Raw genomic sequence first — 117,482 nt, forward strand, 5'->3', positions numbered from 1 at the left:
CCGAGGCCGGGGGTCAGACCCGTTACCTTGTGTCAGAAAAGCGGCTGGTGAGGAGGCTGGGCTCCCAGCCGGGCCCAGCACCCTCGTCCAGCCGCAGCCTGGAGGACAGCGGAATGTGAAAAGGCTTTCCCTCGTGCCCAGGGCTGCTCCACAGCAGCCAGCTCCTGCTCTGCTTTATGTACACAAAACCCTCTGTGGCAATTCCATGGCCGTCCTTACTAGCCTTCATCCTGTTTCAAAATAAAAAATACCCTTGCTGTATGAAGAACAGTTTGATGGCACCAAGCAGAGTGGGTAATACTGTGTAAGTCAGTCAATTTGGTAGTCAAAAACTGGAAACCCCTGGTGAAGACAGCCACGTGTAGAAACCTTCTGACTGTCTTTGGCATGGTCAGGGCCAGGAACTGAGATGTCAGACTGCTGAAAATATAGAATGTTTTGAGACAAATGCTTTGCTGTTTTCCTGAATCTGCTGGAAAAATCATTACACACAAGCCAAGATTTCAATTCTGGAGAAAGATTTTTCTGTCATAGAAGCAATACTCACAGTTTTCATTTTGGCTGAGTCACAGATGATTTTGCAGGACATTCATTTTCAATGAAATGAAGGATTCCTTGTCCCCTGAACAGTTCATTCTGTTATGCTGACAGTAGAAATTGAAGTCTGAGTTGATTAACAGTTCTTACATATAAAGTCTGGCAAATATATCAGGAATTTTACAGTGTCAGATAATTGACTGGATTTGCTAGTTGTTTGTGAACAGCTATCCTCTTACAAAACTGCAGAGACTAGGCCACTGGGGTTTTTTGCCTAATTGATTCACAGGCATAACTGTGGCATGTTAAGCCTCATTGTCTTCAGAAGAATAGAAGGCAGGACAACTGGTATAGGTGCTCTAGGTAGAAAACTGAGATTGGGAAGAGATAAAAACCTGCAAGTGACAATTGTATGCTGATATTCATCAGCATTTAAAAAGTTCAGCCACAGAAAGAAAATATATTTTGACTTTTCACCTAGTCCATGCATTTTGTTACACGGCTGCAACCTGACATACATGGCATGTTTTTGTGTCTTTGGCTTAGTCATGCAATTGTTTTAAAATGCCAGGCAAATAAAAACCACGATTAGAAAGAATAATAGCAAATAAATTTTTTTCAAAAAAACTTTGGTGATAATCTAATTAGTCATGATAGCAACAATGCCACTTCTAGAAAAAAATCAATTAAAATGTAATGTTATTATAATTTGACTTGCATGTAATAAGAAACAAATTGACTTAATTTTTTTTAATCTCATAGTCTGTCCTGATGCTTGCTGCTGTCAGTGCTTTCTCTGGGTATTGCATCACTCATTGCAATAGTATTGCATGAGTGAAATACAGTGGAATACTGAAGCACAGAAGGACCTATGAGATTGTTCCAGTGTAGCACTGGAAATGTTGCATGGATGAGAATGTGAAACTAAAGGTTCTCCAGACTTACTGTCTCTCTTTGCAAACAACTGTAAGAATAAAAATGGTTTCCTGAGCTTGGCTAAAGATATCTGAGAGTATTTGACCTAGAATCTGCTCAAGTGTAACCTCTTTTAACTCCTTCCTTGAACAAGTACAAGCCCAGTAATCTCTGAACAGTTAATAGAGTTGATATTAAGACTGGCAGATTTCTGCTAAGTCCTGACACAAAAACATTTGTTGAGCTGTGTGACTTGGTTTCCTTTTCATCATAAATACACTTAAGCTGCCTAGTGTGGCTTTTGATAATTGCTATGCTTGTGCACCACAGTGGTTCTTGTTCTAAAATTTACCATTTTGCTAAAACTAAATTTTTGTGTATTCTTCAATACTCAACTCAGTAGGCTTTTTTCCCCTCTTTTAATTTTATCTTTCTTAGTCATAATCAGGTCCAGGTGTTTATCAAGTAAAATTAAAATATATTGAGAAAAATCCCAACGGATTCAAGCTATTCAATATGCACCCCACTTCCAGAAAATCAAGCTCTCCAGTTCTCAAAAGCCTGTATGCTATTTAGAATCACAACACTTGATTAATGTGACAAAATTATGCCTTTAATTAGAGTAAACTCACAATTATTACTGACAAAGTGGAGGTTTAAAAAATCCAAACTACTTCTGATTATCTTTGAAAAGTGTAGAGGATTTTTGGGGGAATTTTTTTTGCCACCCTTCCACACTTACCCCCTTGCTTTTATCAAAATACTCACAATGTGTGTATAATGGTTTTACCATGAAAAGTTTCACTGCCCTAAGAGAACTAATATCATACCTTTACACCATCTTTTGTTGTAGCTGCAGTGGTAGAGAAAGGAATTATCTCTACTCAACTGCTAGCTTGAAGCCACAGAAATAGTTACTTTTTCCAGTGCAAGGCTATAACCAGGCATAAGTCTTGTCTCCCCATACAATGTTTTCTCCAAAAGCCCCCCAGAATAAATTGCATCAGCAGTAATGATACAGAGGATCACCCTAAGAAAAAATTCATTTGTTCAGTAAAAAAGGCATGCCGCAATTTATGTGTGTTTATTATCTCAATGGACTTAAAATGTGTTGAACACATGATCCCCATACAGTGAGCTGTGCGTTCTTGCTCCTTCCTGAGCATTTCAAAAGCCCATTTATACCTTTGAAAATGGGCTCAAGTACTCCATGAGAGCCAAATTTATCCAGTGACCACAAGTGGAGATACCACTAGCTAACTTCCTGGCAGTAGTGCATAAGTCTCTGAAAAGTATCTGTGGTTGAATGTTTTGTGAGGAGTCTTCCCTATTATTACAGCTTAACTGAATGTTAAGTTTGGAATTATTGTTAAAACATGTATCTTTTATTGAACGTAAGGAAAAAGTTCCAAGGGTTTAAATCAGTACCACCAGTCTCAGTCATTTCCACAACCTGCTTTTCAACCTAATCTGAAACTCAGTGTACAGCTACACAAACCACAGCACAGTAACATTCCAGTGTTTCCCTTGACTAAATTCTCATTTTCTGCACTTACTATCAAGAAGGAGATTTGCACTTGTGTTTGCTGTTGTTGTTTGGTTTAGGCCTTTTTTTTATCAATTGAAAAGCATGAATACTTTAGCATACTTTTGTAAGAAAATTGAGTAGAGAGATGGATTTTATTGCCAGCTTTGACAACATTGTTTGCTATTTCAATAGCAAGTTCTGTGATTCCTTATGATAGCTCTGTCAGAACATCCCCCAATGGAATTTTGCCTTGAACTGTAACACAAGATTGGAATTAAATCCTGTGCAGGGTTTTTTAGAATAAGAATGATACCCTTCCAATCAATCACATTAAATCAAATCAAGGGCTTGTGATTTCTGTAATGTTGTTGTAGCCAAGAACAAATAATTAGGTTCAGCGCAGGGTTGACTGAGCGGCACGTAGGGCTTGTGAGCTGCAGGTCAGACACGTGGCATGCTGACTTCTGCTCCCTCGCACTAGGGCTGCATGAAATCAGTCACACAGAACATCTGTAATGAACGATGCATTAGGTGATGCAATCTGCGCTGGCCAACCTTGAACTGAGGCCTAAAGTTCCTTACTAGCGAGAACTGTAATAGCCCAGGGTGAGTGTTACATACGTGGGGGTTACAGCGGCTGCGGCTGCCTCTAATGGTAGTTGGAGGTTGTGCGCTCACTTCCAGAAATAACTGCAGCAGTATATTATGTGGTTCATTTGTCCATAACTACCCCTAGTACCACAACAGCTACTGCACTAGATGTAATCTGCTGGAAGGGAATTGACAAGTGGATGATTTTAAGCATCACATAAATTATTAACCATTTAGATAAATTAAACAGGCGATGTTTCACAATAGCAGAGTACTGCTGATACTTTTTACAGCCCTATTTCTGGAACTCCACCTTACACAAAGAACATAATTTCTGACCTCACATGCCTTCAGAATACTGCATAAAAACATGTAATTATTATGGCAGGAAGGTTGCAGGTGACTGTGCTATCTGGTACTCCATGTGCTTATCCAGCACATAGAAGTTCAGTTTCTGTAATGTGAGTTCTTGGGAAATCAGTTTCAAGATCCTTTAACACCAGTCATCTTGCAGAGTGGAAAACAAAATACAGGCATTAAAAAAAACCAACCAAAACAAAACACCAAAAAAAAAGAACCCAACAACAACAAACCCCAACCCCCAAAGAAACCCAAACCAACCACAAAAAAATAAAAACAACAAGAAATTTAGAGCTAAAATGACTTTTCACAAACAGCCACACCACTCATAAGTCTCAGCCATTTCTGAGCTGCTGCCAAGAACACTGAAACAGTAGAACCAGACAAAGCACAGTAAGAGTCTCCAGATACATGCAAAGAGGAAGGCAAATGTAGACTTCCTTTGGATTTAAAGAAGCAACATACCTGGTCAGACTTAAGGCAGGTAGCACTCCACTTTTGTTATCAGAGTACAAGGCTGATGTATGAAATTGAAAGACAAAATGAATTCTGGTTTTGGAAGAACTGATGTAAAGAGATTTGTTTGCCTAAATGCAGGCATTTCATACCAATTTAGATCCCTATTCTACCACGCCCTAAGAAGGCATAGATTTCCTGTTCAGCCTGTGTCACACAGGTCTGTCCAGTGGGGATGTTTCAGTTATCATTGAGTATTAAGTATGTCACCAGTCGCTCATATTTAAGTGCCTAAACTTCACTCATATTATTTCTTTTCTGCTTCTGTAATATGCAGCTTGCAACGAACTACCCATATCTTTAAGAAACAAAGTCTAGGAACATCAGGCATACTGACTGCAGTGTGAAACTGGATTTTGAAAGCTTTCATCAGATCTAAGGAGATTTTTCTCTAATTCTGGTAACAGTAAGAAATTTGAAATGTGTTCATATGCATATCTGCATACATGTGCACGAAGGAGGAATTTTTCTCTTCCAGAAGCACTGGAATAATCTAGCCCAGATTTGCACCCCCAAATTTGCACCAGCCCTGGTTGAGCAAAGCAATTTCCAAATCAACCTACCTGTGCACATGCAATTTAGAATGCCTTGAAAATGGGCTCTGAAACTGAAAGCTCTGATGAACCCTGATGATGGAGTCATTATGTTTCTGCCAAATGACAGAAACCAAACAAATGCTTATCACTCCAGCTGGAATTCCTGAGGTAGTGCTACTGTATGATAACATACCTGCCACCATTTTAATACATCACCTGGTAGGACATTTACTACTCTTTGGAATTAATTAATCACACAGAGAAGGTCATTTGCTCTGTCTCAAGAGTTATTCCAAGAAATCTATATTCAGGAAATGAGATATTCAATAAACCTTTGAAAAACCAACCTACTGTTCATATTTTAAAAGCATTGTGCTGACTGCTTGGAAGTTATTATATTAAAAGGTTATTAATGCAAATCTTTGTAACTCAGGAACCCTATCTAACAACACCAATCTCAGCACTTATTATGGACCTAATTATCACAACATCAGTGCACCTAACATTTTAATGTATTTATTCCCTTCATACGGATGAGTAAATGTTTGCATCTTTATGTGCCTGAACATGTTTAGAAATTAACCCTAAGAAGGTATTCAGAGTACCTGACTTTAGACAAATATACCATGTTAGCTTGGCCATCACTAAGGAGAGAAACAGAAGACTGCAGCTGTCAGCTAACAAACGCATGGGGTTTAGTGCTGACAACCATCCCAGAACAACTTTTTGTTTCCTCTGAATACATGGAAAACTTTAGGAGAACTGTCTTCTGACTTAAGCATCTCTGTTTGCTGTTGAAAATTAGACAGTACAATTAATTTGCTAAGGGATTTTCTCAAAATCTAATGGAATATGTGGCTCAGTAAAAAATGCAAACTCTGATTCCAGAATTAGTACTCTAACAATCAGGCCATCCTTCTTTGTATAAGGAAAAAATAATAAAAAAAAAAAGGTAAAATGCATTAATACTTTGCCACTTCAAACAATAAATCAGCTTTAAATCTGGTCCAAAATGCATTTTTCCTTTGAGCTGAAGAAAAAAAGCACCTTTTCCTTTGATTTCATGTTTATTGAAGCCATGCTCTGGAGTTGTTTAGTACCTACTTGAATTAATTATTTTTTTCTAATAGTCATAATTTTACCATGAAAAATAAAACAATTTCATAGCACTAAATGTAAGCAACTATCTAGTTTGCTTTTGTATGTTTATCAAGAAGTTATTCCACAATATATGAATAATAACATACAAGATAAATACAAACAATTGTGTTACACATAGTGACCCTATAAATTCCATTTAACAGTCAAAAAGTCTTACAAAATTTCTCTTTGGGTGGAGCAACAGGGGGAGAATGAGAAAAATGCTTGCTACTGAACAAGTTCATAAATAATTTGCACCTGACTTCAAAGAAATTTAATATTTGATGTATCTGAAGCATTTGGGAAGCAGGGATACAAACTGAGATCATATCTAAAATTAAGAAAATTATTGTAGCCACTCAACCCTTTTAAATTCAACCGTTAGTGTTCTCCTCCACTTCCATAAATTTATCCCAATGTATTATACCTGTCTCAGAATTGAAATATGAAAAAGCAGAAATATGAGAAATCTTTTTATTTTTTTTATACTACTTGAACTTACTTTGTAAGACAGTGACAGTGAAGTTTTCACACTTCAGACCCACTTGAGCTTTCATCCTATCCATCCAGAAGAACTGCTGGACTAATATTTCCCCTTTCTATAACGTCCAGGTCTTTATACATCCACTAGACATAAACTTGGTATACTTTCTTATGACTGGATTTCTGTGCTACTGGGTCACTCAAGATGACATATCCATACCACAGATGGACTAAGCACGCAGGCACAGTTCTCTCAAATTTGCCACAGCACACAACAAAGAATCTGTCGTAGCTTTATGATTTTTGTGTTCTCATTATGGGCTGTGGGAGGACAGACAGCAACTAATCTGGCAAAAAGCCTACTGGTAGAAGTTCAAAGCATTGAAAGTCTCTTAAAGAATTGGAACTAACAAAGTGAGTTTGAGGATTCTTCTTCCTGTGTTAGCTCTTCAAGGCCTCAAGCCCATTTTAGCATTTTGTCAAGCCCTGGCTACAGAGCCAACACCACCTATTATTCATATTAAAGTCAAGATGTATCACTGAGGGTGATACATGAAACTTACTAACTGATATATTGGACTTTGTGCAAGTCCCTTAGCTAAATTCCAATTAACATTCCCCAGCCTGCTTGGTTTCCTTTGAAGAAGGTACTTTGCAGTGTAGCTGGAGGTAGCCCATCGAATATTGCATTCGATCCAAATGTAATTGCAGTTCAACAGTGGGTGAAGGGAGTTAATTCTTGCAGGAGCTGAATTTTGGTTAATTGCAATTTGGATTCAGGCAAAAGCTGTTTGAGTTTCCATGGGGAGTAAGAAAGGTATATTTTAATATCTTTTATTACCACAGTCCTTTCAGAACATTTCTCCTTTTGTTTATTTGGAAAGAAAATCTACCATTAAGTGATTTGTTAAAATATTAAAACCCCAGTTTGGCTGGCTCTCAAGCAAGAACGTAGGCTTCTATTATAACATATTGGGAGCTTTTAAACCAAAGCAATTCATAATAAATTTATTCAAATTGACACATTTCTGGTTAAATGTCTTCATTATTTCTTCAGAGTTATGAAACATGAATTATATCACTGTAACCACAACACTAGTCAAGGAAATCTAATTTTCTGTGAAGTCTGTTTGTACAGTCATCATGTAGCTCAAGGCATACATTCAATTATTTTCTTCTACTGTTCCTTATATTGGTGTTATTCCAAAGGCTATAGTAATATTATAACCTCATTACATCTAATTCTAAAATATATTCTTACTTGGCAGGTTCTAAAAGTATATAGCAACATAAAAAATTAGAAATAATTACATCATTAAAATCTATTAAGCATACATTGAAGAGAAATGCATTTCAGATTATTTTGTATATTTCAAACACTTTCTCTTTAAGCAGTACACGCATTTTATCATCATAGCCAGCAAGCTAGCATATATTTTATTCAATTCAAATTAAAACTGAATTAAATTAACACGGCATAGAATTCCTTAATCGTGAGAACACAATCATTAAAATGATCAACATAAACCAAAAAAGAACTTTTTAAAGCAAAATAAAAAGGTTCTCCGTAAGTATCTTTTCTCTCTTATACTTCATTTATTTAATTCTTCTAACAAGAATGAAGTGAATTATAATTTTAAAAAAACAAAAAAAAAAAGCTGATGGCCTCTTTTACAGCTTCTTAGGATGGAAAGATTTTTTTCTCTCTCACTTTGCTGTCAGAAATGAAAGCCCGAGCTGCAATTATTAAAGGTTTGAATTTGCATTTTTCAGCAATCCAGAGAAATGAGAGCAGGTATTGTTATCATCATTATCATCATAAAGTTCTTTGTCTATGGATATTCTAACAAAGTTGCTGGTCAGCTGTTTGTTAGATGCCTTGCCAGTCATCAGATAATCTTATAGTAGATCAAAAAGAACAGCAAATTAAAATTATAGCTTTGTGTTCTCATAGCTGTTAAATCCTCTATAAACTAAAGTAACTGAATGTGGTGCCTAGTGCTAGAAGCTAACACAGGGAACCTGCAGAAGCTAAAAACAAATTAATGGATTTCTTTGTAAATAGCTGGTCAGCTTTTGTCTCCTAGCACAGTCCTTTTTACCTCTAGTCCTTTTCGTTGAAACAGCTGGACTGGACAACCTCACAGAACTAAAATTCCCCTAAGCCAAGACCTCCAGCTTACTGTATTTGGAACAGAGATTTGAGGATGAATATTAAAGTCAAAATGACCCTTGATAAGACCCTGCTGGCCTGAACTACCAGTGAGAAGGATTGAGAGAACAGAGTGCAAGATCCCTTCTGCAGCAGTGGAAGGCAGTGTCTTCTCTGCCACAAGTCAGACCTGTGGATACAAAAATGCTGCTAGCAAGGATTTTCTTGCTATTTTCTAAGCCAGTGAGAGACTTTTCTCTCTCACAGAAGAGGTAGCAGAGTTCTGTAAAAAATTAAACACCTGCAGCCTTGAAAATTCTTGTTTATAGTACAGTAGAAAAATATTTTGACAATGGATGTTTAGGATTTTAGCCAATCACCCCAAGGGGTGGCTGATCCTTTGTCCAATTAGACTATGAAGAAAAAAGTCTATAAAAGAGTTTGTAAAACAATTAAATAAATCAATCTTGCTGCACAATTCCTCCTGCTGGATCTTCTCTCCTCTTCCCTACAGCTGCAGGACATGGTAATATACCCTAGGGCAATTTTTTTTTTTTTTAATACAGACCAATTTAGATAGCTCTTTGAGTAACTGAGCTGATTGAGTAAAATAGGCAACCTCAGCTTTATTCTATGAATGAATCTTTACAGACCTGCTATAGAACATCCCCGAAAACAGCTCAAGCAGACACCTGCTGTCAGGAGCTTATCTGCTAAAAGGTATCAGGAAAAGTGGAAGCCAAGAAGTTTACTGTTCCTAGTGAGCTTTTAAGTATGCATATTTTATTTCCATTTCTCTTACAAAGCACCTTTACTTGTATTATTTTTTGCTATGATCAGATATATGCATGTCTCTAGTTTCCATGTGGAGTCAGTCTGGAAAGGTGGAGTCCAGCACAGCATCCTCAGGTAAGTCTGGGCCCCGTTCAAATGCTGTTGCTGCAGTGGTTACTGTGGAATACTTCAGTGGAGGGCTAGCACTAGCAGCTTTTTCCAGCCTTCTCCCCAGGGCCAACCAATGGCCCATGTTCAATGCACTGCAATGTGGAACATGGGAGATGAAGTGAGGCATTAGGTCCTCATACCTTTTTAATGCTTTGGAAATGAGGCAAAACTATATTCCTCTGCATGGGCAATCAACACCACATTTGCTTCCTGGTCCTGCACAAGGTGGGAGAACTGCTGAAAGACAGTGTCTGCTTTTGGTGTAGGTTCCCTCACCATCTCTTTGTCTACCTCTGGCAGATTGATGGCATGGTCACTCTTCAAAAGCTCTTGGTACACCTTGCTGCAAGGGAGTACTGCAAGGGAGTCATGGATGTGCCAGAATGGCCTTCCAAACATGAGCGGGGGTGTGGTGTTAGTCAGGCATTGTGGAGAACTCTCCTGAGTCTGCAAGACACTCTGACCTGAAAACATCTTCTGAACTGCTTGGCAGCAGTCAAATAGGGCAGGTGAGGTATTGCTACTGTTTCCAGAGTTCAGGGAATTAATGCATTTCCAGTGTCTGGTGGCTGCATAACTAAGGGAACAGAAACAATTTAACAACTACTGCAATTTGTTTTCATACTAGGATTCCATTTTTCAGGGAGTAATAGTGGGAGTATATCAAATTGTTGACCCTTTGCAAGTGGGCTCCAACATAAATTAATTGTTGTGTAAAAAAATGAATTTTATGTTTACAGTGCAATTTGTCCCTGAAATAGAGGCTCAATTAGAGCCTCAATGATTTACTAAAGACATTTTAAACACAATGTCCAAACAATGCTACATAAATTAAACATGATGTAATTGAGTGTAACACTAAGTGGCTCATCACTGTTGATTCATGTGGAAATCACTGAAATTCTACTGATCATTATGCATTCATTCAGTATTAATGTAGATACCATATGTGCTTCCATAGGGATTATAGTGTTACTCAGCATTCATTAAGTTTTAATGTACCATTAAAAAGGCATCAAAAGACCCATCTAAAAATACTGCCACAAAGGTAGTTCATTTAAAGACAGTTAAAGCAGCATGTTTCACTTTAACATTGCAATACAAAGTAAGGTAATAATGAATCAGCAGAAACAGTCCAGGAGAAAATAGTGTTTGATTGCAAGCCAGTCTAGAGTGTTTGAACTAAAGGCAATACATTTGCCCTGTTTCAGATTTCCAGACAGCTACTTGTATTTGTAGGCAAGAGTACTTACCATGCAAGTACATGGTCTTTAAGTTGAAATTAATGAGCAAGTAGGTATCATATCCTTAAGGCTATAAGTTCTTTTGTTCACTGGCCAGAGAACTGCAAAGATCACCTGTGAATCAGATAATCACATCTGTGAATAAATAGGACTTAGGAAGGTTGTATTCAGCTGGATATTTCGTGCTTTAGAAGCACCACACACTTTTCTCAAACTTTGATCTTGTAAAGAGTAGGTACATCCTGTAGGTGACTCGATATAGCAAATAGCAAAAGGGGACAAATTAAAAAAATAACTGTGTCTAAGGGAAAAAAATCCTCTTCCAAAGATATTGAAGGAAATGAAGCATAAGGCATGCTCAGACCTACATATTTGTTTTGGCAAACCTTGATGACATGTAATTGATAAAACAGCAAAAGTATACAAGCCTCAAATGCCTATGGCACAACTCCTGATGTTTTGTAAGAATATGAGTGGCACAGAGAGCATGAATGGGGATTGATGAGTTAATGTCTCTTTCAGGAAAAGCATTGGAGAGGATTAAATTAAGCTAGCAAGTAGAAGTTCACAACAAACAAAAAATCGTTTTTCAGACAGTGTATCATTAAGTCAAAGAACTCTGTGTCACGCAGGAATGTGTCACTGTTCAAAATTTATGGGAGTTGAAAGAATAAGTTGCTGAGCTCTTGAACAAGATTATTTAAGACTGTTAAATACATAGAAATCATCTTCGCTTTGGCATTCTCAGAGCTAAAAGTTGTTGAAGGTTTAGCATACTTAGGGGTAAGTATTACTTTGTGTATTTTATAGTCTTATGTTTTTCCCTAGGCACATACTTTTGATCATTGTCAAAAGCCAGATAACAGGCTAAATAAACCGTCAGTTTGACCCAGTTTAACTATTCATCCTTTATGGTATAAAGCTAGAACAGACTATTGCTTGAAGATACAATGATTAATCACTTGTATTCATGTAGCAACTTTTGTGTTGATACATGGTTATGTCATCCTGATCAGTTTTCCATTTTTAACTAAAGCAGCCCCATTCCTTTAATCTTTCTTGACATGGTTTCTAAAGGTCTTATAATTCTTGTTTTATTCTCTCACCCAAATTGCCTTCCACTATTAGATAAGCAATCTAAAGAGTCAGAACTCAATCTAAAATATCTTCTGCTTTTAACTCCTTTATTTTTCACTTGGAGATTCGTTTGATTCCTGCTTATGTTGTTTTTCCCACTGATGATCAGGCAATTCACATTTCACATCACCTCCAAACTATGTTTTTGAAGTAATGTAATAGTTACACAAGACACACCTACTTCCTTTTCCTGAAAATATGGTCTAGCAGACCCTTCCTGACACCTTTTCAGCCTTTTATCTTTAGTTGGCACCAAAGACTACGCCTTTTAGGTCTATTGAACTTCCAAGCACACCTGACAGTCTAAAATTTTTTTTTTTTACTTTGGAAATTTTCTTTAAAAGAACACCATACCAGACACAGTTTGAATAACAAAAAAAATTAAACTCACCATTTTCAGGTAGAGCCTTGCAGCCCACCTCCCTCTCTCAGGGTTCCTTTTCCTGATGGGCCAAGCCCTAGGTGAACTTCATACGTAGAGCTTGTGCCTGTGTCTCATGGTAGCTTCTGTTAAAGCTCTTAAGAAAGCTCACAGTAGAGCTCTGGTAGAGCTTACACAGATGCGTAAGAGGGGTGCCATGCAGTTACCAGCACCTACACAAACTGGGATGCCCTCCTCTTTGTACCACTCAGCTGATAAAGGGAGACTCAGGTAAACAGTGCCTCTGGCACCTTTCTCTCCTCAGCACTCTGGAGATGGCCAAAACATGCTGGAAGAGCTGGTGCCACCAGCAGCTCAGCTGCCTTCTGACCATTCAAGAGCCACCCTGGCTGCTTGACTGTGAGGCACCTACCTGTGCAGCTGCCTGGGTGCCCCTGTTGCTCCCAGTCCTCTGCAATTTAAAAAGGAAGTTTTCGCAACCGACTTCTTCAACCTTGGCCTCACCTCCTTGTTTCACGTAGGTGCTGAAGTTTAGAATTGCAGCAGCTTGGCAGTTGTAACATAGGGATTTCCTTTCTGGTACGTGTACTTTGTAGCTGCAGGTGGCCAAATACACTTCAGTTAGGGGAATGCAAGTGCTTAATTAGCTTTTAGCAATTGAAGCAATGGAATAGTGTCTGCTGATGGGACTAATCATGCTGTTTAACCAAAGGTGATCAATTGCACAGTTGCAGCTCTTTCTGCATTCCATCTCCCCATTTAGTTCAAGTATTTAATTTAGAAAACTGTAACCAGCTTAACTATTTGAAATATTATTTTTATTGTATTGTTGATAAATCAGAGCTATATAAAGCCTCAAGCAAATGTGAAATAAATTCATTCTTTCTTGCTTTGCCACTTCAGATTAAGTGTGACTATATCCTGTTAGACTGTAGCCTTACTTCTTGCTCAGGATCACATGGGGAAAAACAAAGGAAAAAGAGACATTAAACAAACAGGCAGACAGACAAAGCTGAGGAGAAATGATGAAATTCTGAGTCCAACTGTAGTTTAATAATTTTTTTTTAACTAGAAATATTTTAACCATTACTAAGTACTCTAGTGGTTAATGTACACCAGCACTAGCACACTGAGTACACTCGTATTTGCAAACAGCCACTGTTGGCCAGATTTTTTTTTAATAACTTTTTTAGGTGCAAGTTCTGTGGACTGAACTCCCCCTCTGCCCTGAGCCGACTGGATGCTTCAATTCCTTTACTCCTTTGGATACTCACTACCACATACACAAGCCTAGTCTTTAATATTCCAGTTCCTTTAACTATTATGTCACTTGAGAAGAGTTCCTTGGATGTACAGTGTTTTAGCATGTTCTTGTTGCTCTGGCTGTGATGATATCAAATGTAACAGGCAAAGCAAGGTCTGCCCTGCTTAGTACTGAGAACAACTGATAAAATAGATGAAGAGGCTAAAGAAAATTTATTCTATCAGAGTGGAAGACTAGGAATTTCTGAAGAATACACTCTAATCTTGTCTTAACAATAACAGCTTACATATCATGTTTGTTATTTGTGTTAACAGTGACCGAATTCTCAGTAAAACGTGGGCATCAAGGATATTGTACCAGTTGTTCTGAGAATATTCAAATGAGTAAGGGTGAACCTAAGAATTAGCTTTCCACCCTACCCCTAAACTCCCGTTTAAGCATTATTTGGGAATGCCCAGACACTCATGGAAATCACCAAGCAGATTTGTTGAAACAGAAGACAGTTGTTCTTCACACAGAACAGCTGCTATCAACAAAACAGCTACTAAAAATAACACTCATTGTATAATCACAAACTGGTAACAAGCAAACATCACTGGCATTTGTGTATAATGACACTGCTATGTTAGTGGCACAAGACTGTTCTCAAAGTTTGGAAAGTTCACAGAGGAATTACCAACTTAGATTCAAATTAAACTCAGGGATTCTTTTTGGCACTAGAGTTCTATTTCAGTTGGGAATGATACAGCCCTTGCCCCTTCATGCACAATCACTCTGAAATAATACTACTAATGCTACTACTGAGTTGAAATTTCCTAAAATTTTTAGTGTCCTTTTTGGATATATGTATTTTTCCTTTTCCCAATGCTAAGAGATTTTCTTCCATCACTAAATTAGCAAATGTGGAACATCTGCTCAAGAAAAGCATCCAGATCAAGTAAAGCAAAATTCCTTTTATCTCTACCTCATCCCTTCTCCTTCACCCTCCCACTATTTTTTTTTCCCTTAACTGTCTTGAATAATTTAGGAATAACTTAGGCTATTAACAGTTTTGGTGGTCTTTCCAGGGTGATGGAGGGATGTGAGAAGGGAAGTGTTCATCTCTTTCACCTGAACACTAGCTGTTGTACTGTTAGTGAATGTGAGGTTTAATACAACTAAAAAGAGAAGATTATACATCCCTTCAAAATATGCTCTTTGAAGACATAAACCCACCCAAAAGTAAAGTGTTTGTGTTAATAAGTAGGAACAGCTGACAAAAAATAATGCAATTTTATGTACAATATATTGCAATAGACTCTTGACGCAGAGTTTGTGTTAGTTCCTATGCCACATAGCTCTTTCAAGGAAGACCAAACAAAACTAAGTGTTTAAGTTTTTAACAAACAGTTTCCCATACTTGCAAATTTCAAGTCATTTTAACAAGGAGACCTTCCCTCTCACCTAATCAGCTACCCAATCAGAAATTTTAAAGAAAAAAAAAAAAATCCATCTTAGCTGTGATTTTCAAATGGATTGTATAAAATAGTCCCCACAGAAGGCATGCTTTTCAATTAAAAGCTGTGAAACATTTCCACTGATATTGCTACAGCTTTATCATCAAAATAGACTTCATAAGCAATCTGTCTACAAGTGATGTTTCAGCTGTGCTGTCAGCAGCCAAGCACTAACAGAACACCACATCTTCAGAACCTCAGATCATTCACAGCACCCACAAACAGTATGGGGCCTGTGATTACAGCAGTTCCGGTCCAAACACACCATTCTGACTTCAGCCTCACATTCAGTTACCACAGACAGACAAATTAAGATGTGTGTTCCCTTCTGCTAAGAGTTCTATTTGTTTGGCTACCAATCCACCTACTTAGTCATTTACATTTAGTCTTCAAACTAGTTGTAGTTGTCCAACACCTCATAGGATGCAGTCTGGCCAAGCATTCAAGGATGTGCACCCTACTGCTCAACAGCACTTTTTCCTTGTTTCCATTTAACAGAAGTATTTCAAATGTTTTAGCAACTGTATATTAAAATAGGATTCTAAGCAGCTCCAACTGAAAGTGTTTGCTTTCGCTGGTAACAGCTACTTGTAATAAACAAAGTTAGAATTATTAGCTGCTGTCATGTGTGATACCATGCTTCTTGGTTCATATCAACATAATTTTCATGTCTTCCTTGGAGATCATGTTGTATGCTACAATTACACGTAGCTGGAAAAACCAGGGCACTGATTACTGAATATACACCCCATAAATGGAGACACTGAGTTGTTTAACATCTTGCAGTTGCAAAGTAGGAGAGCTCTTACCTTGGCCTTACAATCTTTAGTCACAAGAATATTTCCAAAAGTTATCTGGTGATGCTGTCCCAACAAAACTGCTCCCTTCTCCAGGTACATCTGTAGTCTTAATTTTATTCTTCTGCAGAATAAATTAAAAAGTATTTCTTCTATAATTACTAATAAGATCATTTTTAGTACCTACCTCTCTTTTCTTTGCTAGCCCTCCTTAACTTATGAAGCCCTGGAGTCTGAATTGTGCACCGTGCTACATGGATACCTGGTGCTTCTTCAAAGAACTTGTACCAGTAGGTCATAATGCACCTTCACTGGGGCCTGCTATTTCATCTGGACAATTACATTGCCATTTCATTTACTTCAGTATCCTTTCATTCCTAAACATTTTGACTGCCATGCAAAATCAAGGGGATTATAAGAGGTATGGCATAACTAGTTGCCTCCTGTTGGAAGACATCTGTGATACATGTTGTCAAACTAAGCATTCTTGGGCTCAAAAAAGTCTGTTTACCCTGCATGTAAGGCATTCACAACAAAAATTTACTGCTGTCTATCTTGGGCTTGAAGTTACTAGAAACACTTAACTTGTTACTTGAGCAGAAATGTTTTCATGGTTGAATAATGAATAAACACATCAAGCTCATCAAGAGTTTCTCTGGTAGAATTTAATAAAAGAGTGTAAGAAAAAAAGCATCCCTAGAAATACAATAGCAGTATTTAAAAATGTCTTACATACACATGTTGGAAGAAGAGGGAAAGAGAAAGTTTTGCTAAACAAAATTGCCAGCTAGTAACAAAAAGTCTCATTGAAAAGTTTCACAGTACTATAGCACGTGTAGACATTTCAGTTAGTTATCAAGCAAGTTCAGTTACACAAAGAAGAAACCCTAAAATTCAAGCAAGGTGGTTTAATCTCTGTTACATAAAATAATATTTGCCTTCAGGAGTTCACATGAAAAGGCAGTTTATTTTTAACATATGGGACTAAGAAACAGACAGTATACAGTTTTGTAGTCAAAACTAAAGAAAAGAACAACGTACAATTATTTGAGCTTTCCCCAAAAGAAGAATAATTGGACTCTGTTGATTCATTTGAAAAAAGTGAAAGATTGTATATATTTGTATTAGCACAGACGAAGATTAAAGTAATTTTATGACATAACTTTGGTCACCTTGGCAGAGAATACCAAGGTTTGAAAAAAACCCTGTAACCCCCACATACCCAAAGTACAAGGAAGAGACTCTTTTCACAGTGCAACCTCTCTCTGGCGGTTACAGATCAGCATGTTGTATAAGAATGCCTAAAACACAGACTTCAAATATCACAATGAGCACAGACTCTAGAATCCAGGGAGCAAGTTACAATTTTCAAGTCTGTCCCTCAAGACACAGTGAAATCTAGAATGTAAGCCCCAGTTGGAAACTAGAAAAGCCCCTGTATCTTTTATCTCACTACTTTCAAGTGAAAGTTGAAACTTTCTTTCACAGTCAGACCCTGAACCAGATCTTCTGAACTACGATGTGAGCTTCCCCCACCCTTGGAATGAGCTCTTGATTGGAGGCAAGAACAAGGAGGAGATGGAAGTGGTAACACACATTGACAGGGGAATAAGATACAGGAGAGAAAACAGGAGTGAACAGCAATGAAAAAACGTTCATCAGCTCTCCTTATGAATTTTTATTTACTAAAACATTCCTTAAAGGGTTTCAGCATTAAGTTAACACCATAACTTGAAATCAGTAATTGACTCCTTACTAGGAAAGTAATTAGACCTCTTTGAGATTATTGCACAAAAACCTGGCAGCAAACAATTTGAAAATGCACATATAGATCAGTTTCTGAAACTGAGTTACATAATGTTTCTAAAGTAAAAAATATATATATTGTTAAAGAATAGAAACTAAATACAGTTGCTTAATTTTAAATCAAGTCCAGCAAGAAAATATTTTAATATGGCAAATACCCCAACACTTGCTGCATGCATCCATAATGTAGCTATTTCATCATGACTGTGATCATATTTCCATCCCCTCCCCAAAATGTATAATCTTGACAAGAAACTCAAAATTGATATAACATGAAACATTTTCTTTTAATATATATTCCCATTTTGGTATTTAATGCTTAATCTATAAATAGATGCTCTCTGACACAAGCATGATTTCTGTGTTACAGTGCTGTTTTAATATTAAAATATTTTATATGAATAAGTCCAAAGCAGTTCATTTTTTAGTTATACTTCCAGTGAAAAAAATATATTCTATTTAATTAAGTATCAGAACTGGAATTTGTATTTTATTAGTGACTATGTGTTGATGACTACTTAAAGATATAATTAGTTCACAAAAAGTATTGCTTATCTGAGTATTAGGTAAATGCTATATACAGATATTTAAAGAGTAGTTGAGAAACATCATGTAGTGCTACTGTTAAGAAAAGGTTTTGAGTAGTACAAAAATTTCCAATAATTTATGTCCTGATTTTCTTGTGTGTGTGCACGCTACCAGGAAAAAAATGACAGGAGAGTAAAAAAAAAAAAAAAAAAAAAAAAAAAAAAAAAAAAAAATCCCACATATCCCAATTACTCTCTGCTAAAGGAACAAATCCATCTATCATTTTTAGACATTAGATTCAGACATAAGATTTCTACTAATTAAAATTTTGATTTTATAAAGTAATATGGAGGCAGCATGTGGTAGATTAAGGTTCTTACAATCTGTTAAAGTAATACACAATTGAAAACTAATTATTTGAGCTAAAACTTTTAGGTTGCTTCCAATCTATAGTTTCAGCATAGTGCTACATATTATTCAGTCTTGAAGGCTAAAAGCAAGAATCTGCAATTCTCATTCTATCATAAGCAAAGCTCACCTACACCTCGTCTTAAAACATTTTAGCAGCACAGTCAACTTTATAAAGAGAAAAAGGCAAAATACTACCATAATTTACATATTCTAATAATCTTTTCAAGGCATCAAAAGACCCAGATTGAAATTCTTATAACCATTGACAAAAATATATTAACATATACTTGCATTTACACTTTCAAAAATTGTAGTTAGTATTAAGTTGGCCTATGAAGCAGTAGTAAAGTGCAAAATATTTGGTATAATATCTAGGGATTAGCCTTAGCTTCAGCGGAATACAAAGGATTAAGCCTGGTTCTTCCATTGACAGCTATGGTGTTTGATGGAGGACCAACCTGGGAGCAGGGAGGGAAAAAAAAAGAAAGAGAAAAAAATATTAAAAAAATGCCAATGTAAATTTCCAGATTTTTATCTCTCTAATATGTTACACAGTGTTACTTCATTTAGTGCTTTTCTCATTGCAATGGAAGACCTCCTATACGATTTCTGAACTAAGCATATATGCTAGAGAAGCAGAAACATAAGACATTACTTAAAAACACATTTTTTCTTGACAAAAATTTTCATGTATAACTATTCAAAAAATGCGTAATTTTTAGCCCTTTTCCACACCTGGTTGCAAAGAAATACTTGAAAAATATCACTAAACCAAACACTTTTTATTAAATATTGAATAGACCTGATTTCTTACTAAATCTTCTAACACTCCTGTATACCATGGTAATGTTTCTTTTATCACAAGCAAACCATCACTTTTAGCACAGATAGCCAAAGCCTGATTTTCAGTGGAACTGCACAGCCCAACAGCTCCAACTAGAGTTAATGGGAGCTGTAGATGCTCCACAGCCATGAGAACCACATACCACAGCACACAGTTTACTAAACATGATGAAAACATTATCAAGAGAAAAATGATTAAAAAGAAACCTCACTTTACCCATTTTAGGTTAGTAATTACTGAGGGCCCTATTGAACAGGAAAGACCAGCAACATAAAAGGCCACAGATCTCAGCACTGCATACTCACAACACATTAAGTAAAACAGAGGGTGAAAAAAATTAAGAACTTGGCAAGTGGTGCCAGGATTATATTTTTTTAATGACTCTCAGAGCTGCAAGAAGGGAGAGTGTGGGGTAAGAGGTAAAAAGAGAAGCAAGCACCTGATGGACGTCTCTCATAATTCAAATGGATCGGATTATTACTCCTTTTCCTGACTGCAGTATGATACTGGAAGCTATGAGGTGTATGCATTCTCCAAGTCCCTTCAATTCTCAAAAGCACTTTTGGGTGCAAATAACTTATTGATACAAAATGCTTCATTTCTCTGTCCTACTACTGCCAGTTCTCCAGGTTAAACATAAAATGAGACCATGTTTTTATTAAATTTGCTGTAGGCCAAAAAAATCTCCTTCTGCTGTCAGACATACCTGTACCACAGCATATGCACTCTGAAAGTGTAAAGAACAGCATGTACAATTTTATGCTTGGCAAAACTTCAGTGAGTTCTTCACTGCATTTTATTTGTGTTCCAGGGGTTTTTTTAAAGCCTGGTTCAGGTTTCTGTGCTGCAGACTGCTCTTCTTTATGGTTACAGCTTCTTCATTATTAGAATGTCTCCTTAAAAAGTACAGCCCTTTCATCACCCCAGTCTCAACATGTAGTTTACTGACAAAGCACATCTCCCACCCACAGAAGAGAAAGGGAGGGGAAAACCAATTTCAATCATTATCTCTCTCCTCTTCCCCATGTCATTCTTGTACCTAGACTGATAAAGACTACATGGGTCAAATCTACACTAAAAACATTTCTATGAAAAGGAGTAAGTAAGTAAAGTGTCATATTATTCAGAATGTAATTATGCATTAGAAGAGAAAAAAATATATATGCAAATACAATCCAAACAGTATTTCTGGTAGAACAGATTTTGCCTCTAACGGATTCTGAACAATACAGCATTTTCTTAATTTTATCCTGCTTTTAATGTGATTGCTGACATAGAGTGAGAAGCAATTCTACAGTGTATCATAAACCATTTGTACTGACTAGAGATCAAAAACCTACATGAGCATGCTTGTAACTTTTCCAGGAAACTCTGTCTTCCTATTCATTGTAGAAAGGATGGGAGATCTACAAGCCTCAGAGGCTGTTGCACTGCTACGGTGAAACCAAAAACCTATGAAATGGAATGTTTCACTATCTGACCACTCACTGTGAGATTTTGACCCAAGGGAATCAAAGACTTCCATAAACAAAAATGTCCCTTGTATCCACCTACTATACAACATAAGTTTCTTTCAAGTGAAAAAGGGGAAAAAACCAAAAAAAGTACTGAATTTCTTTGACCTTCTGCAGTGAGAAACTATTCCTCAAAACAGAATGCAAAATACTAATGTGATGTCAAGAAAACTTTGTGAGACTATGATTGGTTGCAAACTTAAAACAGTACAGATTTTAGAAATGTGCACTGTTTTACACAATGAGAGATGTGTAGGTTAATTTTAGGAGAGACAATTTTTAACCAGAGGGGGTAGAGGAAGATGGTCCTTCCAGGACCATTGACAAAATATAGAGAAAAATCTTAGTTATGATGCCAAACAGATTAAGGACCTGATAAAGTCTAATAAATAAGAAATAGTCTTCAGAACTGTGTTATCTGCCTGCAAAAGGTTGCAGCCACTTCAGGTCTAGAGCAAAGCTGCTCAGCAGGTTTCTAAAACCATATAATTTCAAACAATGTAAATACAAACAAATCAGACTTTATGGACAAGATACTTAACTGATAACCTAGAGATTTATATTTCATTTCAAGAAGATTTTGATTACATTTGTACTGTATCAAAATACAGACATTCAAAGCTCTGTGGGTGCATTCACCACTTTATTCTGCAAAACTGACCCTCTTCCCCATCTCCCTTTCCCATTGTTAAGAGACCTCTTGGCAGCAGTTTGTGCCAAAACTAACTGCTTTTAGAATCAGGCATTAGTATGGTAATTTTGAAGGAAGTACCATGAGTTCTTTGTTTTGGATGCAATGATGAAAACTCACCCTTTTCAATTTGGCAGCAGCTTCTCCAGAGCGGATTGCAGCCAGCAAGCTCTGGTGGATCTGTTCGGGGTCAGCGCGCGGGAGCGTCATCGTGGTTTGTCTCTTAGTGACAGGGTGTGGGTGGTCAGGGGAAGCACTTGACTGCGCCTGACTCTTCTGCTCACTATTCACATGGCTGCCTTTCTATAAAGGGAGGAAGTGGAAGGAAAAGAAGCCAAAAACCTTTAATCTGAATTAGTTATAAATGGCAATCTGAATCAACCTGACACAAGGTTGCATAGCAAACTGCTGCCATTCTAGTGTTCGCTTGATTCAAGACTTCAGAGATCAGCCACATTTCCAGCATAGCACAGTTTCTCTCTCATGTAATTACGCCAGCAAAACTTTGTATCTCCATTCAAGCATGCTTGCGGCATGACCACTTGAAGCCAAAGAGAGCACACCACTCAGAATTAAATTTAAGGAATCAACACACAGAACTATAAAGAACAAATCATAAGCACTCCAAGCTTAAAAATAAGTATTACACAAGAGGAATAACTAATTAATTGACAGTTCTTTAAATTAGGGGATGCTAATTACGGCAGGAAAAGTTATTTCCGATCATCTGAATGATTTTGCTCTCATTTTTAACATTCCCTGTATCCCTGTACTTCATTATAATGCTGTGCTACTGGTGGACACCACAGGGTATTTTCCCTGTACAAATACAGAGCTTTCTGACCAGGAAGCAATTCAGAAACAAGACTTTACACTGGTTGCACTTGATGGCAGTGGATCCACAGTCAATTAGTATTAGAAATAAAGTTTACCTTATCCATTAGACTATTTTGTGACCCTGCTGTTACGGTCTGTAAGGAAGGGCTTTTCACTTCAGGCATGGAAGTAGCTGAGGAGAATCCAGCTGCCAAAGGGGCAGAGGAGAGTTCCACTGGAAATTCCTCTCTTGGTACCTGGCTAGCGATCGTACGCGTCTTATTGAATGATTGTGACCTTTTGACTGCAGATGAGACAGCAAGAGCAAAAGGGGATGGTCTTGAACTGGAATATGGCTTTGGAACTGCAAAAGTTCTGAGAGTTCTTAGATTCAATGGTGCTGGAGGACAGGAGGGAAAACTTAAAAGCTTATTGCTTTTAACAGGAGAAGTGGAAGATTCAATGTTTTTTCCATCATCAACTTTTTCTTGATCTGCTGGAGGAGAGGGAATACTTGTTTTTTGTAAAGCCAAAGAAGTTAAATCAGGTGACGAGATTTTTTTACCCATCTCTGTATTCTTAATTTCATTTTGAATTGAATTAGGAGCACAAACTGTACTTCTGGCAACTGCAGATGTCACATAGTGACCGGAAGCTCTTCGTTGCATCTGCAGATAAAAAGAACTAGGCTTTGTTGTGGGACTTAATGGACTTAATGCATTTGACTTGTCCTGAGTCTCAAGAGAAGCATTTGTATTATCCAAACTTAGCAGCAGTGGGGCACACTGCTTGAAAGACTCTCTTTCCATCTGGTTGCTCTCAGTAGTAATCTCAGCTCCAGAGGTCACAGTATGGTCAGAAGTGCTGTTCACTCTCTGCAGCAGATCATTTGCTGCTGCAGCTTCATTTTGTGAACCAACCTGTGAAGGACCCACACTTTTTGACAGATGAGGAATTTCAGTTTGCACTATGAATTCTTTGGGGTCTTCCAAAGTAGATACCTCTTGTTCCTTATGATCTAATGGAACTTCTGATTCCCAGCTCTTCATCATTTCTAGGAATTTTGGAGGCACTATTTTATAAGTAGTCATCCCAATTTTTGGTATGTAATCCCTTGTAATTTCATTAGCAGGTTTGGGTTTAGGTTTGGTGTCCTGTCTATAAAAAGGGTGACCTTTTACAGGAGAATCATCTGGAGTTTCTGCAGTTGTTTCTCGTGAAGCGAAGTTACTGCCATTTATACAGATGTGACTCTGGTCTTTCATTGGAATTACTCTTTCATGAGTAACTTCTTGTGTCTCAAGATTTTGTTCTATTGAAGTATCTTCACTCTCTTGATGCATTCCATGCATCACTTGAAGAAGGGGGTTCTTCTTATCTCTGTTGTGTTGAGGGACTAGTTCTCTAAATGTGGATGATTCAACACCTTGAGGAACAGTAATTTCCTTCTGTGTAGTCCTTCCCAAATTGCTATCCAAAGTCTGGATTCCAACATCCTGAGTTTTTACTGTGTCCAAGCTGGTTTGATTTGTTTTGTCATCTTGCTTTTCTGAAATCAGTTGAGGATAATTTCTATGACTTACAGAGATGTCATTTTCACATGCCTGGCAGTTTGATAGTCTGTCAACTTCAAGCTTGTTATTTTCTCTAAAATCTACTGCTTTAATTTCAGCTGTCTGAAGTTTTTTCCCTTCTTCTGTTGTTGGAAGGAGTTTTGTATCACTGTGATCTTTAAGTTAAAGAAAGGTTCCAAAATTAATACCAATGCCAAATCAAATGCCAAAAAAGATTCAATCTTCCTCATTACATTCTATGTATTTAAAAACAATGACTGCTTTTCACTGATGCTAATTTTTCCTTAACACTTTTAAAGGCTATTTAAAGATGTAAATATATTGACTAATATTGCCAAATAATTGTATTCTGATTCAGGTACTTTTCCTTGATAAACAGGTTACAGATGCCATGCATCGACTTAATAGAAAAAACTATTCTCAAACAATTTAAAAAGTGCTAATGAATTTCAGTTCATTATATAGGCATCAGTGACTCAAGAGCTCAAGGACTATTCAATATCGAGTTAGATGCAGGTTTTATTTAGTTCCACACATTTGTGGCTTCTGTCCTTTAGTTTTAATGTTACAAATCTTATTTGTCAATTACGCCTTATGTATTTGTACAAGGAACAACTGAAAAATATTATGGACAAGAGCAATTTGGCAAACCTATTTTTCCTACCCTTTAGGTGGTCTGATAATTCAATTTTCTACCCCTAAACTAAGCATGTGATCAAATCCCAAACACATGAATATTTGAGTCAAATTGTTTTAAACACAATATTGGGAAAAATTAAATTCTTCAGAAATAATCATTTGGAGTGGTATTCTGTAGGGAAAAAAAATCCTCATTTCATGTATGCTATAAAATGGCAGTTAAAATTTATATCACATATAAACAGGACTTGTGTTGTTATGATTTATTAACAGAGGTATACTGAGTATAAAAGACTATAGAAGGCCTAATATATAAATCTGAAAATCAGTGTCACAAAAGAGTAAAATAAATCAGTCAGGTCACTAAATCCACAGGAAAATTTATGACCCATTAGATGCACAGGATGTCGTCATTTTGTTTCAGATCAGTGTGTCACTTTCTTTTATTTGTGCTTAAAAATATTTGTATTTTCATGCAGAAAACTCACCCTAATTTCATAAGCAAAGAACAACTGATGGCTGCTTCTTCCCCACAGGGGTGTGGCAGCCATGTCACCCCGCGTGGCAGGATTACTTTTGTGTTCAGCTTTCCCCCTCCTCAGCACTGTCCCACCCAACCATCCTACAACAGCATGAGACAGCTTTGACTACTGCTAAAACAAAAGTATATTAAAAACAAACCCCAAAAAACCAAAACTGCAGCCAATTTTTGCCACTTCATCTCAAAGAAAATACACTAGAGCTAGAGAAGGTGTAAAGAAAATAATCTCATTATAACAATTCAAGAATTGACTGTATAGCCATTTCTTCAAAGGAATAGAAAAGTTCAAGCTTCAAGTATTAACAAGTGGGAACTACTCACCATCATTTTTATTTTGAGCTAAAATTTTAAGCTTCCCGTCTGTTTGAAATCCAGCATCCTCACTGCTTATCTTAGTCTGTAGTCCTCTGCAAAGCACAACAGTACATTAAATATGCTGGTATCATTCATTTCAGTAAACACAAGGAATGATGCAAGAGAACTGGCAATATTCTCCAAACACAGATGGACAAAACAGAACTGCTCTGCCAAACACTGGAATACTCAACAGAATAGATTTCTTTTTTTTAAAAAACAAGAGGAAATGCTGCCATGGTATTTTACCAAAATGACATGCAGCTCCACTTGCTTCTGTGTAAGCAGATGATCCATCTTCCCTTCTCTTTTCCCCCTCCTTTTGTTTACACGTGCAGTTTGAACAAGCCACTTTCCAATAACAACTCCATTCCAGTGAAGCCACAATGGTTTTTCACTTTATAGAAAGTGTTCTGACACCCCCCCATCTAAAATGTGTCCCTGACTTTGTCCCTAGCATGATACACAGGAAGCTGCCATGAGACACTGTGTATGAACCCACAAACTGAGCAGTACAGACTTCGCAAAATAGTCCCTTTCAAGAAATACCTTGAGAACAGAAAAGAAACACACACAACATGTTACTTGCATGCTAAACATCTTGCAAATACATACAATATCTATTTCCCTCATTTCATGGGGCACAAGAGAACTGCAAAAATGCTGAATAAAAAAGTAATCGTTTTGAGGGTGGGGGGCGATATTAAGTCCTTGGCTTCAGAAGGTAAATGAAAAAGGCAAAAATATTTAAAATTTCTTTATAGAAAGTTATTACAACTTCAAACTTTGTTCAAGATATTTTTATTTTATGTAGTTAGAAATACTGGCATTATGAAGATTCCAATTAATTTGCCACATCAAATGTATCAGTTTTCAGAATCAGTGCCTTGAGCTGACACATCTGCATTGAAGCATTTAAAATGACACATTTCTCAATAACCATCCATGCTCATGTTGCCTGTGTAGTCCCAAACATACTGTAAGTGTCCAATAAACCACCAAATGGTTTTGAGAGCATATGCTCTCAAAATTACTGTTGGAAGAAAGTTAGAGCTCAGTCCTGCACTCTGTACTCTTACTTAGCTCCACTCCTTTTAACACAGCTGAGGGACTGAGCTAAAACTATTAACAACAGTTTGAACTAGATTTTTAATAGGAATTTTAAAAAAAATCAAATCAAAACCCACCAAACCCAAAAGCCATAAAACACCACAGAGTATCATTATTGAAATTAGTGGTTTTGACTGGAATATTTTGCATATATCCCTGGTTTGATTAAAAAAGAAAACACTTCTCAAAGTAACTGGATCTTATATATAAGATTCAAATTACCTTGTTTTCCAGATATATGATGTCAGAGAAACACTACTCCTCATTTTGGAATCCCCATGATATTTGAGGAAGCAATTGCCAAACTCTAAAACCAGAATGCAGTACATTCTAGCTGACTCTCACCAGGATTATAAAACATGAAAGGTTACTACCAATTCACAGGGGAGAGGGGACAGAAACATCCCCTTGACAATCAGGCAAACTGGCCCAATAACACAGGCCTCATAATTTGCAAATTCAAGACAATTTTTTAGATCCCCAAAGAGGAAAAACTGGGACAATATTTGCCAGGACAGAGTATCAAATATTTTTGCAAAGCCACATCTGACTTTGGACTGACAAAAACGTCCCTTCAAATACAAGTTAAACGTCTCTTTACTACCTTGAAAGTTCTTGGCTACTAGGGCAGTCACACGTTTTGGCTTCAGTACAATAATCGAAATAGTTCTTTCAATTTAATTTGGGAACAGTAGCCAGCTTAGTTGCCCCAGGGAACAGAGAAATAGTGAATTACATTAACACAATGGGACTTCTCTGGACAATCAACATTTATTTCAAGCAGGCACTAACTCATGTTGGAAACCTGCTGAGTCAGGTAGTTTAACAAACATGCTGAAGGGCAAAGGTACAGCATCACCAGAAGGGAAAAAGAGCGCTTAAGGAAACTAATGTGTTTATTCTTTAAAAAAAGCTGAATTAACTTGTTTTCCTGAGAGCAAATGGATTGAGACAGGTCAAGACCACACATAAGGAAAAGAAAAAATAAAAATTAAAGCCAAAACAAATATGCAAGCAATAAGAATCATGCCCAAAAAACCAGAAATGGCTGATGTATCCATTTTTCCCCATCTGTAAGAATAAATTTGTGTATTTTTATTTACCTAATCAAGCCAAATTTTTTGCAGCACGCTGCTCTAGTAAATACACTGGGCATTTTAGAGCTGGGTTCAGCTTTTCTGGGCTCCAGCTGTTTGAATAGTAAGGAAAGGGAAGATTAAACAGAATAGACTGCAGAACACTTCATTGTCATTTCTGCTGAAAAGCTCCATGAATTACTGTGCACAGAAGAGTGCTACAATGAAAGCTAAGCATATTAAAGCTCATTCCTCTCTCACAATTCTCTATTTTGTACAATGAAACAGCACTCTGCATTTTATTTGCCTCCCCCATTGTCTCCCCAATGCTCCTTTCTTTGTCACAAAACGTACTTACTTGCCATCTGTGCTCATATTTTCTTGTTTTTCTTCCTCGAAGCTTTGCGAGTTGTCTACGGAAACACTGCCAGGAACGGGAGCTGATGAAGCAGGATCGTTTTTGTCATTTTCCAGTGGTATCTCAGCAGAGCTGAAGGCTGCAGCAACCTCTCCTATCCTGGGAGAGGTATTGGTACTTTCACTTTCCTCTCCCTGTTGCACACTTATCTCTTCCCTTTCATCAATTCCTTCCAGGTTGTATTCTGAGCTCCTTACATCTACACTCACAAAGGAAAGAAAAAAAAATTGAGAATACCCCCAAACCCAACAAAACCCAAACCAAACCACAGCTCTCAATGCAGGTTGTAGATAAAAAGGGACTGCTGAAGGCAGCCTAAGTAGTTTGAAGAAGGAAAACTGACTTTTTTCATAGTTCAGGTAAATTTAAAAAAAAAATAAAAAGAGATCCATCCAGACTTCACAGCATTCTCTAGTTGTTTTCAATTCTCTCTTCTGACACAAGAATATGGTCATGACCATGCTACTGTCCACCTGGTTCTGTATCTGTACCTACTTTAAAACACTTTCCATGCTTAACCCACGTACTGGATTAAGATTGTTAAATATATTTTGATCTATCTCATAACCCCTAATTTCATGGAGGCAGACAGTTTCTTTTACCCAGACTTCTTGTACTTCCATTAGCTTTCCAGTGGGTTTTAAAATGCACAGTTCCTCTATATCAGAGCAGGAATGTTAAAGAACTAAAGAGCGACCCAAATATCAATTTTGCCTGTGGCCTGAACAAGTTTCATCACTGTTAGCAAAAATTTCCCATAACCATCCTAAGTTTATTAAAGTGTCTTGTGCAGTGCCTCATGTTACAGTAGAAAAATAAAGTTCATAGAAAAGTGCTAATCCATAAAAATACTGACATTTGCAACCAGAGCATAGTTAAACTAAAAGGTTGGGTTGCTGGATTAGGACAAAGATAAATCAGTGTACTTGAAGTTGAACTAATAAATACACCTGCCCAGGGTACTCCCATCAGATTTGGGTGCACTGATACCTATTAGGAACAAGCCTTGCACTTGGAAAATTAGGTTGCAGTCTTTCTAAGTAGTAGCAGTAAATTTCCAAGAGTAAAAGTCAACAAAGTCAACAAAGAAAGCAAAAGTAAGGAATACTGGAAAGTCACAGATCCCAGAGTACAAAAAAAAAAAACAAACAAACAAACAAAAACCAAAAAAAAGCAAACAAAAAAAAAAAACCAAAAAACTTAGACTAACTTTTTTTTAGCAGTTGGTATCCTACAATGCTTCCAGTACTTCTAGAGAAGTACACTGTTAGAGAAAAGTAATAAGAGAATGTGTGTATTGGAGAAAGGCTCAGTACAGAACAGAAACTTTGATGTTTACAATAGAGATCATTTTAGTAATGTCAGTATCATTATGTGTGAGAAGTTAAATATATATGTCAAAATGCACAAACAAAGCATAACAAAATGTGAGCAAACATTAAACCGGTCAAGACTATCCCACAGCCCATAACTGGCTCTCAAGAACATTGCCTCCTTCACTGGTGAGACCTATTACACCACGGGCCTGAGCCATTACCAGCCACAGGAACAAAGCCAGATTTTTCAGTCTGAATACTGAATTATACAACAAAGAATAGCCAGGACTTCTGACAAGAAAAATGGAAGCATTCTGGAGCTGTTACGGTTTTATGCCCAGGCACTGCTGTCATTTCTCTGCTGCTTTTCCTCTGGAGAGGAGTGTAACAAAGGCTGAGTTATATCTCTACTCCTGGGATGGAAACTTAGCTTGGGTTGGTAGGAGACATTCCTGACATTCCTGCTACGTGAAAGCCTGTTCTTTGCTGTGCTAGAAACACTTCCAAGCATTGGGGTGGACTAACCAGACCTACAAATGGATAATACCAAACAAAAACAGCCCTCACACTTCTTAAAAAAATGCTCTACCTCATTTGTCAGCATAAGATCAGCTTTGCTTGCTAGTGGGTTTTCATCTGTTACTGGGTCTCATTCCAGACCTGGGCCATCACTGCTGTAGCAGAATAAAGTCTGAATACTTTTGAAAACAAACAACATTTAACAACCGTCCTTCACTTACATCATGCAGTTAACTCCCTAGGGGAGCAGGTCAGATTCTGATTTGTTTCCAAACCCTCAGTCTATAGCTTTTACGTGCAACATACTGCTAGGAAGAACTTACAGCAATACTGGCTATATACTGTTGCCTTACTGCTTATACACCCTATCTGTAGTTCCATATGTAACATAAATTGCATTTCTACCTGCATATAATTTATTCTCTCAGAACTTTAGTCACTGGGTTTTAAGTAGCCCTAAATCAACATTGTTAGAATCTACAGTGTGCCACTGTGAAGATAGATATATATAAATAGATATATATACACACACCTGACGACTGACATACCAACTGCGACTCTCCTTTCAGCAGTAAGAATACCCTTTGCCCAGCAGAGAACAGGCTGGTGCTGCTCTGTGAGCTCTTATGCTCATAAGCACCAGAGCCAAAAAGCCTGACTACATCATGCAAATCTGCTCCTGACTCTACAGCCCTTAACAAGGTGCTTAAGAAATACTGTAACCAATAGGATTATACAGATTTGTTTGATGGGAAGTTTTTTAAACATCTCTAATTTCAAAATTTGTTTTGAACACTGTTTTACCCTCTTCCCTAGAAAAATAAAGACTAAGCATTAATTAAATTTTGGGAAGGTGAACAAAAATCATAATTGATAAAGTGAATTGCTGCTTATGATCCTAAATGTTCACATTAATTCTTTGTCAATGCTTATTCTAGTAGATGTGTGCCTTCAAACTACTTTTGTCAAAGTAAGACTGTTTTTACACCATGGGAAAACTGTCATTTCACAAGAGAAATGCTGCCTATTCCATACTATAAAGCTCCACTCAATGTGTATGTGTCTAAGTAGAGCATAGTTAACAGACACCAAATTGAATACTTGCAGTGGTTCATTCTAGGGCAAAAGGTAATGCTGTACTTGCAGCTTAGGTTATTTTGCTCATTTGCTGAAGTAGCACTGCATAACAGAACTACTATGGAATGCCAGTCATAGCTGGACAAAAACTCACAATGCTTCCCAGATGCCCAACAATCAAAGCAGTATTAAACCAAATGGACGGAACTCTGGGGGTTTTGTAGAGTTAAAATTATGTCCCACTTTGCAATTAAAGATATACTGAACTATTCCATCCATTTAAAACAGTTGCCAAATGTGGTAATTTTCAGACTAGGAATAGGACAAGTGTACTGCATCTGATTTTGCTGCAGGTTAATATTGGTTCTCACAGCACGACAGGCTTTGCTGAAAGGACCCTTTATACACAGGCCTCATGACAGTTTCAGAGATGCCACCAGAGAGCAGCAGTATCCCATGAGGAAAAAAAAGAGGCAATGAAGCTGTGCTATGTGACTTGTATGTACATTTTAAAAAACTGCACTACATCAAGTCTTCAGCAAAGGACACTGCATGAAGACACGAGAACTAGAGATTGAAGATTGTCACTAACTGAAGAGGTAAATCCAAGGACTCAATATAGACTGCCCTAAGCCCAGTGAAGGTGATTACTTTTCTCTATTTCTTTCCATTACAGCTTAAATTAAAGTATTTAATTACAGAACTCAAATGCCTCAATCAGAAGTTTCTAAATTTATCGAAAAACAAACAAGCCATTTCTTTGAAGTTCAGGGCTGTTTACCTACACAGCGCTTGGACGTTACAGTGATGGGAAAGGCAAAAATTATAGCACAGATCAACAACTTTAAGATAAAAACAAGTACAAGAAAACAAGAAAAACTTGATTTAAAATCCCAGTATGATAACCTCGCTCATCTTAGACCCATTGCATGTAGATAAGACAGTTTTCAACACACAAAATTCAGTACTAAAAAACAAGCCACTCACTCAGAACTGATTATTCTCTTTCATCTGCTACAACAGCTAGGACAAGGAAAGGTTACAGCTTTGTTAGATCTTTAACCTTGGACTCCACAGTACAGGTTCATACTCCCGTTTATTACATTATGTATTGCTTCTACTTAATGTCTTTTCCAATAATTTACATAAATTGCCCTAAACACAAACCAAGCCCAAGTTTACTGATTACTGATTTTTTATTTTTCCCCCTTTGCCAGCGACCTACCATCCTAGCAGATGACTTTTTCAACTCTTGTGGTACATTTGTGTTTTACCACTCCAACCAATTTGACTGGCATCCTGAATAAAACAGCCAGAAAACTACTTAAAAATTCCTGTCAACTAGCACAGTAACTGTTTAGCCTCATATAATGACAGTGGCACTCCACAGGCTTAGCATTTATATACTTCATTCTTATGAAATGCATTGAAGAGTTATTTTTTCAGATTGCACTGGCACTGATTATTCTAAAAGCTTTTGCAAATTTTAGAAGACTTCTAGATGTTGTATCTTGTAACTGAACCCTACAGTCTGGTGCTTACAAACAACAGTACTTAACAGTACAAACTGCATAAATCAAAAAAAGGATTATGTTCAGCAGCTAAATAATTGTATTTTAAACAGCTATACTTTCATGTATCACATTTTTCCCATAACACCCAACAAATAATTTAATATATAAACAACTATTTATGCATTCAGTTTAGATTTACAACTTATGTTTTCAAGGCTGTTCAGATGCCAACCAAAAGGCAGGCACAGATTTGCTCCTGCCCCTATGTTATGCAGGTCAAGGGCAGCACAAGGCAGGGTTCTAAAAACAACACTGGGCTTTAGCTTTTGAAAAGCTTGTTATGAGGTACAAAAAAAAAAATCACAGAAATTCTGGATAGTTCTTCTCTATAACTTGTGAGGAAAGAGGGAAAACCGGGATAATGTTTAGTTTATTGAATGTAAAGCACAGATACCAACACAAAATATATTGTATTTGTTTTTTGTAGACATTAAGGGTAAAATATCTTTATTTTAGAATGGCATATTTTTACTTCAAAGGAAAACTTAATTGATCTGAAGCATTAAAATTAATTCTATACTTATGACACATCTATAGTATAGTAATTTATTGCTATGAATTACCATAGCTTGCTACGAAGTAGATTTTATCAATACTTTTGTAAAAAGAACCAACCTGTTTCAGGCTGCATTTCAGTGGCTCTTCCTTCCACTTTAGTGGAGGCTGATTCTGTCGACTCTGTTACTGCAAAAAGTGAAGCAACAACCTTACCACCTCTCAATTTTTGCACCAACAAAAGTTCTAGATAAAATGTTAGATTGTGGTCATACAGACTAGTGATTTCTTCAAGAAACTCCTCTGAAGCAACTAGTGCTCACTGTCACATTTTCCAGATATTTTAATCTCAACTCTTAGGCATTTTTGAACCAGAAAACTGAATTTTTGATCAAACAGAAGAATTACAAAAAAACAATATTGAACTTTCTCCCAGATTCTTCTAGCAAGTCCATTTGCTATTATACTCTCTCTGATCCAGAGAAGCTAATCTTTTCTCCCCACCCTAAGCAGTCCACCTGAGTAACATAAACACAATTCTATACCTAACCTGGCTATAATTAATTTGGTATTGTGCTTTCTGATCTGCATGTTCTAAATACCTCTTTTTCTCACACTTGAGGGAAAATAACAGAAGATTGGTGAGGAGGATTGTAAACACGCTCAAGTGACTTGCAGTAGGGGTGCAAAATCCCACATATACGATATTAATTACTGTTTAATCTTGTGTGTTTGACAAGTGGAACACCTGTGTTCAGATAACACAGGCCTGTGATAGACTTACAAGGCATCTTATGGAACATGCTGGAGATTCCTGCCCTGCTGTGGGAAAGATCAAAGCACTGTGGTAAATACATCTGGGTGAATCCCTGACATAGAGGGAAGGGAGCAGGTTTGGCAATCCTCTGGCATGGACCGAGCTCTTCGGTGTCTGTGTTCCCACTTGGGTGCCTCTGCTCGGGTGCTGCTTCGAGGCTTCCCCAGTTGGTGAGGTAACAAAAATAAATGTACTTTGCATCTGCAGTTTTGTGGTTGCTCACTTGAGGTTCTTATCTCATAAGGTGGCTTACTTTAATGTTTAGCCAGCTATACTTTCAGTTGCCTTCCAATTAAACAGCATAAAAAGATTACCAGGCTCATTACTGCTTTCACTTTGATCTTCTGGTGCTTTAGAGGGTGGTGAGGGTGCCTTGCGCTTCATCCTGCGCAGAGAGGAGTTCACGGAAGCAGTGTCACTGAGTGGCAGGGAACCTTTCCGTACTAATCCCAGAGGGGCCTGCCAAGGGAGACAGGGCAGGAAGATTATCAGCAATCAGTAAAAAACAGCAAAATAGCTCTAGTAATTATTCTCCAAAAGTATTTGTAATATACATCTGGGAAAGAGAGAATGTATTACCAAACATATTGTGGTTTTCATCTTAATTCCTCCAAGGAGTTGTTTTTAAAAAAAAATATTTTCTCAAGTAATTGAATATATTCACAGAGGTGCAACATAGAGCAGTAAAAGAAAATCAGTTGCTACATATAGTGCAGAAGAAATCTGAATTCTTTTACACCCAAAGGCTATTCTACAAACCCAAAATAATTCTTTTCTAAAAGTAGCTAAACTCATTGTGGAAAGAAGTTTCAACTACACCCCACTGCAATGACATAACAATGTTTCCTTCTCCATTCCTTCAACAGCAATCCTAATTGGCCTGTATACATAATTATTATGAATTTCTTTCCCTCCTTGAAATACCTGAACTTTCACAGAAATTTTTGGAATGCCTGAATTCAATACTTATCAAGTACAACTGTCTTATTACAATATTTAACAAAGTTAAATTTTAGTAAGTTGCGAAAAAAAAATTATAGTACTTACTGATGTTACAGCATAGTAAGGTCTTCATTATTGTAGTAAAAGTAGAAAGTCTTAATTCACGAATAATCAAAACAATTAAAAAATGGATAAAGGATACCTGTTGAAGATCTCGTATTTTTATGATATAGCAGTCCAATTGCATTTTAAGTTGTTTTAGAAACACATTGTCTGTCTCAGAAAGACAGTAGTAGTAAATTTGCTCGCCATTCTTAACTATGGCTTGCCTTATTGTCTTGGGGTGACCTTATGATGTGTATCCCATATCGCTGCCTATGCCCAGAAATTAATTCCTGTGCCTTTCTATGCCTCTAAACTGAGCCTGAGAGGGGGAAGGAAAAACCTGAGCAAAACTTTTGCAAAGCAGTTTGCAGCTTGTTCAAAGTCACACACAGATAGCAATTGGTTTTCCCCACTGCGGCAGGGGAGGGAGGAAGCACCCGGCTTGCTGCGCCCAGAACAGTTTTTTTGGCCAGTGGTTCAGCTGCTCTGTTCTCCGGAGAGAGACTGAGAGTTGAATTTTTCCTTCCCTGGAATTTCGGATTTTCTCCCTTTTCTACTGGACTGCCTGATTGCTGTAACATCAGAGCACATCGGGAGGACTTTGCACCGGGCACAGAGGGCCTGGCCCTGGGCCAAGCCCCAGCTCCGAGGAGACCAAAGGGAGGACTCGAACACTTTCCCAGGTTTTTCCTCCACAGCAAAAGATTTTACCATTTAACATTATTTTCCTTTCCCAGGTGTTTGTTAAATAAATAGTTTTATCTTATTCACTTTCCTTCGAGGAAAATTTATTTTTTCCTGAACCTGGTGGGGGAGGGGTGGTTGTGCCTTCTCTCAGAGGATATATTTCTAAATTTGGCCAAACTGGTACACTTATGCTGAAGAAAACTATATCCACATCTACTAGAATGACAATGGTCAGGATCCCAGCAATAAAGGAATGCATTTTGGAACTAGACACAGCTGCCTGTTTCTGATTCCTATCACTTGTCTTCTCAACAATATAATAAAATCTTACAGTGACATTCATTTCTGGCTAGAAGGATCCACACAACAGCTGGGTGTGGGGTCATCTTCAGAGAACTTCTCTGTGCTTCAGTTAACCAGCCCACTTCACAAAGCACAATATCAAGGAACATAGAAAGCATATAAAGACACCTGCATATTCTTGTTTCACTGGCAATCCTTTCAAAAACATCAGACAATAGAATTGTTGACCGTGTCAATTTCCACGGAAAAAGATGCTTATCATTTAGAAAGCTATCACTGAACAAATATCCAAACATTCCACAGTAAGTGGAATATCAAAGACCAAAAGCCAGAGTATTTGGTTGTACACAATCAAATCTATAAAGAAAATTACAACAGAAAAGACACTGGCACAAGGTGTCTGGCAGGCAGTGTTTGGCAGCTCCTGTGAGATTCCAGTACAATACCTGAATGAATGAACAGGGCTATGAATGAAAAACTATCCTCTGGGCCACCCTGGGCACCCTCAGTCATCTGCTTTGTCCGACCCTGGTATCAGGTATAACAGATCCACAGATACTGCACTGTAAGGAGCACCACTGTCCAAAAATGTTCACACAATTCTACCCATCACTCTAATGCCAAAGCAGGCAACTCAAACCTTTTACAGAAAAGCAAGAGTCAGGTTTGAAGAGAGAAAACACAAAACACAGGGTGAAATATTCTTTTAAGAACACCAGAGGATAGGAACACATCACTCCTAATTAAAAACACTTGCATGCTTGAGTAGTTTTTAAATAAGTCAGTTTCCAGAATAAAATGTCACATAACAAAAACCACTTTACACTTGTATAATTTCTTATTCATAGTTCCAAAATAGTTCTTAAAAAGTAAAAATAATTAATAGTATTCAGCCTTTGAATTTATTCAGGAGGGGATATCGAATACAATATTATTTCCCCAAATGACAGGTTTTTTTGTTGCTGAAGTATTTCCTCCTTGCAGTTGGGCAGTGGTGTTTGTCTCCTCTCTGGCAGCTGTGCTCAGGCTCTGCACAAAGCCACATTTCCCTGCCCCAACGTCTGCACCTCTCCAGCTCCACAAAGGCTCCCTCAGTGACTCGGCTGGCACCGCGCTCTGCGCACACTCGCTCAGCTGAACAGATGTCACCAGAGTTCCCTTCTGCACTCAACAAGTGTGTGTGTAGGGGGGGAATTATGTTCTCAGCATAAGAGCACAAATGCTACTAGATTTTTATAAGCCTTTCTACTGCCCTTTGCATCCAAAGAAACAAACAATTTGCAAAGAGAGATTTCAAGAAAGTACTAAATGTTCCAGTTAAGGTTCAAGTGTTGAACAGATTTTCTCAGGAATTATTCAACATATGAATATTAAGAGCTTTCAAATCCTAACAAAGGCTGTAATGTGAAAATAGTACTTTACACAGATGGAAAAAAATTAAAATAATGTTATTAAGACATATCTGACAAAGCTTTGGAATATACATCTGGGTGTTCATGTGTCATACCAACTGCCTATGATAACACCAGTGCTTTTTCAGTTATATTTACATCAAAATTCTTGTTAGGATCACTAAAGTAGTTAACGGTGTTTATGCAGAAACACCAGTGAACTCTGTCATAACTTTTATAACATAAGCAGGAGTTCTAGCTTTAACACCATACACCCTCTTCATCCTGCAACAAGCAAGGGTGGATATGAAAACTTTTTAGTCTCAAATTTGACACCAAATCCCACCCAAAGGAAACACTGGTAGATGCCAGTGCTTCCCAAGTTCCAGCCTCTGTATGCAGTGGCAGACATAGTGCCTTGCCCTTTTTATCACTTCAAAAAGCAAATAAAGGTAATTAAGGCACAGTAGTTTTGCAGCTACAATGGAAACAAAAATTCAAAAGCATTTGGGAAAGAATATAGTGGTAGTGGAGCATTTCAGTGTGCTGGAAAGTCTACCCCATACCAAAGGTCACTAGACAGACATTTTCGTATCACTACATCCTACCTCTTTTGCTCCATACATATCTAAGTTTAACAGAGGTATACAGGTGACTGTGTCATGTGGGGATAGAAAAGCACATTGCTAGTCACATTGCTAATATTTCTATCTTCCCTTTGTGTATGCAGGCAAATGTATGTCCAACAGAAAAAAAATATGTATTTGCTCCTACAATGACTCATGCATTCGATTTCTATTACATGACTTAAGCCTCCCAAAATACTTAAACTTATCCTAAGTACTACAAAGTAAGTAATGTACCTCTGATCTGTTGGAAAGAAAAGACATACAGAATGTATTTGGAGAAACTCAGCTGGTGATATTCTGTCCAAACAACCGATATGACTATTTTTTCCTAGGATTTATCTTGCTGGTACAGAAGAAAATACAATAAAGGAGTAAAGTTATGCATTTGATATACTGAAAAGTAAATGCAGGCAAAATTCACCACCAATTCTGAAACATCTCAGAATAATATGAGATTATCTTCACGCAAATTTCAGGTAGTCCTGAGCACTCTCTTCTCCCAGGTAACCCTGACTCTACCCAAAACCTCCCTGCTATCCATAGTGCTCAAAGCATCATTGTCCAACTTCTCCTTTAAAGGGCTGACCATCAAGTTGCAGGCAAGAAAGCTTCCAGTATAATTTCTTCAGCACGGAACTCACCCCTCACAGAAATCCTAATTAAGCTGTCCTGTGACAGTGACTAAAAAATCTTTTCAGAATACTTTATGATTTAGTTGCTTCCCACCCTTCCCCCAGTCTCCCATCTTCTTCTTCCCTTTCTTTTTTAAGAGGTAGCCTGGAGATTTAGATTTCTTTAGGAGTTAGGGTTGTGTAAATAATGGCAATTTGTATTTCTATAGTTGAGAAGATCCATCCATTATTTTAAACTGTAAATGTTTTGACTAAAAATCTGCACTTAATTTTTTCTACCCAAGCATAGTTTATGCATGCTCCTATACAATACCTGTAAATAGTGTAAGGAGAGAAACATTGATGGGATAAAATGCAGATGTATCAGTCTAGCTTTTATAAATAAAGGAGTAGAAAGAAAATCAGCCACAGCATTTTGGGCATAATCAAATGCTTTTCTTTTAAAGAAGTGCTATTACTAGAAAATTGCAACCACTTTTATGAAAACTGTGAAGATACCCACACTAAATTATACAACAACACTTTGCAAAAACCCTTGAGAGTCCTCTCTACTTGCAAGTGTATTTAAACTTGCTAGTTCTAAACATACTTCTGGCAAGAGTCATCTTGCCCAGAATTAGAACTGACAAATAAGTGAGGGATTTCAATATTAGAGATTAACATGCTCAATTCCCACCTGATTTAACATAGAAATTTCCTGGACAAGCATTAACCATTTAAGCTTACTAGGCATCTTCCAAGTCTCATATAGAAGAATAAGCAAGTCATGCTGTGTAATAACTTGCAAAAGGTACCCTGACATGCACTGTACTATTTTCTCCCCTAAAAATAGCATTGTGTCCATAAAAACTAATTCTATAATCACCTTGAAATGGAGGCAAAAAAAATTCCAATCCTCATATCAGAATGTAACTACTCAAAGAAAAAGCAGTTTCTGTAACTGAAAAGTAGCAGAGAAGCTGTAGGAAGTAAACATTAAAACCCTTTTTCATGCTGTGAAAAACTGGACTACAATATGTTGAGAATTTGAAGAAAGACAAGAGTGAGAACTCTGTTCCCTTAAAGTTGGCTCATTCCACTGTTGTCTGATGTTACTACTTTGACACGTTTCTCAAAACCAGGCAGACAGTTTATCCACGCAAAACTGACACTTCACTGTGTCTTCCTTGCGGATGTTACGAAAGAGATTTGCCTGTAATAGGGCCCATGCAGAAGGTCATCCTGGTCCATAGAAGAAATTAAGTATGTATCCAGTCTGCCAACTTAGGCATTCTTAAGAGCAGTATGATTTGCAATGAAATGCTTGATGTAAGGCAAAAAGTGATAAAAAGTAACCCTTAAGAAAAAAAAGTATATCTTCATGTTTGTAAATTAACTTAATTGGACACTGAAGTTACAGTGAAATTCCCACACATACTTAATAGCCCAGAGAACACACCAATCAGCCTGGTGAGCAGCCTGAGAGAGACTAAGTCCTACCAGCAGGACACACATTTCAACAGCAGAGAATATGATAGACCAAATTGTTATATTGTTTACAACGAAATAATTGTGATCTAGTGTAACCATTGTACTGGCCTCCTTACTGAGAGCTGACCTGGATTAAGCGAGACCTTTTGAGATCATTTGGTGCAACTTTCTGTTAAAAACAAGTTCTTACACTTTATTATTGGTTATTGCAAGAGCCTGTCAAGGAACATCTCAAACATTTCCAGCAAAGAAGCTTCTACCACTTCTCATGAGTGACCTCTTCCAATAGTCAGTTCTCACAGTGCTGAGTTTTGTTCTTCAGTCCGAATGGAATTTCCTCTGGAGAAGCTAATGCCCATTGGTTCTCATCCTGTCCCCATGCACCCTTGTGAAGAATATACCTCTGATTTCCCTTTAACACCATCCAGGTATCAGAAGAACATGATTAGATACTATCTGAGCCTTCTTTCCACTAAAACATTTATTTTCTCCAAACCTTTAAACACCATGGTGGCCTGCTTTCAGTCTCTGTCTCGAACTGCAGGAAACAAATCTGGACACAGCAGTGCAGGTGTAGCATAAAATTATTGGGTACACTGGATTCAAGGTGGATGACATGACCAGACCCCAGCCCATACTGATGCTTGGGATTACTTCGCACAGAGAATTTCACATGGTTCTTTTTAAAATCTCATTGAACCTGTCACTGCCTCCCTGAGTGGTGGCTGGAGTACCTGCCTCTCTGCCCATTTTGGTGCCGAAGTTTGTTGAAGGTGGATTCAGTTCCATGATGTAGATTGTTTATAAAGATATTTAACAGTAGTGGCCATACTACCAACTTCTCAGGAACTCCACATTACAACCAGTCTGACTTGCAGCCATTACCCCCACTGTTTGAACTGCAGCCACTTTTCATCCTATCTTGGGTTTTGTCTGTCTGGTTTGTATCATACTTTAAAAAAAAAAAAAAAATTGATGTAGACTGTGATTAACACCTTGCTAAAATAAAAGGCAGATGACCTCATCCTTTATCCTTGGATTTCTGCTTACCACTAATTCACAAATTTCTTGCTCTTGACATCTTCTGCCACTTGGAGCACCAGGCTCGCTTTCGCAATCCTAAGAGCAGCTCTGCATGTCCAAGAAGTATCTCTGTATTTCTTTCTGAGAATTGTTCTTCCCCCTTTTATTTCTGCACTTGAGTTCTCTCAGCAGCACATTTAAATGAGACTGTTTAAAAATACTTAACTGTTTGTTTTTATGTCTACACCTATTCCCACTCAGGAGAATGGACCACTCTTGTGCTGCAGGAAGGCTGTCTCTTAAAATGTTGCAGTACTTATCCAATCAGCAACTTGATTCTCCAAGGAAGGCTCTCACAGGATCCTTATTAGTAGTTCCCTGATCAAGTTGAGCAATATGTACTATGTGAAATTCATTCACTAGATGATATTTATTGAAGGTAGATACCAAAAGACAAAATATTTTACTTGAATTAATAAAATTCAAAGGGAAGAGTAAATATTTGCCCACATTTAAGTCCCAAGTGCTGCATTTTCTGATAAATCACTGTGCAATCGAATCCCACTGAGATAGAAGTCACCTTAAAAATGTGTGCCAAAGGCCTCTAAGTTTTAAGTGAGTTGCACACAGTAGTACAAAATAGAAAATACACACAAAAATATACCTTCATCTGGATGTCCTCTCTTTGAGAGCTATTCAACTTCAGTCAGATCACTTTAGCTCAGTAAGAAATTCAGTAAATAATAATAAATAATAAATCTAAGCAATTGTTTGAGTGACAGCCGAGCAGTCATGCATTACTTTTAGATGTAATAGGGTATTAATCATTTAAAGCATGTTGACATTAATAAGCTATTTTTTAAAAAACTGAATTCAATTAAAAGAGAAACCTGGTGAAGTAAAAAAAAAAATTATTATTTTCTTACTCTCCCCAAAGGTTCCTTTTACTAAAATTCAGAAAGAAACCTTTGTCTTCTTCAAATGATAAAGCTTTTCAGCAGGACACAATACACAAAGACACAACTTCTGGTAAACAGTGCTCTCTTGTGGTTCTGTGCATCAGTGAGAGACTAAATCATTGTATAAAGATAAAGGTAGTCACAGTCTGAAATTTCTTGTCTCCAAGTCTAATTCAAAATGAATCCCTTGGACTTGTATATCATTTAGTTCTGCATTTAATTTTTCTAGCATGTCAATAACTTCATATCTAAAGACCACCTTTAGATACTGTATTCAAAGCAATGTATGAAAAAAATTAAAAATTAAATATAACAAAAATTTTAACTCTGATCTTTAACTGGAATTCACAATTGACAATATGTCCAATACCAGGATAGCAGTTAATGAGTCAATTCTCACAAATTCTATTGGCAGAATTTTTGCATGTCATGGGATATGTATAGGTTACTCAGATAGGTAGCCCACATCTCGTAGCTTCAATAAAATACAGCCCAATTTTTAAAATAAAAACCTTACTTTAACTTGCTAGGAACACAACAATGTTCAGACTGCTCCCCATGTCCACTTTTTTCTACAATATAGTGTAAAGAACAAACTACTCATTATCCCATGTAACTAAAACATTCAAAATTAACAGGAATATCCCAACCCCAGGTACTACTTATAATAAAGCGAGACCACATTCTCATATTTAAATATATAAAGTATTCATCCAAAAGAACAAAAAGATGCTTACAAGATCAATTTATATAAGAAGTTGGTTTTACCTTTTCAAAATACAGCAAGTACTTCAGTTATAAAGTTTAAAAGGAATGCATCATTCAATTTCCATAGTTATTTTCTAGCTAAAATTTTTTGAAGCAGTTACTTCACTTTTATTTATTAATTTATTTATTGATTCAAGCCTCATCATATATTAACAACAGGGTTATCAGGGTTACTATGTCTGTACTTATTAAGAGAAGTGAAGCAAATGTAACTAACCTGTTCATTCCTATCAAAGCTGTTGGATTTCACCATATCAGATGCAGGTCTGACTTGGCCTCGTGCGAGTTCCTGGGGAGCACTCTGAGAGTTCGGCATGGGTGGCAAAGGAGCTCTGCGTTTCTTCGGCATTTCAGCGGGCAGAGTGTTTGAGTCATACTGCTTGCTGACAGTGTTAGATCTTGTGATGAATGCTGGCCTTGGCTTGCTCATCAGTGGAGTTGCTGGGGCACTGGCAGCCTTGGGGTGTGGGAAATAAAAAAAAAATCCAAGTTGCATACATTTTCTGGAAAACTATCAACAGTACTGACTGCCCAACTGGAATATGTTTTCTAGAAGTTTCTCTTATACAAAGCTACACCTTACTTGTTCTCTTTTCTTCTTGTTTCGTTGAAAAAAGCTGAAGAATCCTTTATTTTCTTTCTCCTTCAGAACATCCATGTTTTCAGATTGGTAGGAGCCTAAAATAGAAAACAATAGTCCTAGATGTTATTTCATGCAGAGATTATTTCTCTTGCATTCTTACTATTTCACTGTGTCATAAACCTCCTGCAATGGTACACAAAACACATCATAAATCACCTAAATTAAATTTTTTCTACATGTTGCAAAGTGAGCAGTTTGCCTACCATCCATGTTCTTCCTCTCCTTCTCAGAACTCAGGACAAATGAGATTCAGCTGCTCTTAATAGCCCCAGCACTTTGTCCAGCCCACCCCACTTGTCATATGTTATGGTTCATATCACAAACATAGTAAAAGGCAAAAAGAGCACTACACTTTTCAGCTCTCCATTCCTACCAGCTTCAATTTATGGTAAAGTGTGAAGTGGGACAAGCCAGGCTCCAGCCTGCACATGGTGTAAACTACAGAGAAAGATCACCCAAACACTCAATCAGTGCACACATAATTGCATGGCAGTCATAGTAAATACATTCAGATCCATTCTTGTTATCTTGCAGAATTTATCCTCCTTAAGTTGCTGTATTCATGCTGAGGAATTGTTAAGTGTAATGACTGACTTTTTAAAAATTTTATTAGAATGAACTTTTTTGAAGAAATCCCGTTGAATGCAGATGTAATGAGCAACAAATCAGCAGGTCTGGTACAAGTATCAATATAAACATGACCCTAAATTTCAAAAATTGATCTAGGGTAAAACTATTCAAAAATACTTTCTATGTAACTGGGTATATTCAATTCTGCACTATTATTTGCAATATGCATTTAAGATAGGACAGAGATATTACTCATGTCACAGTTAAGCAGATGTTATAGCAGGAGCAGGTGCTAATGTCCCTTAAGTGCTACAGTTTCACCGCCTATTTCAGTAAATCGTACCTTGAAAAGATGGTAAATTTAAATCAACTGGTGATGCAGCTACAGAAAGACAAAAAGAAAGACAGAAAGTATGAATCTGAATCAAAGACACAGTAACAACTTACAAACACAGAAAGCCAAGCTGGATCTTCAACATTAGGGAAAAATTAACTGGGTACTTTGCAGAAGTAAAAGGATGTGTATCTTTACTGCCTAATACTTAAGTCATTCAAGAACTTGAGCCTGAAGACATGCAACAGAGGCTGCAACTGTGTACATAAGGAGGGAGGCTCCACTTTCTGAAGCAAAGAGAAAAATCAGTATGTAGAATAGTTTGCTCTGGTTTGGATGGTCAGGCAGTCCAAACTTGGAAAATGAAAAGGAATGTATAATTAAGATATAATGTTAATAAAATAAAATTTGAATTTAAATTCTATTAAGTAAAAGATACTTCTCACCATTTACTTTCATAAAGATAATGGAAAATTCAGAGCTTTGAACCTGCCTGCCAAATTGAAATGCTGAACTACTTCTTATTAAGAGAACTGAAGAATATCTAAATTTCCTAGCAGGGCACTGCTGCGTAGAAAGGACATATGCCTTTGTATGCCCTCCTAAGGATTTTTGGCTGTTGATTCAAGTGAAACACACAGTATATTGTGCAAAAAGCAGCTTTGCCAGTCTGTAGATGAAAGCAGTAAATAACCAGACAACAAACCAAATAATGCACTTGGGGCCCATGTAGTCAAAGTAACATGTTTAGGCAAGTTAAAATATGTTTGTTTCCAGTGTGGAAGAGAAAGGTATTTCATTTTTGATTTCTCGATGGAAAAAGGACATACTGCCCAAATCTGTCATTCTGACCCTTAGCAAGTAAACTAAGAGAACTCTTGAAACTGTAACCACCAAACAGTAAGGTTACCATATTTAGGTAGAAAGAGGGGCAAAGACAAAAAAAAAAAGCCCCACAAGTTTTAGAGCAGAAATAAAATCAAGCAAATAAAACAGTGGTCAAAACCAGGAGTGAGTCAATCAATATTACTGCTTTCTACACTGAGGTAAAATTTTCTGCAAGAAATGTCTGAAATGGAACAAATCACACCATATAAAATTTTTAATTACGGTATAGTAAACCTGTCACTGGCCCAGATGAATTTAAAATCCGGCCTAGGAATGTCTGTACAAATATGAGAAAGTTAATACATTATATCCCTGTTGGATCGCAATTAAAAAGACAATCATTATTCCTTCACAATCTATAAAACTAGCAAGCAGCCTTCAGAAATATACATCAAGACCATCAGAATATTCTAATACCTTAAATACAAAACTAACTTTCTCTAACATATCTGTTCTTTTCAGGTCATCATGATGATGTGCAGGAGCTAAAGGAAATAGGGTGTTGTTGGGTTTTTTGGGGAGGGTGTGAGCAAAGGAAAAAAAGGCTTTGCATTTAAGTGAGGATTTGTACTCAGCAACCTCTGCTGGTAGCAAACACTTGGTTAGAAAATAAAACTTTTATACAGCACTTCTGAAAACAAAAGTCCAGGTACACGAGTCAGTTCCAGTTTTGTGAAAGACTAATGAAATATATACTAAATTTCTAGAAAATAATTTCCTAAGTAAAAAACCCAACATGTATGCATTATTAAAAATGTTATATAGCAGCAATTTACAGAAGTTATCTTACCTTGACTGACATCCATGGCATACAGTTCTCTTAGTCCGAGGTCATTAAGAGATTTTGTCATATCAAGGGGTTCTTGAGACTGGTAACTCTTCAGTAGTAGAGTGTGTGAAGGATCAAACTCACATTTGCTACTGATAATTGGTATGAGCTCTTGAAGGGGTGAATGTGGACTAACTCTTACTACTGTCTTCTGTGTCTTCTTGTAGTTTATCACTACCCTTACTGTTTGCTAAAGAGAAGAAAATTCCAATAAATAATGGCACAAATTCTGAAAGAACTGCCATTTTTACAGCAGCCTCACAGTAATCACAGGAATTTCACTTATGGCCAACTTCACCAGTGATGCAGGTTCAGAAACATTACATAAGATTCAGAAACGTAACTATTTTGCTCTTCCCTTCCATGCAAGAAAAGGACACGTGAAGCAGACTGCTTTCTCCTTTAGCAGTGCCATTTGCCTATGCACCAGGGTACGTGCCTGGAGGGAGATGCCCTACTGGGTTATACTGGGCAGCTGTAGAAGTGAGGTGATGAGCCACAAGCAAGTGCCTGTGCACACGTGTGTAGGAGGAAGGCAGAAGGGCAGCGGAAGAGCTCTCCCAGCCCTCTGTAAGTGCTTTAGATAAATTAAAAATCGGTATTCTTCTACGCAGCAGAAGGACAAAGGTGGAAGGAAAGATTTAGGCAACACCCAGAAACTGGTTTAGTACCTCTTAAAGCTCCCGCCCTTTTCAGGGTATACAAAAAAAGCCAAGAGAGAACAGCATGTTAAAGGAAAATCAACATACAATTAGAAGGGCACATATATCACAGCATGACAGATGGTACAAGATGTTGATTTTCAGTTTGTTCAAGGCTGTACTCAGCTACACTTCATCTGCAGAATTTTTCAAAAGGCCGATAAGGTGTGGGATTTCAAATAATACTGTAATATTTCCTTCTTTCAGCAGCAAAGATGTTTGCTGCAACAAACTGAGATGTATTTTACCTAAGAGGAGCTTATCAAAAACAGACTAAAGCATTTCACAGAGCTTCAAGGTGAGAGGATGAAAGACAACAGGAAAAGCTGAAACAAGAGGATGAGCTACCAGCTCAATATGCTGAATACAGCAGTGATTCTAATTTCTCAATACACTTAATTTTAGTTCTCACCTCTGGTATAACTGGTGCGGGTTTCTTCTTATCTATTTGTTTTGCCTTTACAATCACCTTTTCCACTTCAAGCATTCCCACTGGTGTGTTGGGTTTGAATTTAATCTGGCTATTTTCTGCAGATACCAACTCTATGGTATAACTTGATGGATTTAAATGATACTGTGCACAGAGAAAGATCAGCAAGTCCATCATGGGCTTCCTGTAAAAGACAAATGGAACTGTCACAACAGATGACAATTAAGCAGGCTATAATAAGACGAGCAGCTAAACATTTAATCCAAGTCATCTTTTCCCTTCCAGGACTAAACAATTACTGCCAGACACCAACTTTAAATATCTTTGAGCTTTAAAAAAAACATAATTACAAAAAAAAAGGCCAATTCCCAAAAAAAGCCACTAAAAAGAAAATGAAACCAGTTTGCACAAAAGTATGCCAAGTACTTGAGCAGAGTGGGACCTGCTTGCTTGTGTGAAGCTTTTCCTGAGGTCAACAGGGACATGTGGATTAGTCACCTCATTTGACAGTTAGTGGGAACTTTAACAGTGGTGATAAATACTCTGTTGTTCATTAAAAACAGTTCTTTTGCAAAGCTTGGCATTTTTATATCCATTTTGAGTTACAAGGGACTTTATTTTCAGAAAGTCTGTGCATGAGCCACTTGGAAGATGCAGGAGAAATGAGGCTTGAGAAAGTCACATTTCAAGAAGGTCTTGCATTAGGGATTCCAGAATTATCTAGGTTCTTAATACCAACAGCAAGAAAAAAGCTAAATGACAATATAGTAGGCAAATGCCATTTCTTTAGAAGCTCTGTGTGATGCAAGGTGTCCTTCCTGCAATGAAGAATGGCCAACAGAACTTGTCAGATGTAGTCAGTACCTGTATGTCCTTGTTCCCTCAGTGCTTAATGAAGAACATACAGAACAGGGTATTAAGACAGGCTATTTCCATCTGCTACTGAAATACATCTATTAAAGTTGTACTTGAAACAGAAGTGTCATAGATGTTTAAATAGACCAAAAGTAAGGAGAACATCCTTACTTTGCGTGTTACAGAACTGAATTAAGTTATAGCACTATCAGATTATTCCTCAATAATTTTTTTTGAGGTGGGTAAGGACAATTTCATTGTGACACCCTCTGCATCTTTCAGTTACAGCTATAAACAAGGAAATCCATCACCTGCTCTGTCTCACAAGGACATTATGAAAATAGTATTCTTGTGAAGCAATCAAATGGTATGTTGAAAAAAATGCTGAAGTGTCTATGAGAAATACAGGGTTTGGCTGGTATGGCTTTATCAGAAATCTGAAATTCTAGATGTAATCTCATAACAGAGGCAAGTATTCTGATAGCACAGCCAAATGTGGAAATAGCGTCTACAAAGAACCATCAGATTAAGCAGAATTCTAGATAACAAAGATCATGAATATATTTATTAAGCAGTAAGTTAAAGCAGACTTTCATATGATGCAGCTCTGTAAAAATAATTAAGAATGACTCAATGTTAAAAGTTATTGTAAACACTGAATTATTCCCCTCTTTAATTTACCCTAGAATATCATTCCCATTTCCCTTCCTCTTAAAGAACAAATGTTCCATAAGCAAACTGTCTTCTAATTTCTAGCAGCAGGGCTGAACTCTCCAGTGCACATGCTGCACTTCCAGAAGATGGAAACTGTTTGAAGGCTGACAGATATTTCCTTTCCAGAGGAAAGCTTCTGCCTGTTTAAGTGGCAGGAGAACAGTTGCCTCAGGAGACAAAGGCAGGAGGAACAATAAAACAAAAAAAACCCATACAGAAATGGTACTCCAATGTGTGGAAAAGCAGTTTCAGATGGTCTGAAGAGGCATAGGAGAATGTAATATACTCCCGTACTTTCACCTAGATGATCTGTGACAGTCTGAGGAATTCCATGCAAAATGCAGAATAACAACTACACCTCCCCTTTCACATTGCTAAATCAGAAAGTTTATTTCAATTAATCTCCTGTATATAGCACAACCTGCTTCAGTTACAAGACAGAAGGAGGAAATACTCCATTTCTTGTACTTCTAATCCCTAATGAAACAAGTACATCCATCCCACCGTAAGAAGAAAAGGGCTGCAAATGCAAATATCATCATTCCCCCATCTCACTGGGGGCAGAGCAGGGCAGGGCCGAGGAGGAGGGAGCCAGAGGAGGCTGCAGACACAACTTCTGTAGTGGTCTTTCTGGCTACTTAGTGTATCCAATAAGTTACTTGTTACCTTTTTTTTCTGGTGAATTTTTATACACTGGCTTTAAAAGCTGCCCTTCAGTTACTGGAGAGAAGTAAGATTATTAAACATGACCAGAGCAAGAATTCACAAGCAAGGATCCCAGAAAGCCATTCCATGGAAATGCACCACAGTGACAGGGGCAAGCCCTCGCATTAACCAGTCACACAGCAAGTGACAGAATGATAAGTCAGTACCAGCTGCTCACAAACAACAGGTACATGCAAATTAGTACATGAGAACAGTGATTCAGTACAAATTTGCTTTCCACTGGTACTTCCAGAAACAATGTGTTTGACTGGAGGAAGATGGACTTTAAGTCCCCCCACTCCACTGCAGGCAAGACATCTTCCAACAACTGCTTCAGAGAGATATTCCTACCGAGATTAAAAAACCAACCAAACAAGCTCTTCTTGTAATCATAGACTCCAAAACTAGTAAAATGATAGGGACCAAGTCCAGAGAGCTGGCCAGAGTAACAACACGAACACTGATACGATTTGAGCATCATTCTCCCTTTATTGTTCAACTATGCAAGCTTTTATCTCCTTTTGCAAAGATTCACGCCCAGTGCCTCTAGACGGCCTCTAATCCGCGGGGGGACGACCAGTGTATAACTTTGCCAAGGACTTTCAGGGCTGCCTGCAGCCAGGTGCTTTCCAGGCTTGCCTGCAGCCAGGGGCCAGTTCAGGGGCTTTTCCTCAGCAACCCTGGATTGTCCAATCTTCCCAGGGGTATCATACGCCCCTGTTCCACAAGGAATCCCTCGACAGTAAAACTCTTTTTTCCTAAAGTCTGCAAGGATTAAAGGTGGAAGAATATATGTATCACAGTACATTTAACAGCTTCCATAATTAATATTTAGCAAACCACCAAGAAGTGGCCATCAGCTACCTCAGATGACATCATCTGCTAGTCCTTCTTTATCTATCTACTTCAGTAAAATACTTATTTGCAACTTAACTTCACTAAATTACTCTAGGTTTTCTGGAAATCTCTGAGTGTAAATATATTTACATATTCCTGCACCCTTCATCTCTCATCTATTTTTCTCTGGTTGTTCCTACCTGACTAAATAACAATAAAATGTAGCTAAAAGCAGCCTCTCATTACATCACATAGCTGATAGTTAAAGGATGAACCTTCACTAGAACTACACATTCACTGGAATGTATCAAAGCCTGTTATTATTGTAATTAACAGTGTAAGGTGTCACTTCAAGTGCTCAACTGTTCAAAGGGAAAAAAAAAAATGCATCAAACTGCCAAACTCCTCTCCAAAAACAAGGGCTAGAAATTTTCTACTTAAAAAAAGTTGATATTCTAGATTTCTGATACAATCAAACTTTAGGAACTACGTCTTCCCATCATGAGATTTGCAGTAAGCACCACCAAACAAACAAAACTGTCTCAATAATCACCAAAAGTATCCCTAAGTAGGGGTGGAATATTAAAGAGAGAAAAGAAACCTACACACAGGCTTTCTATAGATCTCCATTTACTTAATTATAATGGTTTCATGGCCCTCCTTGCAAAAATATTTGCTAATTCAATTCTCTAAAGCAAAAAAGACACTTGTTTTCATAGAGAACAACAAAACCCACCAAAACTCACAAAATCTGTTACTAACAAATTTAAATACAATAGGTTTTGAAAAGTAGGGCAACACAACAAAGCTTGTTATTCACCAGCTAGCTACAGAGAGTAAACCAACGGTTTATTAATATTTTAATAAATGGAAATACTCAAGAATGGAGCAAATGAAACCTCACAAAGGACTCTTATAATACAAAACAAATTCAGCAAAGCTAAGGTCTCTCTAAAAGAGATCTGAAACTGAAGCCCCAAACATACTACCCTGCACAACTATTTTTTTAATAGACCATTTCCAAATTAAATATGTCATTATCATATTGGCTCCTGAAATTGCTAAGTTAATTTACTGATGCATACAACTGAAACTATACAATTTCAAGAAAACTTTCTCAAGCTCTGCATTTATTCCCTGTGGGTAAACAAAAAAAGCTATCAAACTGATTAGGCTGCTAAAAAAAAAAAAATTCTTCAAGTTGGGTTTGGGTTTTTTCCCTCCTTTGGCTGCAAAAAAATTCTTCAGCTCTATGCTATTAAATCACTCTGAAAAATGTTCCAATTAAACAAAAGCAGAACAAAACAAAACCAACAAAAAGCTCCACTCATCTTTCTATTCCTTCTTCAGAACACTGTACCTTCACTTCCTACCACTCATTGCTCTTACCACATTTGAGGTGGGGGAGTGGTTGTTGCTTTAAAACAACTGCTTGCCTGAGATCGCCCTTCACAAACCCTGTTATCAGAATGCACACATCACTGTCAGACCCTGAAGAGATGAACTGAATCTCTATCACCAACTACTGCAAAGTACGAAGAGAATCCACCCATTCCTGAAATTTCAGAATGAGGAATGACTTATTTCAGTTCTTCCTTTTCTCAGTCTTTCGCTTTAGTTACTTTAGATCAACCCAAGAATGAATAATTCTTCTCTGGGAATCTTCTTCTCTAATTCTTCTTTTGAATTTCATTCTAATCCTCTTCTACCTACTTCTACATAATCAGGATATTTATCTCACTAACACCTTGCTTTGTGCTACATAGCTCTCTCTTGCTATCCACTATGCCAAAGTAGGGAGCAAATTAACTCAGCTTAATCTGAAACAAAAGGTTTCTTCTAGTGAAGCATGGAATTTGAGCACATGGCTGTTAAAACTCACCATTTTGCTTTTTCTAGTATGAGATTTAAAAGGTGTTCTCTCCTCAGGACCTTCAGAGCTGCTCACCTCCAATTATGAATGAAGAAAGAGGCAAAGTAACAATTTGTCTGTTTATGTCATTTCTAGAGGGAACTTGCCTATTTGTTCACAATACATGACTTAAAGACAGAGCAAAGCTGGAACAAATGATAGCTTGAAAAATGTTTCACAGTGGACTGCAGGTCCTGCGCATTTCCCCTCATTCTGAGATGAGCCTAGCAGTGCTAAAACTGATTCTTATTTGCAAGACAGCCATGTATGAAATCAATCATATACAGCATCTTAATTGAAAAATCCCGTAACTGTGGGATAATAAAACTGATTGGGAAACAAGTGCAATTCTTGATAAGCCTGTAAAGCTTGTCTCAAACACTGAATAATTATACACAATGTAATCTGACCAAGTGAAGATAGATGCAACATTCCTTTCTGGCACTTTGTTCTGAGCAAAGAATGAGAGAGGGCCCATGGTACTTGTAAGCGTGGACAAAGGGAACAAAAAGAAGAACAAGAAGTTCCTGACAGTGTACACATGGAGCCTCATGTCTAAGAAGGTTTAAAATCAGGAAGGCACCACATTTACAGATTGCAGTATTCCTTACTGTAAACATGCTGGAAAGAAACACCATAAAGCATCAAGTACTCACATTATTTCAGAAAATTTCTTCTGAGAAATAAAACCTCACATTTAAGTTATCCTAAAAATCACAAAGTCAGGGAGAGGCATAAAAAGACCCACTGTAGTTCTGGTGAACAAGCTGATATTTGATGTCTAAGCAGCAACCTCATGAACTCCAGCAAATGACAGCGTGCAGACTCATGCCAGACTTCACTTCTCATTAAGAAGTAGGTAAAAGCACACATTTACAGTACCTGGTTTGAATGAATAAATAAGTCAGCCTGCTTGGTTTCAGCAGGAAAGACATGGGCCATACACTAACACAAGGACAATATACAAAGAGGTTTGTTTATTTCAGCTTAGGATAGCAATGAACTGGCATCCAAATTGCTGTGATCCATACACAGCCTTGCACAGGATTCTTCTTACTAGACTTACATTTTAAGTCCCAGGATTTATGATTTCAGCTCAACAGTAAATGTTTAGGTCTTTCTGAACCAAAGGTGACTTGACAGTTACATGCACAATCTATCCTACCAATTAACACTCTGAAATATGCATTCCAAAGTAAAACCAGCTTAAGCAAAACATAATTGTTATAAGAAATCCAAAGGGTTTGGATATATATTTATAGCTATAAATTTTTTTTGAAGCATTACAGATTTTGTCTGAAGTGATGACATGCTTTTTGAGGACTGCTAGTAGTTTACAGGTAGCAGCGCTGAGCAAGTGCTGAACACGTAACTTTGTACCCAAATAGGATGAACAAACTTCTCTTTAAAAAGCAAAATGCATGTGGGAAAACTCACTGAATCATACAATCCAATATTTTATAAAGATTTTTAGTGACTAGAAAAAACAACAGATGTGGCTACACATACCATCAGGTACCATACAGAATTTCGGAAGCTCAAAAAAACAGGCTTCCAAAATGGTAGGTACATTTATAAAGTAAGTGTTTCCATATCTACCCAAAAATCATAGTAGAATCACAGAATCATTTAGATTGAAAAAGACCTTTAAGATCATCAAGTCCAGCCATTAACCCAGCACTGCCAAGTCCACCACTAAACCATGTCCTTAAATACCACACCTACATATCTTTGAAATACTTCCAGGGATGGCAACTAAACTAGTTCTCTGGGCTGCCTGTCCCAGTGCTTCTCAAACCCCTTCCACGAAGAAATTTTTCCTAATATCCAACCTAAAACTCACTACTGGGGAGGCCCATTAGGCAATTTCTTCTTATTCTATCACTTGTTACTTGGTAGAAGAGACAAACCCCACCTGGCTACAACCTCCTTTCAGGTACCTGCAGAGAGCAATAAGGTCCCTCCTGAGCCTCCTCTCCAGGTTAAACAGCCCCAGCTCCCCCAGGTAACCCTAACCCTCCTAAGACTTGTGATCTTGACACTTCACTTCACTGCTCTTCTTTGGACACACTTAATGTTCAGGCTTACACAAGTCATGTATTTTACCAAATGATTATAACCTGGATGAAGGCTGAAGTAAACTTAAGCAAAAAAAAAGACAATTAAACAAGACTATCATTCTGTGTAACGTACCTCCCGTTAACTGTAGTGTACTTGATCACATCTCCTGGCAGGACCACTGATAATTCAATATCTTTATCAATTACATTCTCTTTCTGTTCCATGATGAGGTTGGGTGGCTCTGTGTTATCAAACGGAGAAACAGCAATGGATTTTGTTTCAGATGGAGGAGGTGGTGCTTTAGATTTTCTTCTGAAATAAATAGACAAAAATTTAAAATCAAGTATGCATTTATACATACGATTCCATACTGGCAAACTAACAAGTCTCCAAACAGAAACGAACAACACTTTATTCTTTTCTAAAGCAGTATGTGCAACAAAGGGATGAGAGAATATTTTAAACATACAAACAGTGGTGACAGGAGACAAAACAGGCTAAGGTATCCATCACAAAAAAAAAAAGCACCCAATAAACATCAAGCCAAAAAGAGTTCTTTAATATACCATAAAAAAGTAAATTAGTTAGTTGTTTTGGTTTTTTTCTCCCTTGGGTTATGCAAAGACCCTATTTGTGCATTCTCCTAAGAGATTTACTGGATTAGTATAAACAGAAATACTGTACTATACAGTATGAAGCCAAATTGCACTACCAGTGTGCTTAATATAGGATAGATACTGGAGCAAATAGTGAAACTTTTCCTCCCTAAATTCTTCTTTCAGTCATTAAAATTATTCAAAGAAATCCTACCAGCTCTAGATTATTTAACTTCTATATAGTAATAAAAAAACAGTGTAACCAATTCTATTTTGTTGTAATATTTCTTGACATTTCAGTCACAATATGCTTTCATATATTCCCCTCACCTATGTTGATTTCCTATTTTAATTTTGTCGATACCCTTTCCCATGTCAGTGAACAGACAGTTTACTCTTGAATACAAGGACTGACCACTAAATAAGATGTACTTACTTCACTTTAAAAAAATTCTAAAACAGTCTAAAACTCTCTGCATCTCTTAATATATGCATGTTACAGTAAATTCTGAATGCAGGATTCTCATGTCCCACAACATCTAGTCCAACATCTCCCTTTATTTAAATAAGTCTCCACAATTATATTATAGAAGGAAGGACATTCAGAAGGAAAAGATACTATTATTAAGACTTTTATCACCAGAAACAAAACCAAAACAGAATCAAGACGCATTACCTCATGAGAGCTTTTGAATTTCTTACAAACATTCTTGAATGGAGCCACATTCACAGAAAGTTAAAAGACATTTCAAACATAATACAGAAAGGTTCCAAAAATATGCTCGTCATTTAGATGGAGCTGTACCAAAGTTTGTTTACTTTAAACCTAGGGAAAGAAATTAACTCCTATAACTGTCCTACAGAATTAAAACAAAAATGCTAGCATACAAACAGAAACACAAACCTTTCCTGGGAAAACGAAGTTTAAAGTCGCTCACAATGAAGAACAAACAAGGTCCAGAGCAGCATTGCAAAAAACAACTGTAACGAGGCTTCACATGACCGATCTGTTGCTGAAAGTGCTTAGAGTTTTGAACTTCAGAACTCTGTGCTGAATAATTAACTATTCACAGACCCTCAGAGCTAATCCAGAGTACTCACAGGCGTCCAAAAACACTGAACGAGGATCCACATTCAAGATTTATACCTCCTCTCTCAATGTTTTAAATTAGTTTGGTGTGCTCTGCATGCAATTCAAGATGTGCGACATAAGCTGAAAATCTGACTTTGGTCTCTAGAGCAGCTTGCCTGGGTTGTTTCACGAACATTGCAAAATGTATGAATCAAACTTCTTTGTACTCCTCCCTGGCTTCTCTGGGGTTTTTTTTTTTTTCAAGATATTTAGCTTTCATATAACTGTCAAATTATTAGCTAGTACAGAGCATCAGTACAACTATTAGAAATAAATAAAATCTCAAAAACATAAAAACTCACCCTGTGACATTAATACCAAAAAACCCAAAGTGAACCAGTACTGCTTGTCCCCCCCTTCTTTACTCTTTCTTACACCTTTAACTTCAAATGACTTAAAAGCTATTTATCTCAGAATGCAATCTTTGAAGAAGGGTCACAGAAAGATTTATTTTCAAATGATAGTGGACTCTATCTTCCATTAAGTAGACAAATGCAATTTTATCACTGGAACACTACCACCAGAGTGCTTAATGACACACAGCAATAAATGTGGTTTATTCATACAGTGCCTAACTTAAACTGTATAGAGCTAAAACTGACCAAATACTCTCACCAAAACACATATGCAACAGTTGAAATTCCATGTATTTGTAAAGAACACACACATGGGGTCAGGCAGTCTAACAAGGTCGCTGAAGCCTCGCAGCCCCCAGTGCAGAGCCACATACCCCACCCATCTCTAGAAAATCTGATTGTGCTTTATGGTTAGTTATGCTTACACGTCCCACCCCACACAAAGGAGGAAAAATCCCAAGTTTACTTTCTCAGAAGTCATGCCAAGTTTTGGCAACCTCTTATTAAACAACAGGGATTCCAATGCTTTCATTTTCTGTTTCCAGATGCCATGTCTGTTTTTTCTTCAGCTCTCACCAATTCTCTCATCTCTCTTTCTTAGCCCAACGTATTTGCATTTGGTCTCACTGCTTTTTCATTAATTGAGTTTGTGTCTACCTTACCAGAGGAGTAGTTGCCTGACTGGCAGGCTGGGCTGCACTCCCAGCCCCAGAGCTGGTACTGAGCAGCAAGAACAATCCAGGTGACCATGATTACATAAACAGGTGAAGATGGAAATACACTTGCAGGGGTAGTTTTTCCCTACCAACCCTCCTCTCCTACTGGGCAATTCAAGAAGCCAATGAAAGTGATTTTCTCACCAAGGCGTCCTCCACACAACTTTTTATCCTAACACCAAAAGTAACTCCAAGTCTATACCATCATTTCAAATACTTCTCCATCATAAAGAACCAACAGAAGCCTGGTTCTCTCTTGTCTCTTAACATATACCAGGTACTCAGCAAACCAGCAGAGCTGTTGATTTGTAATGATTTTGCAAAAAAGGCAGAGAGATGTTAACCTAGTTTCTTCTCCTGAAAACAAAACCTTATATTTAGTAAGACAAAATACAATCATAACAAAGAGAGTAATTCCCCATCATATAAAAACAATACTTCAGAGGCCAGAAAAAAGGTGCTCAGTAAGTGGTCTTACTCCCAGCACCTTTCATGTTCAGATAGCTTCCAGATGTGCTAGAACCTAAGCCAACCTGTTCTAATTTTCAAAATAAACATTAGAAGGAGTTAGAACAACCAAAAACATGCTCTTCATTTTCATGGCCACTATAGAATTACAGGAAAGCTGCAGGAAGAATCAAAGTGCAGCATATTTAGCTATGAATTAGTTAATACAGAGGGAATTAAAAGAGAAATTTTAACCAAATGAGGCCACAGCTCAGTAACAGTAAGAACTCCTCTGGAAATTGTGCTACAGTATCCTACACGATGTGGGTCCTCACTCATTCCTTGTCCCCATGGGTCCCAGTCCCATCAACTGGCTAACCTTCCCTATACACCAGACATTGAAACTGTCTAATCCCACCTCTCTAGAAGAGATGTGCTCCACAATGATTATCATAAGATAAACAATTCCAGCAACATATTATCTTCTACATAAATTTGCTGTTTAAACAACTGCTGGAGCCAAAGCAAAAAAATAAATAAATGCTTATTCTCTGATTCTTCCTAGCCCTGGACAAGGCAGCAGAGGGACACCCACAATGCTCTCACAGGGACCCACAAACACAAGGTGGTGCAGCCTGGGCAAAGTTTCTATTTCCCTTGTTACCAAAGCATCTGGAGCCCACTGCTTATGCTAAGGCACTCAGCTGGTTCCCATCTAGTAGAGATTATACTGTTCCCCAGACAACTGATTCCTATCTCTTAGATTTTTAAATTTCTGAAGTCCCACCTGCAACTCCTGCTGGTCTATATGACAATACAATTCCTGCATTAAAGAATTCTTTCAGCCGAATATAAATAGAAGAATACAATTTTTTAAGAGAAACAGTGCATCTTTAAATCAAATCCAAGACCATAAGGTCAACATTTTATGTGCTTCAGATCCCACTTCAACAGAATAAAATGTCACAGATGTATCTCAACAGCTTTCCTGCTTGCAAAGAAAAAAAATAACAATGTCAGTGATCTGGATGCTTAGAAGCCTTTTTAAAATAAAAGTCTGACACAGTAAATAAATAATGCATCTATTTATTCGATTTCTCAAAAAAATCCTGTTAAAAAGTTACAAGCAGTATATTTTTAACTATCAGTAACTAGAGAAAGGCACCATAAAATAATGAAAAATACTTGAACTGGACCTGGATATTCCAGTTTTCACCAGCACTTCCTTTCAATAAGGACCTCTTTCCCAAAAAAAAGGAGGGAAAAAAAGAAAAAGAGGAAATCTATCTGCTGGATTAGTGTACAATCAAAGGCTACAGCATCAAGGAATATTACTGTTTACAGCACTTAACTTCCCATTTGGAACACAATTACATGAGAGTATACAAAGACAGCTTGATAGCACTCTCACTGAAATTATTTTGAATCTAACCTCCAACATCAGAACCTTTTCTCAGGTTTCCTATGGCATTCACCTAGGACAGGATAGGTCATAAGGATCTCACTTGAAATTCGGTCATCTCTCAGGTACTGAAATAGTTCACTAAACATAGTGCATTAAAAACCTTCTAAGCACAACACATACACTTCAGTTGGTTAATTTGACTTACGGCACTATGAAGAACACTGATTTATTCAAAAAGCAATTACTTTTTTTTTCTAATCAAACTTTACAAAATTATATTTGCCACAAGTACAAGAAGCACTCTGTTTTATTTTCACTCAAAGTCAGAAAAGGATCTAACTCTACTAAGATCATAGCATGAGAGTTTTGAAAAAGGCCACTGCAACAAAACTTCTTCTAGATCTTTTCTTGTCTTCGACTTCTCATCCCAAGCAATTATTATAATGCTCTCCTGACTACTACAATAATGCTGTTTCACCACGATGTCATAGAAGCAGACAGCCAAGGAACAGTTGAACAAGAGTTCAGGCCTATATTAAAAATGTGGATTTGGGTTTTTTAACATCAATTTCGGCCAACAGGTATACAAAATATTTAGGCTCCTATTTTCACCTATAGGCGTTCCCAGCCCAACACTCATCTTTTAACACTAACAGAACAAATTTGTCTTCTAGACTGAGTTTATTCTGTTCTCTCTTTGTGGATAATGGTTTCACAGCATCACCACTGCAAATCTTCAAGATCAAACACTGCTTGCTAGGAAAAAGCTTGGAGACAACTGCAGCATTACTATCTGATCTGCTCCTCATAGTCCAGCAAATGACTGAAGTTGCCAAGGCAGGTCACTCAAAAAATCACTGCTATGTATTTCAGGCATAAGTATAGATGAAAAAATACTTTAAAAATAAATTCTATTCATCTTCACTAAATTATTACCAGGCACACAGGTTTCTATATAAAATTTGGGATGCCAAATTTAGTGCTTCAAAAAGGTTACTTTGAACTTAGATATACAGTAGTATTCTAATATTTCTCCTTAACATTAAGCAGCCCAAATATTTGCTGTGCCAGCCCCAGAGCATGACTATCAGCCTTGATACTGGGCTTTCATCTCAATCAATATCACTGTTTGATATACAATCTCTCTCTTTATTTTTACTATAAAAGCACCAGTTAGATGTTAAGATCAAGGTATGGATCAATGAGAGTCATACAATGTCCATTCTTAGGTTATCCCCTCAAGCCAGGCTTATGATACCTGTAAGACAATAGAAAGGAAAAATATTTGCTGTATCTGCTCCAGAGAGAAATATGATCTTTCAGATTTTAAACTCATCCATTTAGTTATCTGGGGAAGAATGTGAGGTCATATTGTACAGATATGCACAGTCTAGCAGGTGGCTCAAGAGGTACCAAGAAAAAAAACAAGTTCAAAAATACATTTTAACTTCAATTTCCAGATAGAGGAACAAGCATGAACAGTTTGTAAATCTTTTGTGATAATGGGTTATTTTACAGGGCACTTCTCTATACAGATTCCCAATACTGAAAGGATACAAGTATTGTAAATAATACTGGTATTTTACAAATAATAGAGAAAAACAATATGGCATCAAATAAGGCACTGGGTATATATCTCTGCCAGCACAATAATTCATTGTGCAAGTGATATATCAACTGACATGGCAGTAGTACCACTATTGGTGATAATATTACTAATTAAGTGATCTTTGAAGATTATCTCTATGGATTTACTCAGGGAGGTTCCAGCAAACAACAAATCACCTGCAGATGTTCTCTTACTCGTGCCTTTATTCAGATGACTGCTATAAAGAAAGCAAAAAAAAAGTAAAGTGCATTTCCACTCTCTTTCCATAAATAAAGTGGATCAAGAAAATGAGGCATCCCTGGAACCAGGACATGTTTTCAAAGATCTTGTGAGAGCAAAAGCTTCCCTGGTCAATGGATGTGTGGATTTACCCCCCCCTCCTCCCCGCCCCATCCCCCCACCCCCCAGCTAGCCTCATTGCTGTGAAGATTTTTTTTTTTAAAGTCTTATCCTAGAGAGAAATAAATCACAGAACTGGGACGGTAACCATGACAGTAAGGTGAAAGCTTAATGGAATCTCTGGATGTCTGGTTCACACTAAAAGCAAGAAAGCAGCAAATGAATCCTTCAGTTCCCTCCAGACCATTTGGAACAGACACTTGCCCCCTCTGATTATTTGTCCCCATGGCAGTGACAGTCTTGAAAACAGAAGCGACTGTATTTGAGCCATAATTCATTAAATGTTTTCTCTCATTACAAGGAAAAAGAGGCAATTCTGAGACAACATAAACACAAATCTGTATTATGGGCATGTTTTTAATTGTGCTCCTCTTAGCATTAAAGGGGCAGTAACTCAGGTATAAACCTATAATGTAAGTCATTAAAGTACAAATTTAAAACTTTTCTAGAAAAAAATATTAATTCATCGCCCTCCAAAGCCAAATCATAACTAATATTACAATGATCTTTTCAAGCTCACTTAAAACATATGAAAGACCCAACTCCCTAGAACAGAAAGCTGCTTAGTTGTCTTGTACCATCCAACAAAAGACAGTTAGCTCCTCTCTATGCATAAGAGTTGCTTTGCTCTTAGGAAGAGAACCAAGAGCTCAGAATCCTAGCAGGCAAGAGAGGATTAAAAAGAAACAATACTTTCTCCTCTAAATTAGCATGAAGTTTATTATTATTATTGAGGGACTACAGAAATGTGTTCTGATACAAGAGTTTTGTTACAAAACATTCTGTTGTGCCAAGAGAAGTATTTCTTTTTCTCCTGGGAAAAAAACCAAAACAGATCAAAACTAACAAATAAAGTGAAGTCAAAAATTAGTTCCAATGATATTATTCCTAAAGAGGTTGAGAACTCAGGCTTCTGAAGTAAGTAGGGCTAACACAAAATACAAATACGAACTTGGCATGCCCATGTGTGACATATCTCTGCAGTAAGCAGATACTTATATCTATTTTTGCAACCTTTAAACAAAGTAAAACATGCAAAAAAGTAGCCTAGATTTGCTACCAAAAGAAAGAACGAAAAATCTGAATGGCATTCAAAACTATTAAAACCTTGTATAGCTCACTTAGCCTTTATTATATTTACAGTTACGAAAACAGCCTGACAGAATGGAAGGAGAGCAAGGAACAGAAAGCAGTAAATCTGTAACAGTAATTGAGTAATATATAACTGACTGAATAAACAGGAAAAGAAAACAAAGAGCAGCCTGATCTGAAGGGGGGAGCTTAACCTTTGATACACTAATAAATCTAACAAATACTTAAAACTCAAGCAAACATATGTTACCTCCACTAAAAATAAACCCTCAAATCTTTTTCAAGAACTAAAAAGGTTGCTCATATATCTGTTTTTCTTCCATGACCAGTAAGAAAGTTCAATTAAGGGCTCTCAAATAGAACAAAACCTGAATCTGTCCTTCTGGTTGTTACCTCCCAGTCATGAAAGCAGCTACAATGCCACTGTCTTTTCAAAGCCTGTAGATGAAGCACCTAGCTCTGATCGTGGCTTTTCCAGCCATTATTCTGAACATCAATAGAAGTAAGAATTGTCAATTTATCTGAGCTTTGCTGCTGCTGCTGCTTTTCTCTCCTGTTCAAAATCTTGTTTTAGAAGTAACACTGGAGGCAGGCACTGGATAGATTTAGAGGCTGGGAAAAGTAAGGAAAAGGAAAGCAGAGCCACTCAGTATCACAGCAGCCAGGAAAGGGGCTAATACAGACCCTTCCCTTTTCCCTCATAGACATACATGCCTCAAATATAGGTACATGGGTGTAAATGTAGGTGGGTGACAGATAAAGTACTGCAGGGCAGCAGCTAAGAAGCTCTACACTAACAGGGAAGACAAAATCTAACCCCTCTCCTTTTAGCTGCTGTAGAAGGCTGGGTTCAACTGCAACAGTCCCGCTTCCCAGATGAAAATTCAGATACGGGAAGAATAATTGAGAAAGCAGAGCAATGCAACTTTAGAAAGCACTGCAACTTACTTTCATTTTTCTTGCAGGTGTTTCGAACAGAACAAGTTTCTCCCTTGTAGAAAGTTCTTCATTCACCAGAAGCCTTCTCTTAGCAGTTATATCCTTTATCTACCTAGAGTTTGGTGACACTTAAAATCTTTTGTACATTCACAAAACCAAGAAATAGGAGAACTTAGTAAACTGAAGAACAGAGATGACATTAAGCATTGGAAGGGAATGGGAAGCAAGAAAAATTTCCTATCCTGAAAAAGAAGATTAAATAGAAATATATCTCTGTGTGTGTATCTATGTACATATATACACAGATGCTATGAGACACATGATGAATGTATAGTGAGTTCCTACATAGACAACAATGTCAGCAAATAAGGCATCCTTGCTCATTACAGGAGAGAAAGAGAAAAAAAGGGTTAAGTTTAGGCTAAGAAATTGTATGAAACCAAGGATTTTCTTTACTAGATTTCAAGAGGAGCATCTTGGCAGTTAGTATCTGGAAAAGTATGATATAATGAAGAGGTTTCTCCCATAATATGAGGACTGTAACTAGTTCCCCTAAGAGAAATACCGAGCATCTTGGGCTAACACTCCTTGCAAAACTAAGAAATGCTTTGAGTACCTACCTGCCACCAGATTCTCCTGCTCATCCTTTACAGCTGCCTTTTATCTTGTGTCTTCACCGTCCTCCAAAAGCAAAGTGGAAAAACCTTTTACCTTCAGGACCAGGGTCACATTTACTACCTCAAATGCCCGTGCTGCTGCTGGAGCCCCAGCCTCATCTCTCAGGCACTCTGTGAGGGGCAATGGGTGGCACAAAGCAGAGTCACAAGTCCCATCCCAGCTCTCTTCACAGCATAAACCCGACCAGCAGTTCTCATGGCCACTTTGCAGCCACTGACAGCAGGAGCTCCCTCCCCTTTGTCCTACTTTAACTCCCTCATTGGTTGGCAGCTCAGGGCCCCAAATGAATGCTCCTATTTTGTCTCCAAACTCATCCCCATCTGCACACAAGAGCTGACATTATCCCCTTTCTCTGCTTATATCTGCACACTCAAAATCCCCTGGATCCACTCCTCACTGGATTCTTGCAACATGCAAGAGGCAAGGAAGAAAGAAGATATTTCTTTGAAGAAAGCTGGCTCCCTGCATTACAGTAACACCAAAGCTATTTTGGATGACCCCTTACTTCCATTAGAAAGTCTCTGCAGCTTCTGTAAAAAGGTACAGGACTTCAGCATTAAATATGAAGTAGGAAAAAATTCTTATTTATATAAGAATTATTATAATCATCAGCAGTCTCCTCTGAGGAATGTAAAGAAACTTTCCTAATGAATGTTTTGCTGTAACTACAACACTTCTATATTCACTCCTGCATCCTTTTCAACTTTCACTACCACAAGCAGTTTACAGCCAATATACTTCACTGCTGAGTTTTTAACAGGCCAACAGATATACAGCACCAGCAGCATACTGACTTTTACAAGAAATGCAACTGAACACTGTTTCTTAAACTCTTTGTTGCTGTAAGCAAAGTCTATCTTGGCATTGTGCAGTTATTTAGGAATTTAGTCTACTTAGATACTAGAAAATATTTTAATGCTTTCCATGATAAATGAAAGTGGTATACAGTATTCAAGGAACACAGAATACACAGCAAGGACTCTACCATATTAAACACTAAAAGATAAAATAACTTTTACAAGCTATTACAAGCAACTAGTGGAGCTTCTTACCCCAACAAAATTTTAGATCAAAATCTGATTAATGCAAATCAAAGAACTCAGAAAAGCCTTACAGTCTGCATGAAATAACAGCATTCCTCAATTAAAATAATCTCAAAAATCTCATTTGAGCTTCTAGGCAGCAAGTATCAAATAAAATAGGCAACAGCTTCTACAACCACAAATGTACCACTGAAATTTCAGCAGTCTGTCCACACGGATAAAGGTCTTTACACATCCTCATCTTTTATCCAGAGATGGGATTTTAAAAACCTTTTGTACAGTTATTACATACTTTGTCTGAAAAAGGACAAAAGACGTTAATTCTTCTTCCTTCATACAGGCCTATATTTAAGTTCTGGCAATTTATGTACTGCCCTACACCTGAATTCTGCATTCCCTCCAAGAGCAAGGACTTATATGCTACTGCAGGTATATCATTATTGGTAAACATTTTTCCTCACAGCAGGTGTTAGGACAGCACAACCCAAATATTACTTTGAAGCCATTCTGTTCAGCCTCTAAACAAGGAGAAGGGAGAATAATAGCTAAAATTGATTATTCTACTTTTCTGCTTACCTCCAAGATAGCACAGGTGGTTCTTCTCCATTAATATCAGGTGAGTTTCCTTCAACAGCATATGGAGGTAGAAGGGAGGGTGTGTGTGTGTGCATGGCAAGCTCACCGTTGCTCCCTTCCGCTACTGCTGACATCAGTAAGCCTACCTATTTATAATCCCACCACCTGACCAAACAGCCTACAGAGTACATCTAGAGATTTGTACAGCCTGTAATCCTGACATATCTACTTCAGCCAATTCAAAAGAGAGTATTAAGTAGCTTTGTTATGTCTTCTGTGGCTTTATACCATAAAAAGAATCCAATCCTGTTTCCTGCACCCCTTTTATTTGCGCAAAACAAGTTTAATGGGAATTTTTAGAACTAGGACTAGTCCTTCCATCCATGCTTTTTAGCTTTCCCCATTTCTCTGACTGTGAGATATCCAACTAAACACCTCAGGTGATATTCTAGTGAATATTTAGACAACAGAGGCAAACACCCATTTACATCCAGTTAATTTCATCATCAGTACTACCTACAAAGTTAGTGAAATTTAAGATTTTCACAAATCAATTTCACAAGCAAAGTACAATATTTATGCTATCCCAAAACCAAAACCAACTCAGAAGTGTTTAAAGTAGGATAATTTACAGAAGCTTGACCTCATTGTCAGTTAAAAGCAGAAGCTGCTTAAAAGCATCTTAAAATCAATTCTCAATTCAGTTACCTTTACCCAAAGTCAGACCTAATGCATGCAGCCATGGGAGGGCTGCTTGCAGCTGCGTCTGCCCAGAGACTGGGAAGGAAAGCAGTCAACAAGCTCTTTGGGCAAGTGCTGTCATCACTGGCAACATCCTGCAGGTTTCTATCATTGGTAAATGTTGCTTCTAGATCTGTATCAGGCCACAGTGTGTTTCAAAGTGGCTTGAGTACTGCTTCAGTGAGAGGAAAACACCTGTGTGAGTGCCTGTGTGCTGAGTAAACAACATTACTGACAGTTCCTTATCTAACCTTTGCTACCTGAGAAGTCCTACCACCAGCATCCATCCTGCATTATGCCAGACAAAACAGAAATCTAAGTCAGCTTTGCCTAAACATGTGTAAGGCTGAATGAAACAATTAGATGAATCAGTTGTGTTCCAAGTCGAATGCACTCGGCAACCAAACTTCAACAGTTAACAGTAAAAGAATAAAAATCCTTTCACTTGTTGGATAAGCTGGAGAGGGCAATAATGCAGATGCAGCCAGGCTTGCAGGACAGGACTGCCAGTTAAAGTTCGGTGCATACAGGGTATCAATGTTGGCTAAAACACCAACATACTGCCTATGGCTGGTATGTCCCACACAGGACACAATACTTGAGAATTTCACTTGGAGGCATTAATTATTATCTGGGTCTAAGGGCTGAAATATACAATTAATACTCACAGTAATAAAACATCTGATTTTTTTTTTTAGTCCTGCTGTTATCTTGTGGTTATTTTACATACAGTTTATCTAGTTAGCATTACCTTCCTTCTGGCTTTTACAGACTAAGCAGTAAATTTATCACTGTTGAAAAATCATATGGCTTTCCTTCAGGGAGTGACCAATGGAATTCAATACTACTGACCACAAGCAAGTGTCCCAACATCTCAGATAACCTGAAAGGACAGAAAAGTTTTCCAATTCTACAAGTATGTACCTGGCCATTTTCCCTTCATCTGACAGAGGTTACTTTTACTTTTTCCCCAGTATCACTCAGCACAGACTATTAGTTTTTTGGGGGGTTGGGTTTTTGTGGTTTTGTTCTTGTTTTTTAGGCTCCCACAATACTTCTGGAAGGTAAAATAATAAGAATCTTAAAAGATGAGGAAGGAGGAGAACTTACACAAGGTATTAGGAAAAAAAAAAAAAAAACAAGCCACCATATAAGGGAACAGAATTTAAAAGTTTTGTTAGAATTTGGTTTAGAATTTTAAAGTCCTCCTCATTTTTTCATAAAGCATCTACTTAAATTACAAATCCTGGCACTGCCTTGTAGCAAACACTTCCTAAAACTGAAACATCAACGTAATAGTATCAAGCAATGAAAGGCAACGTATGAGAATGCACCATAAACTTGAATTTATTTTATAATTTCTTGTGTGTATACTTCAAAGAAGCAAAAGAATTCTATTTTTCTAAACAGAATGACACTATGGGGCTAAATACAAAACACTTCCTAAAGAGGTCCCTGTCCAGGTCTCATTTCAGTACAGATCTTTCATGCTTTTTAATCCACAGAATTGTTTCCAAGACCAAAAAGATAAGACTTTTATGTACTAGTGAGGAAAATAAACCAAAACCTTTGCAGTATTCATTTTTAGATCTTTAATACTTTCAGATTCACTTGTCAGTGATTACCCAGAGCATTTAGTACTTTTGCAATGGGGAGAAAAAAACCCCCAAACCACAATTCCAAATGCACTGTTAGAACTCAATGCTTGTGTATCAATAATCTGCATATGGAAAAGCTTCTCAGAATTATCTAGTATTTAATATCCCAACTAGGGATGTATCTGTGAAGCTGGGAACTCTTTGAACCTATTGTCTCTACTGTTATAAACAAAAGACTGTTTTTTAAAACTATCTGATACTTTATCTAACCCTGAAATAGTAATGATTATATTTTTTAAATTATATCCATGAGAAACGAAAGTCTGAAAGCAGCAAGAATAGCAGGAAACCCAGATTACCAGGGTAAGAATGGCATTCTTCCAGATTAAATTCTTGCTCTATTAAATACTCTGTTTCTTCAGTTGCTTTGTACCTACTGAGATGACATCTCATCTGTGATGGACCAACACAGTCAAGTCTCCAGGGAAAAGCAACTAGTTTTGTTGTATCACAAAGAATTGGAGAAGAGAGCATAGACAAGAGGCTTCCAAATGCCTTGGAAACAGACCAAGAACTTGTTTTTCTTATGCAAGTCACACATCAACAAGGAAAGTTGATTTTAGATTGTATCATCACTCAACATTAAGCGGGACTTAATTATTTTACCATTAGTTAACATTTGGTTTAAGGATTTCATGCATCATCAACAGACAATGCTGTTGTATGTTCACTTTTCACTTACTTGGAACAGATAAAACATGACAAATTGGTACACGTAGAAAAGGTAAATGTAAGAACATGGTCTCTCAGCTCTCATGTCCCTTAAGCCATATCTCACCTTTGACCATCTCTCTTGATCCTCTCTGAACCTTAGGAGTCTCTTTACTACATCCCTTTGGCTATGAGAGACCAGAACCATGCACTGTATTGTCATTAGAGATTTATACATGGACGAAATCCTGTTCTCCCTTTTGTTCCCTATTCCTTTGCTAATGCACACAGCAAACTGATTTGTAGTAAGTCTATCTAAAGTGAATTTAACCTCATTGCATTATCCATTTACTTCTGAAAAACCTTTCTGCAAGTCTTCACAGTCATATCTCCTCTTATTACAATGAATAATAACTTTTTACTGTCATCAAAGTGTCACTTCACTATTCAGCTGCTTTCCTACATTATTAACATGTTGAATTAAGAGTTCCAGCACAAATCCCTACAGAACTCCAAGGTGGCATGCCCTCACCTTCATAGCAGAACATTTACCATATCACTGTTCTTATTTTGGGGCAAATTATATAACCATGCAAGGTTTACTGTCTTATGTTTAGTTTCTTAAAAAGCTTTGGGCTGGAGACCAGAAAGAGCCTTTTGAAGGACGAGCACAACTGTGCCAGAGGGCTTTTCCTCAAACATTTGGTCAGCACAGCCCTTAGATTCTTTTCTGTTTTTACAGCTTAAGACACTTACATGGTAGATACACTACTATATCAGAGTTCCTGACTTTATTCTAACTGTGCTTGGTGCATGAGTCTGCAGAAAAACAGATTTTTATTGTTAAATTCAGCCACCAAATTTAGTTTGTCTTGAATAAGATAGTACTTAAGAGCCCTCAACAAAGCTGTCCTAGTTGCTGTGCAAATTCAGAACAAAAAAGAGAGTGCCTACTCAGAAAACATCTGTGGACCAAAGGACAGGCCTGTATTTTGGGCTACCTTTTGACAGTATGACTTCCCATAAATTGGTGCCTGACCCTTTCACTTCTCTACCTCAGTTACAACCTTTTATCCTCATTTTCACATTATAGATCCAACCAACACAAAAATATGCAAACACTAGCACGTTTTTACCTGAGTCATTATTTCATCAATCTGCTGCAAAAGATCTGCCTCACTATCCCAAAATTGTTTCAGTATCTTCTTCTGTCCCAATTCCCTGTCCCACCACCCAAAGAACAATTTCTTTAACTTTTTCCATGGGATCACTATGCTCTTCTCACCTACAGCTTCACTTACATTACACCTACAAATACCTGACAATTAAGGATCCGTATTATTTCTTGGTAAGTGCATGGTAGTACATGACAACTTCCCTCATGTTTAGGGTAAAAGAGAACCAGAAATCAAGGGACTTAGGATAGTTTGTGACAATTAAGCTCTACAGAGGAACACAAGGGTTAAGATAGAAGTAGCAAAAGCATTTGATGAGCAAAATGCTTCAATTCATGCTCACTAGGTCAGAGAACAAGAGCATACTAATAGATGTTATCCAGAAATTTTGTTCACTTAAAACCAAAAAGAACTGCAAGATAATCCTCAACTTCTGAATTTTGGTGATTCAGACATAGTTGAGAGAATATGACACTAAAGTTAAGAGGTCATTAATCACCCAGAAATTATCTGGGTGGTCAGCATCTCCTCCCCCCCAGGTATACAGGTTACAACACAGAAATGTCTAAGTGAACCAAATACAACATTTAAGGAATAAATGACACATTACTACATGGTGGTACATAGTATTGTCATGGGATTAATGGTTGCCAGGAATAAAATATAAGAAATAAGAGACAACCAGGGTTGTAAACTGGGTGATTTTTTTCCTGTATTTTTCATGTCAATTTGATACAGCTAGGTAACAGATGGTATATTATGTTTTTCCTGCCTTGACACAATTTAAAAACAAGTTACAGATGGCTATAATGAAATCCTCATTAACACACTTATATTTTCACAGTTCAGTATGGCACTAATGAAACTTTCAGGTCTGGAATTTCCTGTTGGTTAATTAGTGGTTAGGTTAATAGCCTGAGGAAGTGCACAACCCAAAAAGTTTCCTTATTGTTTAATCATATAATTACTATATTCACATTTCTGGGAAAGCTGTCAAGACAGATTTAATGTCACAGTAAAGCTACCTTTATAACCCTCCCTCGTTTTGTGAAACAACTGTATTATTATATTTAGCAGAGCATGTGGGCAGGAAAGCCACAACCAGGCCTAATTCAGCTGCCTCTGGGAAGTTTCAGCTTGTTTTTATTTTGAAGATACCAACTTAGAGAATTCTGCCAATACACATTACACCAAAAACACTCTACAGAAAAGCTAGGATCAACAACTATGCATCTCTTGCTCCAATGTTATCATATGATCATTGATTAATGCTTAAATAATTACTTTTTTAAAATCCCAGCTTATACTCATCTACCAAAGCTTGAAATATGACATATGGTTAATAGCTTACTGAGATAGCCCTAAATCTTTGATCTAGAAAGAGGGGTAAAAAAATAGAATCACCACAAATCTTGCATTCAGGTTATTCCCCCAAATTAAGCTGCTACCCACTGTAAGTTGTGTTATTAAACAACATGGTTAAAATAGTAGTGAAAGATGTGGAATTCAGCACTAAAAACTAAAAACCCTCTGGGGTTTAGTACCCACATACTAGTTACTACCTGATGACACTGTGCCCTCATTACTGCGCTCCTTACGTTGTAACGCAAAGGCTGAAGCCAAAGCCATGCCCTGGCCCAGCCATGCCTTCACCAGGTGGTGCAGCCACACCTCCAGGTAACCCACACCCACACGCAGTGCTATGGTACAAGGAAGCTGGTGGCTTGGCAGAACTAAGTCCCAAAACATTACTGAGTGCTGTTGTTGGACTTTTTTTTCTTTTTTAAGTGCCATCACTGAAAAACTACATTGAGAAATTGTGATACCCTTGTTACCGAGCACAAATGGAAACAACCATACAGTTCTTTGAAGTGCTAGAGCTTCAAAAGAGGATAGCCACTGCCAAACCATCATGAAAGCAAATAATGTGGAAAACTTGACTTGTGACTGAAGTTACACAGTTAAAAAGAGACAGTATCCAAAAATTTAAAAGTTGTAATGCTAAAAATATCTTTTAGGCCCAGCAAGCTCATTTATGACAAAGAACTGCAAGGAAAGAGAATTTGCATTCTCTAACAAACATATTATTGTTATGACTATTCTGTACAATTTTACAGACCTCCCATATTTCACAATCTATTTTGACATTAAGGAGAATTGAAGCAGTATTATCTTCCTTAACCAGCAGAAGTGGGAGCCATGTACTGCAAAGACTTTCTGGAACACTAAATGTCACTACTGGATTCAACAGTCCAGTACATCGAGAAACAAATCGGAAAAACCCACAGTGTTGTTTTTAGGGATCTGAGAACTCCAGCTCCAAACGGAGTTGCAGTGCTTACTTAAATCACTCCCAGAGGCCTAGAAAGCTAATTTAAAAGAATGACAGACAAAATAAAGCTCCTGCAATGATTTTCTTCTGGAAAAATCCCATCTTTTAATTCAGAAGCTTTCAGATCCACTTTCACATGCAAGTTTCCATAATAATATCCATTCCTTGACAGAACAGTCTGTACTGTGACAGATCTTTCTATGGCACTGCTGCAGTTAAGAAATTTAGATGTAGCTTTAGTTAGAAGTTAAACAAGTTTCTCGTTCTGAATATTTACACACAGCATAATGCAGTTTTAAAAAACCTGTACCTCTGGTCAAGTTCAGTAATACTCACTCTCCTCCTTTCAAAACAAAACATTAAAAATAATTGCAATGTTTCAATGCTAAACAGCAGTTTGTGAAGCAGGGACACTTTGTTTTTGCTTCATCCAGCACTCCCTCACTTCATTCTTCAGAACAGTGCATCTGGTGCAACAGTTCTCTTAATGTTTTGAGTTTCTGTGCTTATCAGATGATAAACAGAGAAAATAAAAAAGAACAAAATCTAATATTATATTATAGATATAAACTTTGTCATGCAAGTTTCAGGTACTTCCTCAAAGTGAAGTAAACACAAGACAATGGAAAAATTATACAGTTAATTGTACTACAAGGATAAATACTTGTAAATACTAAATCTGTACATACTATACTTGTAAATACTAAAATCTGTGTAGAAAGTCCTCCCCTTTTTAATAATGACATCAAACAACTCAAATGTGAGTTTTGCTTTACAGAAGGTGAAACTGATTTACAAGAGGGTATTCATCAGATAGAGGTAAGAAGTCATCTGGGGAGCAGAAGTCCACAGTTATAAAGATGGCACATGGGAAGGAATATGCCTCAGGTTCCCTGCTACCCACGAGACAGGAATGAGGAAGAACAATGCAGTGTTCGTTCTTTCTTAATACACACACACACATAACCTCCTTAATTAAGATAAGCATCTATCTTTGGAATCAGTATCACAGACAACTAAGCTGGGAGTGTAACACACCAGTTTCTGGAAGGGGCAGCTAGTCATATTTGGGGATTCTCTCTATCATTCTGAAGAAGAAAGCTCAAATCAACAGAGCCAAAAAAATAAAAGGAAATATGCCTTCCAAAATACAGACTTTATTCTAGATAAAGCAGAGATGATACGGCACCATTACAAAACAGTATAAAATATCTTGAAGAAGATTGAATGTAACAGGTCAGCATGATGAAAGTGTTATTTGTACCAAAAAAAAATTTTTAAAGGCTCATTTAGTTTTCTCTGCTTCAAATCCCTAATTCTAAATTAACATTCAGAAATGCAAGTGAATTCAGTCTCTGTTACATGTGGTTTTGACCCAGCACAGAGTATGCCTATCGAAGCCATGAGCAGCCACAGATTCTCCAGTAGAATGCTGTGGGAAATGGTGTCAAAGGCTTCACTAAGGCCCAGGTAAGCAACATCCACTAGACCTTGTTACAGGAGTACAATAAGTTGGTCAAGCAGAACCTGCCTTTGCCAAAACCATGCTGGCTGGGACAGATCCCCTGGTTGTCCTGTACATGCCACATGATATCACTCTAGATAATCAGCTCCATAACCTTCCCTAATTACCTGGGGTGTACAGCTCATCGCACAGTGCCGTACTGCCTGTGCAGACTGTCTGCTCTGTACAAAGGCACAAAAATGCTTAACAAAATTTTGTATACTAATAAATCCCAAGTTCTTCAAAAGCTCTTCACATATTTGGACCATCACCTTGATTTTCCACCTACTCAGAAAAGATTAAAAGAGGATGTGATACAAATATTCAAACACTTCTATTTGTGCAGACTACAAACCATGAAATTCTACCAAATTAAAGGAAAAAAAAAAAAAAGAGAGAGAGAGAGAGAAAAAGGAATATATTTACACATGCAGCAATAGGCCTCTAATACCACAGCAAGTTCACAAATGTTTCTAGGAGTCTTGTCTTGATGCGCTGCTAGAAAAGCATTATATTATTATGGTTACAGTCACGGAACATTTGGTCTGCTTTATCTGTATTATCTGCTTTTAAACTCAAGAATACAATACACTAAGTTTTTATAACTCAGTGTTTTACTGTAGCCCTGTAAACATTGCAAGCCTTCAACAGAAAGGCAAACAGTTACAGTAAGTGACTATTTCTGGCAATATTTTTTCCTATAAAACATCAAACAGCCCAAGTTAGACACAGCATATCCCAGAACTGAAGGAAAAGCATGTATCAAAACTGGGGTTTTTTTTCCTTTGGGTTTTTTGCTGTTTTCCCCTCCCACTGTCAGCTGTTTGTACAAACCAAAATGCATCTTTTCATAAAGGTTCCTAGAGACAGAAAGTTTTAGAGGTGAGATCTTGTGACAATTTTCTAAATTTTAATTTTAAAGAAAGACATAAACAAAAGTACCTATCAAAAGGATATGGCAGGGCTTACAGCACAGTCATGAATTTCACTTCCACAACAGTGAGCAGCTATTTTCTTTCCCAGTGAAATAAAGTGCCATAAAACACACTAGCAGGCTTTTAATCACCATGCTGAAGACTTACTAGAATTTGATACATGGGATACAAGTTTTGAAATGTATTTTCTTAAAATAAAATTACAGTCCTTTTGTGATCTATGGTATTGAAGGAGACATTGTGCCAGGCAAAATTCTAATACAGGAAGGACTCAGGAGCTGTGATACAAAAGAACATACTTTTATGTGTACATTTCCATATTCTGTCTTCTGTTTTAAGAAGGAGTAATCAGAATTGTCTATGACTTATACTTGAGTCATTTTAAAAACAAAACCCAAAATCTAAAGGACCATTAACTTGTTCCTTCCTTTGCAATTCATAGCAGCCTGAAGGACTTCTGCAACAACTAACTTAAATCACGGACACTTTAGTTTACACACCCCCACTACTGCAGAAGCCTGATGTGAACTAGAAAGACTAAACAAGCTTCCTAAATAAAGACAAGTAATCAGAAACTTCTCTGTCCCTTTTCCTCACACCCACTTCTGCCTTTGGTTGTTCCTACATGGAAATCTAGACTTACCAAAACACATATTTAACTGCAAGTATTATAGCACTCCAAACTTTCACAAAAATAAAACTACAGTTTTGGACTGCTTCTTTGTAAGCTTTTTGTTCAACATTTTGCTTGGATACACACTGCATTTATAATAAAAATAATAAATAAAAAAAGTGCAACCCTTCTTGACAAAGAAAGGAATCATCCTGCCAACACTGCAAAAAGAAAACTGCATTTTTATTTCTCACTATTTAAGACTTTCCAACTTTACTACAAAACTTTCCAACAAACAGTACAAGTATGGACTGTAGTATCAGATATTTCCACTGCTGGTTTTAAGATTCTGCAGGAACTCAGACACCACATACATACAGCTCTATTTACAATTTACACACAAAATATATTAATTTGGAAAAAGAAACATCCACTTTCCAGAAAAGACCAAGTATAACTTTTGTAATTAGGAGACAAATGGAAGTGTAAGCACCTGCTTATCAGAGAAAACCTAGACACATTAAGTATACAGCTTGATACTTACCATGCTCTCACATTTTTCGTTTCTATTACTGAAAAATACAAAGCCCTCAGTGACGACGCTGAAGCCCAGAGGTGTCTCAGTAAGGCACGCTGAGGCTTTGCTAGCCCAGACTTGATTTGTCCCCTTAGTCACTCGCCCTGCCTCTGCACAGCGTGAGCAGCTCTGGGGCAGGCACTGAAACCCAGGCAGTGCCATGGGCCAACAGCAGGGCACGCGTAGGAAGCGTCTTTCATTAAAATAAATACTTTGCAGCAAGAAAATACCGAAAGCATGTTCAAAATGCTACATTAAAAACTCTTACAACACTAAAAGCACTGACTCAAATATGTATCTAAACGTGAGGGCCTGGGGAGTGGCAGGCCTAGGGGTGGTGGACTGTGGCAGTGAGCCCAAATGCGGGGATGTTACTGCTCCCACCCGGGTACAAGGGGCTCTTCTGTTGCTCCCTGCCAGAACGACGGTAAGAAAATACAGACAGGTAAACCCCTGCCTTTCATTCGATGATGTTACCAAACCTAAGCTGGCTGTGAGGAAGGAAAGGTTCTCCTCACCAAGACATGCCAAGCAGGTGCAGTGCTGAAAAGTTCCTTCCTATGTGTTTGCTTGGTGTGAAATATCTTCCACATGATATTACTTTCTATATATGAAAACCAGTCTTAAACATCCAGGTACTTATCCCACCAAGATTTGAGCAACTCTGTAAAATGGTGCAAGGCAAAGCACTACTACTTCAAAGCATAACGCTGCTTTTAAAAACAAAGTCTCTCTGATATCCCTCAGTTTAAGTCAACAAAAATGCAGACTTCTTGAATACAAAATAAAATCAACTACCTCCATAAGCAGTGTTGTGTCTACCTAGGCAACCTAATTTTCAAGTTAAACCATCTGCCTAGAAAACTGACTACCTGGAAATAAAATATTTGCATATGTAACATTGCTGGAACTGATGAGACAAATTATCATAGTTACTTCAAGTTATTGCTGAGAAGTGACACATTTTGCTTTCCAGCTCCAGTGTGATCTTTCCTTTTCAATGACTAAACCAGGCACTGCTTAGTGATTTGATGCACTAGGTGAATGAACTGGTATTGCTCAGAAATTCTGTTTCTGGTTCTTCATCTAAGCAGGTTTCAGCAAGGACAAATAATGCTAAAGATAGGCTCCAAAAAAGTGCTGTACTATCCTGGTTAGACCAGGTCGGCAGCTAGGAGCACAGACATCTTGTAAGTTCACAAGTAACTTTCCCTCTGGGGATGAGGCAGCAGAAACCGGTTGCTTTAATAGAAGCCATGAAAAAAGAAAGCCACAGGGTGGCACTGCAAGTAGGCGGTATTTTGAAACTACTTTGGTGTTTATTCTTCTCCAGACAAATCAGAGCATATCTAATCCCATCTGCATAAAACAGGAGAGTGGTTCAGTAGTTTATCTTCAAACATTGCATTTTCCAGCAACAAATATGCCTAGAATATAAATCAAATCATAAAAGATGCACCTACTTCAGAATTGTCAGGGTATTTTATAAATTCATAAAATGCTATTTAAGAGCATTAACACAAGATTGCTATTGTAAAGACAGGCTAGGAATTGATACCTATTTCGAGGTTTTCAGTTCATTTTGAAACAATTTAAGAAAAAATCTTCCCAAAGCATGTGCATTTTCATACAAAAGCTAAAGAATTTTCTTCATACCATGACTTTTTATCCATGTTGAGATGGCAAAATCTCAAACAGGTCTCTCTCTTCCTCTGAAAGAAAGGACAGTATTAACTTTTAAAAACGTATGTGAAAAAGTCTTAACACAGCATTCAATACTATCATATGTTTTTAAAACACTTTCCTTCTCATATATAAAGGAATCACACCTAATTTCATCCAATCTAGATGACTTAGTACAGTAGTATTCCAAAGCTAAACTTAGGAGTCTATTTAATCTGCTTTGTTGGCTTCTTCTCTCCCAAATTTCAAATCCCTGACGTTTGAGTTAAAGCAAAAATATTTGCAAAAACTGCCATTCCTGTTCATTTAGTGAAGAAATCGATTTTCAAAGGAAAATTGGAGGTCATCCAGGATTGTAAGCTACTTTCTACTTTATAAAACAAAAAGTCCCTTCAAGATATAAATTTGATATTTCACTAGATTCTGAACTAACAGACACTATATGACTATGCACAACCATTTTAGTTGCTGAAGTCCTAGATCAATTTAAGTTTTCAGTTTGAAAGTACCATCACTAACAAATGAAAATAAACAGAAAGTTGTGTTTTTGTTCAGTTGCACCATAATATAAATTAGAACACCAATTCATCTGCTATCATTTTTCTTACTCCAGAGGGCAAGAATTCTAAAAAACAGAAAGTTTTATTTTATTCCCTCAGACAGACGTTCAAGAGTGGACTTATTAATTATTCCAACTGCCAAGTAACTATAAGCCGTTCTTTCTGCTACAAGATTGCTCCCTGTATTTTTAAAACTGTTTGTATATGGAGATTACTTTGCTATTAGATAGCATAACATTAATATATGGGCAAAGAAATATGCCAATATAGCTGTGACTTTAACATTAGATAAGGCAGATTATGTAACAGTATTGATTGCCAAAGCTATACAAATTTGATTTGAGCACATATTTGCCTACTTTGTGGACTCATACTAAAGCACTCTAATAAAGTGTTTCAGAACATACGCCTGACAAAGACTAAATTAAGAAGTTAGTGGTCTGGAAAAATAAATTCATTTTAGTACCAAAACATCAGTGCCTGGTGTCAATATTGCTTAAAAATCATGTATTTAATAGAAAAGTAATTAAGGCACCTCCCTCTCAAAAAACGAAACCAAACCACCAGTCAAGCACAGAACTCAAAGAAAATTCTTACTACTATAAAGATTTGTCTGTTATTTTCTCTGCTTGGAATGGGAGAGCAGGGGCTTCTATTGACTTGGTGGTGTGTAAACACTGAGTAACTACACTTCCAACACTTCATACAAGAACTTCCCAGTTCATCAGTTCAACATCAGCTATGATACTGTTGACATGTAACACTGCAAGGTCATGTGCTAAATGCAACCACTGGAAGTGAACTCCATTAATTCTAAATAAAGTAACTATTTTAGCAAAAATAGACACACTGGATGCAATCTAACAGGCTTCCAGTATGCTTCCTAATATGCGTCTCTGTTCCCCTCTACTGATACTTATGCCATTATTAATAGAAAGCTAAATGAAAGTGGACAAATTTGGGAAGTAGCTACACTGTTCATCAAGGCCATATCCTTAAAAGTATGGACGTTGAGGAAGCTGTGTCTAAGAAGAGATATGGAAGTAACTAGCATGTCTTTTGTTTGAATTGTAAGAATTTGTTTTCTTCTGCTTTTTAATTTCCTTATTTAAGACATATTAGTGCTCATAATTAATTTGTATGTATTTTTCACAGCTTTGAAATAAAATCTCTGGACAGCAGAAACTAGCCAATGCATTAGGCTTTCATAGTTGGACATTAGTAACTGGAATAGCAACTGGTCTATGATACACCATTACAGAATTTTCAGTTCTAGATAAGAGGTCACACACACACACAACCCCAGCAAGGGGAAAAAAAAAAAAAATAGCCTAATTTAGACTCATAAAATCAAATACCAAAGAAAGGATTCTACCAATCCTAGTCCTGTCTCACCCAATGTGGAACAAAAATCCAAAACTAACAAATATAATCTATGTTTTCACATCTTAGGTATCTGAGAACTTCATAGTTATTTATTTATGCAGATGACTAAATACTTCCCTTCATTTTTCAAATATCCTTGAACAGAAGTATTTATTCAAGAACATAAATGACAGAAAATAAATGGCTGTATAGCTCTTGTCACTGCAATGCAAAAACATTTAAGTCCAGTTCTTAACAACTGCAGTATCACACAATTTAACACTTCCTCAAAAGTGCAATCAATATCTAGTCCAAATTTCTGCACAACCCACAAGAATTTAGATATAAAAAAAATTTTAAAAGCCAAACAAAACCCTTCACACAACTATTCCTAGCCAGCAGTGAGAGGCACATTCTTACATTCCCATGGAAAGTTAACTGCACGAGGAGCATGGCTGCATGTTCCCTTGAGGCCAGGCACAACTGAACTATTGGACAAAGAACAAGTTCTGGTCCCAATCACTTGCACATACACATAGATCATGGGAACTCATTTCCCCTGGGTCACTTGGTTACACAGCTGCACGTGTGCCATTTATTTTTAGAACACAATTTTTTTTTTAAATGAACAATCAAGTACTACATGATCAAAAAAAAAAATCCAGAAGAGACAAAAATATCTGTCTGTATTGCTAGCATAGCATGCTTCACAGCATAAGCTAAACACACATGCAAAGCTAGTTTTGTACTGTTCAGTGAAACGATCTTATGAGCTGCCAAGTTAAAAACTTAAGACGGGTGACTACTATCCTATCACTCCCAGGAGTCCAAGATCCATGATGCAGAAGCCCCATCACGCTATGAGAATCTTGTCCCTGTCCCAGTTTCTACTCAGAAGTCTTGAAGACTTCTTTAACAATTTCAGAAGGACAGAGGAGTGATGGTGGATGGAAAATTGATGTAATCATGTTACTGCCACTACCCTAATACATAAGTGGTTCTGTGCTGAAAGTTCTGGGACAGCCACAAATTAAGTTTTTTGGAGAAAGTTGGTCTAGTGTTGACTCAGACATATTGACAAGGAGCAGAAAAATAGAATACAGCTTTATTTGAGCCTTCGTTTATGTAAAAAGTCTCAAACAAGCTGTGACCTGCTAGTAAGAGATGCCAGAATTCACTTGTCAAAATAGGAGTTACAGTAGGTAAAGACAGAGGAAACTGAGTGATTCTGGATGCCTCTTTGTAAGGTCCACCAACCTCTCATCCTGTTCTCGATCCAAGGACGAGCCACTGGCTACACAACCTCACTGGGTCCCACTGCTAATCATTATATGCATCACAAGACCACACCTTCTAAATAATCAGCAGCAGCCTGGCTGAATCTTTTTGCTAAACAAAAAAACCCCTAACTCAGCTAAAAAATGTTCATAAGACACACTATTTCTGTGCATAAGGTCACATTATGTGCTCAGGCTCACCATCATTTATATTCTCATAATTCCATTTTCTGCATATTTGCTGATGTGAAACAGGGTTGAATGGGGGATATTTCTGCCATGGCAACATTTCAGACTGTGTAAAACATTTTTTCAGACTGCAAGTATGACCCAACAGCCTTTAAAAATATTCTATATCATTAGCATTCTGGTGTCAGAGGTGGCAAATAAGGATACCAGGTGACTGTCAAAAGCAAAGAATCACCAAGCAAAGAATCAAACAATGACAAAAACTTCTGAGAAAATTGCAAGACAAATTTTACAGCTAGGCCAAGCAATTATTTCTCTATCGTTTTACAATTACATGACCACATAACTTTATCACAATTCATGTTAAGTGATGCAGCTAAGTGACTGGGGTGAAAGAAACAACAGAAACAGAATAATTTGGAAAAGACCCTTAAGATCATCAAGTCCAGCCATAAACTTAACAATGCCAGGTTCTTACCTCCTCCAGTGGAGGGATGAAACTGCCTTTTCAGGTTGCCCACCCCGATCATATTCTTTTAATTTTTTTAAATAATGAAAATATTAAAGTAATCATCCCTTCCATTTTGGCCAAGTTACAGACAAGCTTAGTTGCCAAAGCAACCAGTTGCAGGCCTTGGTACCCCACCCTCTTTTATCATGTAGCTCTTTCTGAAAAATCTCAATATTTTATTGCCAAACTCAAATCTGAAACTCCCACTCATGGAAGCTTAAGAGATGTAAATCATCTGCTTCCTTTCTTGGCATCCTGTGTCTCCAAACATGACACTGTTACGTTCAAATCAGACTAAATTAGCAAGCCTAGACATTTAAAATGACATTAAGCAGACAACATTGTGGTCAACCCTTTCAATTCTTTGATATGGCAGTTTTATCTCTCACCAGTCTTGTTTATTTCTAACAAAATTATAATAACAATACAATTTAAATAAACCAACAAAGCAGAGCTCTCACTGTTATTTCACTGGATTTGCTGTATATAATTAAGCTTAAAAGCAAACTGAATGATCTCTTATACTTACTATTATTTCAGTATTGCACTAATTGCAGAAGGAGTCCTTACATCAGCTGACCAAATTAAAATAGAAGTTGGGGTGTATCAGCTGAGACTATGAAATGTTATGGTGCAATGCAACTGTTCTACCGAAAAGTTAGTTGGTCAAAACAGCTCAGAACAATAAAAATTGATTCAGGTCAGGTCAGAGTACCTTCCAGAAAATACTGACATTTTTCTGATGGCAAAGCCAACATTTAACAATAGGAACTGGTGACATCCCTCACTCTTGCAGTTTAAAGCCTTAAGTGAAGCATCAGAGGTTCTATGAAAAACATGCTCCTTATAGGTTTTTTAAATCTTTTTATTTATTTTTACTTCTGACGATCTTAGCATGACAAAACAGAAGTTTGGTCAGTGAAAGTATCCATCAGAATTTATGGGCTCCTTGTACTTAATGTCTTCTTGATTTAATTCCCAGGATATCAGTTATTTTTCTGTTAATTGTAAGGTCAAAGAGGACCCCATGGAAGCAATAAGCAGCAGGAACTAAATAAACAGAAGACCGGATCTTTAATGCAAATGTGTTTCCTGGAGGAAAGGAGTAAATCAGTGCAGATAATGTAGTACAGAAGCAGGAAAAAAAGTTTAAAAAAAAATAAAAATCACATGTTCTAAAACAATCTGTTCAAAACTTTTCTCCCTGGAACATAAGTAGCTCTTCAAAACCAGTGCCCTGCTGAGGAATTTACGTACTTGCCAAGGTTTGAGTTACTAATCAAAAGCAACAGCTATTTGCTTTGTGGATGAAAAGTTGTAGCACTTGCTCCAAATTAAAAATAAACCAAACAAGCAAACAAATCACAATTATTTTAAGGTACAATGCAAGTGCACAGTGAGAACCGCCTGTGTGAGTGTGTAACTGAGACAAGCACCCCAGAATACATCCCCCTTCATTAGAAGTTTCAAGAAAAAGAATACTGGTAGTACAATTAAGAGGCCTTCAGAGTACTGAACCAGTTCACATAATGCTTAATGCTTTCCAAATCCATCAGTTACAAGGTCACACTAGGGTAATTCCACAGCATGTCTCCCGATAACCATGCTTCTGGCCTGTTAAAGAACTATGCATTTATATGAACAGCTAGAATTTAAAATTTATCTTTAATAACCAGAGAGCATGACTACTTAGATATTATGTGCATTTTCCAAAATCATTGTTCAACCCTAAATCCTTATCCTGATTTAATAAACCACCACTACAGACACTAGGACATCTGATAACTGACAAATATGTTTTCAAAAATTAAGTTTCTGGCCCCAGAAAAGGTTCCCCTTCCCAGAATTTTATCTCTATATGTAATATGGTATCCTCCCAAGTACATCCAATATAACTTGATCTGTACTACAGAAACTCCTTGTGGTTCAAAAAAGACTTCACACCTGATAGTTCCTACAACTACTTAGTAATGAAATGAAACATTTTCAAGATTTTGAACCTTCTTCCTTCTATTCCACCGCTGTGAAAAAGCAGAAAGAAGTAGATTAGAAAGGCCTCACTTCTTCAAGAACACATCCATTACTTGTTATTGGAATACAATCAAATCCTAGTTTTAAATATAAAGTTATTTTACCAACATGTTTGATTAAAAAATACTGAAAAAAGGGTACCATAAGGAATCATAAATTATGAAAAGGAGGTACCAATAGGTACCTCGAGAGCCTAAACACAGCTGCCTACATAAGCCTGCAAAGTTCCTGCAACATCCTTCCCTCACAGAACTTCAGTTAAATGTAGGTAAGTGATGGTAAACAATGGAGTAGTCATTATAAGTATCAAACTTCATGACAACTATGCATTTGAAAGATGAATTTATGTTTCAGTATAAAGCATAATTGATACTAAAACTATATTAAGTTTGTGCCATGTGAAGATTTTTTCAGGAACGAATTATATCTGCTTTCCCTTACAGTACTGCACAACTGACTCACCATTGCTGCCTTTTCCCTTTCTTTCTCTGTTCCTCTGCTTCCATCAGCAGCATGGTTTCCCATCTGATTCATGGTCAGGATTCTTACTGCAGGGAGGCTAACTGTGCATTTGAGTACAAATGCTAAGAGGATGACAACACTCTACTCAGTGCAAACTGTTATGCTAAAATCACTCTACCAAAATAGTTCCGGCTTTGAGGACTTTTCCAAAAAAATTTCTATAAGGACATTAAGTATATCACAGGAATACCAATTCAGCCTTTATCCAGGTACTTACTGTTGTTCCAGATTCAGCTAATTCTGCCTGAGAAAAACTTACTTGTATTTCCTAAATAATGATCTAGGCCATCCTACAGTGCCCTACAGATCTGCCATGGGGGTTGCCCTAGAAGATCTTCAAAGGTCGCTTCCAAGCCAAGTAATTCTATGATGCCCCTGAAGACAAAAATAAACTGGTAGAAATCAAAGGAAGGAAAATATTTTGGCAAACCTTCTTCTTGAGGAGAGTAAGTATATGTGGATGTGGTGCTTAGAAGCATAAAAACTATTAAATTAATTTTAAAAACAAAGGCAACAGCATTCTAGTTGGCATTAAGAAACAGTAGAACATTACAAACAGGGCAAAGAAGTCTTTTAAAAGAGAGTATGAGAACAAACCAAAAACAGCTTAGGCTATCAAACAAAAATTTAAAGAAGCTATAAGTGAATGCAAAAAAACCCAGCAAGGACACCGGCATAGGGAGAAAGCCAACTGGCCATTTCCAGATGCCACAACTGACTGGATACAGCTTGAACCAGCAGGGTTTAACAGGCACTGGGGAAATATTTCACATCCTCTTCAGTAAAATCACCTTTGACTTAAGTATAGCAAAGGGGTTGTTCTAAGCAATAATAAACAGATAAAAATAACCCCATTCTGTTTGTTCTATTGAATAGGGGATTAAAATAACTGGCAAGGCTTTAAGTCATGAGCTAGAGGTGGATTCACCAGGTCACAATTGGAAAAGGAGAACTGCCAGTCCTTGATAAGCACAGCAATTACCATTCTTTTATATACAGAACTACTCTAAGGGAGTACAGCTTCCTTAAACAGCAATAACAGCATATCCTTTGATTTATACAGCAGTCCTGCAGCAATACAACCAACATCCTGTTTTCATCTTACAGTACAGCTGGGCACTTTGTCTACATGCTTTATTTATCAGAGTCCCCATAACTGAGTGCCTTGTCATTATAAGAAACAGCACCCTTCAACATAGCAGCATTTTACCTTCCTGGTTCTTTCCTTACGAACATTCTTACATGGTACCTACCTGATCTACAGAGTACATAGATGTTTACTGTGAGTTTTGGCACAATGTGACTTCAGTTTATAAACGTTAACCAAATAAAGTAACACACTTCTCCCACTCAAGAAGTCATGTAAAAAACCACCCAAGAAAATTCAGACAAAAAGGGTTTTCTTACTTCCTGGATTCCAAAGGAAAGGACAAAAATATCTAAGCTGCCAGATCTCCTAAAGCCTGTAAAACACACAAATTCCTGATATCTGAAACCATCTCTAAGTTCTTCCTGGATTTAGAAGTTTTTCCTGAATATAACACCAAACCTCTGTAAAATGCCTAAAAGAATATATGTCTAAAACATTTGATCAGACATAACACAGATTACTTATTAATTCTGTATCCTGTGTTATCACAACAGTCGGAATCCTGTCAGAAATGCAGTACTTTCCACATTCTTGCCCATGAAAGTAACCAGCCAAATAGCATTTTGAATGATTTACATGCTCATACTCTGTAACCATGCAGTAACTCATGTACATGCCATTCACATGTTGTCACACTTTAGAAATAGAAAGATCAAGAGTGCATAACTCTTAACCACTTTATTTGTTCTAAAGTGTTAGAAGAAATTCTTGCTTATTGAATACATTAAACCACTAAAACTTATAAAATGAGGAAACTTTTGCTAGCTACATCTGGTAACACATCCACATTTTTTATCCATTTATCCTCAAGAAAGTGGTAAACTGCGTGTCAGCACAGTCTCAGTGGAAACAAAAAGACAATTACTAATACCAATACAGGGCAAACTTCTTATTTAGAAGTTAATGACACTGATTCAAGAGCAACAGAGAACCTTGGATTTGTCTGGTCAGAAAAAACCCTGTGGTAGGGGCAAAGAACAGGCAAAATTACTGCCAACACCATACAGCAGAAGCTGCCAAAGTGACAAGGATGCAGATCAGAATACCACCTTGACCAGAGTGTCCTTAGCGGCAGGAGCTAGGTCTGGGGCAAGTTGCAGAGAGTTTATTTGCTAAAATCTCCAAAATTTGTCATGATTTCCCCACACTTAACTGCAGCAGATCAGTACTTTACAGAATGTAAACTGAAGCTAAGAAGTGGAAAACCAGAGCAGTCAACGTGGACAAAAAGTTCATGAACAGCTATCTATACAGATCATAGAAGCAGAACAAGACGTAAACAAGGGAGCACTAAAACTCCGTTGCAAATCTGTGAACTTTTCAAAAGTTCACCCTCACTCTGCAGAGTAAAACTCTAAGTGTCAGTTACTTAAAGCGCATCGACCTCCCCCAAGTACCACATTTTCTCTCTCCCAGTAAATACGGGTTGGGTTTTGAACGCCTCCCAAAGGAGGAAATCCCTGGAAAGAACTCTGGCTTCATATCAGAGAAGAGACTGAAATTGTGGCTAATGGCCATCCCACTGGTTTTTTGACACACATAAAATGACAATTATCAGAATATTTTAAATTTTTATTACATGGATACAAATTCACTAGCATAATGCCATTAGCTTAAAGCAGAAAGGCTCTCCTTGGATACAAAAATTGAAAGCTGACACTTCAAAAACATCCCAAACTACAGTATCCTAAGATGAATACAGACAAAGAAAAGCCTTATCTAACATTAAAAACACAAAAAGGAACTACCCCAGATTTCCATGATTTGATTACCAGTAACCTATCACTGGCTTCTTCTGATTGAAGAAGAGGACATGAAGTTGCAACAACCTGAATCCACCACCTCAACAGCAGCAGCAAACCTACTCAATTTAGAACAAGCAACACAAACTTCCTTCTACCTAGAGAGTCCCTAAGGGAGGGAGAGAGGTATGCAACCTCTGTTAATTATTCAATGACTATCAAAACCCAAACAAACAAAAAAAAATGGGGGGAAGGGGAAGAATCTGAATCCATGTCCAGTGTCAGATCTTTGAAAGAATCACTTTCTCATAAAGAGTCACTTCTTTCTCACTGTCACTTAAATATTTAAGTGAAAATATTTGTTAATCAAAGTCACTGGTAAACACAATGGTACACAATACTGGTGCACAATACTGGCACACCTACGACAGTTTGAAAATGTGACTCCCATTTTTTGATGGATCTCATTTTCTCATCAGAATCCAAAAGTTTTTTAATGAGTTGAGTTAAATGACTGTTCACAATTGCAACTAATGCTATGCCATGTTTAGCTGTGCCCTCTTGTCTTTGATAAAGGATCATGTGGTCTTTTGCAGACAAGACAGGAGATCTTTTGACCATGTTGAGCATATATTCACATGATACCACAAACTCACTCAAGGAAACAGTCAGTGTATGACTGAGATGTGAAATATGATGTGACAGGATGTGGGAAAGGCCTGTAAGTATAGACAGAGTTTTCCAGATCTCATTAGGCTTTTAAAATTATTTTTAAATGAAAGTTAAAACATTATAAAATACTTCTAAACTTGGAGCTTTTGTTTTCCTGTAACAGAAGAACTCTTTACACACTCAACTATTTTTCCTTTCTGAGAGTACATTATTGGCAAATTAATTGCACACTTCTCAATGAACCAGGGTAGAATTTTGCAAGGGCATTTCTACCTTAAGTTGTTACAGCTCTTCCAAGTGGCTCTGACAAACATTTTTACAAAATAAACAATTCACCGGACACGTCATTTCCTACCATCCAACTCCACACCATGAGCAGGAAGAGGCAGCATCAGCCTATCAGAGAATACACAGATTTCATTCAGGAAATGTGAAGGAATATCCAGCTGCTCTTCTCTAGTGGAGACAGAATGCAGGACAGCTGTCTCTTATGCAGAGGGGCAGAGTGGTGACCAACACTACAGAGATCTTTCCACAAAACCACTCAGTCAGGGTACCAAATAATTTCAAAGACTCCATCTACACTCAACACGCATGAAATACTGCTTGACATAGTATAGGATAAAATCTCAGCATTTATGTTATGTGCCATTATTTCCAAACAGTCCCAATTTTAACATAAAATCTTATTCTGGATTAAATACTGGCAAGCAGTCTTCAAAAAAAAAAAATTCCTGTAAACCTGTTAGCTAGCAGGCTTTACATATTATAACTACAAAATCCAGGAAAATGTTGGGGTAAGAAAAAGCAGGAAGAAAACCTAACAATAGGCGCCTATAAGCAGTATCTTAAAGAACATCATCAGAAAAAAAAAAAAAAAAAGAACTGATTGATTTGAGTATTTCTAAAACGATCATAGTACCAAATCCCCATTTTTTTTTCTAAAATAAATCATTATATACTTTCAAGGTTTAATTGTAAATTTAACATTTACAATTCATTGTGTTTCTCTCCTCCTTTATTAACTTAAGATTTATGGATAAAGATGCATTACAGCAGTGTATTTTGGGAGGAAGACTGGAAAGTTTGTAAGAATGTTTGGGCAGTGGAAATATGAGAACAGCCAAAGAAAGATGCTTAGAAATAAGACAGATTCCAACAGTTCAGACAGTGATGTCAGATCCTTATTACTTTTCCAAAATAAGCCTCTTCAGATTCTCTTTTATACCCTCACTATTGACAACCAGCTCTGAAGAAGTGCTTATAAAATGCTTTGGTTTTCCTCATCTTCTACATTTTCACCTTGCTTTTCTATGAAAGTGAAGAAGCATTGCATGATGTATTGAGAATATCTCAACAACACCTGCAAGGGGGGATTTTGTGCCCTGTGCTGCAAAAGAGCCATCAAAATAAACCACAAAAATTATCTAGATTCCAAAATCCTCTGATCCCTGCACATATCACCCAGCAGAAAACCAGAGCCCTCTCCCTACTCCCAAAAAAACCCCAATCAACCACCAGGAAACAAGAGAGAAGCATTAAGAAGCTGAAGGAGTAAAGACACATCTGACCCATTCATTTCTACAACAAATGTCCTGATAACCTATCATGCAGATGTGAAATTATAGATACATGTATCAAATTCTGAGAAAGGACAGCATATAATACATGAATAAAATTACTACTACTGGCCCAACAAAGTCATAGGTAAACTCTTAACTTACTTGAATAAAGAAAAAAAACCATCCTACTTTATGTCTCTAGCTATCACTGCCTGCCTTAAGACCTCAGCTTCAAGTCCCGCAATGTCCAAGGCATTACTCAACCATAGATAAGCAAGCAGATGAGATCGGAAACTGCAAAGACAGTCAATGACTTCACTTTAAAGTGCCACATAAAAGGGCCTGGGAAACCCTTCTCCCCTTCAACAGTGTAGTGAAAATATTCTCCATGCCCATGTAAGTACAAGGGAATAAGATGCACTGAACTAGGTAAAACAGAATACACAATATTTAAACACAAAAGCACATTTACAAAAAGAAGAGTTTATATTTTCAGAGTGAAGTCGGGGAAGAGGAATTAGATAAAGGCAGAATGGGAGCAGGGGGAAAAAAAGAAAAAAAACTCCAACAAAACAACAAACATATGGAAAGATCAAGCTCCTTTTAAATCTGAAGATTTAAAAGAATGCACAAAGCCAGAATCCTAAAAGATCCACTCAACTTGCTGGGTTCTTACCCCTTCAAGCAAAAATTAAGTACATCTTTCTTTACTAGTAGCTGTAGAATTACAAACTTATTGAAGATTCAGCAAAAAGAAACTTTCTCCAACCAGTGAGTACTTTAAAAACTGAATGAAGTAAATATAGCTTAAGGAGGGTGCCAAGGATGGAATTAGTGAGGCTGATTTGTAATGTGGGTGGAAGGAAAGGATCAAAATTGCAGGCAAGTGGAAGAAAGAGACCATGAATCAGAGACCAGCAGAGGATACAGAAGGGTTTGTGTCTGGAGACTTGGGAGGGTAAACGGAAAAAGCAGTAACTCTTCAGAAATTAAAGTTGGGAACCTAGGAACAACTTTCAACATATAATGGTACCTGATCTATGTGGAGTTAAAGATTCTGAATTTAAAATTTTTTTTAAAAAAATTTAAAAATTAAAGCCCAATTTTTTTGCATAGGTTGAATTTCTGATTTTACAAAGATGCCTGAAAGTCATCAGAAATTCTACCTCTGGAAATTCCACCTATTACACTGTTGTCATCAACTAACACACACCTTGTTTGTCTTACTAACTAAAGAAGTAAAAAAACCATCCATCCATGCAAATAATTTCCATGTTCTCAAAGCCAGAATGGTTACATTTCTGATTCTGCACAACATTAATTTTTAATGAGAAAGAAGGTTTAAGTCCATAGCTGCTAGTAAGGAAAGAAATACTTCATCTTTGCCTCAAAGGGTTACAACCCAGCATGACAAGTTGTAAACATTTGTTTTTTCAACTTTGTTACTAACAGATATTTTGGCTCCTTTTTTTTACTAGATCAGAGACAAAGCATTATTCCTCATAAAAAGGGCTTTCAACATTGCTGTCACAAGAACAGTTAAACAGTAGCCAGCCCAGTAGATTATCCTATACCTGCAATATTACGCCCAGTTGTTTTGTCAGCCTAGTTTGACAGTACAAAAGGACTGATGTAGGTTTTACAAAAGTCAAGAGCAATACAATGATACTTAAACAAATGGCAAACTAGTGAATGACAAAAAAGCCACAAACCAAACTCAACACACCATATTCTTCCCTAATGCCCTTCAAATTACTTTAATACGTACACATAAAAGGTTTCGGGGCAATAGAAACACAAAGCTTCCATTGCTACCCTACTGATGGTCCTATTTCCTTGAACATTCTTATTTAACTCACTTAATTCAGCAAAGATCCCAGCACATCAATGGGGGATGGGGAACACCAGGGAGGGCACACAGACGGACAAAAAACCCAAACAAAACATGGAACAGTCAAACTGAATGAAAAAAAAAATTTGCAATTCATTTTGTGAAAAGAATAGAAGAAGCAGTTCCTCCAGAAAACTTTGTCAATGGGAAGTCTGTACTAAGGGGAGAGCTGAAAATGCTTATGCTCTTCCCACTACAAAACATTTAAAAGTTACCTGTCAAGCCCCGTGTATAGAAGAGCTTCAGTCTTTGGAAGAAAATCCATCTGAAGGTTTGACATTAAAGCAAGGTAAAATATCAAAAGGGAAAAATAATTCTCAACAGAAAACCAAGGCCCATAAAAAAAAAAGATTGTTAAATCAATATATCAATAACTCAGGAATATTAGAGTGAAAATTGATTTGATTTCAAAGAAAAATATGCATTATTTCTAATGATGTTCTTTTGAGATAGGATGGTGTTCTCCTTGCTGGAGGTTTTTTGACTCTTTCTGTTGGAGGAAAATAAAAGCTCACAACATTTCTTATTTAACAGAGCAACTGTTTGCATTGTTTGGGAAAGAGAGGTTTGTTTGTCTATTATTAAATAAGATTCCAAACCAAGGAGCTCTATTTCCAGCAGAGAAATGAAAATCAAATAAACATGCAGAAAGTATTTTTAAAACACAGCTAAGAAAGCTTCCAAGCTGTACTATTTCTTCAATGAGAACCTCTGTAGAGCTAAAGCTTGCAACAAAACCAGTGCTTTCTCACAGAAGAAAGATTAAGCACAGCTAAAAATATTCACATGCTCTATTTTCTTTAACTGAGAATAGTAATCCTGATAACCATACACAAGCAGCAGAGTTGACATTAATACAAGTTCCCAAGGGAAACATTTCATAGATAGATTAGGGACTCATCCTTTAACCACCTAAGGCACTCTGATCATTTACAACAGCCAAACAAAGCACATGCTCCTTCTGAACTGGATAACCTCCTAGCAAATAAAAACAAATCCAGGAACCCTGAATTCTACAAAAATTCCCATGGTATTCCATTTCTGCATTAAAAAAAAAACATTTCTTAAGCCATGAAAAAAATGCAGTTTTATCCACCTGTCTATCCCATGAAGATTTTAACTCAGAACACATCTACTAGAACTCCAGTTAGTAAGTGTTTAAATTTACTTCATAAAGAGCTGCATGTTTAATTGTGGGACCTTAACTCAGGAGAGAATTCAGGTGAAGTGTCAAGTTTTTAATTGGTTGCTACAGCTCAGAACAGCAGGGGTGGTTCTGAGCCCCCCTTGAGTCCTCCACTGTTGCACACTGCACAGTCAGAGTTTCCCCTTCATTGTGCTAAGGCTGGGCACAGCCACAGAACTCTACAGGAATCCAGGAGCCAACATCTCGGCTTCTTCTCATTTTCTAATGCCCTGACATCAGCTCTGAGTGCTAGAGCTGTACACAGTGATACTCACAGCGAAGAGCAACTTTCTCAAACTCCAGGCAGCTATGTGAACTTAAGTCAGAGTACCAGGGCAGCTGCTGGGGAAGAAAGTGAGAGCCAGGTGAAAAGAAAAGAAAGTACACAATCAGATCTGGTTTAACTTGCAAGCAGCCATAAAAGAGAACACCTGGTATTCCTTGTATCCACTACATTAACACAGCAACTCATTATACTGACTTGTCAATTTCTACAAAAAAAGAATAAATATTTAGTTGAGCATTCTAACCTTGTTACAGCTCCAAGGGCTGGCTGGATAATCTGGCATCTGCTGTTCCACAGTAAGCATAAAACTACAACAGTGGCAGCTCAGAACAGCAGTCAGGCTAGAAAAACCAGCATGCTGAGAAATTTTTTTCCAAGCTACAGTCAAGATTGTCAGAAACAGCACTGCACTTTTTGGAGGGAGACCTATTTAAATGTTGCCAGATTACAGGAGTGATCTGGCATTTTTTTGTTCGTGACTTGAATATTCCTAGTGAATTACTATATCTGTCAGATGACAGGAGTTCCATAGAGACCTTCAGTTTCCTCTGGAATCTAGGGTTTTGGTCTCCTACAACGGACTCTTTTCTTCTTCCACCCAACACAGATGTGTCTACTCAAAACAAATAGTGATCTTCAGGTTTACATAAACACTGTGATCTCACTTAAAGTACATTAAAAAAAAAGATCCAGTAACAGTCAAAAGAAAAGAACCTATCCTAAGATAACACCAAAACCCAGCTTCCAGTCTCAAGCACTTTTTCCCCTCAAATGCTTTTGATACCTCACTATCTTGCTCCCACTTTTCTTTTTCACAGGATACCAACACACTTGGACAAAGCTTGGAAATAACTCTGCTGATCTCTATTTGTGTATTACCCTCCTACACATTTTTTCACCCTAGTATCCACATACCACCCCCTAATGTTTTTTTGATCTCATTCCCACAGCAACACACTCCAGCAGGGAACATTACCAGTAACTATTCCATAGGCACCCAGCTATGACTTCAGACTTGACAAAGTTTGAGTAAACAGCTTTTAAATACAACATTCAGGTAACAGCACCAGTGTCGTTCCACTCTTTGAGGTTGCCTTGCTTAAGGCAGATACATTAAGAAGAACAACATAATCATCCCAAGAAGAGTTATGTGCACATTTGGAACTCAGCTGGCAAATTGGCCCCCGGAATGATTAGCATTCAAGTGGCTCCTGATGGGCATCCATCCACAAAGGAGCTAACTACCTGCTTCAAACATCCAGCAAGCTCTACAGTCCCAAATTCTAAAAATTCTTTCCATTTTGGCATTGCTCATTTACTTGTTCTTCATCAGTGTCATCGGGGTGAGAAGAACATGTAAGTACTATCTTGAAGTCCTCGGTCTAAGAAATGAAGCACATCTAAGAAAGGACTACTTGTTAGACCCATAATGGCCTAACCTCTGATCCTAGACAGTGCTACTACCACTTAGTAGCACAAGCAAAAAAGGTCTTGCACTTATTGATAAACATGTGCATACAATATACAGAGCAATGGCAACAGCTAATTCATTGCAAAAGAAAAATGTAGTTTCACCCTTACTTAAATTTCACCAAACTGAGCAAATTCAGATGCATACCCAAGTCCCCACCCCCACTCTGCTGCTGTGGCTTGGGCATAGAATGCTTGTTTGAAGCTACTTGCTGTCCCTTCCCACACTCTGCAACAGGAAGGACTTTCATTTATACTTGAACAAACCTGTGGCTATGTTGTGAGCTGACTCAACCGAACACTTGAAAGAGAAGGAAGAGAGCTCAAATCAGTATTCCAAGCCTGACACCAGACATTTGCCAACACTGCGCCACAGCTGATATCTCCAGAGACCCGTAATGTGATTGAAATGATTTGATAAAAACTCAGTTACATGCAAGTGAAAAGGTAAATTTCTTGGGTTTTCTGAAAACATCTCTCACTTCCTGAGACAGCCCTGGGAATCATGTGAAAAACACTTCTCTCCTGCTCTCCTTAAATTTTTCAAATACATCCACTAGGCCAAGCAACAGTGAATGGGAGCCTGAAGACACACAGAGAAGTGTTTCTGGCACTAAGGTAATCAAAGGTGTTTGGCCCTGCCCCTTTCCCCACACAACCACCTCTATCTCCTAAGCATGTTTTTGTTAGACACACAATGAAAATAACAAAAACAAAGGGGGTTTGCTTGGGTAAAGCAGGTCAAAAGCTGATATTTTGTATGCAAGCACATAGTTTTAAATATGATTTAAGGGAACAAATTAAATAATGCAATATTCTCAGAAACACTACAATTGAATTAAAGGTGGATCTCAACATGAATTCTAGTATTTCAAAAGATATCAATATTACACCTACCGAAATCCACATTTGCTCCAATATTCTAATGGCATATTAAGCCATAATACAGTTCTTCATGGTAAAATCCTGTGTCAACTACTGGCATCTACTTGTAATGTAAAAAAGTATCTGCTCCAGGGTACAGGATTGCTGCCCAGCAACAGCAGGAAAATTGTGTTCAAAAGGTAGAATACCAACCACAGCCACTTCTTTTTTTATTTGTAAGTATTAAATCACACATTTTCCTATCACTTCATAAAGCAAATTCAGCTCTGTGATGAACAGGAGCAGACTCTGTCAACTGGCCTGGCAGGAGCTCACTGCCATGAGTGCTGCTCAGATTCAGGCTAAGATAGATGAGCTATAAAACCACCTTCAAAGTAGGTCCAGCCAAGTTTCTCCTGCTAGGGGAAGAAACTATGTGTCATGGCCAGCCAGTTACTGGGCACACCTCCTATTCATCATATTCCAAAATATTCCAGCCAGTTGCTGGGCACACTCTCTATTCACCATATTATAAACAACAACGACAAAAAAATCCAGCAGAGGCCATTTTTAAAAAAATCTTTCCTTATTTACCTTGAATGTACAGAGAGAATAATTTGGGCATGTTTCTCACCAAATTCAGACAAATATTGTTATCCACAACCAATTTTAATAAACAATTTTTCAATAGGAAAGCATAATCCTGCATGCAAAAAAAAAAAAAAAAAAAAGAGACAGGATCGTTTCCCAAAGCTTGTCTCCATAAATCTGATAACAAAATTCTGTATTAAAGAGCCAGGAGTGATTAAATTATATAGGGGTTCCAAGCCTTAACAAACACCAGTGCTTGAAAATTCACAAAACACTACCTTCTTAGCAGTTAGCATAAACAAACTTTCTCAGTTGTTAAGAGTTACCAGCAATTACTCCACAGAACTTCAAGCAGTGATTTAAGAACACATTGGCTGGTAAACAGTTTTCAGCTGCAGATTAACAATACTTTCAACCTGGCTAGACAAGTTAACAAGAAGTTAATGCAGTATATTACATCATTTGGTAATACATTTAAAGAAAAATGCTATTTCAACTGAAATTCCTCCCAGATTGCACAAATTTTCCTATCTCTCACATAGGGAGAGGGAACCACAGTAACTGCATACCATTCAAAAATGTATCTGTGGACCAGTTTCAGTAAAACTGGGAGTTGTCTTTTTTTCTGGTATATCCACATTTTTTTCCTCAAATCCAGCGACTTGGTGAGCAAATGATACCATCTTAAGGAAATAGTTAAGACTGTCAATAAAGAACTTCTGCAGCAAGAAAGTCATGGCAACTTGATTTTCTAAGTAATAAATGATATGTGAACAGCTGATAAAGGGCCTGAAAATCTCTCTGCAGAGCTAATGCAATGAGCACTATTGTTAGCTACATGTTTCTCAAAACTGAGAAATGGATGCTAACAGATGCTTGAAGACACATAAAGGGAATTTAGACATCAAGCAGCAGCCAAAATTCACTACACGAAACAACTTTATGGCCGGCAACGGGCCTAGAGGAACTGTCAGAACAGCCAAAGTTTTAATTGTGTATTTTTGCTTGTTTTTAAATTCCTGTTCACAAGTAAAACTGAAGACATTCAAGACATACTGCTTTTGCCACTTTCTAACTTGGAATAAAGCACTATTATCCTACACCCAGTCCTTCCAAACGTGCTTATGTACCCGGAGTCTCAAAAATGCAGTAATTATCTATAAGTTAATTATACCTTCTACATTGATTAACAATATAAAATTCATTTCTTAATGGTTACATATAAATGTGGAATGGTGACAAGGCCTTAAGTGAATAAATACCCCTCCCTTTTTGAGTCTTCCATACAGCCATGACTTCAAACTGATTTGATTATTGCTGCAAATACTACAGTAAATTGCCATCATCTGCACCTGTTTACACTGTAGGCACTTGGTCAGAAATCCAAGTAATCCATTTTTGTAAACAGCATGGAAGCTTCACGAAAATGTTCACGTTAAAAAATAACACCCACCATGTATTCTGTCCATTCTATTTACAGATAACTTCAGCAGTCTTGCCAGTATTTTTATTCACTCTCTCTTTCCTACTGAAATCACCGAGTGAATTAATTTTCTTGAAACGTACCTGACTAGTTAAGGAAAAATCCTCCTCCTACTGATCTATAACTGAGGTAGTTTTATTTAAGATTTAAAAAACATGTTCTATAAAGTTGTATTTTCTGACATACTACAAGCAAAATTAAAACAGAGGGCCCTAACATGTAAAAAGAAACAAGCCAGCCCTTTTACAACTGCCAACAGATGCTGCTTGTTTATTTTCTTTTCCCCAGTATCGGCACTTCCCAGAGCACCGAGGAGGGCACAGTCCTCCCACACCGCCACCACTCTCACCCAGAGAGCTCAAGTTGGCTCCGCACACCTGAGGATGCTCCGACGGGCAAGCGTCGACCTGCAGGGATTTCCCAGAGGCGCCGATCCCGGCAGTGCCGTGCACCCAGCAGGTCCCGCGCCGGCAGCGCCACAGCCTGGCAGAGGCACCGGGACGGCGGTGCCGGCGGGCGGGTCGCGGCTCGTCCCTGCGGGAATGCCCGCGGCGCGGGGCTGGCGCTGCAGCCGCTGCTCGGTCGGGCACCGCCAAGGAGGGCTCCGGCGGCCCGACGGGCTGGCGGCGCAGCCCCACCGCGGGGAGCGGCCGGGGTGCCCTCGAGGCGCGGCGCCCCCGCTGCCGTTTAACGGTCGCGCCGCTCCATCTGCCCGGGTCCCGCCCGGGGCTTCCGCCTCGGCCCCGCCGCGGGAGCCCCGGGAAGGGGCACGGGCAGCACCCCCGCCCCAGCGCTGGGGAGCCGCCTCTCGCCGCTGGCTGCCTCCCAAGCGCCGCACCTCACAGCCGGACGCGCACGGCACCGGCCTCCCCGACCCGAGCTGCCCCCTCGCTCTCACCTCACCTCACCCCACCCAGCCCTGCGCACGGCCCGGCACGGCCGGGCTCCCGCCGGCTGTCCCTCTGGAGCCGGGGGCGGCCGCGCTCCCGCCCGCGCCCTCAGCTGTGCTTACCCGGAGGGTGGCAGGGCGGCCGCCGGCCGAGCGCCGCCGTCCATGCCGGCGGCCAAGGGAGCGCAGGGCGGGCGCAAGCCGGGGACCCGCCCGCACAACCTCGGCTCCCCGCCTCACCTGCTCGGGGCGGGCTGAGGAGGGCGGCTCTGCTCCGTAGCCCCTGGCGCCGCCTTACCCCCGAGCCCGGGCATTCCCCGCTGTTTGCAGCGGGGACACTAGGTGTCTGCTCGGGGTGGCGGCCGTGGTCACGGGCTGCGCCAGGCTCCTGCCGCTCCCGGAACCACACCTTGGGCGGAGGGGAAAAAAACACAGAAGAAAAAAAAAAAAAAAACAAAAACCAACCCAAACCCGAACTTGGCGGCGAGAAACTTGAAAGGCGGAACCTTCCCCGCTCCGGCACGCGCGGAGACACAGAGACTCCCTGTTCCCGTTCCAGCGCCTCCTCCCGCCCCCACACACCCGGCTGTCCCTCCAGCTGCGGCCGGAGTGGGGACTCCGCTCGGCCCCGGCCGCGGGCTGTCAGCGGCCAGCGGGGGCAGGGCCGCTCCTCTCGGCTGGAATTTTCCTCTCCCCGAGCGAACCGTCCCGGCGGCCGCCTCGGGCTCAGCCCTTTCCCATTCCAGCCACCAGGGCGCGAGGCGAAATCCCCACAGGTGGGGAAAGCCAGGCGCGGAGCCCGGGGCCGGGATGCCGTCGGACCCCGCGGTGGGGTCCGGCACCCTCAGGAAATCCGTTCTGCCCGGCCATCGGGGCTGGGCCGCCCTGTGCCCGCTGCCGAGCGCGCCGGGACGCGGCTGAGCCCCACCGTGTCACGGGTGACGAGCTCCCGGGGTCAGGGGTGATTTCAGCCTGATCTGCGTTTGCTCGCCGAGCATGACGGCACCTCAGCTTTTCTATGCTGAGCAGATCGGGCACTAATGCGCTGTGTACCTGTGTCAGCACAGAGCGCCGTTCCTGCTCTGCCGTGGGACCAGATGATATTGCACAGTACATACAACTCTTTATACAGGTAATATTTTGCCCAGTGCTTAACAAAAGTTGAAAAATAGCCAACGTCAAAGCATTTATACCTTTCTTCTCTATAGGAAGAAAGTAGAACGTTGCATCCAATTATAAAGTCCTTTTTTTGACTAATTCTAAGATTATGTATCTGGAAAAAATTAATATCATTGACCATTCGATGTCAATATTTATAATACTTGATGTTAATATTCTTCATAGCTAGTGTAATACTGTATGTAGCATTGTACAGCTATTGTACTTTAATAACATTTTGCTTCTCCCTGTATATGCCCTCTCATCTGCACTGTGCTTCTTCAATAAAGATTTTTTTTCTGCTTTTTCACAGGAGACTAAGCCTGAAGCCACCTGTTTCGAGAGACCCTAGAGGTTGTTCACACCCTGAATAACCACATGCCATTATCAGGCACACCTCATTAATCTGTGTATGTTTCTTAAACCAAAAACTTAATCACTGGTGAGTCAGATGGATTTTCCATGGTCCAGTTCTCAGAGAGGCAATGTTCAATGAATTGATCAATTAAGAGTCTCAGGAACCATTTCATTGAAGACCTTATGTAAGTTTTGGACCTGTTTTCTCTTTTGACAGTTCTATTCTCACACTCCTCAAATTGTTTGGCCACTTCTGCTTGAGATCGCTCAAAGAATGACCAGCAAAGGTATGAGCAAAAGTCAGATTTATTGTTAAACTACAAAGCACAACAAATTCCTTGGCAAATTTCATTCTACTTACAAAGGGCAACTAAGGCACAACAAGGGGAAAGCAAGCAACAATGAAACCAAACAAAATCCAGGCAATCAAAACAGGAATTAATTGTAACTACCTAGGTGTATGTGTGTGTCTGTGTGTAAAGACAGTGTAAACCTTAACAACCTAACAGAGAAATAACACTTAACAGCACTTAGCCTAAATTATAACTATAACTTAACCTAACTTCCAGATTTGCTATAGCATATGCACGGAGGGTATGCACGCAGGCAGAAAGAGTCAGTGCAAGATAAGGTACCTGTGGAAAAATTTCCCTCATAGGTCAGTGAAAATACTCACTTCGGATGCTTTTGCATCTCCCAACAGACGAAGGATCGGGCCTTGAGGAGAGGATATCAGCCCAGGAGATGCCGTGGTTCAGTGATCCTCCAGGTATAGCAAACCTCAGGGTTTGCTGGCTCTGAGAGGCATCCCACTCAGAGGGAGATGCTGGTCACAGGCCCACTGTGGTCCAGGAGAGCTCAAAGGGCCCCATTTTGGACTACTGTTTATAGGGTCACAAGAGAGTGGGCTTTAGTCATAACAATGTTTCATCCTGGCTACAGTTTGGGTCAGCACTTTCTTTAAAAGCGTGAGAATAGGAGTGTTATGCCATTCAGGCCAGAGAAATCTTTTCCAAGGCTGGTCAGGAGAAAAACAGAAGCTTGTTAGAAGTTCCTGAGAGCAGACAGTGTTTTTTGATAAGCTCAGAAAGAGCTGAGCCCAGGTGATGTTTTCAAGGATGAGGCCTAACAAGCATTTTCTCAGATCACACTGCAGCCTGGAAAGGGGCTGAGGGGGTGAAGAGGGAGGATGCACCAGCACAACTTCCTAGGTTAGGACGAAGGTTGACAAATTCTTTTTTTGACTGTTCCTGCAATCAGGCCACGGTAACTTTCTGCATTCAGTTTGTAGCATTAGTTTAAGTACAAAAGAACTCTCTGTTTCCAACCAGCTACTTCTTGAGCAAAACCGTTATGTGACAGCACCTTCTAAATTGTAATGAAACTTCCATGGTGCAAAGGTGTGAGATGATTCAAGATTATAATGATGTTTCAACTGAAGACCCTGTAGCTGATTGTGTATTAATTAGAATAATTACATGTGTTTGTGTCATGTTGTGATCCCTTCTAATAAACTTTGCTTCACCACCAACAGATAAGGAACTGTTGTAGCACTCCCTTTATAATCTCATTTGAAAGCTAGTACATGCTATAGTCTAATTCTTTTGGCAAGTATTAATGCCAGAAAGATTGCAATCTATTGAATAGCTCACATGGGCTCATACTAGAAACTCAGCAATGCCAGGCAGAAAAGTGACATTAGGGAAATAACTAAAAAAAAACATTATCAATGGTGACAATTTCCAATAGAGCCTGGGAGATTATGTAAAAATGCAGTTCACTAAATAATGCCAATCTCATTTTAAGAGGGGAGGGGTTATGCTTATTGTCTTACACCGCCACATGTCTTACTCTTATCTTGGTTGTTAGCTAAACACATCTGAAATTCTGATCACTAGAAACACTGTAGGCTCTAAACTTGAGTGCCTGCAGGCCATGGTCTGCAGTGGCAGTTTTACAGTAACTAGACTTAAAATAGTTGAGTTACCGGAGATACCATTTCTCTTAGGGGTCTCAGTTCTTAGAGACAGATTCTGGACTCCTATGGCACTTCATTTCTTTATCAATAGAAAATCAGTTCTGTGTTCAAATTTCAAAAGTTGACAGCATCAAATGCTCTTTTTAAAATTTTTCAATTTTTATAAAGTTTCCAACTTTGTCCTGAGCTCAAGACATCATTCATACAAAGCAAACATAACTCTCATACACAATAAACAGAAGGCCACATCAGAGAATACCAAGTGGGTTATTAACACACTATTCATTGTCTCTCCTATTGAATAGCCAATGGAAAAAAAACCCCCACAACCAAACATTTCAAGTTCCCTCGATTTTTCAACCTGATCCATGAAGATATCATTGTAACAAATAATCAAGTGGTAGATTATTAATTGCACCATTGTAATAACGTAATCTTTTGTTGATGGTTTGAGGTAAAACAATCATTTATCTGGAGGCATTAATCCCTGTGGCAAGCTGCCAGCCACTGCACTTGGTGCATGTACTCAGTGCTATTGTGTATTTAGCATAAATGTTTGCAGATTCTGATTACTGTTAGCATAACCTTCAAATTATGCATGTAGTGAGAACTGCTAATTGCAATTGGTATTTGAAGGAGAACTTCTATCTTAGGTAGAGACGTTAAGTTCCAGGTGTCTTACTAACTATGGGATTTTTATATAAGTTAAATCACTAAAAACAAAGCTTTGCTTGTTCTAAAACAGCAGCAATATCCCATGGCATTTTTCGTAACAGTCCAAAGTCGTCCTAGTACTTGTGGTTGCTCTCCTTTGTTCAAGAAGTTGCCAGAAATGTGAATACAAATATTTTTGAATGAAAGATGTAGAAATGTAATGTAATGTAGAAATGTAATAGACAGTATGATTTTCAAAGAGGTATGCCCATTATGCATAAGGTGAAAGCTTTTTGAAGTGTTAAATAGACCAGGGGAACCTTAGAATATTTTTCACTCCTGTAAAGGTCTGCTTACAAGGTCTTTTAAAATTTCTTAATAGGTAACAGGTTATTAGTGACATTTTGTGATTTAAGGATGTAACCTGAATGCACTCCTAATGTAGTTTTTTACATTGAAAATCATACTGTGTCACACTGTAGTTGTTTTGAATAACACTGTGCAAAGTAGGTGTCAGATTATGAACTGAAAGGTGTTCTTAATTTTCTGATGCATAATTAAAATATATTAGAAAGCTGAGCTGTTTATTCCATACATTTTATCATGTATAGCAGACATGATAAAAATCAGGTTTTTACCCTTCTAGTATAAAGATAAAACAAGGAATTATTATATGATTCTTCATTTTGTTTAAATGAAAACTAAATCCATATGTAATTCCTTTTCTACAGAGTAGTCAGTCAGCTTATGTTGCGTGCTGTTGAACAGCTGCTGTTTCTGCGTTTGCATTCCAGAATGCGGGTTAGGTTTTGGGAGGCATGCACACACATGTATACAGCCACTGAAAGCGTTGCTGTAGGCACAGGGACAGGTTTGGGAGCCCATTTAAACTGTGCCCTTCACTGAAGAGCACTGTCCCCCATACACAGCACTGGTGAGGCCACACCTCGAATCCTGTGTTCAGTTCTGAACTACAAGACACTGAGGTGCTGGGGCGTGTCCAGCTTTGGCCTGATAGACTAAGCAGAAATAAGTCTACAAAAAAGTACCCCACATACTACTAGGACTAAGTAATTTCTGCCTTTTTGTTTTCCCAATAGTAAATACTACATATAATACTGTCCCAAATAGTTTTTGCTCCTAATACATGTATTACAGGCATTCACTTTCTTAGAGATACATTGTTCTTTTAGGTCGTGTTTAAGGCCTGTGTGATAATACTATGATGTACTCTCGTTACTACCTTTGTGTTTTCACTCTGGTAGTATTTTATTTTTGCCTTTGAATCATCAAAGCAAATGTTTTACTGCTTACATGTCATGATTTCTAAGTTATTTTGTTGTTGAGCAGTATTTTTGGGGATGCATTAAATAAGAATTAGTGAGGTATTCCTGTGGATTAACATTGCAATTGAGTAATATTAGAAAGCTTCAGATGATGCTGAGTAGTGAGTGATATAAGGCGTAGAATCACATATGCTGTAAAGGATCCTGTTGCAAAGTTAATTATTTTTTAAAACAGTTTTGTCTAATTCTTTCAAATCATGTTAGCCACAGTAGTTGCAATGAAACATAGATAAGAACTAATTTAAATGTTAATCTTAGCGGGGGTTTAGAAGAAACTACAAATTCACTAAATTTCTCTCATGCACTAAATTTCCACATTATGAATGCACATAGTGTGCAAAATCCTCAACACTGAAGTCTGCAAAGCCTAAACAGTAAAAAACATTTCTGAAGAATACCACCTCTGGAAAGAAATACATTCATAATATCTGTTCAATTGATTAGTAAGGCATTAACTTATGGCTTATTGTATCATATAACACTACAAGAAACATAATCTCCTTTTTCTATTAGAAAAATTCACTTAGATCCAAAAGAGATTTGGGGATTTCTTCAACAGCGATACAGAAAATGTAGCAATAGCTATGCTATAAGCAGATGAGTTCTCTTAGGTCCCGAAATCTATATTGCTATGGTTATACTGTGTCATGAAAACAAGATACATTAGCCGAGGAGAAGCCTTATGCTGCACAAATTTGTATCTCTTGGTACTTAGCCAGCTTGCTCAGAACTAGCCTGGGTAACTTTACAGCTCTCATGCTTCTGGACAGCCTCGGAGGTGCTGCATACATTTAGTAGAATCTAATGCCGTTATGTTAAGATGCTTTTGAAGCATGGAGAGGGAGGTAAATGCTTCTACTAGATGATAGGAACTGTGTACTTTGATTAGACAACTGAATAAATGGGGAGGAGAGAGGGAAGAGACGCTCCTCCTCTGGAATGCTAACAAGAAAGTGAAGTTGCTCTGCGTGCAGTGTGCTTATTCAGGTCTGCTTTAGGAACCTACAGCTGGAAGGGGCCCCACAATGAGCTCCAAAGGGACACATCATGTCTATTTTAAACACAAGATGGTACTGAGATGTTCAGCACAGACAAATCAAAGATAATTTTGATTACATATGTGCACACAGTGAATTCTAAGGACCTGGAGAAAAGTATTTGTTGGGAAAAAAGGCTCATCCCACCTTCATATGCTGGCAGTTTCAAGAATACATTGCACCAAGTTCTATTTAAGTCACATTGTAGGCACATATTCTTCTTCATAGATCCAGAAATTATTAGTGTTCTAAGCTTTTAGAAAGCTGGATTTTTTTTCCCCCAATAAACATTTGAATAAAAGTCATGAACATATACTTACACGAACGTTTCAGTCAGAGTACCTGGCAGAGTTCACCAACCTTTTCAAACACACTGGACAGGAGTCCAAGGCTGTGTATTACAACTGAATGTGGTTTTACATCTAGTATAAGGTTCATCACGGGGAGATGAAACATGAAATTCTTTGAGGTTTTGATCTGAAAATTATTACTGCTCTGAGTTTGAGAGCTTGCATAAATAATTTCAAGTAATTTCAAAGCCCAGCTTTGACTGCTTCTTTTCTGCAGTTTGCCATTGTCTCCTTGCAGAATTACCTCGGTAGTGAGCATCTATGTGTAGTCAACACAGCTTGTGCAGACATGTCAAAGACAGTTTTAAATTAGCATAGGTGTGAAGCTCAGCTCAGCTCAGGCTAACAACTCAGTTTCAGAGCCAGGTTTCTGGAGAATGTAGAAGAGAAATTCTTTCTCTCCTTGGCTATGCTTAGCAACAGTACACAGCACAGGATAGCTCAAGGTATACTCTCTGGTAAGAATCCACCAGTGTATATATCGCTGTTTCTGCCCTGGAAACAAAAAATGGTAATTAAGTAGCAAAGTAGTCTCGCATGTAACAATATGCCCCTGGCAACACAGACTGAGAAAGCTGTCTTGCCCTTGTGTTGTAGAAAAACACAACTTGCATCCATACCTATTTGTTATTGTTGTACCAGACTGCAGTGTATATATTCGGCATCATTAAATGCTTCTAATTTAAGCAGTTAAGTTTTAGCTAAGTTTAATTTTATTTAAGAAATGTTTGAACCATTTTCTAGCACTAGTTTTCCCATTTGTTTTTAATGGAGGGATACTGTCTATACACCATAGGAAGCACTCTTCCTGGCATCAGAGATGCTGTTCTTGCAGTCTTCCTTGATTCCAAATTGCTGTGCTAAAATCACTGCTTACTATGCACTGAGTAAGGCACAGTTTGGAAAGTTTCATTTGTATCTTGCCACAATCAGGAGGGAAAAAAGGGCTTAACAATCTAGTTTGGATTTGTTCTGTTTACTATTGCATGAAAATGAATGTAACCATGCTTAGAATTCTCACATACTAATTACCATGTATACAGGCAGCAATTTACATTGCTTTTTACTGTACATTAACATCTATCAATTCACTCTATTTAAGTACTGTGTACTAATCAGAAACAAAAGTTGCATAAAAATGTCCAAATATTTTCATTAAATATAAAGTAAAAATATTAACAAGCTAGGATAGGGCTTTAAATGCTCCATATGGAATCTGCAAAAGAAATGCCCTTAGCTCACCCAATCTGACTCAGACATTAGACCAGATTTAGAAGATGTTCTGTGCAATCTTCTATTCATAGCAGTATGACTGTACAATTAAAACATCTGAAGATTCAGCTTTTAAGTAGCTCCTTAAAGGTATTTTTAAGCTTTTCCTTGGGAAGGAAAAATCCAACTAAATACAGCAAAATTATTTTGAATGCATGTCAGTCCCACTCCATGACTAACCTGTAGCTCCAGCATCTTGCATTTATGCCAGGAGATGTGAAATTGCTATTGTCATTCTAACTGCAGCCATAGGCCACTGAGCTGCTATAACAGCACTATAGCTATTTCTGACTTTGTGGAATGGGGCCAATGTTTTTCTCAGAAACAAAAGTTAGAAAATGAAAAGAACACTCATTTTATCCCCCGTCTCTTCCTGGAGAAGACTGGGCAAGTTAATGGTAAAGAAATCCAACAAGAGTTCTTAAATACAAAGCACCATCTCTGGCTCAGGAAGTTCCTGAACCACAGACTGCTTGATGATAGGAATATTTATGGGCGTATATATGTTTTCCCTTCTTTTTCTAGTGTTCCCTCCACATCCATTTTTTGGACATTGCCTGAGAAAGGATACCAGGCTAGATAAAACATTCAGTCTGACACAGAGAGGCCATTCTCATGTTTCGTGGTTCTTTACATGTATTTGGAAGTCCGACTATAAAACAGAAAGACCTCTTTTTAATAAAGGTAAAGGAATGCTATAGATGTAGGCGGTTTCTTTGAACCTACTGTAATTATTATTTCAAGATTTCGCTTTTGGTCTTATTTTTTACATTGTAATGCACCACACCTTTCAAGCACTTAAGCATTCAAAGAGCTGGTGAAGGTAGTTTGGTGGTGTTAGAAGGTAAATTACAGCTCTGCTGAACGACTTACTTGGGTACTGACTTTAGATGCTGTGTAAAGTGGCAATGCTGAATGGCCTCATTAACAACTCTGAGGCCAGTGTGCCTGAGAGATGGCACCAGGACAAGGAGATGTTTTCTCTCTCTCTAGGAGTGTATGAAATGCTTATTGACTGGGCTAAACCTTAAAAGTCAGGCCATTATAGGCAAATCCAAGTTCATGGGCTTCATTCCAGACTAAGGTTCACAAAGATAAACATGTATATGCTAATTAATGCTTCAGAGTGTATTTAGGCCAAACAGTTAAAGAGAAAAGACTGAAACAGGATTGAGCTGCCCAGATGTAGAAGCAGAAGAAAGAAAGGGTAAATAAAGAGTCACCCTAAATAGTTTGTACTGTTGTTTTTTTTTTTTTTACCACTTATGAAACTGCATTTGAGAAATAAGCAATTGTAGACTGATCACAATGATATAAATTTGAGCTGAGTCACAAAACCACTTTTTAAGTGAAATCTTGTCTCCTGGTTTTACAGACAGAACCCTGCTGCATAACCTGTTTTAAGTAATTCAAGATGCACCTTAGAAAATCCTTGGCCCAAGGGCAGAAAATTTTTGAAACATTTAAAGTGAATGAAAAAGAACAGGAAGATAAAGCTGCACAGTGGCTCAGGAGCTAGATTTCTATGAGGGCAGAAGGAAATTGTTTTAAAACACAGACTGTGCTTATCAAGGCTAAAAGGAAACATGACATTTTTCAGCATAAATTATGAAGACTGAGATGAGAGAGAGCATCAACCAGTAAAAATGTTTGGAAAGGCCAGATTACATGGTTAAGGAACATAAAGGTACAGGAACAAATTCATGGCATAAGTAAAAGTAATGTCCTTGGGCTGGACAGATGGTTAACTTTGCTTACTGAGGCTTTAAATCCCCAAGTCACTCTGTCGTCTTTAGATCAGAGCAACTATTACGATAGACTGTATAACTATCATGATATTTATATAAGAAACAACAGCAGCAGCAATAACAACAACGACTATAATAATACTAATGCTAATAATAATACCTGTTCCTTTTCTAAACTTTTCCATATCACCTTTTTTTGCATTTCACGTGCCACTGATGAAAAAAACTGCTGAGTGCATAAAGAAAAATTGCAATTGAATTTTGCCACAATTTCATCCTTAGTCAAGACTGAAAGAGCTTAATGCTAGTATTCCTCAAGATCTGTGCTCCAATTACTTGATCAACAGTCTTCAGCAAATCAGATTTGTTACTGTCTTAATGTATGAAAAGAACAGAAACAAAGTGATACAGCTGTATCAAGTAACTATCATTCCTATGTAAACTTGAAAGGTATTGAATATGAATACGAATTATGTATTTCAAACTGAAATAGCAGAAACAACTAAATTGCTCATATCTAGACAACTGCAATTTCTGGTTGCAATTACTGAATATAAAATTAAATTATTTTTGCCCGTATCTTTTAATAAAATAACAGATTTTTACTCCTCATGATGAAAATGGTATCTGTTACAAAATAGTAAGAAAAAAGTAAACTCTAGTTCATAAAGACTTAAACCAATGATAGTTAACATGAATACAATTTACACAGTTATTATGATGCTTCTGAATTACAAATCAGACTAAATACATGTTCTGTTGAAAGCAAAGCAAACAACAAAAGTGAATCTGTTCTATTCTAAGAGTCACATCACAGAAACATGTAGTGCTTCTCCAGTTAAACATAATAGAAATTACTCTTGAAAAAGAGGAGAACCTATTCTGCCCTATTCTACTGACTCACCAATTCAGAACAAACACACACCATGGGTGAGCTCCAGCCTACTGGCTTCAAGGGCAAGGTCAAGATCCTCTGTGATTCCTAAGGGTGCAGATTTACCTGATGTTTCAAGGTGCATGCACAAGTGTTTTCAAGGTTGCTGAAAATCTCATTTTTCAAAGGTCGCAGATACTGAAATCTCCATTTCCCTTTAAATTACACACAAGCAGGTAAAAGACTAGACTTAGGGATCACTTAGATGGAGAATAATGAGGAAGGGGGAATTACCTTAAAACTATTTTAAATTTATGTGGAAGCTTTTAAATTTTTTCTTTCTTTTTCCTAATAGGTTTTATTTTTGTGGACAACATGTACCTTGCTTTATATGACACAATACTATCTTGCAAACTTCTTATTTTATTAAGAATTCATGTCCTAATGCTACATACAGCAGGTTTTTTCATGCATAGTTTGTAACTGAGACTATAACCAGAAAATCGTGCTTGTTCACCTGCACAAGGCAGACAGCTGGAAACTGCTGTCCTATCTTCTGAGTGAATTTGTACCAGCATATCCATATGTGCTATACATGTGCCTGGGCAGGTACTGACAAAAATTACTGATCATTGCAAAGATCCCTCCTAACTGATGGCTTTTTCAATGTAATTTTTGAACACATTCCACAGTTTAAGTTCAGAGAGAGACTTGAATCAATGCTGTAGGAGAAAAAATCCAGGAGGTAGATTTCAGAGCAGCAGTTTTGTGATGTACTGAAGTTCTATCCTTACAGATGCCCATTTTTCTAGTTTTAACTAAGCCTCTCTCGTAACTCTAAATTAAATAATGAGATATAGTCTGAAAGTTACTTCTGTTTAAGAGTCCTAGATATCTGGCGTTTATGATAAGAAAAGAAGCCCTTTACAATCTTCAGCAAAATAGAACATGGGGGAGATAGTGAGGGCAGCATTCAGAATTCATTATCACAGTCACCGTGAAGAGAATTGTGTAGCAATTATGTGTAGCTAACTGTTAGAAACACTAATCTAAGTTGTACGCAGTTACTTTAAAAAAAGACTAAAACCTGGAAGCTTTCTCTGATGACTGTGCAAATCAAATTTCATCCAAGTAAAAACCAAGAGTACAGCACAAAAAAGGTATCCAAAGTCAGTATGATATGACAGAGAACTCTAGTAATCTCTAGTGTGCTTAAGCCGTAAGAACTTTAACCTGATGCTGGAAAGAAGAAAATTAAATAGTATTTCTTAAATCCTTCTATGCAACACAGCTTACTTCTTGTGTTTATCCAGCAAGCTGGCCTTTCCAGAGATCTCTCCAGGTTGCACCAGATAGCAGTGGGTATCACACATAGCAAAATGCCATAGCGGATTGCCATCTGATTAGAACTGTACCATTTCATTTGCAAAGTGTACTTCAGTTACAGATTAACAGAAAGGATTTAAATTATTGAAGGAGAAAATTAATAGCTGGTAAAAGAAAGGTAAGAAAAAAGCATGCTGGAAATTATAGGGAAACCTCAGGACCTGATTATACCATATGTTTTAGCTTTTGCGTACAGGTTATCATTTTTATGTGAGAAGTCTCATCAAGACCAAATATACTTTCCAGAGATTATTAACTTGTCCAATGAAAAAAAACATAGATATTTTACTGAATTGTAAATCAGTTCAAAGCCTCTGAAGTCAAGTCTCAAATTTACATAGCTGGCATGACAAAAAATGTGACCTATTTGGAACAGTGGAATTATAATCTAATCTATTTAATTTTTTATGGTTGCCACCATGGAACTGGTAGTAAAGGCATGGGGTGGTAACACCTTTTCCCATTACTGCTAGAAATCTCTCTCCTCATCTGCTTCGAGATCTACTTTACCAGCAGATCCTTCCTGAATAGTACCTGTGTTTAATCTGCAATACATGAAACAGAAAAGATGGGTAGAATCCCTTGCCTAACTTAAAACAAACAGCAAGTTCCAACAGCTCCTCCAGTTCTCCCTTTCACTTCCCAAAGGCATACAAAAGTCAGGTAACTGTTGCAATTTAATCTCTTTAGCAACATTTGATCCAGCAGGCCTAAGAGTATTTTTTGTATTCCCGTACCTAAATACATGCACTAGGCACCACAAACCCAGTATTACAGAGCCCATTGTAAGGATGGGTAGATTCTACAGAAAAAGATCTCTGTGTCAGTCAACAATAAAAGCTTTCCTGAATTTCTTGCACCTGGCATTCACTGTAACCTTAGTCACTTCTCAAATTGTTAAGGCTCATAAACCCTTTTACTGGAAGTGTGAATAAGCAGAAAGGTTTCAGTATTAAAAATATGATTAAGAGCAGCAAGTCTTAGCACACCATCTGCAGTGATCACACTCAAATATTTATTATGTAAGTTCCACTAAGGAATAGTCAATGAGGTTTGTCAGAGAGCTGAGGAGAGTTCAGAGGAGAAATCTGTGTCAAGCAGGTTGCGACAGTATAAAGAGACTACAGAAATATATGCATCCAAGGAGAGAGCTTTCAGGCAGTGGAAGTTGAAATATAGCATTCAGTCACTCAGTTTCATGAATACACACTGGATTATTACATGAAAGGAAACTGCAGTTCTAGCAATTCTGTGTACTGCAATCCAGGTCCATCTGCTGCCAAGGATGACCTCCTGACAAGCACCTTATTTTCATCTCAGTGCCCTGGATTCTCAATTAGATACTTCACAATCACTTTGATATAATGAATACAGACTTCCTAGAATATTGTCTGATAGTCTGTGCTAAGAGCAAATCCCCAAAAATAGAATGCCTGGTTTCAAAAAGAGGCAGAGACCACTCTTGTCCCTTTTTCTCTGTTTCTTAAAGCTCTATTCTCAACTATTAGACTGCTAACTTTCTAACAGTCATCTTCACTTCCAGAGGCATCCAAGGATCAACAGCTATATTATGAATAGGTTCTCAAGTGTTCTGTGCTTCAGCTTGTCTCTTGTGCAGACTAATACTGCTCTGCCAGTGTTTATTCAGCAGTTGCCATTGTCTGATACAATGGGCCTGGGTTACCATTTATCAGACTTGTTCTTCCAGCTAGTCTACATTCCTTGTCCTTGCCACTTCCAGGATCCGGAGATACTTTATGAAGATACTTCCAGAGCTTGCCAAAGGGGCATGCTCCCCTCTTCAAAAACGATGATCACTTTCATAATAAATTTAAAACTGAAACAAATACTTTGAAAAACACTTGATTAACAGCCCTGATATAATTATCTCTTTCGTCTTATGCTTCTTGGTTCCAAGAAATTAAAATATCATCTTTCTACATTCTAGCTTGATTTCATTATGTCTTTTCCAAAATTTTCATATTTGTAACTTTTTCCACTCTCTGCAAGTTCAGTACAAGCTTTGTGGAGTAGCTTTATTAGGAAGGAGTTTAAGTGTTTTGTACTGTGCACAAACTATGTGTAAAAAATTATTAAAATGCAAAGGGTTAGAAATTCACAAAAATAATATAAAACACTTTATAACTAAAATGAAAAAGTAGTTCAGCTAGCAAAATGTATTTTTGCTTAGGAAAATACCCAACCAGCTTTTACAACTCCTCTCACAACCACATTTTTCATTTGTTTCATATATACTCAGCTATAGGTTCTCAGAAGCTTCACAGAAGACAGGTATGCTCAATAATCCAATTATCACAAAGCTCCTGATTCACGCACCCTTAACTGACATAACCATAAATAATCCTTTCACTATCAGCTGGAGAGGAATGATGTACTGAACAGTATGAATGCCCTCTGCAGGTAGAACAGAAAACCACTGTAATTCTGGACTTAATTCCAGTCTGCCTATTTAAGTGGGAACTACATAAAGAGGTCTATACTAGTCCCTGTCAGCCTGCTCTGACATTGTCTGAAAATGTTAAATGGTACAGTAGCATCTCCAGATATTGTTGATAGGCAATTGATAATCTATCACACACTATTCACCAGTCACCAAGGCAGACTGTGTCTATACTGCTGAATTAGACAGCAACATAGAGCCAGATCAAGCCCTGGTGTGGTTTGACTGTACCAGCTACTATTCTTTCCCATACCTTCTGTATAATGCTACCTATAAGTCTTTTACCAGGCGTGTGAGGTGTTGTGCATCCTTCCCACAGTTCTAAACACCTGCACACACAAATTACACCTAAAGCCAGAGCAGTGTTCTATTTTGTCCAGGGGACATCAAGGACTGATACATATTGTGGATATAACTAGTTCTGTGCCATTTGGCCTCTGATCTAGAGAATAGTCCCTCCTCTCTAAAGCCTCAATAACCTACTGCAAGAGCCAGGTTTTGAAATAATCAATACTGCATTTTTCTGAAGGGCCAATTTAGTGTGGGGGACAGCATATGTTAGGTAGCACACAAGCATCAGGTGAAAAGAGCTTCCTGTTGAAGCTGTTACCAAAACAGATGCTAAACCACCAGGCTTGTATAGGCCTGCTCTGAGCCTACTGCTGTCTTTGTCCACTACATGTTGCCAGGGGTTTCAGAGCCTGTGACACAGCAATCTCCTATTCTTTAAAGAAAAACAGCAGTCAGCAACAACTGGATGCCTGAACTCCATGACCCTCAGCCCCATGACCTCCATCTCAGCATATTCATGCTGGTTTTCTGACTGGCCGAATCTACTGTGGATGAGATCTACAAAAATATAAATATATGCACTCAGTTTAAGAGAAGAATGATCTCATCCCTTAGCCAAAGATGAATGTGAATAAAACTGTTTGAAGACAATTATGAAATCAGAGCAGGAAACAAGATTTTAAGCACAGTTTTTACTGGAACAATAAAACTGATGAACATCATGTGGAGCACAGTAAATGTCATATGCAACAAGAGTAAAAAAGCAACAAAAGCACTAACAGTCAAAACCAAAAAAAAAGATGACAGTGTGACAAAGATCTGTGGCCATACTTAACTTACTCAACATCATTTTTGTTATTTTCACAGGAGCTTCTGACCTCTTTCATAAGCACATGCCCAAAGCATCTTGCCTTGGGGTAGAATGACTCTAATGGATGGCCTTCACTTCCAGCTGCACACGAGCTGCAGCTCTAACTTCATGTGCAGTATAGACTAATAGGTGTATTCAAAGAGTCCAGATGCACGGACAAAATACTTGCTTGTATTTGTCCCTAACTCAGCCGTGGAAGTTCAGGTAATTCATACAGTCCACCAAATCAGTACACACAATTACAATGCCTGTTACTAAAAACATGAACAAATTACTTCATTCCTGTATTTGAGAAAGCAAAGAGTGGTATTCCACATACAGGAGCCTCAGCTGCCAGCAGAATAAGAACTAAGGAATAGAAAACTGTTTGATTAGCTTTGAGTTCAAAGACACATCATAGCATATGTAACTTCCAAACTGGATTATTGTGACATGGCAGTTACAAAAACAGTTTCCTTTTTCTGTCTCTGCCTACAGCTTGCCAGTCACACCCATATACATGGCTTTGGACTTTCTGGGTAGTCTGACTCATCCTCAATCTATCAAAAGTCTTGAGTCATACATTTAAGTTCCATGAAAATCACTTTGTATGTGTACAGAGCTTTGAATTGAATCCTGATTTACATTTCAGCAATTTGGGGTTTTTTTCTGCTGGAAATGCAGCAGTCTCAGTAGCTGACATCAGAAAACCAACAGAGGCACACTTTTCATGGATGCTACAGGTGTGCCAAGAACTAACTGAGGGATGTGCAGATCAACTATGAGAGCTGTGATTACTTGAAAATGCTTTTCTGAAGATCCTGTATTAAGGTCCCTCCTTTTATGTGCAACCTAACAGAGAACAGAAAAATCCTTACTTTTTTTCCCCTGACACATCTGTTGAAACACTAATGGAAAGATTATTTTTAAGATTGTGTCTATGACAATAGGCTATGCAGCAAGAGACAAAGACCAGTACCTTGTTTTATTTGCATATTGTTTTGCAAGTTTTTCTTGTTTCTAAGCTGCATTTTCTTCTTTCCAAAGACTGCACAGGTGGTTTTGATTTTGTGTGTATGCACATATAAAATTTGTATGTCCCAAACTCCAGTGTAGTGCACACTACCTGCATTTTCCTGGAAATTATGTAGCCCAAACTTTGTTACTTGTCACAGACTTCTTACATTGTGAATTCTGTAGCTGTCTCCATTGATATGCAAGTTAGTACTGTACATAACATGCCTGTCCTGCCAAAGACCAGTCTAATTCATCCTTCCCTCACAAAATGTCACCACCACTACACCACTCGTCACTTTTTTCATTTTTCATCAAATCTCTCTCCTTCCCACTACAGCTACCTCAAGGCAGTTACTGCCAATGTTAAGCTTTCACTATTCAAACAAAATATCTTTGTTAACTTGCCAATATATTTAATTAAAAATAGACTATATACCTTGGGTGGCGCTTACACAGCTCCCAAGTTAGGCTAATCTTCACACTCCATAACATAAACTGAAGTGGGAATTTATCAAGGTGCCTGCAAGTGAAATATCAAAGAAAGCAGGAACTGTAAAGCTGCCAAGTTTCAAAGTACCTGGGCATATCATTCACAGAACGTGCAATATAGCATGTCAACAGGTCATCACAGCCATAGACTGAGAGTCAGCAGCATGGCAGAGTATGTTAAATTTACTGCATTTTAACACAGGCTAATGCTTATTTTCTGAACACAAAATTAACACATAAGTACAATGGATGTTCTGACTTGCAGAAAGTTTTATGGTTAATGTACTGTGTATAAAATTCCCAAGGCTTTTAAGATTACTGTATATCATTGCAGCTAAACTTCAGCTCAAGCAGAGAATTTTTCTATTTTTTTAAAAAAAGTTAATAACTATCATCTGCATCTACCATCACCCCTCCGAATATTATTACATTTATGCTTAAATCTACAAGACAAAGCATCTCAGTCTGATTATGAGAAAAGCCAGAGTTTGAAGATAAAGCTGTTAGCATTTGAACTGAAATTAAGCAATATAATAAATGACAAAATTAAACCCAACAATTATTGCTAGAAAAAAAACCCAGTAAGGATTCAGAGACTGATTTTCAAAAATTCTTGGGTATTCTGTTCTTCCATCCTTGCTCACAGTTCCATTTAATGAAGAAATATGTGTAATAGCCGTTCTAGAAACAGCAAAACCAAAAAAACCCCAAACAAATAAAAACAAACAAAAAAACCAAACTGAAAATGCACCACTTAGTTCTGATGGAACTAATTTTCGAGCACCATCTGCTGGTCTACGTCTAAAACAACAACCAAATTTCCCAATTTCTGGTAACACCTGAAAAATCATCAGGGCTGTATTGACTTACCACTTATTCTGTTACATATTTATTAAAAGCTCCCACGAGTCATGGATTAGCATCATACTAGAGGAAACAGCAGAATTACTGTAATAATGGATGGCTACGGAGGGGATGTGTTGGGAAGTTTAAAATGCCTGATGTTACAAACGCATTCTGAATTCCCAGATTATATCTAAATAAAGAACAAGAACAGTGTTGGGGGCTTTTTCGGCTTTAGTTTTGTAAGCCTTAACCATTAGTTGAGAGTGTATGCAAATTTTCAACGAAGTTCCTTACTCAGTTCCAGGAGTCTCCTCTTTTGATGCCCTACTAAAATTTCGGGATGTTTTTCTTGTTGCATCCTGCTTTAGCTCCAAGAAATAAGCCCTCTTGGAAGCACCTTACAAGTTTCACAGTCTTCCAAGGGGAAAAAATTACAATGGAACATCCATCTAAGGAAGAACTGCACTCCTATAAAAGAAGGTGGGAACAGACTACCAGCAATTAATAATACAAAGTAGCATGCAACAGAACTCAGAAAATCTTTCAGGACAAATTCTGCTCCAAGAATTCCAGAGTTCTTTACTTCTACAGATTGAGTTATGTGTGTATTAGAGGAAATTCCTATCTATTATTCCTGTCTATTATCTATTGCATTTTGAATGCTTATATTGATTTCCTGGTTCAGCTGGTGGTTAATAGCAGCAGAAGCAGCCAAATGGAAAGATTTGTTTCAAGTTTCCTTGCATCTTTCTGCATTTCCCTGCCCTTTTAGTCAATGGTTGCAGTGGACTTCAGAGTAGACAGAGGTGACTGAATCAATCCCAGGTGCTTGAATTTGTTTACACCAAGCAGATTTGTTAATATCTTTCTGTTGTTATTCTTAGGCAATACAGGATTGGATATTCACAGAAAGTAGGCTAAAATATTCCTCCTTTATTTAAAACAAGTTTTCTCTGTCATGTTATCTGTATTTTTCATGTGCAAGAAATTCAATGTGTTCTCTTGTTCAGTTTCACAATGAGTAACTTCTCCATAAGTAGAACGGCACGTGCCTTCAGAGCACCTGCAGATCCACAGGATCCACAGCTACACCATTCCCTCTGCTCAAGCTTCTCACACTCGTCTCTACCTACAAAGTCACAATACTCATCCAGCTTACTCACTCTCATGGTCTTTTCCTATTGCAGTGCCCTGTAAACCACTTAATGCAGTAGACTAGAAACACAGGCTGAAGGGAGAAACTGTGAGGAAGAAATGTACATTTTGCCAGGAATTTCCACTGCTTTTGTAGCTGAACCTAAATTAAGAAAATTGACAGTGCTTTATATCTCTATTGTCTAGATCCCCTTCGTTTAAGACTGCTGCATCCACATGCTTTTCCCACAGCTGGGACAAGTAGCACAGAACCCCAAAGCAACAATTTGATATGCCATCAATTCTGTATTTGCATTTCACCATTGAGGCCTACTCTTCTTTTATAAAATCTGGATTAAATTACATCTGATTTCTGAAAGACTGAAAATGTCAATTATCCTATGATAACTGGGTAACTGTACACTTGTCCCACCTTCCCAGGAAGGCTTCATGGTGGTTATGAAGTCCCTGGAAGGACCAGCACACTACAGATTGTTCTTGGATAATACGATTTCTGCACAAAATGAGCTATATCATAATCTTTTTGCATAGTTTAAGAATTACTGTCCCCTTAGACAAGATAATATTCCATTCCACTGCCCAGT

The 117,482-nt window shown here is 37.9% G+C and overlaps 1 protein-coding gene and 1 long non-coding RNA gene across 12 annotated transcripts; one reads left to right on the forward strand and one right to left on the reverse strand.

Annotated features, from left to right (window-relative positions):
* Nucleotides 1-16,668: 16,668 nt before the first annotated feature.
* On the reverse strand, nucleotides 16,669-98,051 carry COBLL1 (cordon-bleu WH2 repeat protein like 1). 11 transcript variants are annotated; one of them, XM_039554987.1, is made up of 14 exons: nucleotides 97,870-98,051; nucleotides 54,664-54,843; nucleotides 47,430-47,631; nucleotides 46,278-46,506; nucleotides 44,609-44,647; nucleotides 43,636-43,730; nucleotides 43,270-43,509; nucleotides 34,458-34,602; nucleotides 33,447-33,515; nucleotides 28,286-28,544; nucleotides 25,709-25,794; nucleotides 22,750-24,362; nucleotides 21,938-22,120; nucleotides 16,669-19,226 (listed from the first exon to the last, which is right to left on the reverse strand). In XM_039554987.1, the coding sequence occupies exons 1-14, from the start codon at nucleotides 97,941-97,943 to the stop codon at nucleotides 19,140-19,142; spliced, it is 3,501 nt and encodes a 1,166-aa protein (XP_039410921.1). In that variant the 5' UTR covers nucleotides 97,944-98,051; the 3' UTR covers nucleotides 16,669-19,139. The 11 variants fall into 11 exon arrangements, with proteins under 11 accessions (XP_039410921.1, XP_039410922.1, XP_010405172.2 ...); XM_039554988.1 differs by lacking the exon at nucleotides 97,870-98,051 and adding an exon at nucleotides 97,753-97,848; XM_010406870.4 differs by lacking the exon at nucleotides 97,870-98,051 and adding an exon at nucleotides 92,322-92,385.
* A 311-nt stretch (nucleotides 98,052-98,362) lies between these two features.
* Nucleotides 98,363-100,668, forward strand: LOC109145696. Its single transcript, XR_002047335.3, has 4 exons — nucleotides 98,363-98,761; nucleotides 99,101-99,229; nucleotides 99,362-99,431; nucleotides 99,848-100,668. It is a non-coding gene; the product is annotated as an uncharacterized LOC109145696 (long non-coding RNA).
* Nucleotides 100,669-117,482: the final 16,814 nt, after the last annotated feature.

Source organism: Corvus cornix, chromosome 7, assembly GCF_000738735.6.
Source record: "Corvus cornix cornix isolate S_Up_H32 chromosome 7, ASM73873v5, whole genome shotgun sequence".
In the NCBI taxonomy this organism is placed as follows: domain Eukaryota; kingdom Metazoa; phylum Chordata; class Aves; order Passeriformes; family Corvidae; genus Corvus; species Corvus cornix.

Bases quoted from the DNA above. Each gene is read 5' to 3' on its own strand.
- COBLL1 (XM_019290408.3), bottom strand. From the start codon at position 65,653: ATGTCAGCAGTAGCGGAAGGGAGCAACGGTGAGCTTGCCATGCACACA. The intron at 46,507-47,429 runs GTGAGAACTAAA...TCTTCTCTTTAG, and splicing joins CCGCACCAGTTATACCAGAG to CAAACAGTAAGGGTAGTGAT. The intron at 43,731-44,608 runs GTACGATTTACT...TTTCTATTTTAG, and splicing joins AAATTTACCATCTTTTCAAG to GCTCCTACCAATCTGAAAAC.